This window comes from Cololabis saira, chromosome 18 (assembly GCF_033807715.1).
Source record: "Cololabis saira isolate AMF1-May2022 chromosome 18, fColSai1.1, whole genome shotgun sequence".
In the NCBI taxonomy this organism is placed as follows: Eukaryota; Metazoa; Chordata; class Actinopteri; order Beloniformes; family Belonidae; genus Cololabis; species Cololabis saira.
Genome location: NC_084604.1, coordinates 18,364,508 through 18,483,608, shown reverse-complemented (window position 1 = coordinate 18,483,608; position 119,101 = coordinate 18,364,508). Strand labels below are relative to the sequence as shown.

The 119,101-nt window shown below is 38.8% G+C and overlaps 1 protein-coding gene across 17 annotated transcripts; it reads right to left on the bottom strand.

Moving 5' to 3' along the window:
- Positions 1 to 806: 806 nt before the first annotated feature.
- ptprk (protein tyrosine phosphatase receptor type K) lies at positions 807 to 111,945 on the bottom strand. 17 transcript variants are annotated; one of them, XM_061706968.1, is made up of 42 exons: positions 111,669 to 111,945; positions 104,961 to 104,984; positions 66,812 to 66,934; positions 60,406 to 60,566; positions 59,255 to 59,306; positions 59,112 to 59,170; positions 53,235 to 53,316; positions 51,710 to 51,825; positions 50,576 to 50,750; positions 43,473 to 43,585; positions 42,616 to 42,796; positions 32,701 to 32,883; positions 31,917 to 32,036; positions 31,497 to 31,606; positions 31,196 to 31,397; positions 31,003 to 31,108; positions 30,792 to 30,864; positions 29,725 to 29,847; positions 29,136 to 29,210; positions 28,833 to 28,869; positions 24,896 to 25,031; positions 21,713 to 21,742; positions 21,130 to 21,171; positions 18,957 to 19,117; positions 18,447 to 18,482; positions 15,122 to 15,309; positions 14,576 to 14,663; positions 13,196 to 13,341; positions 10,854 to 10,871; positions 9,603 to 9,639; positions 9,411 to 9,508; positions 9,090 to 9,206; positions 8,599 to 8,753; positions 8,187 to 8,322; positions 7,315 to 7,464; positions 6,893 to 7,066; positions 6,136 to 6,153; positions 5,426 to 5,557; positions 5,093 to 5,218; positions 4,817 to 4,980; positions 4,424 to 4,559; positions 807 to 3,952 (listed from the first exon to the last, which is right to left on the bottom strand). In XM_061706968.1, the coding sequence occupies exons 1-42, from the start codon at positions 111,748 to 111,750 to the stop codon at positions 3,899 to 3,901; spliced, it is 4,539 nt and encodes a 1,512-aa protein (XP_061562952.1). In that variant the 5' UTR covers positions 111,751 to 111,945; the 3' UTR covers positions 807 to 3,898. The 17 variants fall into 17 exon arrangements, with proteins under 17 accessions (XP_061562952.1, XP_061562953.1, XP_061562958.1 ...); XM_061706969.1 differs by having other exon boundaries at positions 8,199 to 8,322; XM_061706974.1 differs by having other exon boundaries at positions 13,265 to 13,341.
- Positions 111,946 to 119,101: the final 7,156 nt, after the last annotated feature.

The window sequence follows — 119,101 nt, the reverse complement described above, 5'->3', positions numbered from 1 at the left end:
TAACATATTTAAAGTGGTCTCCCCTTGTTGGCAGGGTTATGCAGCAGGCGGCTTGGCGTGGTAAACCAGAATAAAAATAAGTAGACACCAAAAACGGAGATAACAGAACTTCATACAGTCTTTTGTTTCACTCGATCCACAACTGAAGTCAGCTGTGGATGCGCAGCCATTTATTGAACACACCCACAAATCACAGCACCTGTCTTGTCAATCAACTCAACCAATTAACGAGTGAAACCACACAACTTGAGTCCAAACAAAGACAAATAATTGAGAGCACTCTCTCCTCAACACCCCTCAGCCTGCCAACTCAAAGAAGGAGGAAAGCAACCAAATTCTGCAGTGTCTGTACAGCCGCCCGGATGAGCCATCCAGTGTGATGTTGCTTCTACGAGCCGTTCAGATTCTGCTCCTGTCGTTACGTAACGGCGGGAGCGATGCGTGAAACCATGCCCACAACAACTCCGCCGGCCGGAGCTTCCGCCATTTTTTCATAGCGGTGTATCGCGTCATTCAGGCAGCCAATCAGCACAGTTGCCTCATCATCATAGCCCCGCCCACTCAGAATCCAGCATAGAGAAGGAGGTTAGAGACTGGCAAGATAAAGACATGGTTTAGAGGCTGAATTTCTAATTTATTTAGCAAAAACAATCAAAAGCTTGTTTTTAAGACATTCAAGGCCTGTTTAAAATAGGTATTAGATGCCATAATAGGTCCCCTTTAAGGTAAGCTTGTATAAAATAACCGCGGAAGCATCAAACACAACACAAAGTGAGATGGATTAAGAAAATGAAGTGACCCCAAGGTTGTAGTGAAAGAAGTGGTTTATTACAGCAAAGAAGCCAAACATTACAGACAGGAATAATTATGAATCATGAATATCAACTCTGTACTCAGACTGGCCTCTCGTCCAGACACCAGCTTCACCAGGGCCACAACTTCATTTTTATGATGGAGGAATGTTATTTTTTTCCCATTAAATTTAAAGTTAATAGAGTTGTATATACTGTATTTACTTTTTGTAAACACCTTGGAATCGAGTCTGACCAGCCATCCAAATTCTTCTCCTCTTAGATATAAAGAAGTAGTCTGGTTCGTCTGGATTTGACTTTGGGCAGACAAATGAACGAGTTGGTGTATCTGGAATGAACCAAGTAGAGGGATGCACGTTAAGCACAAGCATCACTCATGCTGTCTGCCTGACCAAGGTCTGGAGCTGATATGAACTCACCTGCAAAAATATTTATGGACATAGATTATGTTCTTTATCATCTATGTTGAAATAAATACTTAGGTACGTAGGTACATTCTGTGCCAGAGGAAATGGTTGGGAATGGAGGAGGTACCAGACCAATTTCACCAGACAGAATTTACTTGAGGTGAATGGGTATGACTGGACAGGTCGTTCCTTTTGTACAACTGGCAAACCCCAACATCACCGGAGAAAAGATAAAGCTGGATAAACACAAGGTCTCTGCATTTCTGTTCCCTTCTGCAGGTCAGACCAGAAATGTGAAGAAATAAATGTGAAAACTGATGTTTCACCAACAGTTAAAAAAATAAGAGGAAAAACTCATGCACCTGGTAAAAACTGAAAGCGTTTTGAACACCACCTCTTATGATGTTAAATTCACCAGGTGTACAGTCTGGAATTAATCAATTACAAAACAAATTTTCTGAAATTTCATCCATCAACTAGATCTCTACTGTTAGTTCAACAATCAAGCCCTCTTACGCAAATGATATGATATTTACTTACAAGAACATCCTTACAAGCTGCTCCAACCGGGCAGAGCATCTGACATTTTATTTACAATAAAGTTTTTATTTTATTTCTTTTTTTTTTGTCTCTATAACTTGTGCACAAACAGAAGTATTTTAAATTCAATAAGCTCATAAAGCCTCACAAAGAAGCATCCTAATGAATTAAACACAACAAATGATGATTTAAGGTTTTCAAAACAGTGATCGTCCATGAGAACGCATTGTAGCGCTCAAAGATACTGTTAAAATGCTTGTTTGAACAAAGAAATTCAAATGATTAGGCACAATAAATGTATTTGTATCACAGTTCTGCATGTTCCACTCACTAAGCCTGTTTCATCACAGTCGGTGTGATTTCAGGGATAATGGTGAACAGGATATGTGGATGAAGATAAACAGCTTATCCCGACTAAGACGTTAAGAGGGATAGGAGCTATTATCCGAAATACTTTATGCACATCAATGCACTGATGTTGTCCTGACCATGAAAAGAGCAGTGGGCTTGTACACAAAAAAAAAACAACACAGTAACGTCACGGAGATTTGTCAGGTGAAAAACAAAGACAATATTACTGGATTCCACCTAAATACTGAAAGACTACTTCTAAAGCTTCAATATACAGCTTCAATCAGGGGTTCTTAAACTCTTCTTTTATGGACCCAAACTGAGAAAGTGTAATCTTTAATCTCTAAGCTTGGGAACCATTATGGGCTCGTTAAATCAAATACCCTCAAGACTCTAGAGGAAAAACTGCCCATTTTGTGTCCCGAAACAGTTTAAGAAACGCTGGTGGTCGAGTAAACGTGGAATGAAAAATGATTGTTCTTACAAGCAATGCAAGTAAACAAACAATAAATACAAACAATGTGCTTTATCTATATAGACATATTTACACAGTCTTTGGCTTATGATTAAACATCAGCTACAAAATAATATTAAAACAAAAACAAAAAATGTTGGCCACCAGTGCACAAAAGGAAATAAAAATGAAGCCTGGGGTCAGCTCACTTCCAATCCCATTCAAGTCCTAAATGGAAACTGTGATTTAGTTCATGAAATCAGATTAAACCTCAGTCTTTTTGGACAGAACGTTGAGGTTTGTGTCTTGACCTAAATTTGTTCTATTTTTATTTAGTGTTTTTGAGTTTTGAAAGGTTTTCCATTGTGAACTGGCTGAATTGAAAGTGCATTGGGCCCAGCCCTGCAACAAACATGATTATAATCAAACGTGTTCAATTTCACAATTTGGGGTAGAAAAGAAGACTTTCTAACTTCTACCCAATAAAACAGTACATGATACGAAAAAACCAAATACAAAATAATAAACTTGTAAACCTATATTGATAATCAATTTGTTTTTAACACTTAAATCTCTGTTCCGTTGTCCGTCTTTAATCCTCTCTGTGGGACTAATTTAAAATGGAATAAAAGTATCTGTAAAGTATTTCTAGAAAATGGTGCTCAATTGTTCACTGAAATGAACGGAAAAAATAACATAAGGAGGTGTAGATCAGAAAAAGAAGCGTCCACAGAGTCTGGCTCGGTTGCAACTTTAGTCTTCCCTTTCTGATACAAAAGCAGTGGTTGAAATTATTTAAACATCGCCATGATGAAATGCCTGGCAAGCTAAAGTACTCTGAGATTAGCATGATAGCCAGAAAGTGGGGCCACTGAAAAGCTATAACTTGCATTTTTTAAAACCTTTTTTAAAATCAAAAGCTGAGTGCAGATTGCAAAGGGAAGGGAGACATCTACAGTGCACACTGAGTACTGCAGCACAAAGTAACGAGTCTGTAGGAGGGGGCTGCGGTGAGAGCCTAACATTTAAATCGGGGCCTAAAACATAAAAGGGCCCTCTGGCACTCGAAAAACTGTACAATAAACATAAAAGAATAAAACAATTCACTTCTCCTCTTCTGCTGCTGCAGTCTTCTCCACCACATTTCTTGTTCAAAGTCCACTGCATAAAGGAGCCCTCTGCACTTATAGTCCATGTTGGATTCAACAGAAAGGCCATCAAAAAAAGGGCTTCAGGACCAAACAAAAGCAAAGCATCAAACACGTGAGAAGTGTACAGATGTTCCCCAGCTCTTCTTCACCTCTTCTTCACCACCTCCCTCTTCCACACTCTGCTTAGGACGACTCAATGAACTCCAGTGCCAGGTCGTAGCAGAAGCGATACTGTTCCTGTATGCAAATAGACACACGCATGCAATTAACCCATTTGTATGGTCACATTTTAGTCACAGCACCACGGCTTGTAGTATCTCACATGTCCACTACTACTACTACTACTACTACTACTACGACTGTCATTTAGCAGACGCTTTTATCCAAAGCACATTTATTTATTATTATTTATTTATTTATTTATTTTTTGTTCCCTTCCCGCCCTACAGAACAGTCCCTTTATACAACAAAGCTACGTCTAAAAAGAGATCATCATCTTGTCATAAATGCATGCAGCCTACTCAGTGCTGAGTCCTGCAAAGAGCTGGAGTTTACTAGATGCAGAAATGCTCCTTAAAGAGCTGAGTCTTTAGCTTGCTCTTAAAAGTAGGTACAGACCCTGCAGATCGGACAGAGTTTGGTAGGTCTTTCCACCATCGGGGTGTCTAGTAAATTCTCTCCCTCATTCCCAGAGATTGGTGCACTCACCGGAGTATCCACCATGTTGGGCTTGCTGTTCCTCAAGGTCTTCACAGCGTGGAAGACGTCAACCACATTCTGTCTCTTAGCCATCTCACACACAATGCTGCTGGCACACAAAACACCACTACGCCCACCGCCGTTCCTACAAAGACAAAATAAAACAGAAATATGTTACAGAAAGCTCAAACTATTTCTCCTTACTTCCATCTCGATGTCATTGTGGCACACGGTTAAAAAAACAGTTCATGATGTTAGTAAACGTTAAGCAGGTCCAGAGAAAAAGTCCAAAAAGCAAAGGGCCACTTTGATCTGTCAACACTTGTTTATTATCACCAAATGGTGCCAGTTACCAAGCATTTTATGAAAGAAAAAATAAAATAGTGTATTTTGTGTGCTTACAAGCAGTGCACTATTGTTCTTCCTTCTCCCTCCTCTCCCTCACGCTGCCACTGGTCAACTTGAAGGATCAATTTGAGGAAAGAGCGTTTGGAGGCGGGGATCTCTCTATGCCCCGCCCATCCCAGGTACTGGAACTGACGAACCATTAGGTAACCTTCCTGAGGCTGAAAGATCAACACAGGACTGTTACTGCGGTAGAAGGAGAGATCCAACACAGGTGCAGAAACAGAGACAGAAGCCACAACTCGGCTGGATAAGATAAATCAGAGCACTAACCCTGGTGAGGTTGCACACTCTGAAGAGTCTGCTGATAACATCACAGTCCATTGAGCAAGACATACATTCCACCTGGACTGGACCGTAACGCAGCATACCCTCCTCCGGCCAGTACTGAGGACAACCCTGATAGAGACAATTGAAATATTTACATCAACATATATGGCAAAGAACATCACAAATGGGAATATTTAGCAAAAGCTATATAATTAAAATCATAAGCCATAGCAGTTTAGCTATACGTACATTCAGAAAAGTCAAGGAGACTTTGCTCATTCAAGAAAACATCACTTAAGGTAATCATAAGTATAAAACACCCTTAAAGTGAGTTACCTGCGCCAGGTCAATCTCATTCAGCATCACCAGACTGGTACATCCATAGTCATAAACTAGACGCCAAAAGTCTTTGACGGTGTTGGGGAGCGGGTGTTGGGTAACAATGAACGCAGCAGGCTGTCGGTAGCTCTGCACACAAGAGACAACAAAGGTGATGTGAGGTTTTTCTTCAAGTCCCTGCTGTGTTCAAAATCTTTGTTTTTGTCAGTACATCTTTCTTGTTTTCTCTCATCCATATACACATTACAACACTAACAGGAAAGTGACACAATTAGTGGGGGATGACGGAGCAAAAGCGATGTTTAATCATGCAGTGGGCTTTATCTGAGAGGGTCAGGAGCATGCATCAACATACAGAACAGACTAAACACTACATCACACTTCGTCTAACTGGAACTGGAGCAGTTACATGTGTACTCAGTGAGGTCAGAAAGGTACATTTCTATAAATATCACATGGAAAATGTATGTGAAGTTAAGCACGAGACAGAAAATACCTTTTTTACACAATGTACTGCCTGAACTAAATCTGGAATGGAAATGTGCAGCCAGATATGTGACAGAGGTGTGAATGAGTGGTGGGTCAGGCGCTGTGATTGGGATAAGAGTGTATTAAAATGACTTTGTTCAACATGAAACTGGTGGCAGAACAACACTGAAGCCATGAAACAAATCCAGTACTGTAGATTTGAAATAAAATCCCATTACCTGAAACTCTTCTGACAGCTTGGTTAGAGAGAGGCCAGAGGTAAGAGACTAAACTTTAAATGTAAACCCTGAAAACTCTGAATTCAGTCACTTCTACAGCAGATATAGTAGTCTGTTCTAAAGTCAGGTTTCCTCCAACACCATGTTACATTTTATGTTTAAAACATTAACATGAAACTACTCCCATACCTACAACCCACCCCTCGGTATTTTTTTTCCAGCATCTCTGATATTTGTTGACAAAATCTTCATCTGTCTGAAAATAACCAGGTGATTGTAAATTTCTACCAGTTCAGTGACTTTTCGACCCGTCATACATGGGCAACACGTTGAGGCTTTGTCAGCTGTTGCCAATGTAAGCCATGTTTGGGTGTCGGCCAGAGAAGCTAGTGGTCTTTTGGAGAACCTGGATTTGTCTCTAGCCTTCTGCTACTAAAACCACAAACACAGCATCACACAAACAGGGAGGGGAATCTTTGTGTATATCTGTACAAAATATATGCACATGTTCAAGTTTTTTAATCAGTCCATTTTTCTTAGAAGCTTGTATCATTTTCAACATCTATGCAATTTGGGACAACACATTTATTTATTTATTATTTTTAGTCATTGTATTGCATTTACACAATTTGTGTTAAAATTATTCCCATTGCTGGTCTAATAATACACATATGTGCAAAATGTCCCAAACTACTCTGGCTTGTGTTGAAGATAACACAACCTCCCTGAATGCACATTTAACATGTTTTTGACTTACATCCATCAAAGCGGCGTTGATGTAGTTGCTGCTTTCCCCATCTATTGTAATGAGGAAGGGCAGGCATCTATCGGGAGGAAGGCCATCCATAAAGCGGTTCTTATCTTGGTTTCTTGGCAACAACGCAATGCTGCAGTCTTCTGGTTGAGGCTGAGGAGTCACTGAGTTTAATGTCTGAACAAAGAGAGAACGGTTTGATGTCAAATGGATGTACAGGTGAGATATCCTTATAGAGAGGTACTGTAAAAACAATATACACTTGAAAATTGTGCTCATGAAAACAAAAACTGGTGTTTATTAAGAAAGTTAGCATAGGACAAAAAAACATATATTGTGACATTTAAACAAAGTCTCTAAATTTATTGTAAATACTTGGAACACCTGAATGGAAGTTATTTTAAAGCACCAAGCGGCAGATTTACCTGAAACTCATCCTTCAGGTGGGAAGAGTTGGTTTGGGAGTCGATGCGGATCAGCTCATAAAACGCTGCTTTGAACTCACACACTGGTATGGCTGTTTCTCCACACAGACAAGCTTCTAGGATGGCGTCATGGATGAAAATATACTGCTCCTGTTTATGATTTAACACACATATTATAACACAAGTACACATGTATCACCCTTAGATAAAGATCTTGCAAACAATAAAACACGTACAACTTGTCGCGCAGATGAAACACAAACTGAAATGAAAATGGTAATGCAAATGCTGAGTGAGTGAAGACTGATGGAGACATGGATGAAATGGATGGCATGGTTTACTTCACTGCTGAGTCTGTACTAGAAATTATATTTGGATCTTTCAAGCAAATGACAGAAGCCTGAACTGTATCAAAAGACAGACAGCAACGGGTGATTTAGAGACTGACTTGACTGTGCATTGTTACAGGATCGATGAAAAAAAAAGATTTGTTACTTGGCACGAAATCTTTACGAGTTATGTGATTAATTTGTGAAAATTCTGGGCATTATTACAAAGACAAGCAGAGTCCATGAGGGATTGCCTTATTTATATCCCCTAACCAGTTTTGATGCTTGTAGAAACAATGAAGAAGTGGGAGATGAATGTGCTTCCTTCATATATCTTCTTTCAGTATTTTTACAGAACACGTGCTCATAGTTTGGGATGTGAATGCAGCAAGGTGAGGTGGTGATGAGTGGATGGTGAATAACTGACTACAAACAAGATAGTCACCTCTTCCTGCACCATGCTGCTGACTAGGTCTCAAAGTGAGAGATTATTCTGTCTATTCTAAGATGAGGATGCAGATGGAGGATGGGTAATGCAGTCACCTCAGTCTGTACCATGTTGATCCTCCTGGAGCGAAGAGCCTTCACACAGTTGTAGATGTCGACCACTCCTTCTCTCTCTGCCATGTCCAGCATGATGTCAATGACGATGAAGCAACCTGTGCGTCCGGCCCCAGCGCTGCAGAGAGGGAGACAGACAGACAGACATACAATAAGTAACTGAAAAAGACAGTTGACACATGTAGTGAACCTCTGCTACATCCCAGTATCATTTAAAGCTGCTGCAATAAGTTGTACTGTACATGTAACAGTGGCATCGACTAACCAAAATGTGACTGATCTGAAGCCCAATATTTCCTCTGTTTCTTTGGTCAAGGGACTCCAATTGCAATGATCTGTTTTTGTGATTGTTCGAGATAGTACAGGTAATCTGCAAGTATTTGCATGTCCGTACCTGCAGTGGACCACAATCGGCCCAGCAGAGGGTGGATTGGAGATTTTAACTCTGCGGATGAAGGACAGTAGTCCGGTGGCATGATATGGAACTCCATGATCAGGCCAGCCCGTGAAGTGGAACTGCTTGACCTCCCGAACCTCGTTGAAACCACGCTGAGTGAACACAGACAACATCTGTAATTAACACTTCAAGAAAAATGTCACGTTTACATTTTATTCCACATGTTCATAAACTTCGAGGTTATTTATGAGTTTTTCTCATAGAGCTTAGAGAAGTAAAAGGAAAGAGGACACAACAACTGCACCTTTAACCTGTAAGCCGAAAGCCAGAATATTTCATTGGAGTAGTAATACAAAAGCAATTTTCTGAAAACATTAATTGAAAGGATACTTATAGGTCTAAATTAGTTTCAATGAGACTAAATGCAAATAAGAGAGCATGAATAGATATGAAATACCACGTACAAAAGATAAAACTCTATAACTCACCCTCTCCAGAGTAAATGTGCGAACCACATATTCAGCCAGGGGTTCAACCTCCACAAATGTCACCTTGAAGTCTCCATACACCTCAGCATCATCCGGCCAATACTTGTAGCACTTAACCTGGTAAAAACCAAAGTCCAGAGTCACAGGAAATGATTAGCGAATACCATCATATTAAAAGAATAATATGTTGGGGTTCCCACTGATGCCAACTGTAAAACTCTTGTAAAGTTCCACTATTCGGTGTGTAAAACACACAGCTAAGCATTGGGATATCATTGATTTGAGCCACAGAGGACAGAGAACAGAAAACGAGCAACTTACCCTTCCCACCTCCACCAGATTGGTAACCATGACGATGCAGGCCGACTGTTCCTGCCACACCATCCTCCAGAAATCATATACCGTCTCATGAACAGGACCTGGAGTCAGACATACAGTACCTCTTATCTATAATCTTCTTGAATACAACAATAAGCATGTGTGTTTTCTCAGTATTTGTCAGCTGTATCTTACCCTGAGTGGCGATGTAGTGACTTGGTCTCTGGTACCCCTGAAAAAAACAATACCTCAGTCATTAAGTATGCACTGAAAATGTATGTAGCATTTTCCAGTGTGATTTAAAAAAAAAAACACGGCTTGAAACTGTAAACAGTACAAAAATGTAAAGGTCTTTTCAAGACCACCGTCATTTTGCTTTTACCTGCAATGTACTTTTACTCTTTCTTTTCCATCCTACTGTATGTTCTATGTAAAGTACTTTGAATTGCTTTGTACATAAAATGTGCTATACAAATAAACTTCCCTTGCCTTACAATAAAATAAACATATTTTGATACAATGATGATTTGTTATCGCTCATTCTGAGGGATGTATTAGTGCATATGATGTTTTGAAAAAGCCTTTTTATGTTGTTGATATAATTTGAGATAACCTCTCCACAAGTTTCTGACATCAGCATCTGTTTTCACAGAACTGTGCCCATCAACAGTTTACAAGAGTTTAACAAGAGTCTGAATATGAACCATTAACAAGCCACAGGTGTCTGGGACTTTCTACACTCACAGCAAACCCAGTAATGAAGATTTCTAAAGCATTCGGGAAGAAGAAATTGACACAAAGATCACAATAAAGATAAATAATTATTTCAATTAAGTATAGCACACACTAAAAACCTCATCCTACTTTACCCTCATTCCGTTTCCTTACTTCATCAGTGTGACAACTGGAGTTAGTCTTCAAGGAGAATTGAACATACAAATGTATGCAGCTTATGAAATACTGACCAATACTTTGTTATTGATTAAAATGTAAAATGTTTCAATCTAATATCTAATCAAGTTCTAATACTGACAAACTAAATCTTAAAATCACGACAATGACTTGTCCTATTACATACAGTATATACGGTATATGCACCTGTACACAGTATGCACTACTTTTGGTTTTAAAATCACATCCTGACCTAAAACCTCCCCTACTCAAAGCTGCTTTAATGGACAAGTCCCCACTGGTGCACACCTGAAAATAATATGGTATCTTCAGATGTGCTCCAGTGGTATTAGCAATAAGAAAAAAAAAAAAAACAACAAAAAACAAATTAAGTACAGGGACGGCAAGATGAAGTGAAACATTTCATGCAGCAGAGGCCCAAGCAGCTCCATGTTGTGCATCATCACTTGATGCACATGAGGACTGTGATATGATTCAATGTGTAAGTAAAAAAGTTTGGGGGGTGAATGAAAAAAAATCTACAGTGATACTTACATCCCTGTACAGCCAAATCTACAGCCCAAGCCACAGGCAGAAAGAACAAGTGGAGGAAAGAAAGAAAGCACAACAATGTCAGTGAGTGTCAATCAGAAAAAAGAAAAGCTGTGCTGACATAATGGGAGATTAACCAAAAACATGCAGAAAAAAATGATTAAAAACTCCAAGTTAGACTGAATAGGAAGGACACTCCCTGAAGGCTGTTCATCCTTTCTGAACTTGAATCAGCTTCATATTGTACACTTTTGGGTACCATGTTTGCAAATATTATCTCATTGGTACCAGAAAAAGGAGTGTCCAATCTACTCATTCTAACTCTACCTTCATGTGAGTGTCTGCATGCATGAAATTGTTTAAATGATTATAAATAATATAGAAATGCATGCTGGAAGCATAAAAGCATTACAATAGCACAGCGAGAATGACTCACATGCAGATGTCATGAGGTGAGAAGAGAGATGCAAGAAGCTGAAAGGATGAATGATTGGATGAAGAGATGTTGATGAGGTTGAGCAATGAGTCATATGTCATGAGACAAAGATGATGGAAAATAACTTGAGAAAGCTACGCAGTTTGAGACGACCAGTCAAAAAGTGACTGGACTAAAATGAATCCTGGAAACAGGTTGGGAATTTAAAATAAGATTTTTTCACCCCAGTGCTCCTACCTAAGTCAATCCTGGGCACTGCTCTCCCTCTGCCAGCCCCGGGAGGTCCTGCATTGAGCTCAAGTCTCCTCCTTAACCTGAGGAGTGACGGGCCGCTTCTTTTTATCAAACAGGGTGGGGTTTCTCTGGCCGGACGTAGCGCGTTGAAGGATCACGTTATTCCGGCCAGATCCTCCCCACCCCATCTGGCTCCCCGGCTGGCCAGAGGGGGCATGTATAGCCCAGGACTGCTGTGTGTTTTTGTGAGGGTAGCTCCCATTAGCTACCCAAGGGAACACGAGGAGAACATGCAAACTCCACACAGAAAGGCCCTTTCCCCAACCCCACCCAGGGTGTGGCTGCTGGGGATGGGGAAATGAACACGTCCTCACCGCCCACAATTTTTTATATCTTAAACAATAATTAAAAATATTTAATATAAATATGACAACTGGAAAACAGAAGCCTGGCTCTGTTCAGTGGCAAGACTATCTGCTGATCAGCACTCTAAAATTCAAAAATTTGTTTATTGAAAGTGGAGTAGGTGATCAGTTCAAGAAGCATTTTTTCTTGTTAATTGTTCAAATCATTTTAATGTTTTCAGGAATTAATAAAGGATTTTGTTTTTAACATCTGTTGTTGCTAGGTGCACTGTAAAAAAAACAATTCATTATTTTACTGGAGTCAAGGGAAATGATTTGTTGGCCTTTTTGAACAAATCAAGCTTACGTTCTGCTGGTTTTTTAGTCTTTAATAGTATATCCAATGCATGTGGCCTGTGTTCTAGGCAAGCAACTAGAGGTGGAGCTGCCGCTAGCTGTCAGACGTTGCATTGGCATAACAAACACATCCAAAAGTGTGTTGAAAAAAGCTCCTACTCAATAACGGAGGGAAAAAAAGACAGAAGACCAATGCCACGGTGGATGCATTTCTTTTGGACAAGTAATTGTCCTTTTACCTTTACGCATATTATAGATGGTTCAGATGGTTTGATGCTTTGTCACTCAAAACATGAAAATAAGACCTGAAAAATTGCTTTCTGCAAAGAACATTGAAAAATAGTTTGTTTATCCATTACAGATAAAAAGCACAAGCAATGCACAAAGTTGTAGTCTATGTTGTCATGTACTATGGTACACTGCAGTGCAGTCAAATATGTGAGAAAATAACCTAAACTAGTCAATGTAAAGTCTACGTCCATGTGTCCAGGTCATCTGGAGACATGTTTCTGGAAGTGTGGGTTTTTGATGGAGGTTTGCAGGAAGAAGCTGAGTATTGTTGTTGGATACTTTCAAAATTAATCTGGCAATTTTCTTATCCATTTAAAAATCTTGTCCAGGGATCTTTGTTCTTTACTTTTTACTCATATGCTCCCCCTATATCTTGGCCAATCACTTACTTGACTGTGTGGAGTGTTTTGCATCCCTTGCATTTAGGTATTAAAGTGTGAACTACTTAACACATATGTAAAAAAATCTGCACAAAAGGAGGCTCATTTTGATCATATTAACAGAAATCAACAAGCACAGAATGGATGGACGAATTGATGGAAAAAGACCTGGAATGCAACATGCTTAACACCTCAGAAATATACATGAAACTAATGTGTGACATGGTTTTGGTATGGCTGGATGCATAATATGAATTAATGGATGACTGGTAGACGCAATAAAGGTATAGAGGCCTGACATACGAGCGAGGGAGTGTGGTTTCGTTGGTTTCGTTGGGAGCCAATAGTAGCATTCGATGCGTTTCCACTTACATCGATGTAGTTGGCATTGATGTAGTCGGAGGAAGGGTCGTCTTCTGTGGGCTGCAGAATAACCCTTGAATGATCATCTAAAGAAATGGAAAATCATGTTGGAAAGAACATCAGAAATAGAAAGAGAGATCTTTTTACATTGGCAATGCATTGTTTGGGTGTAAATGTACATCCACCACTTTCGATCATCTTACAAAGCTGATCTATTTCCTGACTGATTTACAATAGTCAACAGTTTGGATAATCCTGGAAAGTTAGAATTTTAGTTCTAACAGGCTATCGTCGGGCTGTTCATTCTTGTCTTTCATTGTTTCTCTAGATTTAGAGGCTTTCACCAAACACATCAAGTGGACAGCAATATCAAGTGCAAAATGACCGATTGACCCCTTCAGGATTACGCTGCACAATGAAGAGGATGGGAGGTGTCAACACTACGGTACACTGGAAATTGACACACACAGACCTACTGTTTAGGTTGTTTTTGACACCCCAAGGATAAGGTACAGTCTTATTTGAACATAAACTGTTGGTCATTAGAACCTTGCACCATCAGCACGAGGAAGAAGAAACAACACTCAAAAACATCAAGACAGAACTTAAAGCCTGTGGATGTACAATTGAGCCCTTGGTTAGTCAGCAAAGCCTCTAAAGCAAGTCCAGTGGTCCTCTACTCAAGCTCTTTATAATTTTATTTCCAGGACCAGAATTATGGAGAATTTGAGTCACCATTTTAGGTGATTTCAGTTTCAGTTTTCAGTTTGGTGAGTTTAACTGTAGAACAAAATCTGTTTACTCTTAGTATCATTTGGAAAACTCAGCAACATTTGGAAAAATGTCGAAGCTGTTTGTTTATCAGTCAATTTGATGAATCAATACCCACGCAATCCCAATTACGTAGATCAAATTACCCTTTAAGATCATCCATAATACATCACATAGTTTATACTATTTTGTTCCAAGAATGCATCATTGCTTTTCTACCTTGTTGTTCCTACGGTTTAAGATCATTTTAGAATTTTATTTAATGTCATTACTCTGAGATCCAGTTATGAGATACAAGGTGCAGACTTGAAAGTAAAGCTAAAACCTTTGCTGTTTTTGGTCAGTGACTTTGGAACAGCCGCTTGCAGAGTCTCACTTAAGTCACAAATCCAATCATTTGGTTCCTTGGGCCTCGTCCCGATTCTACACCTTTAAGTCCCTTTAATTCAGTGGGCTTTGTATTCAGTTATCACTGGCTTATTATCAAGATCTCGCCTGACTTTATTCGTTTTTATTTTCCCCTTGATGTGAACTGTGAATTGTGCTTACATGCTATAATGTTCCCATAGCGGTTTTTAGTGCGATTCTGCTCTTTCTTGGCCACATCCCAGGAGGCCGACTGGCCCTCGAAGAAGCTCTGCATGAACAACAACAGAGAAAATCATATACAGTAGAAACAACACAGCTCATGAAGACTTTTAAATATCACCCCTGATTAACATCTCTCCTTGCTCTGCTGGTTTTATTCAACTGGTACATGAGCATGTGGGTGACTCTTATTAGATACTAAAACAAGAGGACCATAAAAAGGGTTTGTGGCTCTTGAACTGTTTAGTCATTAGGCTGGCCAGTGTCCTCACATTAAGTTGTGATTTAACTATCATTTCATTCTTTCCATCTTAAGTGAAAATGTTGAATAGAGCATCACTGAATTTCACAGTCATATGTTTATGTTGTTCTTCTCGACTTTCTCAATGTAGGGTCTGAAATGTTCCTGTCAATGTTATTTTCAAGGTCAGAACACTTGCAGCAGTACCTTTACATGAACAATAATAACAATAATACCAATCAAGTGGCTGATAATAACAATCTCACTTCATATTCCTCCTTGAAGCCGTAGCTGTCAGATGTTTTCATGAGGTTGATGTGCTGCAGGAGGTCGGCCACTCTGATGGCCGGGTGCAGCTGTCCTGTCTGATAAGGAGACTCGGTTCCTTCACAGTGATAGCGAGGAACATCCAGAAGCCTGCTGTTCTCTGCAGCAGAGGCGCTGTGGTTCTCATCTACGAGAGGAGCAAACATCTGAACAGATTAGTTACTCATATGTCAAATTCATTGCTTTCTTGATTTGATAAATGATCATTAACTCTGGATATTTTTTCCACTATACACTGGTTCATTCAGATTTTATCGTTACTGTATATGATGATCTTCAAACTATAGGGATAAATGGTGCCCAGTATGAAGAATGATGCACTGATAGGTCTGATGTTTTGTAAGAATCCAGTTCTTGAGGACTTCTAAATGTTGTAAGAGCATCTTTTATATTTCCATAACAAACAGTTTCCTTAAACAAACAGTTCTGTGTTTGTAATTTTTACTCACCTGTGATTGGAACTGCAAGTTAAGCAGCATAAAAGGAAAACAGCAGCAAGGTTAAGTCAAACTCTAGGCAGCTCTTATAAATATGAACTTCAGATTAACAAATCAAATTTGATCCATTTATGAGGAGATCATAGATTTATACACAATGGATGATACAGACAAATGACCCCCCCCCCCCCCCAAAAAAAAAAGAGCATCAATAGAGACAAAACATTTTACTTTAACCTGCTTCCCTCATAATTGTGTGGTCCATGTGGTTTGGTGCTTCTTTTCAGCTTTTTTTGTTATTTATTGTCTAAAGAATGGGTGGTTGTAATATCCAATTTCACTGTTGGAACTCAGTAACTTGCACCTTGTTTCTTCGACTTCAAAAGACTGTACCTGAAGACCACCACAGTGCCATCTAGTGGAATTATACACTGCAAACTGTTTATTTGATTCTTAACCTTCCACATCAACTGCCACGGCACACAAACGTTTCAAAGATTATTTTCAAATAGCCTAAAATCTTTAGGTATGAGGATAAATTAAATAATTCAGAACAGAAATTAGTAATCATCTGTAACAGGAAAGACAGATGATAGTTTATTGGTTACTTATGTTTACACATTATTAGTGTAATATTCTTTTTGAAAGCTTTTGTATATGTTAAGTATTTCATTAATAGAGTGTAAAATATTATTGAAGAATTAATTGGTGAACATTTCTGCCAGTTAATTATGGTCAGGCTTACAGGTTGTATGATGAAGTAACTAAAAGTTGCAGCACAAATAACTAATTTCATCATCACCACTGTTTAACAACTGACACTTCCTATTTCATCCATCTGATGCTTCTCTCTGCTCTGAGGACATGTTAGCTCATTAAAGATTGTTAAAGGTTTGTTAAACCCTCGTCAGGCCAATTAACAGTAAACTTGACCCGACACTGCATCTATAATTTGCTACTTCCTGCTACTTCTTACTCCAGTGTGAAATGATTGGCCAAGACAGATTGTAACTGCAGCCTTCAGTCCACATTAGAGGCCAGGCAACTGTTAATTAACATGGTTTGGTGGCATTGTGGTTATGGGGCCCTTAAGGTTATGATAGAAATTCACATCATGCCCACACTGTCAACACTAAACTAAGCCAAAAATAAACACAGCGCAGTGTAAGACTGGAGCTAGAGAAACATCAAACTTAGAAAAAGCTGCAGCTTTCTAACACAGATGGTGGATACTCAACCACACTTCTACATCATCTGAGCAGAAACGTTTCTGCCAGTGACACAAAGCAGGAGGCACAGATTTAATCCACGACAGCAATGTGTCATATCATCCTTCTTTTAATTCTCAATTTTTGCTTTTTTTTTTTGGGGGGGGGGGGGGGGGGGGGGGGGGGCAAATGGCACGCCTTGAACCAAAGCAAAACTGTGGATATAATGAGATCTCTGAGGGAGAAAGATGGTAATTACTGTGAATATCAATAACTCCCACAACGAAACAGAAACCACAAATGCAATTGGGAGTGACTGAACAAGATGACAGGATGACAGATGAAGGGCTTGGCTGCTGGTGTCCTTAAAACCATACAGTATATAAGATGGCAATAGCCATCTAAGAATCCCAAAGTTTTCAGTTTTACACTTTAAATATACTTAAAGGTATTGTGACATCATTTTTAACATGCTTTTAACACTATTAAAAGTCTTGGCCAACATCCCTCAAATGTGTCTAAAAGAGTGTAACAAGAAAAACTTCACTCTAGTACTCTTTTCCTGGCTTTTTATTACAGTGTTTTTTTGCGCCGTGAAAAATGCTTCCTTTCCCCCCTTTCCTGTCAATCATTGCTCCGCTCCTCCTCCAAACCTCCTCCTCCTCCAGCCATACGCTCACAGCGGCGTCGGAAGCCGAGAGCGACAGGCGAAGCATGCACGGAAAAGCAGGAGGGCGAACCACAGCAAACAATCATAAAAATAAAGGCATGCAAGCAGCACTGTCCCCTTATCTTAAGTCCAGTCAGTGGCCGCGGGTCTTCTTAGCAGTTTTCCTCCGGTGATTAGAACAAAAGAGGCTCTAAACAGCTCCTTGTTAAGCCTCATTTATGGTTCCGCGTTAAATCGACGCAGAGCTTACGCCGTAGGGTTCAGCGTATGGTGCGCGTCGCCGCGTAACCTTACGCCGTAGGCTCTGCGTCGGTGTAACGCGGAACCATAAATCAGCCTTTATGGTGCGCTGGAGAGGAGCGGAGGCAGGGAGCTGGGTGGAGGGGGCGGTGATTTAGCGGATCGTTACGTAACGATCCGCCACCAAACCACATGCGCCGTTTTTGCACAGTTATGCGGAAAATCCCAGAAAGCACACAATACACTGAATGTTAAAAGTTTGTTGTTTTTTGGGTGTAATTGATGTCTAGACACCCAACAAAACACAAAAAATCAAGAAAAATTTGTTTTTCATGTCACAATACCTTTAAGTATTTTATAGACCTCGGTTGGTGAGAATATTACAAAGACATTTGACATGTCTCACTGGAGGTAAAGGATGGTGTTACAATACAGAAATGATCTATTATCCAATTTATCAGTTACACAAACTTAACTGTCAGCAGTTAAAGTGCATTACAGACAATTCAGAATGTAATAGAGACTCTGACTTTGTCCCACAGCCACAGTTATGGACACTTTTACTCAAAACTGCTAACTATGTAATGACTCACAGGGACATACAGGCCAAAACAACAAGCACAAGGGCTTTATGATGATGATAGGTGATAACTACAGGGTATTTCTTGGTGATAAATGTGACATATAAGTCAACGCCAAAAAATCTCACCTAATACAGCAGTAGGAACCAGAGGGTCGTTGGGTGCTGCAGAAGGAAAAACGGTGAGGAAATCATTCTAAATGTTGGACTTTCCTTAACATTCACAAGGACAAAACCATTCTCTTATTTTCTGAAAAGTGTTTCTCCAGAATCGCCGCGTATTTGCTGCACCCTTTTGCTGCGGACCTTCAGCTGCGATGTCTAAAGCTACAATTAATATTCAACCAACAGAAGATGAATAAGGTTCAATCAATTATGGTGGATCTCGATGTGCAGGTACTGTAATGCAGTCAAGACAAGATTTGTAAGGGGGAATTGAGCATAACGTGGGACTAACCAAAAAATTAGCTTGTTTATAAAAATAAAAATGAAAAATGTTTGTTGGTTAAATGTTAGAAAGCCAACCTTGCATAATGACATTTAAAAACACTCTTGGTAGACAGAAGAGATTAAAACATTTAAATGTGTTAAATTGGAACAGAAACTGAAGTTCCTTTTTTACTTGGGTTCAGAACCTACATCTGTTGTTGTAGTTGTGAGAGTCCATGAACGTTACAGCCATGGGGTCTTCTCCATGCAAAGTGCTCTGGTCAGCGTAACTGCGGTCCATTGCGTTCACCATGTGTGTCATTTCCTGCCTTGTTGTTCCAATGACATCTTTGCGTTTTTTAGCCAGTTTCCTGTTACAGAAGAGAAAGGAAAATGTCAGTCACCGCACTACCAGATATGTTAAATTTAAGGAGCCTGGAGACCGCAGCCTTGAAAAGAAATGCTTCAAAATTTGAAGTACTGGATTTTGCATGAAATAGTTGGTATTTATTTGGCTGGGGGCTGCTGGCTACTGATCCAAGATGCAGAGTTTGGAGCTAAAGAAGAGGGAAAATTAAACAAATAATAAAAACGGGCAGTATATACATATATAAATATATATATATAAAAAAAAACAGGAAAGAAAGAGGATAGAACAAGCAAGGAAAGTATGCAGTAAATACCAGGCTGAGAAAGAGGACCATAGGGAAAGAGCACCTATAAGGAAAACCAAGGAAATGACCTTTGACCAAGATGTAAAGAAACCTGTTTTCAACCTTTGTGTCTTAAAGCTGTCAGATGAAAAGTGTTCAAATGTGTTTTGTAGTTTAATAAGCTTTATATATCCTAAAAATTAAGACAATGAAAAAAATATAAATCATAGCTATAACGAAACTAAAAAAGACATTCATATTAAGTATTTGGTTTTCATCCGACAGCAAAGATGTAGAAAATCCCATTAAAACACAGCAGGGCTACAGCCGTCTGTAGGAAACCATTTACCAATAAACACTTATCGTCACATGAACAGTAGCACTTCTTGGACTGTGTTTATGAGGAAAGACACATTTTAGAGATTCCTGATGTTTTTTTTGTTTCAGTCTATCATATTATCTTCACAAGGTGTAAATTCTACTTGCTTTTAGCAGAGTGCAGAGGCAAAATATCTTTTGGTGTCTGAAGAGTAGAACAAACCAGCTAGAAATCAAAATATCAATGTATCATCCTCAGTGTCAACGCTCTTTATGTTCAGCCATTAAAATTGCAGGGAGGATCATTTCAGAGGGCCTGATGTGTTCAGCATGACAGAGCATGCGGGAATGTTGTAAACCCAGAGCCGTAGATGTGCATCAGTTGAAACAAGAGAGGTTAATAATTCAATTAAGTGTGATTGTAGCAAAATACTATAACTGTGAACCAAAAAGGCTGCAGCTCGCAGCAACATCTATAATTGGGACAGTAAATCCATTTGTGATCGTGATCAGACTGATACAATATACAGCTCTGACATCTTCCCCTTAAACAGACAGACAGCATGCCGTTTTGTGCGTATTTTACCTCTTTGACCCCAAAAACTCCACCTCTAAGACCAAACACACACACTCACACACTCATCAGAAAGAGCAAAAGCTGTTTGCATTATAGGAACCACCAGATGTTTGTCTATACGAGAAATGAGAAGGAGAAATACAGAGGAAGTGCTGGAAAGCTGAGGTGGGACCTCGGATGGATCTTTTTTGGAAGTTGTCTCAAAACCCTAAATTGTATTTAAATCATATTAAATAAATGAACTGATTTAATGTGAAATTTCTGTTCTTATGAAACAGAACATTAATGTGTATTTAAACCATGCATGTACAATATGAAAGAATACCTGGCAATTCTGTTATTAAATCTAAAATTAGGTTTTATATGATTGAAAGCTAAACTGTTTATATCACATTATATAATATTATATTTTGTTGCAGATTAAACAGTTAAATACAAAGAAGCAAAACTATATTTCTGTTTCCTTTCACCTTTGAAGAAAACTCTTTCTAAGAAACAGAAAAGTGGTGATGACGACCATCAGTCGCACTACTAAAATATCTAACATTAACAGTTCATTCAAAGATACTTGATTAATCCCTAAAGGGAAATTATATAAAATGAAAATAATTTTGATTGCTCGAAGAAGGTCCAACGTCCTCTTTAGGCAGTGGAAACAACTGATTTGGGATCAGTGTCACAGTCTGTGACAGATGACAAGAGCACAGACCGCAGAACCAACAAAAGAAGAAAGAAATCACCGTTAACCAACACAAAATCAGAATCCCTATGTCCCGAAAAGGAAACCAACTTGCTCAGATCAACTGGCAGGAGAGCACGAGTAGCAGAGTTTTACCATGGTACCTGTGACTTGATGGGCGGATGGATGATCACATGACTACATGCACACAAAGAGCTACAAGTCACAAGTGCAGCATTCTTTTTTCAAATAACACGCTTAGGCCAGGGTCGCCCCACTTTGGCCTCTTTTGTTCTGGTTTAAGGTCAACTTTGGCCTTTGTAAGCCTGCTTCAGAGCAACTTTGGAGCATGTAGAGGACACCGGGGCCGAGGTCAATTCACTATCAGTTCAGTCCTTTAAGTAAATTATGGCATTTCTAGTGATTCAGCATTCGTTTCCTTATTAATTGTTCAGCATAAAACCGTAAACATTTTCTTGCTAAAGTCATTTTCAAAAGGTTCAAATTTTCAAGATATAAAAACAACTGAAATCCTGAACTGCATGAAAGCAAACTGACCCCAACCCTGGCAAGGCTTAAATGAGGATGGCTTTTGGCTGGTTGGTCAGAGCTGAGACTGTGTTTTGCCTTGAAAAAAGTATACTGCATCTTTAAAAATAACACCAACTAGCCACTAACAAGTCACCCAGAAAGATATCGGCAGCTGGGTGGGCTGGTTGTTGATTGGTTGTTTACTTACAGGTAATAAGAGTATGAATAGTAGGTCCTCCTGTGGTTGTGAGCCAATCAGAAAGCAAAGAATGAGACACAAGGGAATATGCAAATTAGGACAAAACTGTCCTGTCTCAACCAATAACAACAGAAACAGAAGAAAACACCCTTTGACTGCTAAAACTGGAGGTTCATGCAAGGGGGTTCCATAACAGCTATGGGCCCTATTTCTTAAAAAGAAAAAAAGAACTAAGATAAAAATATTAAAAAGTAAAAGCCCAAGGTTAAAGCTACATATACCTAACAAAATATGCTGTGACACCTGAAGAAACTTCCAAAATAAAAAGGACTTATCTTTATTAACCTATTCATTTTTCTTTTTTATTTCAAAAAGTTGCATTTAACAAAAATTGTTTAAATCTACATTTACTATAACTGGAAGGCCCTGAATTGAGATCTTGCCCTGAAGAACAAAAATTTCGTTTTTCTATCTCACTCCTATTAATCTTCGGCCAAAATTGTACAAAGCAAACCAATCTGTAATACCAGGCAGCTCGCTTCCAGTAAAGGAAGCATGATGGCATTGCAATGTCATCATGTCCCACCATTTTAAAGATGCAGTATTGTTGAGTGTAGAAAAGGTCTAATGATGATGAAGATTGATCTCCCCAGAAACCTTTATGGACCAGAGAATTACCACCCTCGCCCCAAAAAAAAAAATAACCCAAAAACCCCAAACAACCACATAAAACCACAAATCTTTTCTTTTTGCTAAAAACGTTAGCTGATTAGTTCACTTCTGCTGCGAAGATAACATACCAGATCAGCGCATTTCATGCCAGGCTCAAAACTAATTAGGACAAATATTGCTGAAACAATCTTTATCCAAATAACAGCAATTATCAGGACAATTCTCACTGCTCTCATGAAGTGATCGATGGGTGATGCTGCTTCATCTCTTATTCAGTCTCGATTGAATAAAAAAAAATGTGATCAACTCTACGGTTTTGTCAACACATTAGAGACATAATCAGCTAAAACACTGTGTCCCAGTCATTATAATCATATAAATAAATAAAGTTTAAGTTTAAGATATCAACAATCAGATATCCTCATATGTTAACTTCATGAATTTGTAATTTTAGAAGGACACGTATTAGATGGCATCTGGCAGATGATCCAATTTTGTAATTGTGAGTCGAATTTTAAGTAGCTGCCGTTCATCTATGCTCTTTATTTTAATTACAAAGATAAACACTATGTAATATGAACAAGTTCATATTTCTGTAAAATAATAATAATAATAATGATAATAATGGGTGGGCGCACATACTGTAAATCTATTAAGTGAATTAGAATAAAAATACTGAGGTTATGGGTTCCACTGATGACATGAAGTCATTAAAGTCTGTATTTTAATGAGTGGTTGTTTTTGATTCCCTGAGCAGGACCATAATTTGCTATAATTGAGTCTATTCCTGGTTCCTTTATCGTGTGTAACACTTAAATGTTCAAAAGAAGTGAGGCGGAGAAGCTCCTGAAATCTTCCGGTCTTTGAATATACCAAAAGTGTTTGCCAATAACTCTTACTGAATATGGACGTTATATTCAGCACTCTCCTTTTATTTCCACTTTACTTCAGTACACACTGCACTTTAACAGGCAGATGAGAGAAAAGATTGCATGTAGTATACAAGTCTGCATACCAATGTAAAGGTTATAAATATAGATGCACATATATGCATAAACACTCCCTGTAAAGTGTTTGTGCAAAAAGCCCTGTATATTACTACACTTGAGTTTTGCCGCATTTACGTCTCTCACTGGAAGTGGAAGAAGGACACTGGTAATCCAAAGACGTGGTGATTTGTGGACATGGAGCATTCATAGCAACGCATCAAAGTAACACAACAAAAAATGGTGTAAACAAAGCTTTTCAGATAAAAACAAAGCTTAATGATGAATAAAAGCTATAAATTAGATTTGTTGGAGTTACCTTCTCATTTCTGCTTGTGACGGTCTTTTATTAGTAATAGCTCAGGAAAACTGTCAAGCTCATGGTGTCACCCAGCCACCACATGGTGGAGCTCTGCACCAAATGAACACAAACTGGCCAAACTGTTGCAGCGACACCAGGTTCAGCTCGCATAAATCTCAATGTGATTTTTATAAATAAGTAAATGTTTAGAAAATGCATAAATATCTACATTTTTCTACTTTTTCTAAACATCCTACTGTCTCAAGTTCCAAACCATTTTTTTCTACAGTCTGCATTGCCAAATCTCTTTTGTCCAGAACTGACTTGATCTTCAGTGTTTTCAACCTCTAAATGTTTTAGATGGATTTATTAAAGTGGTGATGAAAATTGAGTTCAATTTTCTTACTTTAGATGAGGTGTTTACAGTCAACCTCATTCACATGAAGTAAAAAAAAAAAAGAAACATTACACTCATTCCACCTTTTTTTTTAAATACCGTATGTGCTTAATTACTGGATGCTTGTAAGAGCTTTTTTTATCCGGTAGACACACAAGAAAATGCCAAGGAAAAGCTTAATATCGGTTGTTGTTTTTCTTTAAATATATGTAAACACAATCCACTGAATATAAAAATGGTCTGTAAATGAACTAATATAACTGAGATCTGCCGGCACATACTCATTTTGAAACTAATGTCATATTTCTGCACATCCATTCCCCCCCTGAACATGTCTGGATCCCCGAGAAAGCCACCTCAACAACTGGAAACCTGCTCTTTACATCTTTTATCTGAGTACGCTTTTCAGTCCTTTCTCTCCTACTGTGGTTTATTATCGAGCTCGATTCAACATCTGTAGCATAACATGAAAATGTTCTGCTCCTTCTGGTACTAAACCTTGAAGCAAAAGTTTCTAAAATTGCCAACATTTTATAATTACCTATATTTAGGGAAGACACTTCTGTATCTTTTTGACACCTTACAAATTTATAACATAAGGAATCGAAAGAAATTGGTTCAGAGGGGAGATCAATGTTTATGGTGGATGAATGGAAGATGGTGTTACTACAGCGAGTACTGGACCAACACACAACAAGAGCACGGGTTTCAGCGCACGTGTGTGTCTGTGCGTTCTTGCATCTGCATGCCTCTTGGCATACACATCCATTATTGGTTGTTGTCTTCATTACACTCTAGAGCTGCTTTAGTGGCTGTGGTTATCAGCTGTCACTCACCTCTTCTTCACCAACAGGATGGCTACCAGCACCAGGAGTATAAAAACAAGAACACCAGCACTAATTCCAGCGATTTTCACCACACGATCCGTCTGTTTGGCAGGGTCAGGGATGACCTCAGGCTCTTCTGTGGCACCTACAAATAATGAAAACAGCAGAAACTATTAAAGTCAACATTATTATTCAGATTACAATAGTGTGATTGGTGCTTATTTAATAGCAATGAAAGTGTCCCTAAAAGATGAGAGAATATCCCAACTTTTAGTGGGAACAATATCCAGAAATACTAAAGTATGGTACAAATTAAATAAGTGATGGGGAGGGGTATTTTTTCTTTCTTTTTTTCAGCAATGTGTGGCACTCATTCTTCTGTGGATTTGCAGAGTTAATGTTTTTTCCTGGACAGATTAGATGAAAAAACATGTCTAACACTCTGGAATGTAATTAGAAGTCTTGAAGTTTCAGGTTTTTGTTGATGTTGATTTGTTTAAAAGCTGCCATCACCTAAGGAATGTGTTTCTGTGTAATTTTCCATCGCAGTTTCTGTGTTGGATGTCTTTCAGGTTTTAAAAACTGTACTTTATGAGACAGATTTTATTTATTTAGATTTTTTAGATTTTTGTCAGATCTGAATGATGATGTTCCCACCCATCAAACCAAATATGTCAAACATCTCGTGCAACAAACTCCCCAACATAGCACAAATATGTCACTATGACTATCAAAAACCTAAAAAGTTTAATATCTGCTGGCTTATCAAAGTTATTATCATTTTACACCTATTGTTTTCAACTAGTTACACAAACCTACATCCCTTCAAGCTGTTAAAAATACACCATCTTACGGCTTAATGAATGATGAATTTATTTGAAGTTACAGAGCATCAGGAAAGTGGTTACTATGACAAAGAAGCTTAATTATGAGATCCATTAAATAGGAAAGTTTAATCAAAAGATCAACTGTCAGTACTCAATATTAAAGTATAGATATTCAAGTCAAACCTTAGTACTACAGCGACAAGACAACACACACATGTTAGCCATGATTTTGGGGTTCTCAGGCAGCACTACATTAAAGTCCGACACCACTCATGATACACTCATGTAACTCATGTTACATGACATTACACTGTGGAGTGGAAACTACTGCCCATCCTCAGGAATACCTCTGGGTAACTGTGCAAACCCGCACACAAGGAAAGAGTCAATCGATGTGTGTTTTTGTAGTCTTTTTGAGTGTATACCAGCTTATCCATAACATCCTTCTGTCAATGGTCAATGCTTTTGAAATGCAACTTGACAGTAGCTGTCAGTTTTTTCTGCAGCAATGTCACCGTGTATAACTTGCAGTTAAGCTCATTTCTGTTCTTGAAGACTTCCGAGAACTGACTGAACCTCCGTACTTGGACTCTCAGGAAAATAATTCATCACTTATGTCTCGGGCAGAGTGCACGCTGTACATGATTTCAAGGCTGTTCATCAGCAACAGAAAGGCAGAGAGTATTTTTCAGGCTCCCAAGATCTGCTTAGTGATCTGATTTCATAGAAGCGGAATACTTCATAGCAGAACGTAAGAACATTATCGTGTATTATTATAATCCGAGTAATCCAACTCAAAGACATATGCGCAAAACTCAACAGAATGAAATACATCTCTCAAACAATAATCCACTTTAAATGCTGAATGTCAACAAAATAATAATAAAAATGAATAATCCCTGCTGTCATTTTATATATTATCACTTTTGCAAAAACCTGTCATTATGTAACAACCTTAACTTGAACATAAGACTCATTGTCTAACAGGGTTGTTTGACAAGGATGCCCTTTTATGATGTTTTTTTTTAAACACATCTTGGTTACTTTGAGAGCGTTATTAGATTTAAGTATTAAAGAACACAAACTACAAAAGAATTAAATCATCATCCAATATGTACAAGTCATTTGATTTACCTAAAAGCCATTGGAAAATACTTAAAAATCAAGATTTTAATTTCTTAGTGAGAAGCTGCCTAATTTTAAATGTCTTGGTGCCTTCCCACAGCTGCCAGAAAAAAAGAAAAACCATTAGAAGAGAACATACAACATAAAACTACACAAGTACTGTAAATATATAAATATATATATCTTTAAAGGCTTCTCAGCCTGACCTTGTTATGTCGGCAGTAGCTCTTAATGTCTGTAAAAATGATCCAGGTCAGTACACAAACACTCACATGTGACCACATAACCACACATACACACACATACACGCTCAAACACAATCACCCTGAGGCAGCAATGACAATACACAATACTTCAGATGACCTAATAGGACCACCATCACTTAAACCTCCCTCCCGGACGCATGGTTCAGCGCACGCACACACACGCAGCGAGATGAAGACGGACAGGAAGGGAGAGTTGCCTGACCTCTCAGTCCATTAGTGTGTCCGTCTCCCTTATTAAAAAAATCTCAGATTCTCTTTCATGTCTTTCAGCTTCACTCAGACCTCCTCAGGCGAGAAGGGCCGAGCCTCGGCTTGTTTCGGTGGCTTTCGGGCAAAAGGGACCACCTGCTGTGGCATCTAGAGCTAAACACAATTCCCAAAAATGTGATGACGCTAGAAATTCTGCCATTTTTCCACTTACTTTAGTGTGGAAACATGACACCTCACAGGCACGTGAGGGACTGAGCCCAACTTTGATCCATCAAAGGATCACTTTATTATGAGTCTATAAGCTCCCGTTTCCTGGTCAGGCTGAGTGAACTTCAATCATTTGTAAGGATTTGTTAATGATGACATCCATCTTTTTCCTGTATCTTAGTTTTCATGCCCATTTCTAATCCTTTCTAGTTGGACTGACACCACCACCACAGAATTTATAGCCTTAGTTTTTAGCAGCAGTTTACAAAGCCATTTCTTGATAGGTCTCATACACTTAACTTAATAATGATTTCAGAATGAGTCTTTACCCATAGATTGCACTAAAACCAATGTCACTCTATCGCATAGTTTTATGAGCCTTTTATATGCCCAAAATACAGATCTAAGATAAGTAACAAGGACAGTATTTACGTACTATGATTCTCAGTTTTCGTATTTTAGTGGATGCTAGGTAAATATGTTGTTAATCCTTTCATTCAGCTTCTTTTCAAACAATTATAATGGGAATTTATGTTTTAGACCTATCAATAAAAAAAAGAAGTGCCTCAAATTTTTCCTTTTCATTACTGGCCAAGTACACACCAGGATGTCTGTAATGTCCTTTGCAATTCAACAATACACCGCATCCTATGTAGATCCATCAATTTCATTGAAAACATCATATATTTTTCTGCTTATTCTTGTCCTGACATCATAAAACTAAACCCTGATCCATAAGCGGCATTAAAAAAAAGTCTTTCCTTTCCTCAAAACAGTGTGTGTGCACAATGTGTTTTTATGTGTGCCTGTGTGTGGTTGCTCCAGGATTATCTCCACATCATTTAAAACCTGTCCAGTAATCTATCAACATATGGCTAGCTACTGGTAAAAACCTGACATTTAGAGTGTGTGCACATACGCACGACAAAGGTCCACACACACAAACAACATGAATTTGTTTTGTTGCTCTGACATGCACTAATGTTATGTTGTCAGCTCTAATACTCTTACTAAAAAACATACAAATCTCCACTGAGCAAAGCTCCCATGGGAGGACAGGGCCAGTCACATTTTTTATACTCAGCATAAAACAGAGAAATTTACAAGAAAAACAGAAAAAAAATAGATAAGTATCTGTTTTTATGGAAACTAACCATTTTAACAACGAAGAGCACAGTCACACAGATATCCATACATTTACCATCTGAGTTTTATATAAAAGTCATCTATGTAACACCTATTTAGTGTATTCATTTGAATACATTGATTAGAATTGACTGAATTGGTTGAAAAGTGAAGGTGTGTTCTTACGTTTAGCTGCCAGTCTCAGACACTGAGTCTTAGTTTCCTGAAGAAAGATAAAAGAAAAACACCTGAGTGACACACTACAACATGAATAAAGAAAATGTGACTTTGCAAATTAAATCCTGTTAAAATATTTTCTCTAATATGTTTCACTATATATCACAAGCACTTGCCTGCATATAGAAGTTCTCATGTGAACTTAAATATCATATTTCTTTGCTGCAACACAGTATTTACTCATCGACACTAACAGGTGAGAGGCGGAAACTGTGTTTTAGTGTTTCTCTCCATGAATAAATGTTTATTTACCCTCTCCGTGCTGCTAACAGCTTGAAGGTAGATGTTATAGTTTTTCCTTGGAGCCAATGGAGGATTCCAAAAGCCCTGGGAAGCAGAAGGACAAATATTGATTTAGTTATACAAGGCAAACTATTCAGGCTGTGAGCTACTAATGTCACTTCATTTTGCCATTAAGAAAGGTCCTGAAAAAAACAACAACTAAGGAATAGAGTAAAAAACATAGAAGGATATCTAAAACTTGGATTAAATTTGCACAGATATCTGCATCCCTTTCATAAAGCATCTCATTAGCATGCCACCACTCTACCCATTTTCCACCAAACATATTCTCGTTATTTAATCAGTTTTGGTTCAATTTTTTTAAATTTCTATTATCTGTGGCTAACTGCCGAAGCAGACATATTTACAACAGCTGCAAGTGACACTGGCATTCACACTGTTTCCTTGGTTGCAGTAAATGTTGTTGCACCGCCTATTTATAACCATAAAAAATACATATTTCTTATAAGCTTTTGATATTTCTTATTTGTTAAGCTTATCTTTTCACATTATATTTTAATTGCACAATGTACATCAAGTGTCAGGTAAACACGCTTACCTGATATGTCTTGTTGTCTCCAACGGTAAAGGGGAGGGGCTCAGGCAGGTTACTTGGGGACAGCTGGGCTGCATAATAATATGGGGATCCACCACTAGATGCGCTGTGGTAGGAAACTGGAACCTGTGGACGTTAAAGACAACATGTAGAGATCTGGTGGGTCCTACAAAGTCTTAAAATCAGGTGTACAACAATACATGATATCACGGTACAATATCATATACATGATACTTAATATAATGCCATGTCAAAACTTATTCAACAGAACCTAATAAAATGTGTGAATGATTTTATATAACCTTCATCAATAATGTGATGAAAAAAGAACTTTTGTGCATATTGTTATCCATTTCTCACGTTGTTGAGGAATGTTCACAATGTTCACTTATGTTTGCAGGTATTTGTGAGGCACTTTCCTTCAGTTTTTAAATTGCTTTCCAGTCTGGACTTTGACTGTGTCATTACACTTTTCTTCAAGTTGACGATATGACGTTTTCTTTCCTTTTTCAGATATTTTTTTGCTGATTAAGTGGTGCGGTGAGCAGTTGTTGTCCAGTGTCACCTAATTTTGAGAAACGTTTCGCTGCAGGATAGACTCCAGAATACTCTGGTATTCAGAGAAGTTCACGGTCGACTAAATTACTGCAAAATGTTTGGGTCCTATGGCTGTAAAAATAAATAAACAAATAAATAAAAGATAAAACAAAACCAGACTGTCATCCTGGAACCCCTGTGCTTGACAGATGGTAAGAGGTTTTTGTACTGATGTGTTGTGTTGGTGTTGTGCCCTTTGGCTAAACATCTTCACTTTGGTTTCATCCCTTCAAAGAACTTTGTTCTTGAAGTCTTTTAGTTTGATCAGATGCAAATTCTAAACCTAAAGTTCTGCTAGGATGTTTATAGAAAAAAAGAGCCTAATGCTGTTATTCTGCCGTGAAATTTACAGTGAAACATTTTACTGTTAAAATGTATCTTATTCCTCAAGTGAAAGTCTTTATTGATGCAGGCTGGAACAAACACATGTTTACCAGGCTGGTTAAATGTACACAGAAAAGAATAGTAATGACCTCGTAACAGTCAGAAGAAGCTTGCCGACGTGTCCTTTGAGGATTCACCTCCTCCACTACAATCTGGTATGCGCTGTGGACAAAGAGACCATATAAATACAGCAATGATTAGATTTCCGGCTGTTTTCTTCAGAAACAACTACCTTGCACAATTTTCACAGCAATGAAATACGAAAGTTAACAACTATGGCACATCTGGCAAATGTCATACCTTATAGGTGCTCCTTTAGCTTGAGCAGGTTTGAGCAGGACGGTGATGGTTGTTGCAGTTTCATTCAGAAATGCCTCCGATACATCGTACTCATCTATTGTCGGAGCTACAGAGAGAAATAGAATAAGCATCATCCAGCTATCCATTTATGCTGTTAAAAATACTTCTGATACTTTTGAAATTTACAATCTACCTGAGATATTAGTTGTGACATTCAGTGTGGCTGCAGGACCAAAGCCTTTGGAGGTAGATGCTCGTATTGAGAGCTGGTACGTGACACCTGGGTGAAGCTGGGAGAATGTGTGATGAGTGGCGTTGGAGGGCAGAGACACTGTCAGCCCCGGTCTTTGCAGAGGCACTGAAGGGTCAAAAGAGCGCAGAGCGCTGTAGCTGATCTGATGGGGAGCAGAAAGACAGAAAACAATTTTTAATGCCCATTCACCTGCACAGTCTGCAAGTTTTGCTCCTGGTACCGGTTTTATAACTGAATGCACCTCATATTGTATGATGACTCCATTGGGCTCAGCTGGTTCCTTCCAGTAAAGGCTTATGGTCTCTTCAGATGGAGTGGCTCTAAGTGATAAACTGGGAACAGGTCCTGGAACTGTTAACACAAAGAGAGAGGCAAAATGAGTCAAAGCTTGTGAAATCAACAATAAAATTATGTTCTGCAGATGCAAATGCTGCTATTGAAAAGGACCATACAAAAAGAAGGCAGAAATCAGAAACCTGTTAATGTGATGCACACAAAAGCATTAGAGTATTTGATGTATGTATCCTAAACTAAAACCTAGCCTGGGGAGGCTAGAGTAGAAATTAAAGTAAGCAAATATTTTTTTTTACTTTTATATAAGTTTAGTTATTTATTTCATTCACTTAAATACATAGAGTGAGTGTGTTTTTGTTTATCGCACCATCTTCATCAGTTTGAATGATGGTCTCGTCACTCTCTTTCCTCCCCTCTGGATTGGTCAGAATCATCTTCAGACTGACATTGGTGTAGGGGGGCAGGTTTCCCACCAGGTGACGTGGAGCTGAGAAAGAAAAAAAAAAGCATCAAAGCAAAATAATTTAACCAAAAATACAGAAACAAATTTAAATCAACTTGCATGTATTTTCCAGAGCTTCAAGTGTTCTGGTTGTGTGTTGTTTTGTCCGATCGAGTTATGTGACCCATACAATGACCCATTCATTAGAATCAGAAACATGTAAAATGTGCAAAGCAGAATGGATAAAAGACCTGCTTCCATAAAACTCCAGAATCGAGTTTTGTTTTAAAAAATAAATTAGACATCAGTCAACAAAATAGCTGCTAGTGGCATTTCTATACTATTAATGTTTATATCAGTTTATTAATAGATTCAGAAAAGTCCAAGTTATTTACATTGGATTACTAGTTTGTGATTGTGCTGATGATAGATTGTGCTGCCTCTAAATCAAATTCTTGTAAAAACTAAAGGTAATCAGTCCCACTGTGTATCTACAACCCACTCCCTCAGACTACTCTCTTCACGGTATCTTATTATATAGTATTTCTGCACTTGTACTATATGAGTTATTGTCTCATGAAGAACATTGCTTTCAGGGAGCAACTTCATCAAAAATGTCTTTTCTTGCTTATTTACTGGTGTTATAATCAATACAACACCCTAGTTACTCACAGAGTCCCAGTCTGATCAATATAATAGTGATTATTACCTTTAGGATCCATATCCAAGCAGTCAGCTTTGCTGCGGTTGTTGGCAGTCATGTAATGGTAGCAGATGGTAACATTAAAAGTGTGACAGCGAGTGATGTTGTAACCCAGGGATTCCCAGTCCACTGCGATCAAACGAGACCTGGTCTCAGCAATCTTCAGCCTCTTTGGAGTCCGCATGGGCTCTACAGAGAAAAGAGGGAAGCAAGAGGACAAAAACAAAACAGTGTCAACAAAAGTTTTCTCCCCAAAACGTTTAGGTATCAAAGTGTAACTGTGCTGTATTCTGTATGGGTACAGCAAACACTTCTAACTTTAGTTGTTGTGAGACCTTTGAACACCGAGTTGACAGTTGTCTGTCGAGAACATCACAGAGCTCCGAACTCCATCTAAGATTTTCTTTGTCAAGGTTTATCAAGTGACAGAGATTGCTCCTATTGGCTGTTTAGTGGCATAAATAGTTTTCAATATTTGAAGTTGAATGATTAAAGAATAAATGTACAAAACAATCCAATGTGTAATGGGAAGTGTCTGCTATATGTGAGAAATTGTTTGCATAGATCCAATTCATTTCTATGGAAAGTGAGGAAGAAAGGTCCGTGTCAAGGAAAAGCATGTTGAGATGGCAGCACATGCAGGCTGCATTTCAAAAAGGTAAGCTAAATCTAATGCCTGTAGACGTTGTTCTCTTACATCGCTGTCTCTACAACATAAAATGGGGGAGCAATGCTTCTGTACATGAAATGATGTAGTAGACATGTAGCCTTCATCGTGTCTGGTAACACTAAAAAATCCATATGTGAACTACAAAACTGAATTAATACTGACCTCACTTTAACTAAACATAATTTGGTCTCTACATGGTTCATCATACTGACTAATAACGTGTAGAATAATCCCCCTTTCTGTACCACTAAGTTGTAGATTATCAGACGGATGAATTCTCCTATTCAAAAATTAAACTTCTTGACAACACAGCAGGGGGGCGTTAGTCACTGCTGGTTCTTCATGTTAGTTGGTGTAAGTGCCGTTAGGCTGCGCTATTCATTTGTGATCATGCCATATATATGTGTGTGTGTGTGTGTGTGTGTGTGTGTGTGTGTGTGTGTGTGTGTGTGTGTGTGTGTGTGTGTGTGTGTGTGTGTGTGTGTGTATACTATATATACAGTATATACTGTGTTTGTGTGTAAAAAAACAGAAGGTATAAACGTTAAAAGTATTCAAAAAGGTTCTTACCAGCATGGTATTAACCATTAATATGTGTGCAGACAAAAAAAAAAAGTAAAAAAGTATTCAAAAGTTTTGTGGTTATGGGTTTCAGTGCACTTTAAATGTAAAGCACACAAAAAAAAAATCACAAAAAAGGTGCTGAGCCAACATTTTGTCAATATGAAACGAGTGAGTTTCACAAACATTTATTTCTTCATATTGCCATTCAACCATTTCTAAAATGCAATAACCTCTAAGAGGCACATCTTTGTTTTCCATCTATTATATGTATTCAGACTGTTATTGTCAATATAATCTACTTCCCTTCCTTGCTGCCCAGGGCTTTAATTACCTTAACTGGCTCATTTAACTGGATCAATAACCTCCTAGTTCTTATACCAACATTCTCTCACATGAATGATTACAAACACAAAACCCAGCCATTCTTCGCTTGCTGTCGACATATCACATGAGTTATTCAGCTGTCACTCTACCCTACAAACAGGGAGTACTATTTAAGCTGTCGTGATGAGCTGGGAACTACTTCTCTAAGTAAAAGGACTATAACTCAGTCAACAAATATGTAATTAACCCTGAGGGCATAACATTACTGAAAATCCTCTATTTTCAGAATTAGATTAACCCTTTATACTGCAGTCAATATTTTCAATTTAAAAATGTCAAGTCTAGAGGTTTATTAGAAAAATTAAGGACCTTTTTTACTTTCTAACTTTTTGAAAATATTTCATAGGATACCATATGTGGTTACTTGCCCTGTAAAGGTTACCTGCAGATTTTAAACCTGTTACCTTGCCAATCACCACAAATCGAGACAAGTCTGTCGTGTTTCCATTACCCCTAGAATTACGCTAATATCAAAAAAGAAATCCTGCAATGGAAAAAAGAAAACCCTTAATACCACAAAAAGATTTTTATGCTTTCACAAGGTGGTTTTTAAGGAATTTTGATAATCGAGTTTATCGCAAAAGTGTAATGGAAATGCTTTTTATGCATTTCCATGTGTCTGGCAGCGCTGGATGTGACATAGCCGGTTAATCTAAAGTCATCCAAATCAAGTTTACAGCTGTTTTTAGCCTCATTAATGCAATGTAGTTGTGCTATAACACTATTTAATTATTATGCATTACTGCGTTACATAAGGGCTTTTAAATAATCATTCACTGCCTTCATCGTCTGGCTAGGTTTCCAGCAGTGGTAGCAGCAATTGCAATAATTAGACAAACACTAAAGATGTTTATGTCCATATTCGTCCAAGTTGTGATTTCCTTTTTTGTTGTTTTGAAAAGAAGTTTCGCAGGATGAGATACGGACAGTAACGGAGAGAGAACCAGGGGACTTATGCTACAGAGAAAAACACTGTTCAATGGAAACATCAACGCTACCTTTATCACAAATTGAGAATTTCACTTTTCTTTGGTGAAAAAGGGTAAATAAACGCAACTTACGTCTGTGTGTGTTAAAGAAAAAGGAGAACATTTTAAGCTACTGTATGTATTATTAAAGCTGTACTTATTTGACCTCCAATCCAAGGTACCAAAGTATGATTTCACCAACATCAGGACATATGAAAATAGCTGACTTAATTTTTTGTTAGATAGGCACTATACTCTGAGACATTGCTTCTCCGGTTTTTGCTTTGCAAAGTATGAATCGCAGGAACTGCTGTGAATTTCTACCACATTTCACCGCATTAATGAACAGAAGCTAAGGAATAATTTTGAAAAGTGTTATTCGTATTTTATTGCTAATGGTGCTTAGAATAGGTTGCTACAATTCAAACCAGCCTGACCATGATCAATACATCTAGTTCTCTTGATTAATTTTCCTGTTGATCATGCATACTTTTTAACTATTCGGGCTAAAGTGAAATATATCATTGCACAACAAAAGCAAACTTGTCAATAATACTTTTCACCTTAAATTTCTACCACCACAGACACAATTTTTGTTTCCCGTTCATCGTAAGAAGTAATAATCTATTTATCAGCAGTTGAAGAGTCTTCTGCTTTTACCCTACGGCCCCCCTTCCTGAAATCTTTCAAGGGTTCTTAAATAAAAACAACTCACCTTAAGACTTGCTAGACCCTCCTTCTTTTAGCCTGTGTTTTCCCTTTGCTTTCCTCTCTCAGAGGAGACAACACAAGGACACAAACTGGTCGCTTCTTCTGACAACCCATTATCTGCCTGTCACTCAAACTCACTTGCACAGAAACTCATGAGTGTGCACACTCTCTCACTCAGTTATTACCCAGGTGCACACACAATCGCTCGAGGTTGTGACAAATTCAAGATTACATCTTGGCAGAGCATTTTAGGTGTGTGTTTATGAGCGTGTATGCTCATCTGACTAAACCTTCTTATAATAGGAAGTTGTTGTCAAGGGCAAATACAAATCTCACATGTATAACCAAGTATTACGACACACACACATTCATCCTAAAGCAAAATACAGAGTAGGAATGGATAGGAAATTAGTAGGAAAGGAGAAATAAATAGGAAAAATAGCTGCGCAGGTAATTGTCTGCTGAGCAAATATTAGTGCTGTACTGTGTGTGCTGCATTTATGTGTTAATAGCTGAGGGGTCAGAGCTTTTCATTTTGGCTTCAACCAGTTATTGCATGGTTGACATTTAAACACAGCAAAAGAGAGACCTACTGCTTTCTCTGCCTGTATCTCCCTCTATTTCTGCCTCTGACTCATTTGTCTCAGTCCCTTCCTTTCTGTCTCCCTCCCTGTTTAAATCAATACCTGTGATCCTCTCCATAAACCTCACTATTAGAACCTATACCCACACAAACACACACACCAAGCAATGTAATAAATAGTATTGATTTTAGGGTCTCTGGATGCAGGCACTGCTCCACGGTGAGATGGTCTTCAGCATGGAATTAAACAAAATATATGACTTTGTGGCTCTCACACACACACACACACACACACACACACACACACACACACACACACACACACACACACACACACACACACACACACACACACACACACACACACACACACACACACACACACCTGGCCTAACTCTAACTTTTAACGGTCAAATTGACAGTAGGTGGGTCTGCACAATGTGACCATGTATAAACAGATTTATGTGTCCAGAACCACATGACCAACATTTGAAACCTCATTCCTCTCCTGACCCATAATGCACTGCTGCTTATCTCTATTTAATAGATAGTGAAAGCAACTAGAGAGTCAGGTAGGAGGAAGAAGACAATGGCAATGGAATGAAGGAAGAAAATGAAGGAGCAAGGAGGGAGAGAGAAATGGAAGTGGGGGAAAGGGAAGAAATAGAGAAAGACAGAGAGAGAGAGAGAGAGAGAGAGAGAGAGAGAGAGAGAGAGAGAGAGAGAGAGAGAGAGAGAGAGACAGGGGCAAAGAGAACAGCAAAGTAATAGAATAAAGAAGAGTGTAAAATCTTAGAAATGCATGAAAAAAATGTAACCGGGTCTGCAGGGAGCAAGGGACAGATAAAGGGAGCTGAGAGAAAAATGAGAGAGGGGGAAAGAGGTGGAACGGGGAGAAACGATAACTAGTTTGGAATATGGCCAGAGTCAAACGGGACTAAGTCCAAAGGCAAACCACAGAGCTTGCCTTGTCCCCTTCCCCTCCTCCGGTAGACTGACAAACGGCTGGATTCATGTTGAAACTAAAAGGCTTTGTTCTTCACAGATGGAGCTTTGAAAACAGCAACAATACCAATAAACACCAACAATAACACCAAGGACGGGAAGCTTCATATCAGCAGAATCCAGAGGTTGGAATTAAGGAATGCAAAACAAAGGGAAAGGAAATGAAACAGAATTAAGCTAAATGCAACCCAACCATGTCGCTCAACATGGAGCAACATGAAGAGCCAATAAATATGGAGTAAATCCATAGAGAGGCAAGGTGAAGAAAAAGCAGATAAAAGAGAAGGAAAGGGGAGAGGATAAGACGGGGTGAATCAGGAAAGGTTGACAGGAGATTCAGCTAAATCCAAGTTAATCTGTCCAATTAGTTCCTGGTAATCCTCCCACTGTCATGAGGAAGACAAACGAAACTCACGCCATTCATTCAGTCTCTACTTCTAAATTCACTTTGAGTGTGTAACTTTTAAGGCCTGATTAAAGTACAGAAAAGGTGAAAGACTGGTCGGTGCCAGGTTTTGTATTTGGAAGTTATATGAAATCAAATTCTGATATGTTTACGTAAAAACTAGTTCAAAATCCGGCATCTCAGGCCACACTCAATTGTATGTCCAGTTAAAGTCGATGTTCGTGTGTTTCAGGCTTGTTCATATGGATACTGAATTTTATTTCATATTCTAATACACAATGAAAAAAAATGTCTTTCTGAATTTGTACATGTACTGAGCACAAAAACCACTGTGCATACACAGCAGTGGGAGTTGTTTAAATCTACAAAGCTAAGGAAAAGATACAAACAAGCCCCCTGTCCATGATGGGTACACAGAAATGCACAAGAATCAAATCAAATCAAATCAAATCAAATCATACAATTGCAGAAATGAAAGAAGGGTTGCTAACACCTATGAGTATTTGAGGATATAATTAATTGCACATGCATTAAATATGTTTTGAAGATGTCAAATAAAACTGTAAGCCTCTGCAATGCAAAGGATATTAGGATAAAGCACACATAAGTGTGGTAACATTTCTCTCTATGTATTTATCAGCAGCAGCTTTTAATGAAAAAATTAAAGATGAATTCACTTTTAAAGCATAAAAGGAAACTGAGAGGTGGATTAATAGAAAGTAATTTATGTACAGCAGCAGCAGTGACACTAACTCAAAAATACACCACAGAGTACAGACTCACAGAAATGAAAGAACGTGTCATCTAGTTGGGATCAATTTTTAATTGGTTTTGATCTTTTTAATGGAGCCAATGCAAGAAAAAAAATGAATAAAATGAGACTGTAATCACAGCCAGGCTTGCAATATTTTGGTGATATAAGTTGACTTTTTAAAAACTGTCCAAATAAAGAGCCTCAGAACACTAAAAATCTTTAATTAATATCAGTGAGGTGATTTATATCCCTTCAAAGGAGCTTTCTATTTTTGCTGTTGCCTTAAATGCTCCAAAACACAGAATATCCACCTGCATGTGGAGACGTAGAAGTTAGGCCCGCGTCCACTATCCTGAGGGCCTGGCCCTTAAACACTGTAATGCTCACTGGAGTGTGTAAGTGTGTGAGAAGTATGAGATATACAGCGCCAGCTTCCAACATCTGTGATTCTGTGTCTGGAATTGTGGATTTTGTGATTTGGCTCATCCATAAATCTGAGTGATGCTGACTTTGTGTTACATATATAAAATACTGTGACTCTCTTGAACTGTGGGTGTCCATCTGCACATTTCTGCCAACGTGTTTCTTCTTCACCGTGCTACTGTGGTTTTAGTGTTTGGTGCCATGACCAAAAGGTTTCAGCAGGAAAGGAAGGATTTGGATTAAAAGCTATTTTGTCCTCTTCTTCAATGACACACACACACACACACACACACACACACACACACACACACACACACACACACACACACACACACACACCCTTCACCCTTCAGACAACCGCTATACATCTCCACAGAAGAAAACGAGTAAGAGAAGAGAGAATGAGAAATCAGAAAAAAACTACAAAAAGAAAGAGAATAATGAGTTAAAAAAAGGAGAGGATGAAATGAAACCCTTCCTTTTATCATATCAGATGTTCACTTGAGTTTGTGATATCCGCCCACGATTTTATTAACTTTATTGGTTTTTCATTAAACAGTGTTTCATGCACTGGCTTGCTTGGGTTTGTGCCTGACTTGTGCACACGTATTTTTCTGTATGAGACTGTGTCTGTGTCTCCATTATTTTGTATTAAACCAAATTTTCAGTAAACTACAGGTGGTGGGATCAAAAGAGACTAACCAAACATAAAAAGCAAAGGAATCATTACCATTTAAATAACATTTCTGCCCCATGTCTGTGTGTGTCTCGCTATCATAACAAACACAAACACATTCAATCCAACTCCAAGGGTGTGTGGGTATCTGCATGTGTGTGAGTGGACCTGGTAGCATAGATGAGGAAAGGAGATGTCAATTCAGCCCTGCACTCAATGCCGTGACCAACTGATTTGTAATTACATATCTATTTATAGTACGAAGTATTGTCTGAAATATTTGAATGTCATATACTTGTACATGTGAATAGATTAATTATTAAATTATGTTTTTGTACTGACATTGGAACAATTATACATTAAGATAAGAATATCAGAATTACGTAGCTCACTATTTCAACAAATACTACTTTTTTGCTTTCTTGCTGAGAGAACTTCTATAAGCAGCTAATGTAGCCAGTACAATAAATAAGTAGCTTAATCTTTCCATTTCAAGGCTGCAGACACTGGGGAATAAACATCAAAATCCTCCTACGGCATTAGCTGCCTGTGGAAACGCTGCAAAGTTACTGCATGCCACCCAGGGATAGTTTATTGCATTACCTGTCATAAAACTACAATTTGTCATATTTGAATTTATATAAGAGTGGTTCTGAAGGATCATTATCTTTCTTTAACCAAACAAAGCGTGTTGAAATGTCATAAATACTTGAAAATGACATAGAAATCTTGATTGATTATCACTTGACATTGTTGCTTTTTTCTAGTGAGCAGACTAATGTACCCAAAAAAAGAAGGGAGGAATAAAACAAAACCATATCCTGATTTTCTTGCTTTGTTCTGTTATCAGCACATACTGTGGATTAGAACGAGTTGATGTTTTAGTTTTCAGTGTTCAAGCTTAAAAGAGGACAAGAAGATTAATTTCCTCTTCCTGTCACACCGGAAACCGTTCAATACACGGGTCGCCTGAACAGTCAATAAACACCAACACACACAAACACATGCACAAAAAGATTAATTCACCCTTTCGCTCTCACACACACACACACACACACACACACACACACACACACACACACACACACACACACACACACACACACACACACACACACAGGTTGGCAGACATCAGTCAGGCCCTGTGGTTATGAGTTTTCATCTCTTTCATTTTCATTCTCCAGTTTCATCATTCTCTCGCCTCTTGCACTCTCTTGCCCTGCTCCCATTCTCTTTTCTTTTCCAGCCTTATTGTTTTTCATCATCTCACCAATGCTTTCTTCTTCTGCTTCTCATTCAAGCTCATTGCTTTTATTTCTGTCTCTTTCTCTTTCATATCAACCTTTTTTGCACTGTCTCCCTCCCCTAGGCTAGCTGTGTTTATATTTCAGTCGTTTATTTCTACAAATGTCAGACAGCGTTTCTGCCCTCCGTCTATTGATCCACTGAGAGCGAAAAAGACGGGGGGAGAAAGGCAGAGAGAAAGGGGAAAAAGAAGGGACTAGGACAAAGCAAAAAGAGAGATGTATAGAAGGAACAGTTGAAACTATGAGAGAAAATCAAGAGAGAAAGCAGCTAGTGGAAAAAAGTAAAGAAGTAAAGAAAAACAGGGTAAAAAGTAATAAAATGTAGAGACGCTCCAACATGTTTATCAATCTTTCTCTCAGATCACGGAGCAACCACAGACTGGCAGAGGTTCTTCCCTTCTTTCTTTTCCAATTTGACTTAATTCTCCAACTATGCTCTGTTTTTTTTGTACAAAATGGCTAAAATACCAAAAATTAGTGATGCACCGAAATCAAAATTTGTGGCCGAAATCGAAAATAATAATAAACACTTGGCCGAATACCGAATAATACCGAACAATGGTTCTTCGCAGTTTTTCATTTATTTTGCCAATTTTTAAAAAGAAAATGTGAGAATTATCTTTCACAATCTCTAATAGGCTATGTTCTGCTCTTACATCTGGTGATGCTTGTAAGTCCCGTTGTTGGGCATGTGTAGTGTGTTAATGAGACGGGTATTTCTGCAGCCTGACGAGAGGCTCTAGGTTGCAGAGGGCCCGGCTCTGATATGCCCCGCCCCCCGGTCATAAGCCCCGCTCCCCGACCCGGCTCTGATATGTTCCGCTACTGGCGAGAGGGTTCTCGCTCCTGGGGACTTCTGACAGATAACCATCTAACTGTTGAGCGGTTGCGCTTGTCGTCTGCATCTGGGTTATTTTCTTGGAGGATCTCGTCATATCAGACAGTGAGGGTTCTCCACCGCATATATAGTACGGGCCTTTTTCTCTGCGCTCTCTCCCCGATCTCCTGCGCTGTGCGTCCCAAGACCGTCTCCATCACCAAGAGGCTTTCCCAAGTCCAACTCAGCCTGGATCATTTCTCGTGTCCTCTGCTTTTTCCCCCCATCCAAGTAATGATCTGACATGCTGACATGCTGCATTTAACGCTGCACGCCCATCACTTCACGCTGGTCACTGTTAGATTGCGTCATCAAACGCTGTTATTAATTGTTCAGTTTTTTCCCTACTTATATTAAAGCGTTTTTTTGCTATTTTCGGCCGAACAATTTCGGTTACCGAACATTCAGTGCATCACTACCAAAAATATACACACAAAAGAACAAAAGCCCATGAATAGATGAGTCATTACACAAGACAGGCAGAAAAAACTGTGTGAACAACAGGATCCCGCTAAACTCAGGTTATAGCAGAGAGGATTTTCTATGTTTTTGTGCCATATAATTTGAATGCCACGATGCTTTTGATGTCCTACCTGCACATTTGGTCCGAGTAATGAGAGGTGGCCCAGCTTTGCCCGTCCCTCCCTCTCCTGGTCTCGTCAGCAATACTCTGATCTCGTACTCCGTGTCTGGATCCAGGTGCCATAACTTGTAGTTGGGGGAATTCACAGCATGAGTCTCTGTCCAGCTGCCTGACGTCATCCGGTACTCAACCTATAGAAGAGAATTAAACACATTTTCTATTGAACTTAAGATGCATTATCATGTTGTCGCTTCAAGGCATCCCCACTCACCTTCCAGTGACACTTGCCTTTTTGGTGTAAAAAATGTGGACATACAGGAAAGTTAAAAAAGTAATATGTCTTTCTCTTTATTGGTGTGAGTTTAAGGGGTTGCTGTATATTTTCCTGTCATTTGGAGGCTAGAAGCACAAAAATCAAAGGTTTGTAGTTGTAGTATGTTATTGCTTTGGTGAAGCTATAATTAAACCAGCAACCCCACCGACTACAATGCTTTTCCCAGGGTCAGATACTGATGCTGATAATGAATTGGTACATTTCATGTACGGAAAAACGTCTGTCCCTCTGGTATAATAACTACCTGCTTTTAATTTAATAATCTAAATAGATAAATAAAAGTGATCATGATAATTTAAATCTGATTCTTTACAAACATAATAATCATATCATGATTTAGCCCCTTCATAGAAGACCAAGATGCCATTCCTTAAATGTTAATTCCTCACGTTTTTTTAATTTATTTTTTTATATCGCTGCTAATTGAAACTTGTGAGTATGTGTCTAATTTCACTGCCTCGGTTCGCGGCATTAAAACAACGTTTCATAAAAGTCATTGATTAAAAGTATTCAGTTTTTCCTTGAGAACACACCTCTTTTAATATAATAGGTCCATCTCCAAATATAGAGTTTGCGTTGAGCTGAATCAGAAGGTACGTAGGGCCGACACCTAACAGCTGTGGTGGGGCAATGGGGTGCGGAGGCTCTGAGGAGAGAAAACAAGAAACAATGACAACAAATGACAAAAGGTGGTGATTCTGATCCTTAACCTGGAGGAAACTACACCACTCTGTGATGTTCTAATGATAATGATAATAATAATAACAATAATAATAATAATAATAATAATAATTATTATTATTATTATTATGGTTGCCACTGGTAATTTATTCATTGATCTGCTTCACAACAAAAAACCCAGACAATCAAAACAAGCTTTTTATAAGGGGAACAACTTGTTGCATGTTAACCATAGTAACCAGCACTCTGAGTCTGTGTCAAACACAGCATTTGTATATTTACTCACTTGTCTAAACTGAGCCGTTTTGGCATTTATAAATCTTTTTTTTTTTATTAATGGCAACAGCTCAGTGCTTGTGAAATATTTTTAACTTCCATGAGCGCAAGGTAGGCTACACTTTTCATTTATCTTGTGGTGGAGACTTTGATGAATTTCAAATCAACCAGGACTGCTACATTTTAACGTGACTTGTCACTTCAGCCGCGTCATCAATGCAGCATCCACCCGCAGGCCTGTTCCCGCTCTTATGAGACCATGAAACCTTAATTGGAAATTGAAAAATCTAAATTCATTCTTGTTTTACAACTACTTTGACTTTCTCTGTTAAAAATCAGTTTTTATATGCTCTTGAACATAATTGTGATGGTTATTTGATGGTTCAGTGCTCAGCCAGCGGAAATTGTGACACATGACTGACAAACAAACAAGATTTATCTACTTGCCACATGCAAATTCACATCAGAGCACGAGTTAATCACTCTCGCACAGGTGGACAGTGACTTGTGTCTCAAATGCAGTATATCATATAGATTTATCTCTCAGAAACACCCTCAAACATATCACTAGGTAATATTAAAATCTTTATAAAGATGGTGGGGGAAGGGACTATTTATTAAGCTTTTTTGGTTGCTTAAAAAACATCACATCAAAGTAGTACTTCATTATCTAAATTATGCGTCTGTGTGTGTCTGTGTCTGTGTGTGTGTGTGTGTGTGTGTGTGTGTGTGTGTGTGTGTGTGTGTGTGTGTGTGTGTGTGTGTGTGCATATGCACGCATGTGTTTGTGTGCTGAATGTGACTGTCAGCATGGTTCATGTCGAGAAGAATCTTTTTAGCTCCAGATGAAACAGTGAAGTTTGACAGCACATGCACCTGAGCAAGAACAGACACACAAACACAAACGTGTGCATGAACAAATACGGGAGGATGAAGCTGAATCCAGATAATGAATGCTAAAGTGACAACACACATCCAACGTCAACAACATGTCAGCTTGCAACAATATCAGAAAAACAAAGTAAACAACTTGATGATTAACAAATACAGAAATAAGGTGAACACTTACAGATGCTTTTTAGCGTAAACGGCATGGAGTTTGTCTATTTTCAGTGTGTGTTTTAACCTGAATACGTGTACAGTATACTATGTGTTACTTTAAAGTCTATTTAATATCAAAAGGATAAAAACAAAACAGTGAGAAATGTAACTGGGTCATTATGTGACTCCAGAAGGAAAAAGATGCTCCATCAATTGTCATTTTACAGTTGACCTAAAAAAGATAACAAATCATCTGTGCTGTCATTGCATATTTTGTGGTGAGTTTGTTGTCACTGTCTTTTTCCATTATTAAAAATGTGTTAACTCCCTTTTTTGCTTTTGGGTCAAATGTAAATGATAACAAAACAAATCAGCAGTGGGAAAACTTCCAATGTACTTGTCAGTTCTGACCTAACCCATATGTCATTCATTAAAAGATGAAGTAAATATCCTAATTTAAGTTTTATAAAGCCATGAATAAACATCTCTACAGTGACAGACCCCGTAACTTCTTTTATAACACGGACTCTTTCCTCATGTTTTTTTTTTTTTTAAAAGGCCATACAGAATTTCATTGGTGACCGGCACCCACTAGGCATGTCTTCTTTGTTGACCACGGTCAGCAACCTTGTCAATAAAGTTTAGCTTTCCCAAACTACTGCTGACATCACCAAGGAACTTGCTGCAGGACTTCTGACCTCATAGAAGATTGTGGGTCTGTGTAAATGCGCATGTTTCACATGCAACAACAGTCGACAATGGTAGTAGGTTTTCCAAAACGCCTGTAGCTCCAGCTGTCATTATTATTTAAAATGGGGATTTGTGTCTGTATGTGTGCACGTTTGTTTAAAAAGAGAAAAATACATTTTAAACATGGACCACTGCGGGTTGAAGACAGTTGCATAAATTCAAGCGAGCTGTGTTGTCTGCATAAGTCTGACAGTGTGTTTGTTTGCGTTCAAGTGTGTGACAATAACATTGGGGGAGATTTTTAGGCCATCGTTTGTGCGTAATGCAAGCTGGCACGGTGAAGTTTGTATGCATGGGGGGGTGGTGTGTGTAAGAGCTGGCGAGATGATGCACTCTGTCACTGTAGGAACCAGAGGGTAAGACTTTATTAGAACTAGCCCCTGACCAAACTAAAAGTGACACACATACATATACACACTCACACACACGTGTACCTCTTATGCTGTTTATCTGGGGTAAAACTTGTAATGGCAGGGATCTGGCTGCCATCCAGCCAGCCATCCAGCCAGCCAGCCAGCCAGCCATCCATCCATCCATCCATCCATCCATCCATCCATCCATCCATCCATCCATCCATCCATCCATCCATCCATCCATCCATCCATCCATCCATCCATCCATCCATCCATCCATCCATCCATCCATCCAGAATTGAAACGTAGGGCTGTAGGCTACTGCATCTCATTTACGCTTAAGTTTAGAGTAAAATATATCTGTAATATTAAGGTTTCAACTGGCATCTTGGTATTTGATCTATCGTGTATTGTAGTTTTGTTCAGTTATCAATATTTTGAGCAGCAAATGATGATGAAAAAAAATATTTCAAATGTTTTTCATTTGGCCAGTAGATATGATCTTATGTTCCATTTCAAGTTTTTTGATGTGCTTTTCCTAAACCAGGGATCTGCAACCTGCGGCTCTTCATTCTCATTGTAGCGGCTCCCCTTGGCCTTAAACATAAATAAATTATATTTCTGAATTCATTTTTAGTCATATTATTAGTTTATTCTGGACTTTGAGTTGATGCCATCTAATTTTAAAATAACTATTTTTTATTTCTATATTTATTCTTAAAGCTGCTAAGCTGCAGCTTTTATTTATATTAAAGTGGGGTAGTTTTTATTTTACTTTTACACAAATATACACTGAAATAGGCCTACAGTTCACAATTTAATTTATTTCAAAGTACGCCTACAAATGCACACTGCACTTCTGTTGTCATATTTAGGGGTTGTAACAGCTAAAATAAATAAAAGATGAAATCTCTGTTATTTTTTGCGGCTCCCGATGTTTTTTGTAGAAGTGGGGGCAAAATGGCTCTTTTGATAATAAAGGTTGCAGAAGCCTGTCCTAAACAAATCAATAATGAATTCATCAACACACATGTTAGTCAATTCATATTTTCTGCTGTCATGAAAAAAAACCCCATCTAACTGTAAGAATGATCTAGAAATCTCATGCCACACCTCTCACGCTCCCCTGTCTCCCCTCAGTTTACAAAATATTTCCTTTCTCTGATCTTGACAGCTCCAGCAGACAATGATGGCACATCTTTGTCATCTACATGTTATAAATATCAATAGACTATAGCACCGAGACAATCTCCCATCTCCCAGAGGACCACTTTTCAGGCTTTAAAGATGAAACCTCGGTCAGTGTCCTACTGACAACATTTTTAATGTATAAAATTCATATTTTGGCACATATTTATGGTATTTTTTCTATTCATCATATACCCATCACATCACAATTCAGCCTGCAATTTCCTATTCCAGCAGCATTTCCCCTCTAGCCTCAATTTCACAATAAATAAATATTAAAGAGAAAAATATTCAGGGGAAAAATATTACCCGTGCAGCTTAGCTCTGTCCATATTCATGGCCATCAATGTCCTGAAGGAGCTTCAAATCTCCAAAATACATACTTTTCAAGAAACCAAATCAACATATTCGCTGTTTCTTTGATTTCTATCTTTCTCTTATCTCCCAACGGATATTTCTAATAAATAAACATGAAGCTGCCCTCCTTACATCTGCATACATGCAGTCCTCATTCTCTTATTGTGACATCTCTCTATTAGACTTTATACCAGTCTTCATATTCGTCAATATCCCTCAAAGTTTTAAAACAGTCTTTGGTGACTTTAGTTCCAACCAAAGGCTATCAACTTCTCGACCCTGCATGAGTGTGGATGAACGTGTAGATTGCCTAAACATGAGCAGAGAGCCAGTCTCCTGCTGTGCAGATTCCTCATTTCGCTCCACTTTGCCTTTTCATATTCAAAAGAGGATGTTCCTGATAAATAAACATTAGCCAGTTATTTATTCTTACTAAATCAGCAAGATCCTGCGGAAAGAGTGCATTCCTAAAACTGACAGATTTTCTTGACCAAAGACAGAACAAATTGATTTATATCCAGAATGAATTTGAAACCGTCAGCCATGGCAGTTTTAGGGTCAGGTGACACAAACAGCTGAGCTCGTTCCACCAGACAAGCGTACGACTTCCATTATCTGAGATAGATCATTTAATATTCATATTCCTGGTGCTCGCTTCTGCTTTGATTTCTCATTTCTTTCTCCTCTGTCATCACTATGCAAAATAATAAACATGACTCTGCTTTGCTGTTTACATATTCAGACTTATTCTTGATTCTGATATTGATATTTTTGGGGGATAATGAGCTGACTATTTACATTTAACTTTTCTTCACAATCTCCACTCTTCTGTTTGCAGCCTGTCTCATTTCTCCCCTTCCTTTCTGTCACTTCCATATCATTCTCTCCAAATCTTCTTCTTCTTTACCCCCCTCATCCACCCGCTCTCCCCCTCTGTCTCTCCCTTGGAGATGAATTGAATATGTAAGCTATTGGATGTGAATGAATAAAGCATCCCATTTCAAACACACATTGGTGACACCTTATTAACCGCATGTCAGATGCACATGACAGCGAGAGCACACAGTTTCCATTCACACACACAAGCATACATCAGACGTGCACACAGACAACAATGGATTGAAACCACACAAGCATCCACACACATAGACAGCACATGTGCACACACATTCAACCCTTACACACATATCTACATAAGCTCACAGATGAGCTGTCCTCATTAGTCTATATTGTGAGAGTGACTTACATTTAATCAGTCAGGAGCAGTCAATGCGTTTGATTGGAAATGGAATTTGACAGTCCAAAAGGCACACAAAATACAAAGTTATGCGTAATTTAAAAATATAAAGGCGTGAAGAAAATAGTAAAGACTTAGTTTGTGACTGATTGTTTGCAAAAACATTTCAGCTATTTGGCACAGCAATTTGGCAAACTGTGTAGTCCATAAGCTTTAGTAATATTTGTATATATTATATATATATATATATATATATATATATATATATATATATATATACACATACATATAAACATATAATAAACACTCCACACTGTCCCCACGTTGCACTATATTATCAACACAGCATTTTCAAGCAAATCATGACGTTTTAGTGAATGTAAGCCATTTTTCATTGCATGGTACAGCTCCACTTGACTCCACTCTTCTATGCTTTGCTTTCCCTTGCAGATCGTATCCCCTCATCACCGGTGTGATCGGCTGAGATCATCAGTAAGGCAATAGGACAGAAAACATCCCTGAGTGTGCGTGTTTGTGTCTAGAATGCTTTTTGCATTGTGTGAGTTTGCATCCAACTTTGTAAGTGCTTGCCGTCTTTTCAGTGATTATAGCAAAAGTCCCTTACAGAGCACATCTCAATTAATTAGGGAAAAAGATTCATATGTAGATGTATTTTTTTTTAGCTTCGTAAAGATGTGCCGACATTGAACATTAAATGTGCACACAAAAAAGGATATGTCTCTTTTCTTTTGCTGTTTTGGCCAAAAGATCTGTAAATGGGGCTCAAAATCAACGCACCTCTCATCCAGTGCCATAAGTGCTCATAGAGCGGTATTGGGATGTGTTAAATAGGAAACAATGCACAGTGACACAATGCTTTCACCAATGACACTGCTGTCATTTAGCTGATTCGACACTGTTGGCCTGCTATTTGCAACCACATAACGGCGTTAGACTGATCTACCTTTTATGAAGTACAAGAGGGCAACATCGATGGCTTAACAAGGTTGTCTATTTTGTGCCAACCAAGAGTAACAGCTGTGTAAAAACGGCTGCTATTGTGATGCCCTGAGGTGAAAAGTCTATCTAAACATCTGGTGGTCAGTCTGTTCATGTCACCGTTTAGGATCAGCTAAGCTTGGTTGGAACCTTGATGAAGTCATACTAAAAAAAAACACAAGGCACAAAGATTACCTACTGTACACGGAAAACAAAACAAAACAAAAAAAGATTTAAGAAGAGATGAGCCACTCTTTCTTATGGAAAGGAGTATTACTTAGCTTACTGAACCTTGTAAAAATCTATTATTTTGATTGCTAAATTTGATAGTTGGCTAACGTATAGGCTTGTTAATCCTTGTGTGACTTTTCTGACGGACTGATTAAAAAATAATGAAGAATTTAAAGTTGCAATTGATTACTATGTATATGGAACTCAAGAATAATAAGCATGGTTGAGAAGGCTACTGATTTAGCGGATGCTTTTATCCAAAGTGACTTACAAGTGAGGGACAACAGTCACTTTACAGAACAGTTGGAAACCCTGGCACTAGGGTCTAAGTAAGTTAAATATATACCAAAAGAGAAATTGCCTGTTAGGTGATAAAAATAACAAAATGTAAGGTAGACCTGTAATGAAAGTGAATGTAGAACTGAAGTATAAGAAAAAAATCTATTAAATGATTGATGAAAGACAGAACCACACAGTAGTAAAATCATTCAAATAACCAAAAGAATATTTCAAAAAATCTTACCTCTCACAATGAGACCTGCAAAGTTAGACACCCCAGAGCCTCGCTCTGACTGGGTGACGCAACGATACAGATCTTGACCCTGGCTTGTGACTTCGTTGAGGTGGAATGTGGCTGCAAACCTTCTGTGGTTGATGTTTTTGGTCAGTGCTACAGGAATATCCTCGCCGTTTCTCCGCTGAGTGACAGACAAACAAATAGCTAAATCAGATGCTGCAGTGGCTGTAGTGGGTTAGCTGCCTTGCTCTAGGTCGAATGTCAGGCCAGGACCATGCACATTCAAGTGTACACACAAATACACACACTTTTATCCTCCTCTGCTTTGCTGACAGCAGGTTTGAAGGTCATGACTGCAATAAAGCCATAATGAAATCAACAGCTATTAAAGTCTTAATCGCGTTAGCTGCTGGTGTATGCCTTGGAGTTCAATGTGTGTGGGTTTGCACATGGGTACACACATGTGTGTAACAGTTTATAGCTATAGGTTTTTGGTTTAATTTGCTATAGCCTTTGATGAGCCTTCCACTTTACTCATACACCAAAAACGATGATTGGTTTTATAGAGACTATACATCTAAAAGCTAATTATTGAAACTAATGTTGTTTTTTGGGGTTTTGGGGGGGGGGGGATTTTTGATGCATAAAACAAATTCTGAAGGACAATCTGACAATTTTCTGAAGGCAATTTAAATAATGCCATGTTAGGACAGGGTTAAAATAAAAAGGATGCTATATACCCCAAAAAGATAATAAGGACATTTTTATTTTACACTTTTAAGTTACATTTACTTAATGGTAGGTAAGGGGGGTTGATTATCTCTGCAGGAAGATGAATTCTTGTAATAAAATGCAAGAATTAAATTCCAATTTAATGCACTTGAGGTCAAGCAACTTCACCTTGAGGGTTCATATTAATAATACTAAATATCAAGCTCTTCGATCTGCTATTTAGGAAGTAGATCTTCTTCCAAATCTATTTGAACTCCAACCCGTCTTGGTGCTAAAGTGTCCTTGGGCAACAGAGTGAAACACACATTCTGGGTCATGTATTGATAACAGTGATTCCTTTGGTCCAATTGATCCAGTAACTGTATCTAAAAACATTATTTACATTTGTGTACTGGTGTATGAGTGTACCTGTAGCCACAGTTTGTTGTTCGAGGTGTCTCGTCCTGTGGCGATGCATTGAAATGTGGCATTTTGTCCAGCATTCACCTCCACGTCCCCAAGACGCAGGAAATGAGGGGATTTATCTGCAGGAAATTAGATAAAGAAAAAGACGGAAATAAGATTAACTTGGATTTGCTTTGCTGCCATTTTATTATTTGACTGATGAAAGCACAAATGAGATGCAAAAAAAAAAAAATTAATCAAGCCGTCTTCATTACAAACTGTTTCAATACACTTAAGGACGTGTTATCCTAAGGAATTTGTTCATTTTCATTGCAGTTCGTTTTTATTTGAGTCAAAGAAAACCAAAGCACTACACTGAATTTCCACATGAGGTAACATCAATCTTAACTAACATCCTAAGATATAAAATAAACTGTTCAGACCCAGAACATGCATTTCATTGATTTCTATCTGTGGTGTGTGATTGCAATCATCAATAGGACTTCTTGTAAATGAAAACACTCACACAAGCTCTCACCCATGCATTAATGGAAATGTGCACACAGACAGACAGATAGACAGACACACACATGCACGCGCGCACACAAACACACACACACACGCAGAAATGCAGCTGTGAGAATGAATGTGTCCACTGTGAAGACTAAGAACTAATTCCTCTTCAAACACAAAGTCCTGCCAGCCTGCCCTTGAGGGACTGGGGATCCTTTTCTTACATTTTCCTAGATTTCACGTCTGTGTCTAAGAATGTGTTTCACATATCAACAACCTCTGACAGCGAAATAGACCGCAGGGATAGCAGGGTCTCACAAACTGCAGAAGCGAATGGTGCAAGACACTTTATTTTTGTGACTTTTAATCAATAGACTCCATTAAGAAACAGAATTGTCCCCAGATATTTTAGTGCTGCTACCAGAGACAGATGACCAAACATAGTTATAGTGACTGCATTGCTAACATGAGGGCCTTCCATGAACATGCCTGTGGCCTCAGATTAACTGAGCCTTACGTTCACAGTAACAGTTTGTCGTCCCAACTCTTTGACTCTAGCAGTGAGGACACGCTGAAACGATGGCGAATAGAAGACATGAGGTGTAGGAAGAATTTAAAATGGATCGCAGTCCTCCTCTCTTTCCTGTCAGTGCAGAGACAAGACAGCTACTGTTCACTCTGTGTGTGCTTGTGGGTTAAAGGGAGAGAGAAAATGCTGAGTGGCCAGAATCTTCTCTCTCCATGATTGCTCTAATACTGTCTCATTTCCCGCTTCACTCTCTCCTTCCCCCTCTCTCTTTCTGTCTCTCTCCCTGCTTCCTTTTTCACAATCTCTGTTTTTTTTTTACTTTCATTTTTTTTTCCTAGGACTTGTCTTTCTCCTCTTGGTGCATCAGTCCCTTCCTGTGTCACCTTCCCACTTATCTACTCATTCAGCTGCAACAGAAACCATTCCAGGTACAGTCTAATTAGTGGCCAAAGCTATCAGCCTCTATTCAGCGAAGTAGGACTAATTGCTGGCATGATAATGACTCACCGCATGGGTAGCTGAGCACCTGAATGTCATCTATGGCGATGAAGCCAGTTTTGCTGTCCGAAACCTCTGCTTCAAATATAACCTGATGAAAAAAGGAGAAGATTTATCAGTTATTATCTACATGGGTAAATATATCCCACATCATTTTTGGACAAAACCGAACAGAAAGTTTCAAGTTTAACATTTCAGAAACAAGGGCATTACAAAAATGCAGACGAATACATTTAAACAACTTTAATTCAAAAGTCAGTGAAGAAAAGCCGTGTATGACATCTTTGGAAAATCAAAACAAATGAGAGGCATCTGAGAAAATTCAGTCTCATTTACAAGTTCAGTCAGTGTGTTGCATTGTTCGAGTTTTGATTTGTGCGTCAGCACCGTTTTTTCATCAAAAGATGCGATGCATTATTAAGTTTAACAAAGAAGATATCACTGCAATGGAAAGTTGTTGCTCACGCTGTACTCATAAGAATTTCATTTCACAGCATAAAAACAACAACAACAAAAAAAACTGAAATGCTTTTGTCACAGAAAACTGAAATGGTATTAGAAAAGCTCAGCTTGAATGATACACTTCCTGTTGGATCACAGTAATCTCCTTTGGCACACACAAAATGGCTGCAACAGAAATGACAACAGAGTGGTGAGGGAGAGAAGAAGGTTGGATGCTTGCGTTTTATTTCCACACCATTGAGGGTTTTTCTTTCTGAATGTCTTTAAACCCTGTGTTCAGGATCTGGTGACATTCATCAACATCAGTTGAGAATTGTTCACAACTACTACCCACCATTGTCATGGATAAAAAATGTATAAGGAAAAAAAAAACAATGTCTTGTGTGCCAGTGTTTGGTTGGCCCTATTTGATACAGTGGTAGGGTAAGGTCGCCTTAACATCACATTTCGTTGTTCAGACTACATGACTCCTTGTCGTGTAACTGGGTGTCTTGGAGTCAATGTCTTCAAATTACGTGACTGATGAATGGCAGGGGGTCACACATCACATCATCTGACAGCAACTCCGTAATCCAACTGATGTCCAAACCAGGATTTGTCAACACATAAGACGTGGAAAATGAAGCCGTACCACACTCGAAAATAGGAGTAATTGATTTTAAAAAGCATTGAGGGAGGAAGCAAGTGGGGTAATCTGTTTAAGCAGTGACCATTTTCAGAACATGAATAAAATTAAAGAAGACAAGACAATGCATGTGACAGCAGGGATTAGTCTGCCATCTTCACTCTAGGTGCTCAGGAGCCATGGCGCTGCACGTCTTAGGTATTCCTCTGTTCCAGCACACCGATTCAAGTGAATGGTTCATATAGGGCTTGTCATCAAGGTCTCCACAAGTCTATCATCACCCATTAACAGGTGTGTTCAAACATATAAAACATATAGGGCAGTGGGTTCTGAGGACAATGTACTCAAGAGATGGAAGTAATCAGATGAAGGCCAATTCTTTGTCGGGCTGCTTGTTTCGCATCGTGCCAGGGTGTGTCAGGTTGAATGTTCATGTTCATAGTATCTCCCTCCATGGTTAAGGAGTTTCTTTTCATGTTTTGCTAGTTTTGCTACTTCTCAATCCATGCCTTGCTCCCTCACTGGCTGTAGCCTGAAAAGGCAGCCAGTCAGGAGCTCCAGATGTTTATTGAATATCAAGAATATGTATTGGCCATTAGCTAGTTATCCTACAGTCTTTGTTGCACCTTTGAGTCATTCACAGACAATACCTGACCATCAACGGCTCACTTATTTTCCCCTGACCAATCAGCAAGCTTGGCAACTGGTAAATCGTACCATAATGGAAACCAAATTTGCTGTCTACACGTATTGCATTACTGGAAAACATATTAATCAATATTATATTGTGTTTTTTGTTTTCAATAGAGCTTCCAAAATGACCACTGGAACTATAAAAGATATGTAAGCGTAGAATATTTACAATCCTTTCAAACATTCTGTGTTTAAGGAGAAGTTCATGTAGGGGTTGAATATAATAAATACAAAACCATAATACTGATTGTCTGGTGTTGGTGCTAGTACTGGTTAGAGATGTTCCAACATTGACTTTTGTCTTATCCGATATCGATTCTGATACCTAGACTTTAGGTATTGGCTGATACAGAGTACTGTTCAAATACCGGTGTGATTTTTAGTTTTTTCTAAATGCCATACTACACAGTTTTTGCATAATGAACATCAGATAGAGAATAATGATTAAATATCAAGCATTTGTTGTTTTATGACCTGGGAAACTGAAGGTTAAATGCAAACAAACTGTCATACATTTTATCTGTGAACGAAAAATCTGATTTCCACTACAGATCAGCTATGTTGAGCTGATTACTTTTCTCATGGACGTCTCTGCTCAGAAACCTCCCTCTCTCTTATAACAATAGATGGTCAGAATTAAAGGGACTTTCTACATGGTACTACATGTGCCAGTATCCTAAAATGGAGGAAATAAACCAATTTCAGCTCACTATCTAAATTATATGGCCAATGCAAAACAAATTCTGCAAGTTTGTGGGTGTCCTGTACCTCCATGTCACCCGTTCATGAACTAAGGATCTAGATTAAGAAGATTCTCCTCGTCATCCACTAACTAACCCTTCTTCACCCCCTCCTCCTTGTCCCATCCTTGTCTATCTCTTCGCGCTTCATTGTTCCATCAATATGCCTTTCTACCCATTTTCTCACTTTAATTTATCTTCCTCTGTCTCGCGCTTGCCATCTTTGTTCCAACACTGTTTACTCAGAAAGAGCACTGTAATGAACATAGGAGAAGTGGAAGGGGGAGGGGAGAGGAGGTCGGCTTCCAATAAGGAGGCAGCGGGAGAAAGGGAGAAATGGAGTGATCAGCTGTTGTCATTCATCACATGTAGAAGAACATTTGCGGTGAACTGTTTACCCATAGCTTATTATCTCCTGCTTGTCACACTCTATCTCTCAGTCTTCCTCCCCTCCTCATCTTTCTTCTCTCTTTTCCCTATCCTCATTCACTCATAGCTCACTGCAGAGCACGGTAGAAAAACATCATCTGACTTTTAATATCTTCAACTGCCGTCTCTCTGCCTCTCCAATGTGCTGTTCATCAAATGTTGATATATTATTGTAAAGTCAAGTAGTATGAAATTATCTTTGATACGAATAACTGTTTAAAAACCTCCAGTCAATAAGACAAGTCAACCAGAGTAAAGGACACAAGTCCTGGTGTCTTTCAGCTCTGGTGTTTTCTGAACTTTCTCCTTCAAATAGTGTTGCTACTGTTTTGACATAACTACTTGCAGCGAAGGACTAATGTGGCAGTACTAGCCCAATAGAGCTCAGATAGGCTTGAATTATGACACACAAGCAACAAATGTATAACTCCACTCTGATACGGGCACTATAACTGCAGGATCATTTTACATGTTAGATACTAACTGTTTGCCTAATTAATGGTCAAAACTTTGTACATTTAACTTTTTAATGAAGTAAATGACCCTGGGGTGTTTCCTCTTTCGGTCTGCCAATCACTAGCCTTGGGGTGGAAGATAAATAAATATATTAAATCATATTTTTGAATTTACATAATATAATTTTAGAGCTTGGTATTGTAGGTATATTTTTTTTTTTATTTTTTTTTTTTACTGAGGAGTGCATTCTGTTCAACTTGGGAAAAGACAACATGAGCATGACTACACAAGGTCTACCAGTTGCTCTCTTATCATTCAGTGATATAAATCTGTACTTTGTTGTTGTTTTCAAACATTGAAGCAAGGGTTTTGGCATGAAGATGTGATAAAATCATTTTTCAGATCAGTTAGAAAAATCAATTTCAGTCTCAAATCTACAGCTTTGATAATGATCTTGTATTCCCGCATGTTGAACTAAAATGAAATCCACCATGCCTTGGAGTCACTGCAGCTTGCATGCAAGTCGTGAATTATTTCACCACGCTTTATCATAACGCTGACCGATGAGTTTCATCATCAGAGTAGAAGTCTTTGAATTGGGTCTTCCATGGAACTGGAGGGTGGTCACCTCTGATCATACAGGTGTCAAACGCTCACAGGCCGATCTCATCAATGTAAAGCAGGATTATTGATAACACATGTTTACAAGTTCACACGCAGGCACAGCTACTCTGAAATGCTGAAGGCGAAGGAATGACATATCATCACTTCAGAGTAGGGGCTGGGGAACAGCATACACCCCCTTCAGTCCAAGATGCATATTTCACTGTGATCTATGCATGTACGGGTACTGGTTCCAAAATATCCGCAGCTGCAGGGAGGAGATATTTTTCATCTCATGATAGAGTCAAATTTGCTCTTAGGTACAGGCTGCCTATATACATGCACTGCTTTACCCCAAACTAAAGGTAATATACTAGACAGCAGTCATCTTTGGAACTAATCTGGGCTTTTTTTTGGCATTTATACATCAGCAACCCCACTGGCTAGTGCAATGTGGGACATAAAAAAAGCCCCAAAGCTTTTGGAATGGGTCAAACTTGGGTTCTGCCATGTGTTGTATGAGCCAGTAGTAACAGTTTGGTAATCTTTAACAAGAATATTGAATCAAGTTCTTTAGCTGCAAAAGAAGATACAAGTGATAGTTTGGAAGTTTAAATAGTAGAGTTTTGTACGTGATTAACGTAAGGCTTTTTTTTTGCTGTGATCAAGTGTTATATTAAGGGTGTATTTGTTAAGGTTTTGATGGGATGGTGTGTATATATAAAAAAAGAACTAAGAATATCTACAGAAGTCAAAAGAAATGTCTGACCAAAGCCTCAAATTTAAACACAGAAGCTTTTTTTGTCTGCAAGATTTATACAAATGTATACAACTGTTATCATTTTAACATGTTTTGATGATCCCAATGACTGATAACTGATTAAGCTGAATTGTTTATGTAATTTCATTGAACTGCAATAAAATGATAAAAAACCTTTGAATATTTTGAGTGAACATTTTCACGCATAATAAGGAAGAAATACTTGGGGGAGTGGGGTGGGTGGGGGTGGGGCACTGTGTAGGTGTGTGTCTGCAATTTGTGTTTATCAAGTTATTGTCTGTGTGTGGGGTAAGTCTACCAGCGAAGAGTCTTCCCCTCGAGGAACCAGTCTCATTACAACTCAAGCTAAAGTGCTAACACAGAAACATGTTCAAACATGACAAAATAGCTTCATAACCTCAAATCCAATAACCTGCTTCACAGCCTGAAAGAGCTACATGTGCCTCAGCAAACTAGGATGATTATGTTCAATTAAAACATGTTGACACATGAATTTCAAGCTGGTGAGCTCCTCCTACAGCCACAGCAAGGGACGGGGCTCCAGATGGGCCATTTGGAGGATGCTTTCACACTTAGCCATACAGTAGTATTACATGGTCCCTAGGCTGTGTGTGTTAACATGATCAGTGTGTATGCCCGTTAGAGCATCTAGAGACAGGCTACTCTGAAACATGAACACATCTGTTAACACTAGCCAGCATACAGGCACCGATTCTGACGGACAAAAATTTAAAAAGAAGAACACACACATTTTCAATATCATGCAACCTGGGACAAACGTCCTGCAATACACTGTTAGTCAATCTCATTAAGTTCAGTTCAGGTCAGACAGGTGATCATTATAAATACATAAAAGGATTGACAACCATGTCAGAGATGTCAAAGCTCAACGACACACTCAACATGCATGCAAACTCCTGGACACAAGCACAGCCTAATCATCACCTCCTGAGCATCAGTCAACACAAATAAATCAGCAGCCTGCCTCACAGCATGCACATGTGTTTGCATTTTTATGTGACGCGTGTGTTCACATCAACACATCTGAAAGTGAATCATTTATGTACAAAGGTTTTGGTTGTAACCAAGGGATTTACCTGATATTCATTGGGCCAGAAGGTGGAGACGGCAAGTTCAGCTTTGAGCCAGCCTTTACCTGAACAACAACGTAAGGCAACAAAATCACAATGTGTCAGATAAACTAGATGAAATGAGAATGTTGCTTAGAGCCAAACTTTACCAGTATAGGAGGTCACGTTCCATATGGGGTTTGCCAGCGGACCCTTGTTTACCTACAAAATAGCACACATCAATGTAAAACATGAGTACAGGGCAAGAACAGTCCTTCTACAAATAAGCCTGATATTTGATACATCCAGTCAAAATGTTCCTATTTTCAACAAAAAGGCTTTGCCAATAGGGTAAGAAAATATTTTTTTGATTAGAATTCTTAAACTGGGAAAATATTTTAAAATAGTCTTCTAATATTCTTGAAATAAAGCTTTTTAACTTTCTTAGAGACAAGCTGCAATACAGTTCACGGTACTGTATTCACGGGTTTGCACAGAGAGGCAAGTGTATTAGGCAGAAAAAATATATATCAGTAATGCTTTAGACTGTAAAATGCTCCAGGTCATGTTTTTTTTTTTTGGTTTGTTTGTTTCTCCCTGTTGACAGGAAGGTCTGCTGACGGGGTCAGCTACAGCAGCAAATCTAGACAGACAGTTTCAGAAATGTGAGCTTTCGCTTGGGTAACTACTCTTGAAGGCAAACATTAAACTCACAATGCTACCCTTCTTCACATATTAACTAATAAATTCCGACCATATGTAAGTGTGTGTTTCCCAAGAGCTTTCTTAAGTTGATGAAAAAACACAACAGACTCAGATATGTCCCTTTTAATGCGTACGCCCATATTCCATTCCTTGATAACTGCTTAATAAGCGTAACATGATTTTACACCACAGCAAATGAAATGTACAGGTTTGTTTTTAAGTCATTACTTTCTTGCGATAGCCACTGAAAACAGGCACTCAACCAAGATCTTAGTAAAATCATATTTTTTATTTATTCATTTAGAATCTGGAAACAATGCTCTATTGTGACACACAAAAAGCTTTATATCATTTAAACAAATGCATCCCAGTTTATCATTATCAGCCTCAGAGAATAAAAATTGACACACAGAGGCTGGTGAGGGTTTACATTTGCTTTCAGATTTTTTAATTTTTTTTTAACAAATTGAACCAATCATTTGCAGTTAATTAACCCCATAGTGCTCCAGGGATCTTCTGAACATGGCAGAAGATCCGCTCATACACTGCACCAGGTCTAAACAGGACAAAACAGCACTTCATTTCTTATCATTTCTCTTCCATTGGCGCTCTGTACCTTCACGAGGATATTGAGGGTGCCAGGGCTGGAGCCGTCAGGGCTGCTGAGGAGATAGTTGAAGTCGATACAGTGAGTATCATTCTCCTTCATCACTGGCAGCTGAAACCTGGCCTTCTCGCCAACATCATACTGAGATACATCAACATACATGTAGGAACCTGAAAGCAGAGACGGGCAAAGTAAAGATAAGTATTGTTTGAAAAGCAGGATCACACGTAATCCTAAAAAAGAAAGACTGATTTATGAATCAAACTGAGGAAATAGCTTATTTTTATGGCAGCTGTTTGTTCTTGCAGTCCGCATACCAGGTGTAATCCATGGCTTGAATGGACTAGTGATGGTGCCCTTTAACGAGGTAGTTAGTGCACAGACAGCTTGTATTACATGTACATACTTGAAGAAACCCTTTACTCTGTAAAGGTTCTCTTCAAAATTATGTATTGTGCTGATATATCAAAGAGGGGTGATGTAACCATATCCTGTTTCACTAGTTATCCTATTTACTGTGACACAGAATCATTCAAAAAACTCCTCTCACTTCATGCCTGTGACGTTTGTTATTCATTTTCTAGTTAATCAGAAAGAATAAATGGATCTCAGTTATTCTATTGGCCAACAGTCACCACTGAGTGCTACAGTACCCTGTACCTCCAGTAGCTGTCTGTAGAAATTGGTGCTTGAAATAATACTTAATATGGGTGTACTGCCAGTTGGCCCATCCAGATGTTCCAGTAATCAGCTCAGACCTCAACCAGATGTTACTGCACTGATATATGATGAAATGACATCCTTTCCTGTTTGCTTTTTAATCTCACAATCTTGCATTAGCCCATTAAAAATTTGTAGAAACTAGCTAATTATAGGGAGAAATTTGATTTAAAATCTATTTTTGTTGGACAAAACAAGATGATCGGAATGCAAAAGATATCACTCTGGACTATTTCTTTTAGCGTTTTAGTTTTTTTTTCTGGCATTTTATAGGTTTTAATAGGATCTGTGGAGACTCTTAAATAACATTTGATATTCATATATTCAGTTCATATATTGTTAGTTATAAAACTGGCTGTGAAGGAATAAAAGTAAGACAGTGCTGATTATAATGCAATATGATCACTATGTAAAAATTAAATCTAGCTGATTTCAATATAAAAAGATGAAAATCCACAACAGCACCAGAAACTGGTTAATTCTATTTGCATGTTGTATCATACACAATATGTACCCTACAATAGGCAGTAGGACAATGGTGATTATCAGTTATTGTTTAGTTAATCTACTGCGGAAAAATGGAATTCCTCTGTGTGAATAGAGTAAAACGTAACAGGCTTTCAAACAGTGCACACAAACGTGTATGGACACACACATCAGCCTTTCAGTACTGGTTGAGCTCTTCTTTTCCCTTATCTCGCCTCTCCTTCATGGTCATCGTTTCTACCTCACTTCCTTACTTGTGAACGAACAAAGGAAGACACACTTAAATGTATGATATTGTTAAATAACTTCACTTCCTGGCAGTGAAAGCCACAATCCCAAAATAAACACAGAAAGAACAATTCCCTCCCAACACTTTTCCCTCACTCAAACTTTGTAATCTACCCAGCTAAAATGAACATTGGATGGACCTCGTTCCCATTTCTTCATTTTTTGGCACTAATACTAAGACGATGATATGAGAAAAGTGCTTTTCAGATGGCTGCCAAGATGGTGTGCCAGCTAAAAATACTCAGACAACTAAACATTTTGCAACACACACACCACTGCATATCATTTGGCACTTCGATAGGTCTTAACACTGCTTCTTATTACTACCTTTATATAAAGTTTCAAAGATTCCACTGAAAACATTTCCAATAATAGTCTTGATATTGTCCAACAGCCTTATTATCATCCTGTGGCGAAAAAAATAATGTCAATGCATAATGTGAGTCCAAAAAAAGAAAATGATGGAAATTAAGAGTGGAGAAAGGCTGCCAGTACATGAAACTGATACAGCATTCATGCTATTCAAGCAAACTTCATGAAGCCAAGAACATCTGACACTTTCAGTCTGCCAGTTTCAAAAATGGCTGATGCCTTTGAACTGCCAAAGTCTGCAATGGCCACTGTTAGACTGAAGACGCTATATAACGATGAGGCTAAAAATACCACTTGACAGTCTTAAGACCCAAATATGTCACACAATAATAATAGCAGTGTGCTAGGCACAAGGCTGTATTCTTTGGCAAAACAATCCCACGTTGCAGCTGGAATAACAGCTGACAGAGTTGTTTCATTTTTAGCATCTCAAGGTGTCGGTCTTGTTACATGGGATGCAAAGTAGCCAGGAACCCACTGGAGTTGACATTGATTCAATATGAGGCTTCACTGCTAAAGGGGTAAAACTCTGTACCTGACAGACCACTTATGAAATGTGGAATTGATTTAAAGACCATTTTTTTATTTCTTCTTCTTTATGGAAAAAGACCCAGCGTGAATAATAATAATAATAATAATAATAATAATAATAATAAAGTCTTCCTATTTTTTTTATATAAAACTGTATAGAGTTGAAATGGTTTAAAAGAAAATGTTACTGGAAATTAGGAAAATCCGCTGAATCTACTGTTGTTCAAAAATTAAGCACTGATTAATAAGGAAACAGATCCATGGAAAAAAACAACTAACTTACTTAACTCTATGCTCAAAAATTGATTTTAGTTTAATTGAAACCATGTGGGTGGATGTTTAATACATAATACATCCAATGCAACAGATAACACATCTCTGAAGCTGAGAGTTCAAGTCTTGCAGAGACTTTGTCAGCAAGGGTTGCTTTAATGTTATTTTAAGGTTATGTTGATGTACCCATCATTATTCAGTCATTATTAAAACATCCGGTGGATCTGCTTTAGATTTCGTCTCTTTTTTTTATCTCCTCCCTCATTAGCGAGGGTGTGCAGTTGAAAACAAGAGCACAAATAAAGACATGGAGAGAATGGCATGCCAAATAGGTTTGGAGTGTTGCTGTCTGACAACATTATGAGTCAAGAGTATCTGCTTTAGTCCACTGAGCCACAGAGCCGCAGCCCGTGAATGTTCGACTGGAACAGCGCTCATTGCCAGCATAGCATCTAGGCCTGCCATGGTGAACAGTGCCAACATCGATCCCTAGAGTGATTACATCCACAAGTTTTATCTCTATTACAAAAAAAACCTGCCAAATCATCCATGCACATTCAATACTGCCCTAAGCAAAAATGGTGATTAATAAATGTGACAAATCTGTGTTTATTTTAAGGCACAGAATATAATTGTTGTCCATGAAATGACTCTAAAGCTAATTCATAAAAAGCCTCCAGTATATAATTCCTTTTATTCTGGCATTAACTTTAACAAACCCCCGAAACTAATCAACAAAGTAAACTTACTACTAAAAGGTGTTTTGGTTGCCAAAGGCTCTGAGCAACACCGTCAAAATAATTGAAGCTGCGTCTACCTTTTCAGAGGTCAACAGCCAACTAGATTTAGAGCTCCTACGGCCCTAAACCACACCATGCCTTTGGAGAGACTGCAGCAGACAGTGCATTTCCAACATGAACATTACCAAAGTGTCCCTGGGCAAGGCATTTACGTTCCAGACACAACCCCTGATCTCTTTCCAACTACTCCATCCATGCAGAAAACTGTAGCAATGAGGTGTATCTCTAATCCCCTCCAGCAACCTTGTTTTCCATCCACTGCACCACTGTCCCACACCCAACTGGCATCATTAACACATCAAATGTCAGATCATGCTCCTGCACCTTTAGGCCAGACTCTGAACCTACCCTTCAGCAACCAACATCTCCAAACCATTAACCTGCTCTGCCATTCCAATGCCCTGCTCATCCCACCACCTTCTAGAGACGGTAACACCATGTTAATTCCAGGCACTACCTCTGCACCCCTTGGGCAAGGTATTTAACCTCCATGAAGTGGCAACCCTGCCCCCACTGCATAGTTATACCACTTGGTATTTATAGCACTAAATGCAAGACTGGTTCTGGGTCTAAAACTGGATATTAAAATGTATGCAAGATCACATGTGCAAAACAGCACACGTATTTTGAGCAAACGTGTGTTTATGTGAAAATTCTATAAAATTTGAGTAACGATAAATAGTTTTCTAAATGTCAGCAAAGTGACAAACATGAGAGCCAAATAGCAGCTCTGTAACGTCATAGCAACACCGTCATAATCTTCCACCACAGAGAAGAAGAAGAATAAAGAAAGACATTGAGGGGAGAGAGTAAGCCAAGATAGGAAAGGAAAGTAAACAACAGAATTGTGGTTATAACATTTTTACTTCTTTAACACACATTGGCAAACATTATGGTCATGTATTCCATCAACATTCTTAGTCTGTGGTTTTAACTTGTTACTATTTGCCAATACTGCAAAGCAAGTTTCCGTTGTAACATTTTGGTTGTAACACAGTAAAGCAAGCAACCTTCCCTGTTCACTGGTGTTGATTAATGACCTCATATTCTGTTAATTACACCCTCAGCCCTGCGGCAGAAAGATTTAATTTCCCCTTCATCATCATCACTGAGAAAAGAAAAAAAAACAACTGATTAAGGAGGAGACGGGGGGAGGGTGTCATTGTGCAACCCCAAATCAGAAAAAGTTGGGATTGGTATGATATTGAAAATGCTAATGAAAAAAAAAAAACAATGATTCTTTCACTTAAACCCACAATGCTCCATGTCTTTTCTTGTCAATGTCCTTTAGTTGAATATACATCCAGTTTTGTAGTTCAGGCCAGAAGCACATTAAAAAATAACTTGGTGTGTTGGCAATTTAGTGCAAGTGAGGAGGTGAAAGAAAATATATATATTATGTTATTTCAAATAGGTGACATCTACTTGTGATTGCAGTTATGATTTATTACAAAAGCAGTATCCTTTCCATGCTGAATCTTTATGAGGTACTGTAACTATGGGCTGGGGATCTCCAATTTGTCAACAAATTAATGAGAAAATAATTTATTTATTTATTTATTTATTTTAATTATGGGTCTTCTTTCACAAATGCCACCTACTGTGGTATTACCATGACAAAATAATTATTTATATATAGCCTGAGGTGTCAGCAACATCTCTGGGCATGTTTTTTTTTTTTTTAAGAAACGGGCACTGTAGACAAAAATAACAACCGATCTGCTTCTTTCGTCACTATACTTGTAGCCAGGACACCTTTTAATTGTTGTGAAAAGGACATTACAAACAGCTTAACTCTCCATACTTCTTTTGGAATGTGTTGCAGGAATAAAATCTAAAATGGATGAATATTAACAAATTTAATGAAGTTGGCACAAAGCAACATTAAATATATGAGGCTGACAATGTCTGCAATTAAATAAAATTCCAAGCTTTGATTGGGTCCCGGGGACCTGGGATAGTTGCTGCTTGTGTCTCTGCCTGTTCTCGTGTCTGTTTGTTTTTTCTCTTGCAGATTTCCAGGGCTCGTGTGCTCGTTGTGCGTTTTCATGTGTTTTTCGCGTCTTGGACTAGCAGCGGATGTCACCCCTCATCCCCCACCCCCCAAAAAAAAAAATATATATATATATATTTTTTTTTTTTTTTTTTTTTATTAATAAAATAAATATATGTGACATATTTAAAAAATGCATATATATATTAATCATTACTCCATTAAGGTACTGAGGCTTAACTACAGTAGTATTGTCGTTAATACTCCACTTCTAGGTTCTTAATACTTGTGATGTACAGGATTCTGATACATCCACATGTACGATGCATTGTGCTCTGGCAGCAGGTCAAAATGAAGCTAGTTGGACAACATAATTATACACATCATGCAGTTGAGTCGGCTACTGGTTCATGACCTAAAATCAGATCCCCTCCAAAGAGCCTCTAAATACAATTGCTCTGTTCTGAAATGATTGAGACCAGAATTTTTTTTCTATGTCTTTTTCTTTTTTTCTCTTTTGGATGACCTAAGACAGTGTCACTCTGCTCCTGGTTCAAATAAAGGAATCACCATACAGTAACCACCAAGGTTTACACAGGCCTGTTAATGACACATCCATTTGAATCAGGTGAATTAGAGCATGGAAATGTCTAAATCATGCAAGTAAGAGCCCCCCCCCCCAGGATGTATGGCTCCTCAGGGCCCCTGGACTGAGGAACACTTTGCCAAGAAATTGTGGACAAGCAATATGTGTCTGTAAAAACCTATTTCTTCAATACCGCACTGTGTTGTCGAAGATCATTGTATTTTTTATTTGTATATCAAATATTAGTCAAGTCATACAATTGACTAGTACCTAAAAAAATGTAGCGTACTTAGCACAATACTTCCCAAAAACAATGAGGTTTGAGCGTAAAACACTGAAATCTGGAGGGAGTAGCTTGAGCCTCACCTTGCGGCAGGTCTGGTGAAACATATGGCACTTCCTGGGTATTGATGTGCATCCAGTCAAAGTCGTCATAAGGATCTTGTTGGTAATCACACTGAGAGAAGCCCTCATCAAACGTACAGCTTCCTGCAAAAAAGAAACACAGGTATATTAGGTTACAGGTAGATTATTTAAAACATTACTGATCCCTTCAGGAGGTTATTTCGCAGAAATTAGTGTAGTAGTTTCTTTTGTAAAAACAGCAGCTAGAACAGGGTTCAGTAGATCACCATATCCCTGACTAAAAATGGACAGGTTAAGATAATGGATGGATAGAAAAACAAGGTTAGCTGAATTAAGACCAGACATACACACATAAAAAAAAAATGTTTTGACGCAACATTAACTTTTCTGCAGCCACTTCAGAAAGCCTTTGGATTTTTCCAGAGTGCTGTTTCTTTGTTTGTGTGTTTCTTTCTGCTCATTAAAAAACCACCGGGAGTCTGAGCTCCGACAGACATCACTCAAGGCCAGTCACGATCACCTCTGACTCCACCAGTGGAGCCTTCAGCATATCATCTGAGCCCATCTCCACAGCCTCAGGACACCCATCTGTGAGCTGGCCGCCTCTGGGCCCGCCTGAACAGGAAGACGCGCTAATACATAGGGATGTCACTTGTCACTGACAGCTAGCTGAACAAATCAACCTGCAGTGATATGTGGCTCATGCTGGCAATACCGCTGATAGGAACAAGCATGCTGGCCATTACTAGCTATCTGATTCATTGACCTAGCAGTGATGTGCAGCTTGTGTGAATAAAATGGCTGGAAGAAACATGGCTAAGAAAAGCTAAAATATCATCTGATTCAAGGCTGGTTGTTAGAGGTCAAAGAGAAGTGTCCCTTCTGCATTCATTAGCTAAAGAAAACATGTCAGGGGTGGACAAAATTCACTATAGAATCTTTGATGACAGCAATTGTGACTTTAAAATAGCAAGAGATATGATTTAATAAAATGCCTCAGCTTGGAAAGCTTACTATTTAGCAAACTACTTTGCTTAAAAGTGTGGAATCCAGTTTTGGGGTCCCTGTACCTCAAGTGCTACAGTGGTTTTAAGTTTTAAGCATTTTAAGCAACTTCAAATTCAAGCTCAGTAGTAAATTCCCAGCAACTCAATTTTGAGCAAGACACATTGTTCCACGATGCTCACCCCAGTAAAAAAATAATCCCAAGGGAAATAATAGAGTGAGATTTGCTGATTTCTCCCTCTGCAGTATATAATATATAATTTAACCATTCAAGTAATGTGGAAGAATTGTAGTTTGTTAAAGAGAGTAGCCTAAGCTGGACACTAGTGGCGATAGTAAATCAAGAACCCTCATTAATCAATAGCCATTACAACCACATGCATGGGCAAAGGACTCATTTGGGAAACCTTTGTTTTACAATTTGAACATGGTGGTAAAAACTTCCCAATTTGAAATGTAGGAATGTAGTATGAAATGAAGTTAATGAGATAAATATAAAATATCTTGGATTTCATTAGGAATGAATATCAAACTATACTAAGGATCACTTTTAAATTTCCACACTGCCCCAGCTTTCGCCGATTTGTGGTTGGAATTGTTTTTGCACCTCATCCGCTACAGGAGATGAAAAGAAATGAGAAGAACACAATCCTGAAAGCGAAGATATACAAATGTCATTTTCAAAAGCCACAAAGAAGCTACTAAGAAAGAAGGTATAAGCGAGCAAGCCACTTTCAAGCACTATTATCAACCAGCAGTGCCAGCCTTATAAATCTCCTGGCATTCGGTTAGCGGTACAGCTTTTCTACCTGTGTCCTAGAGCAAATGGTGTCGTCTGTGATGGAGAGCAGAACGACAGGCCCTCAGATACCCTGCTGAGTCCCCACTACAGAGGCATACCAAGAGGTGACAGACGCTGCCAGAGGAGAAACAAGTCCACATCAAACTAAGCGACTGTCTTCAGCTGCCGGCTGCATGGCTGGCTGTGACTCACAGCCTCAGAGGGGAACTGGATAACATTCCTCTTAGTGTCGTTGTTTAAACACGGCTCTCCTCATGCAATTCAGTTCACTCTCATTCACTTCACTTAACTCTTAATCACGAGAAAGGACAAATCAAATTACAGACTAAAGTACATTACAAAGTTCTTGATGTAAATCAAAATGCCTTTTATTTCATTACATTAACAATATATACTGTATATATATTATTGCTCACAATAAAAGAGAGGGAAACAAATAATACACAGCACATCAAACTTGAAATTAATCAAACTCACACAGTGCAGTGGTAGACCTGTGACTTTCCACACAAATGGTGCCTAAAAACAGCTTAGTTTAAACCTTTTCCAGATGACCTGGAATGCCTAGAAGGTACCAGGAGATAAGGTATTAGAAGATCTGAAACATGTTTTGGCCCTAAACCATTTAAGACTTTATAAACCAACAGCAGCATTTTAAAATCAGCACTTTGGTGTACAGGAAGCCAGTGTAGAGAGCTCAGAACTGGAGCGTTGTGATCCGCTTTTCTGCTCTTTGGGACTCTATCATTCATGGAATGACCAGCTATTATCTGGAAGAAAGGCAAGGCTTTCAACTAAAAGCTGGCTACACAGAAACATTGCACTGCTCTCAGTCAGCTGCCTATGGTTAATGGATGTCCACATCACATGCAATATATGTGGTCAAAAGGAACATCTTTATCATTCTACACAAAGAACGGTATTATGCAGAGTTTTTAGTTTTGTTTGCTTGCTTCTATTTTTTCTGCTTTAATAATGATAAACCCAACCTGACTGTTATTATGGTATAAACACTCAAGCAGACTTTGTTACATAGAGCTGCTAATGGCAACTGAAAGCTACAATTCTTCTTCATTCATCCATTCATTTTCCATACACATTTTACGCTAATCATAGTCAGAGCGAAGTTGGCAGTCCTTCAAAAGACTCCATATTTTTTATATATAATCAATTTTCCTCGAAGTATTTTTGAATTTGAACTGAAATGTTAACTTGTTTTATGAATTTTACTAAACATAAAATATGTGTAATAGTTTTTTGTATTATCTGTAATACTACGATAAACTACTGGAGGTTGTTTGGGCATTCCAGACGCACTTCGCCTTGGATAACGTGCTCCAGCTTGTTTGGCTTTTTTTCACCTCTCTGAAGCTAATGTACAAACTTACCATACAGTAACTATTTAGTTTGACCCTTTTATTGCATCAATTCAACATCTGACAGTACAATAAAAAGTTAAAAGGAAAAAAAAAACAGATTCAAATAGAATAAACTTTAAAAATGTTTCGTGGCCTTTCAACTGCATATGTACACAGACAAAGTTCCACTAAGCTCTAATATTTAGTTTATTAATGTGTCCATTAGTAGAGATTTCCTCTGGCTTGACAGAGAAGAAAACATGCCCTTGTTTTAAGACTTTCAGACTAACAAACCAAAGTATTGGTGCATGATGTGCGCGTGCTGAAAGGAGTTCTGCAAAAGCTTCATCTGTGCAAAAGTGTCTTTACAAACTATTTGCTTCGGACAGCGAATGCTTGCTGTCAATGACTTGAGAAGACCTTGAATTCTTATTCTCTATTTCCTTGTAAATGTGAATTGTTCAAATTTTGTACCAATTCCAAATATATCTGATGGTAACACTCACTAGCTTCTATGTAGCATCTGGTTTGATCTACTGCTGGTAAAAGAAACAAGTTAAAACATGGAAAAGTAGATGTTTTGGGCAGTAGGAGGCTGACAATAAAGTGATGTAGTAATGTAGACCCTGTTTAGAAGTTACATCGCAGTGAGAAGATCCCCGATTTGAATCGCGCCTGTGTGGGGTTTGCTTGCTCTCCCTGTACTTGCAGGGTTGCATCAGGAAGGGCATCCATCCAGTGTTAAATGCGTCGCCATATCTGTCTGCAGACAACGAAGTTTAGCTGTGGCGACCCCTCCAACAAGGGACATAGCCAAAACTTAAATACTGTTGTACTTGTGTCCTGAGATATTTTTTTTAAAGTGGCCCTCAGGTCTTGAATGATCGGATCTGGCTTTGTCCCTCTACATCTTTCAACATATTTTTATTTTTAACAGCCAGTGGCAACAACTGGAAATACCCTGGTGTAACTGACAATAAAAAGTATATTATTCCAAACTATGTACAATACAAATCAAGGTAAAAGAAAGAAGATTTCAAAGAAGAACAACAAAGAGCTTTACTGATGTTAGTTTAATAGGCTATAAAGAATGTGGATAGAAGTGTCCCAAATCCATCCTTATTGATCCGATTTGAATTCATCCTGAAATGCGTTCAGACTGTGCATCAGCACTGACTGCTCAAGATCAGATAATCTACTCTGTACAAATACTTCATACAAAAGCAGTACAGTTTTACGTGTTTGAAGAATATCCTAATCTTCTTTCAAAAAGATGTTGACAAAATGCTTCAGTTAACGTGGTAGGAACCAACTTTGTATGGCTCTTATTTGATCTGACGCGATGGTGCAGGCTACCACATGTATTTTTGTTTTGTTTTGTTTTTTAAGGTATGAATGGGAATCAGAATAGTTGAAGTGAATGTAAGAGGCTGGGTCTGGAAGGAAGTGGAAGACATCTGGAGCTTTGTGAAAAAAGAGAACCCTTTTACATTAAACATATAAGATCCAGCAATTTTAAATCTGTGCCAGAGACACTGTGCATTTTTTGTTTTTACTAATATTTATGCATGTGCTAACTATCATTTCTCCCTAATTTTCCGGGTACATGTGTATGCATGAGCATGTGTACAGATGGGTCATTATTGCCACCATCTCTTCCATTCACAAGGGCACACACAACCACGGAGAGTGAGCAAGAGAAACTCATTGCATGCTAATCACTGCCTAATCAGCTTGCGTGATTGGTCGCCTCGCTAATGAAATAATGGCTTCTCATTTACATAATAAAATAATTAGAATGACTTGATAAAAGCTCAAGGGCAGAGAGGGGAAACCCTACACACTTACACATAAACACACACACACACCTAGTGACACAAGCCAGCCGCAGTCTTTTCTAAAAGATTGCTGAATGGCATCTGACACAACATCTGCCAGCGTCACTCAGAATCATTTTTGGTTGATTTGCATTGACCTCTACCTAAATAAGACAAAAGACAACAGTGTTTTGACCAACATTGTTCTTAAACATGGTGCACACAGACTCCAGAAGATTGCCTCCAAAGAAGAGGACCAACAAGTGGAACTACTATGTATTAGCTCAATCAATATCACTGTGTGACAATGACGGGTGTATTTTTGTACTCTGGATGGTTCAGGCAAAGCCCTTTATGATTTAAAAAATGGCAGATTTAACAATACTGAGTCAAGAGTTGTTGTTTTCTGGGGGGGAAAAAAACATCCTTTTATGTGTGGGTTCATGATGAGAAAACACACACACAACCTCGGCTTTGTGTACATCAATCAAAGCAGACAGGTCTGGAATACCTCAAAAGTAAAAAAAAGGCCAAATATAAAGCCAATGGTTCAATGTGCTCTGACATTTATAAGGATTTTCTCTGCCACTTAGCGTAATGCAATATTCCCATCTTACAGAAGCCTATAAGACATTTTTGTTTAATCAGATAAATGTTTGAAATCAAAAAAATGACGTACATCAAAATAAAAAAGTAGATGCAGGAAGGTTGAGTTTATGCAGCAAATAGAAGGTTATTCCTCACACAGAGTACAGAGTCACTGTACTGAGGAACAAAACCATGGTGAAAGCTTATCCAGGTTCACACTTTTTACATACACCATATCAGCATTGAAATGAGGTCATGGAGCTCAGCACACAAGATATGCAAGTACATAATGTGAGAAACAATATATACGCAGGTTCCCTAAGCCAAACTCATGTCAGCATAACCTTTATGAATCAAAATGTTTTCATATTCAATGACGTTTTTTTTAATCTCTGCAACTTTATATCTGTCCACATGCTTAATCTCTCAATACCTCATGACTATAACATTGATAGAGGTCAGCTGGTTAAGAATGCCTTCATGTTTTAGCCCTCATCATGAACTGAGGCGAACAAGCATAAATCTTCTCAGGAATCTGAAGGACCTGAGAGCAGAGACAGTATCTCATCGCCCTGACAAATCCTGTCTATAATCTACGCAAAGTACAAACTCTCTGTCTCCCTCTCACCACTGCATCTGTCTGGCGTTTATCAGAAGAGTTCTGTTTCAGTCTGCAGGCTGAGATACTATCGGCGGAGGACAGATAAGACAACATGAGTGAAAGAGATGTAAAGGGTATACAGCAGTGAGAAGAGAGAATGTAGTAACAAGCAGATAAATAAAGAAAAGAAATGAATGATAGGGAAATTACCCAAAATACACGAAACATACTGACAATCTAAATTATGGATTGACTTCATATTATTGTTCTTTTGTTTCAGTTTGAAGAGAAGAGAAGAGAAGATAAGAGAAGAGAAGAGAAGAGAAGAGCAGCAGAGATGAGAAAACTGTGAATATTACAAATGGAATACTTTTGAAGGACTACTAATTACATTCACATCATTACATTCCAATTTTAACTACCAATAATTGTATTCTTCCCAAATTTATTGCAATTTTGTCTGTATCTATTGCGCAATTATGATAGCGGCCCTGGGCTTACTGTCAAATAACTTTGTCTGACATTTTATGCCAGTGGGTTACTCACTAGTGCTTTGAGTTTTCAACTCAAATGCAAGTCACAATCTTACAAAAGGAGGGGAGGAAGTGAGAAACATGACTGTGGCAACGGCAGATCATTTAATTGTTTAATAGAGTTATAATAACCATGAATATTATTATAATTTCTGGCTTTGCTTCTCAGCGGTGCATTATACTCTACACTCTTCTTGTGTTTGTTGTTTTTGATCTGTGAGCATGCATTAAGAAGCAGCCGTGATAACAACCATCAAGGACACTAATAAAATTGTACCTTATCATTTGCTCTTCGTTGTCTCAATTTTTTTTGTTCTATCACTCTCTGCTTCTAAGAAAATAGGGGAAATTAGCCTGAAATGATACAAGGTGACATCAGAAAGGCTGACATGCACACACAAACTCTCGCTCGTCACGCTTCAGTGACCCTTGCAGCGCAGCGCGACGCCATCAAAGCCGAGACCCATATACACACACCTTGCCTGTTAAACATACACGGCGGCACGCATAATCACACACCAAGATACATGGTAACACACAGAGACATGCACACTGTCACACACAGACTGGCACTCATGAACACAGAGCAGTAGTTTAATTGGAAGTGCTGAAGGCTGAAGAATTTCTCCTTCATCTCACAAAGCTGTAATTGAATCTGAGACGTGTGTGTGTGTGTGTGTGTGTGTGTGTGTGTGTGTGTGTGTGTGTGTGTGTGTGTGTGTTCAGCTGATTCAGGCAATTCAGTAAAGCAGAAATGTGTGTTTTTTCCTTCTGTAAGGAGCCTTTCTGTCCTTCCATTCCTAACTATCTTCTCCCCTTACCGTGCTCTTCTCTCGGGGGTTAATGCAGCTTTTCAATTCAAATTCAAACCCAAGCATTTTTGAATCTCACATTATTTTTCACAAACGAATGATTTGGTTGTACAGGCTGTTTGGTGAAAGGACAAGACTTCAAAGGATGGAACTTGTTTTTGAGGGGAAAAATTTATCTCAATTGTTGTCTTTTTTTTCCATTTATGACCAAAAACCAACAGACTTATCGAATTAACATACTTCAGCAACTACTAACAAAAGCAACCAACAATATATGATGTACTGTGCACTGATCACAAAATGAGCAGCTTTCACAGTATCACTGTCACATATTACAATAGGATAAGGAACAGAGCCGCGTGGGAACTCTTTTGTGATATTTTTGCTCCTTGATAAGCAAACAACACATGGCGGCATTACAACTGGAAAAGTTTAGTCCATAAATGGAAAATGATCTGTCCCGTCAGATCCAAGTGTGTTGTACAACATAGTTTGTAATGATACTGCCCCTGGGTGATCACACAACATTCAATTTGTACTGAAAGACAAGCTTCCACATGAATGCATTTATCTGATTGGATAGATGATTAGGATCTGTGCTAAATGAATATCATCCACCTTTATTTTCTTTACTGTGGCAGAAAAGTCAGACATTTCAACCTATAAGAACACAGGGAGGTCATTTTATTTTTTCCAGTCACTTTACTAATACATATGTACCGGTATATACAACAACAGTGTTCAAACAGTTTTCAAAATCCAAGGTACGTGTGTTTCATAATGTTGTACTTTTAAGCAACAGTGCCAAAAATGTACTTTGTGAAGGAGGGAAGGATCATCATACCATCATATGATAATATTTTCTGGGGATCTTTTTGATAAAAAAAAAAAAAACAACCCAGCAATTATCTGGCTTTTAGGACTTTCAATTGGACATTTTCACCCTTTTTTGGACACTTTACAGAGTTGATGATTAGGTGATTAATCAAGGACCTGATCGTTAGTCGCAGCCCTGCAGCCCATCCACATCTGAGCAGCTGGAACAAATGAATATCTCCTTAATCACAGATCAGTCGTGTAATAGCACGAGCAGTGTTTCATTACAGATTGATAAATTGGGCTGCACTGTGTGGTGGTCAGCGCCGTCTCTCGGTTCAACTCTCGGGTGAGGCCTTACTGTGAGAAGTTTGCATGTTCTCTGTGAAACAAGCCATCAGCTCAAACGCTGGGTTTAAATTCCTCGAGACAACATAACTGAACTAAGTAATCAGTTGACAGGCAATATGACACTGAAGCTTTAAACATCTTATATTTATATGTGAGTAACTCTTTTCTCCAGTTCCAGTTGTGGTTGTGTGTTTTTACAGATAGTTTTTAGAGGGGGTCAAACTTTCCACACTATCGTTACAACACTCTTGGTGTCTTGCCCTTGCGCTTCGTGTCTATTTCTTCATTGTTAATCTGAATTACTATTCAAATGCTGACATTTAAAGCAACTTCGCCTGCCGACTGACTGGCTGGCAGATAAAACAGGAGAAGAGGCAGAGATGACAGTGAGTAGGAAAGGAGAGCTTTCACAGAGGAAAACTGTGAAATCTTCCTTACCTCTCCTTTGCATCCCTCCCTACTCACGCCTCCCCATCTGTGAATGAGCTCACCCATGAGTCCTAAGCAGAGTCAAATTTCACTCGTTCTCAGGAAAGCCGAGCCACCTCCCATGTCTTTTGTGTGTTTGTTCACCCGTTTACCTTCCCCCACACCCACTACTCTGTTTACTGTCCCCCCCTGTCCACCCCTTCCTTTCTGTCTCTGTCATTGTTACTTACAATAGTATTTAGTACCAGAGGTGCCCCTTTACCCATTCATTATAAAATGTGCTGCTTTGGGAAATCTGACACGCTTCAGCTTTTTGTCAAAAATGGCAGGACAACTTTTCTTCCCTGTTTTGGTACCAATAAAAACAGAGGTGAAACCACCAGATAAGTTTTATGGCTTACAATTAAGTGCCAAGATGACTTAAGACATCGGTGGCCTATAACACCACCAAAAGACTAATCCATAAACCATCTTCACAATTAGATCACATGTCAGGGTGTGTCATTGTGAATGAGTCAGGGGGGAGTAATAATTGTGGCTTTAGTCAGCAGTAAGCTTAGCTTAGACTCAAGAGTGGAGCTAGATTTTTTTTTTTTTCTCCACTAAAATCCCCAGACAACAAGTCTCAACTGGCTACTTCTCTCCACTCTTCACCACACACTTGACCTCAAGAATGCTGACTGGCTGATTCACCACAGAAACTCAGCTTGCATAAACTTAAACCATGTTATGACTCAAAGTGGGAAAAATCCAGCAGGCAATTAATATTTTATGGCGACTCTGTTCGCTAAGCATCTAAACATGATGTGAGTGATCTGTTATTTATAAGATGTACGCAGCAAAACTTCCAGGGTTAACTAAACTACTCAATGATGCTTCGCTGAGAGAAATAAGGCTGGATGGACATTTACCATTGGGTTGTACAAAAAGAGCTTGGACTGAAAAGGAATCAATACTGGACAGAATGGGGTCAGAATGATTGCTGGCAGTCGCTGGGATGTATTTGGGTGGAGCGCAAACAGCAACTCACCTGTGTGTATCCACATACCGCCAAAGCCAGAAAGGCTTCTGCACAATGCAACACTAAACCATTCATCATGTTCACTGATAGCTAAATAAATAAATTATCAAGAGAATACAGTCAAATAATGCTTTATCCATTGTGGATGATTTGAATGAGCCAATCACAGGCCAGGCAGAAGGCAGTCTGTTCCAGAGCCAATCAGGACACAGCTGAGGCTTTGGACTGAAAAGCAGGTCTGGTGTGGATAAGATAAGAGCAGAACAAACACACATTAAACACAGACTCCCACAGACATGCACAAATACATGCACAAACTCCAACAGACACACAAGGAAGGCCAGATGGAGAAGAAAGGAGGAAAAATTTGGGAAAAACAAATGTGCAGGACAGGGAGGAGAGACTTATTGGGGGGGACCCAACTGTGAGTTCAGAAAGAAATCCCACCCGGGAGGAATAAGAAGGTTAAATCTGAGGCAGCTAGCTTAGCAAGTCAGCACAGGCTGGTGACACACTGAACTGGCTGCCTGACGTCTCCAATTGCCCGGTAAGCGGGTTCAAAGGCTGGCACTCTGATTTACTGACTGACTGACGGGTGGCTTGGATTTAGTCTATCCTGTGTTTGTGCAGCAGAAGCAGTTTTGTTGTTCAGCCCGATGGACATAAAGCAGTTCTCCCCACCGAAACACAAAGAACCACCTGAAACAGCACTAATACTGGAGAGGCCGACGTGAACGAAAAGAGAAAGAGGGAGAGAAAATAGGAGACAAACGCGTAAAAAAAGCCTCCAGAATATCCAGAACTTCAAAGAAGGAAAAGGCTTAAAATAACAAATGTTTCTGGGACTTCTGAAACCAATAAAAATAAAATATGACAAAAAAAAACCTCAAAAAGAAAAAGATAGCGTTTTCAAGAACCTCTTTTATCTGCTGTTGTGACACAGTTCTGTCGAACAACAAAAGATACCTAACGATAGCATTTACTGTCCTGGAGGAAATTTACTTTTCACTGCCAGCACACAAAAAAAGCACAAAACACAGAACTGGAAACCATAGAGACCCAAACAAAGAGAATAACAATCAAGTGGGAATAACATGCTTGCAAGCCAGACAACGACCAAAGCATGTCGTTCTGAGACTATCTGCAGAGCTAAACACATATTAAATATTTCTGTTAGTGTCTCAGGGTGTTTGTGCTCAATCTAAAACGGGTATGTGTGCAGTGATAACAAGAATAAATAAAGACCACAGCTATATGAAGGGCCGTTGCACGTACACATAGGCCTGGGCTTTCGTCAAAAAAATCTAAATCATTTAGTTTAAAATCCTACATTGCAAAATTGTCCACACACATGCAATATAGTTTAAATTCTGCAAGAAAAATATTGCACTTAAGGCTTTGATTAATTTTACATCCACCTTGAATTTCAGATTGTTGACTGATGGGCAGTGCCTGATCAACCCAACGGAGCAGATCAATCACATCAATCTAGGACACTGTCACACTGGCTAAAACAGTCATAAATATTGTTTAAAATCTTGGTAAGTACAACTTAAAAGTCCAAGTTTTAGTGATTGTTTAGTGATCTCTATCTCTATAGTTTTTTCACCCATGTAGAAACGTTCATAAAGCTAGAAATCTAATGTTCTGGCTTAACGTTAATATTAAAGTTTTAATAAAACCATTTTTTTTCTTGAATCCAGTGTTTCATTTTAATAAACAAATCTTCTAGTTCTGTCATAACAGAAATGTGCTTATTTTTCCTTCCCTCCTTCACAAACACAAGTAGGCACGGGAGCCTGGAGGCGGAAGAGAGTGCATTATGCAGGGACAACATGAATATATTAGTGTGTACGTTGTCACCTTCAGTTTTAAAATGTGGTCAAACATCACTTACGGGCTGAGAGAGCTGGATGCTGAAGACAGAAAGGGAGAGCGACAGTGGAGAGAAAGACAGGACGAAATATGAGCTACAGGGACCTCCGCTCCTCCTCCAGGTTCACAGCATGTGTGTGGTAAATGAGTTTTGGGAGTTGTCGTCTCTTTACGATAGCTGTAACTGGCCTGAGGACAGCTGTTATTACACTTCACAACAGGGAAATGCTGCGTGTGAGTGAGTCCATCTTAGAGTGTATGATAATAGTTTTTAGAGAAAGATATGGAAAAACTTTACGGTCATGTCCTTTGTACTTATGTCCTTGTTTTAAGGTAAGGACAATTTAAGAAGGGCCACATTTTCAAGGTGTTGTGGTAAGGTGTATGTATTCAAATAACACCCATGTTTAAGGTGAACAAACACTTATATTTCACTGATGGTGCTTGTGTGGTTTCATGTGACTTGGAGCAAAGGAATGGATCATAGGACTGAGACCAAGTAACCTACATGAAAATACCTTTTAGTAAGGGTGTGTGTGTGTCCATATTTAAATGACAAAGCCTTGAGCCCAAAATGAGTCCAACCGGTTCCTGACTCACATTCAGGTTACAGAGCTCCTCCCCAGGGTTTTTTAGTCTTAGAGACACATGTAAAGCACACTGACTCATGTACACACTGTTAGACACCAGACACCATTGTTAAACATGTTCTCGTTCTTGTTTCTTTGTCCCCGTCTGCATTTTTGGAGGTCAAAACACAAATTCATGGGCTGCTTTGAGGCTTAATGGTCCGAGTGGAGAGTTGCTGGTTTAAATCCTTCCCTGAACAAGTACCAGGCAGTATGCAAAGTGAACACCATGCACTTTAGGTCACTATGTCCTATGAACTTATTAAGTACATTTTTGTTAAGAAAAATAGAAGAAGCTGAAACCCAACGAAATTCCCTGAGTGAGTGGGAAAATATTCAAACGGCTAATCAATGGAAAAAACAGCTGTAAATATTCTGGGTTCTGTTTATAGTTCATTTTCTAAGGAGTGGTATAGGTCCAAGGAGCTATATAATAGATGTGCTGTACAAAAAGCAGAGGCTCCTTGAGAAAAATATGCAATTAGTGACGTTTGGCAAAATGAATAAAACTGAGTTAAACGCAACCAAAACAGGATTACACTAGGAAAAACAGAGTTCTAGAGTTAAGTAGATAAACTTGAATCGTGTCAGGTTTGTATAAATTTAACATTCACTTTTATTCCGACTGACAGCAAACACTGTATCTTGTAAGCGGAAAATGTTCTCTGACCTTGACAGAGAGCTCTGCTGATAAATTGTGGGCACCAATGCATGAATGAGGCGCTGTCTTTTTCTGGAAACAGTCATGTAAAATATCAAATATACAACAACCCTTAAACTAGCGTAAATCGTCTGAGATACAAGGATTCCGTAGGACAGCTTTTATTACAGCTGTAAAATCTCAATCATTTTTGGACAGATTGAATGAATGCAAAACTGGATGAAAAGGTCAGACGGACCATCACTGAAGAGTTTCACAGAAGGAAAATACATACAGCATTATTAAGAAATTCCAAGATTAAGAAAATATTCGTAAGATGTTGACCATGGAGCTGACCCTAAAATCTCCATTTCATGGGAAGTGTGTGTGTATGAGTGTGTGTCCACATTTTGAAGGAATGTGGGATGGCCTATTGCTCGAGGGCATCAGACCATGTTTTATCAAGCATGGCCTCACTCTAAGTGGGACCTTTAATGTCAGAGTCATGGACAGAGACATGGACAAGGGCGTCAAGCGTACACACAGTCAATCTACATGTCCGTTGACCTAAACATGAACTGGGTGCGAGACTAAATGTAAGTCATAGAAGTCATGTAATCTTCAGACTGACATCAACTATGACAACTGATCTATACAGCATCAGAGGACTAACAGAAGCGTCTGCTGTGATAATGGGCTGCTTGCATTCCTGTCCTGTTCTGCTCATGCTGAAAGTCAAGGTAAAAAAGAGTTTTTTCTGGCAAACAAAAAAGTTTGGTAGGAACAATTTAATGTGACCTTGTTATAGTCGATTGCTCTTAATGTGAGAATTTAATTTTACACTTCTGGCAAGATCAGAAGTAAAAAATGACAGTAGTGTAGGTGCCAGATGCTGACTTGGTTTTACAGGCTAAAAGACATTTTAGCATTACAACAGCTTACTACTCAGAATCATAAAGATTACAGATAATAATAGCTATCCCAATACTTATTTGTTCCGTCTTTTAATATCGATCGATGTTTGCAGGTTAAAACGATCACGATCATGTTGGTACATTTTATCTGAGAGTATATTAACGTATTGAAAAGAGTATGTCTAAAATAGTTTCAATAACAAGTGTAATCTGAACATTTACAAACATTTTTTCTTTTTAATGTACAAAATGTTACCATTCTTGCTACTTGACTAACACAGAGATCCACTTCTTTCTCAAATTCAGCATTATCATGATGACACATTTAATGCTCATGGATTTAAATGAGTCGCCTTTTTTTTGGTGTTGCGTAGTTAGGCAAATAAAAGCCACACAAGTCATTAACTCCGACCTTTATGATGCCAGTGGTTTAACAGTTTCTTGGTTGTTCATGATCACAAAATGTTCACTGACCCACACAAGGAGTTCAACATTAATATATCTATTACTACGGAAGAAAACTATTATCAACAGCTAAATGCACAAGTTGGGGTGTTGGCATACAAAACATGATGGCTTTCTGATGAAAAAAGCCTGGATTGACATAGAAATATTGAATCACCACCAAACTGCACAACCCTCTTCTCACAGATTAATTGCAGTCCATGGCATGTTTAATGGCTGGGTTTGAGTCATATGCATCCAATTCACCTAAAATGTGTTATGTAAGTTCTTAATTGACTCGTTAGTACAACAATAGTAAATTGAATAAAAATTTTTTGGAAACAACAGCCCCTTTTACATTCTTGGATACCCTGTGTTTATTACCACAATTTAACGTGCTGCCTGTCCCTTTTATAGTAACTGACATAGGGTTGTGTGTCAAGCTGGCCCCCCTTAATAACCTGCCTCCGGGGCTACACTTAAAAAACAGGTCTGCTTTGATGTAAATCGGTGGACTTGGGATGGCAGGGCCCGGGTGGGATTTATTGATAACAAGATGAGGAGGTCTGCAAGCTCCTTACCCTTAGAGCCAAGGACTCTATAAATTGGGTTTAGTTTAATATGCAACTGGTTGCCAAAATAACGAACCGTAGCGTTAGGAGAAACGAAACTCAGGTCATGGATAAATTTAAGAGCCATAAAAAAAGTTCTATGTGGTCATTGACCAAAAGTAGTGGTAGTAGTAGTGGCAGGGTAAGGCTCAACTGGTCCAATGTCGATAGTCGGGTAGTGGGGACCTGGCACCGCTCCATCTCCTGCCAGTTGATGAGGCTAACCAATCAGACAGTGAGTAATATTACTCAGTACAATTTGATAACGCCTCCTGACTCTGCCTTCCCCACAACTCAGCTTTAGGCACCAGGGAGGCAATACGCTGCCCAGCACACGTTACGCATAAGTTCTTCGTCTAAGGAAAATGACAGGCTCTGATCTAAAAACAGCAGATGTGATCTGAGCAATGCCAGTGGTTTTTTATTTGACAATAAAAACATTACCATTATTGTAGCACTGATGATTAACAAAAATCAATCTAACTTCAAGCAAGTCTCTGTTGTTGGCTGTGATCATCCATGTGTGAGTGTTGCCCTACATCTTTTAAACTTTCCCATAACATTGTCCTTTCTATCAGTGTCTGCCACACATACAAGCTTTCTTCCTTTTGTTTAATACACAAGCACACACATTCACTCCCATTGTGGCATGTAAGCCAGATTTGGGTGCCAAGTAATTAACGCTGTTTGTGTTTGTTATGTGAACGAGATGGAAGCTTGATAATGGAAAACAAGTGCAAACTGGCCACATTTTCATTTCCATCTATCTATTTAAGTTTTTCCATCTATCCTCATTCCTTTGATCAGTCGTCCACCTCATCAGACCACTAAAACCCTCTCAAAATTGCACACACTATCACTTTCTACCTCCTTCTCCATTCATGTCAGTGTCATCCTTCACGGCAACCAGGCAGAAAATGCTGGTTCCTCTCTGGTTTGTAGTACAAGAAAACCATTGGTTGTTACACAACGACCCAACAATCACTGCTCTGTTTAGTTGTCGACTTGTGTCTGAGTTGGACGAACACAGACACACAAATAAACTCGGTCACCCTCTCTTTTTCTGAAGTGAACGCACAGGCAAACTCAGAGCGCAGTCTTTTTCTTGCTCATGTTAATGTAAGTAATCGAAGCGGACAAGGGGCTTTGTAATGCTGAGGGAGACAGTGAGAGAGTAAGAGGTCATCTCCTTTAACTGTCCACTCCTCTCTGCCTCCTGTCCTGCAGGCGAGGGGGGAAGGAGACATGCACAAGGAAGAGGAGAGGGAGTAACCAATAGTGACACAGGGAGGAGAAAGACAAGAAATATGGATGTGATGAAACAGGGGACCGTGCCCCACCCCACCTCTCCAGCATGGACAACATAATTTTTTGATTTTTTGTTTCATCTCACAGTAAATAAATTACGTGGTCATAAAAAACACAGACGATTTACACAGTTAAATCCCAGAAATGAACTCAAATCACTGTTCACTCTAAAATGGATCAGCCAGCAGAGTGATGCCGTTCTATCTTGTTATATACAAAACAAATGCACATCCATAAATGAAACATACAGAATTTGCTTTAAAAAGTACTTCTATAACAACAGATGTGTTTTGAAAATGTTTCAAACCACACTGATTAAAAGGTACGCCCTTGTAGGTCTGGCTGTTGGTTTTTGGACGGTACCACGTACAACTCTGGCTGCTTTAAAAGAAAATTAGGCTACCACAAAATGTGTATGAGTGTGTGTTTTGTGTGTTATTAGAGTGTGCCTACAGAGACTTTGTTCCATACAATCAGGCCTACAAATGTGCATGTGTTCTTCAATGTGTCTCTGAACACTTTTGTGTGTGTGTGTGTGTGTGTGTGTGTGTGTGTGTGTGTGTGTGTGTGTGTGTGTGTGTGTGTGTGTGTGTGTGTGTGTGTGTGTGTGGCATTATGCCAGGGGCATTGTGTTAAATCTACTCAAACAAACAACTTGAAGAGTAAAAAACAGCTTCCTTGGACTGAAGATGTAGCCATGGGCAATCTCACACTGTGCAGGCCCGAGGCGTGAGTGCGTGTATGAGTAGTGGATTACTTCATGCCTGGATGGACATGAAAGGTGGAGAGAGAGACTGAGCATGCCCCACACGCGCACACGGACTCCAACCAGGAAAATCCCTTTGCCATATAGTTGTATGAACACAGAAAACTGAATGCACCCTTGTGTTTTTTGTTGTTGTTTTTTTTCTTCCATGGATACAGGCACAAAAAACATGCAGAAAGTTGAAACTGTTTTTACAACATCGTCTTCAGCAAAAGTGATGGGGCGAGAGGATTATTCATATATTACCCCTTTGGGTTATCTCTTATTTCATGGGGAATAACAACAAACAAATGCTGTTTTTTAAACCATTTTTAAAATTACATTACTTCATTAAAAGCTATATTTAGGTCATTCTCTCTGCCCTAATTCATGTTCTTATCTAACTGGTGTACCAGTTAAAAAAAAAAAAAGAGTAATAGAAAATTTCAAAAAATCTTTTCAAAAAGACAACACAAGTTCAACACAAGTTAGCGTTTTTATGTAATTAAATGTTTACCAATTCTTAAAATATATAATATGTGCTGTCATATAATAAGGTAAACAATCTCAACACTGAACAGAGGAATTGAAACAATAGAATCACGGACATCTGCACAAACAAAATCACTCTTGCTGAATTTGCCTACAAAAAAACAGCGTTCTTTTATGGGACCACATTGAAAATGATGTTACCATTTGTGGTCCAAACATTTCAGAAGCCTGTACTTGATCGTCATCCCATCATCAGCAGAGTTTTAAAAGGTAAAAAATGTCAGGATTGCATACACCGTAAGACCTGCCAAATAGCTGCTCCTCCAAAGCAGCCACGCCGTTGACATGTTTCTTCTCACACTGATCTTTGGAATATTAAATAGGTAAATCTGTCTGTAACAGCAGAAAGGCTGAATTGAGCACATTTCTCTACACAGACTGGGGCTGATTTCATTATAGATAGATCAAATTTATCTATTTAATCTTTCTTTTATCAGTCTGTGCTTCTCCATCTCTCTCCTCTTCTTTTGCTTTGTTTCCTTTCCCCAATTTCTGCATTCTGTCCCTCTCTTTTTAGAGCTTTCCCATTACTTTGTGCTCTGACTTCCTCAATTTCTGTCATTCTCCTGTATCTCTTCAGCTATCTTTGTAATATGTATCGTATAAGTATGCACGCAAATGAGGAGGGAGGAGGGAGAACAGAGGAGAGAGTAGTGAGGAGAAACCAGGGGGGAAGAGGAGAGTATAAAAAAAGAAGTGCTGTGTTAAAAAGCTGAGTCCACCAAAGCAGTCACAACAAATTCATCTCTTTCTCCCTCTTTCTTTCCATTTTTTCCTCTCTCTTGCTCTCACTTCGATACAAGCTGGCCTCAGTAATACAATAAAGAACTTGGCTCAGCTCTGTGTGTCTACGTGAATGTGTGTGTGTGTGTGTGTGTGTGTGTGTGTGTGTGTGTGTGTGTGTGTGTGTGTGTGTGTGTGTGTGTGTGTGTGTGTGTGTGTGTGTGTGTGTAAGGCAGACGACACCTCTTACTCCCTACTCTCTGTCTCATCATTGCAGCTGTTCCACAGAGGTGTGTTTCAATATATCACCCTGTCACATGCACACACATACACGGTCCCTGCTTAATAAGCGGTATTCAGAGCTCCTGGGTTTATAGAAGCTGAAACTGCACTCCTGCATAAAACTGGAGCCTTTCTAACTTTACTTCAGTTCTTCCTCATCGCTTTCTTTATTTTCCTTCTGACTATATTATCTCTTTTCTTTTTTAAATTTCTTCCTTTAATTTTATCTCTTCTTCTAGTCACCTTTCTCTTTTTGGTTTCTGTTTGAAGTACTTTTCTCTTATTAATTTAATTTCCTTTCCTTATTCCACAATGAATCCCTTTCCTTGAATCTCAATCCTTCGTTATTTACAGTGTGTACCGTTCAGAAAAATCATCTTTCTGACAACTGAGTACTAGAAGAAACTAACCAGAGCAGCCACAACTTTAAAACCACTGAAAGTCAAAGTGAATAATATGGGTTGTCTCGCTACAGCCTTGGGCCCTGCCATTCTTGTAGATGCTACTTTGATGTACCACCTATCTAAACATTGTAACAGATCAAGAGCACCCACACGTGTCAACAGGACTCTAAGAGAGTGTGTTCTTCACCAAGAAAATGTGCAACTGAATGAAAGCATAATTTGGAATGTGATAAATGTGTCTGTGGTCTGATTTTCAGACATTGAGCAGAAGGGGAAAACCACAAAACAGGAAAAAAGAGCAAAGGAGCCAGAGGAAGAAAGTGGACACCTGGATGAGTCCTGAGGCTCTGCAGGACGGAAGGGGGAAGTCAAGGAGGGCTGATGGGTAGAGGGGTGGGCACTTTCTTTCAGCTGTTCGCCCATATGGGTGAGTGTGCGTGAGCGTATGTGTGTGTATGTGTGTGTATGTGTGTGTATACGGTCCATATGCGCATTACTGCTAGAGGAGTTGAACAGGGGGTTATCCCAGATGGACACACAAATGGCAGATTTCGCCCACTAGCATCATGCAACCAAAGTTCATCAGTTGTCCTGCATACAATGAGAACATACAGTTTTCTCACTTTGCAAATTTCAACTACGATCAGTGTGCAAATTGTTTTATTTTGTATTGTTTTACTAAATCACTTGAGTTTTGCAAACTTACAGTGTTTTCCTTTGGTTTAATTTCACTAAAAAAAACAAAATCCAAGTGTAGCTGCAGGTAAATGCATCATCTTAAACCACGGGAGGACACTCTCACCGTGTATTAGTAAGATGTGTCTGTCACAGGAGTGAAAATATAAACATGAATGTAGTGAAATACTTCTTGCTTCATGACATTGCAAACATACACACACTGATAGTTGTCTTGATGATTCTTCATACTGTATGTATTTATCCCTATTGCCAAAGACTTCAGCTTAAAGATGAAGCACAACTATGTCTGGAGAGGAACATTTTGATGCACCGGAGTCTTTGAAGATGCAGAGCAAAACAGTTGACTGTACAGGACATTGCTGCATTAATCATACGAAGGTGGTTTATGTCTGCCTTCTCACCAGAAAGACTGCACCCCCCCAAAAAAAAGAACAAAAACTAACTACATGAATAAAAAGTTAAAAGAAAAGGAAATAAGTAGCACTTAACCACTCATAGCAGAATTTACAAATTAAAACTTCTACACTTTGTGTCTACATGTAGAACTCTGCTCCATTTCAGGTCTAACCTGAGCCAATTTTGTTGAGAGTGGATCGCACAAAGCTCTCAAAGAAAATTGTATCTGTTGACCTCAATAAACATTTCCCTCTCAACACACACACACACACACACACAAACATGCTCACAATTACGCAGACTCTCACTCTCACACAAATAAGCACAATCACTCAGCACTGAAATCCTCAGAACTCTGTTCACCTCCCCATTCTCCATCAAGTAAACTGTGTGTGTGTTTGCTTCCCTCTTTCTATGTGCGGAGGTCAAAGGTTAAATGAAAACCATTAAGATTCCTCTCTTAGTTCACTACCAGCAAACCAAATAGCCCCAACACACACAGAGAGACGTACATAAAAATGTGCATAATCAGATGAGGGTGACATCCTGTCAGAGTGCAGCAATTGTCTCTCCTCTTCTACTTGTGTCTTGCCTGTCATTTAGGGCCATTGACATGACTGACTGCATAATGAACGCAGTAATTGCAGCACTAAAGCAGTCCAGCAATTTTGTTCACTTTGTTGCTTCTTCCTATTATTGTTTTTTCCTAGTGTTTAGTGATTTTTTGCAAGAGGGGAGGTTTGGGGTAACTCACCATAAATCAGTTTTTGTGCAGCTTACCATCTCTCTCTCTAGATCTGCTGTAACACACACTCGACACGTTTCACAATATTCACTCTGTTTGCCCTCCTGCTGCCTTCCAGGATGAATAAAGGAAAAGAAGGACATTGTAGAGAGTTTTACACACAGAGGGGACAAAGACTTGAATGAACAAAATAATGATTGAAGTCATTCCATCTTCACACCTGCAGATTGGAAATCACAAGGCAATTTCCTTGATGGACAATGTTAATAACACAAAAAGTGCCTGCCTGTCACTTAATCTTTTCCTTGCTGAAATATTCCCTGTTCACTAACAAGAAACTAACTGATATTTTCCTCCACCTGAACTTTTACTCACACACACATACACACACATGCTATAGATAAACACACGGTGGGATGACTGAGTGGACCCTGTGTTACTCCCAGCATGCCTCTCTGCTCTGAGGCGGTGGATTCTGTCATCACCACAGTTACTGTCAGGACGCATCATCAGCAGCCGTGGCTACTAATTAAGAGCTGCCTCTCAGGCCCCTGGTCAGTGCGGATGTGTGGAAACATATACGAACGGACAAACACATTCGTGTAATTAACTACCTGTCATAAACACAGACAAACACGCACACAAACACTTTCTAGCAAGTGCTACTGTATCTGCCAGAAGGCATCAGCACACAGTGTGTTACTCACCACAACTCAGCAGTCATTAGTCACAAACACACTGAGGTGCATTTTTACAGAGGCTCACCAGTGTATTTTTTCAATAATAGTTTTATTTTTTATATAAGTTGTAAATAACAACTTTATACCAATGATAGTTATTCAAAATGCTCAGAGGGGAGGATTATTGGTAGCGTATGTGTTAACACAGATCCCACTGTTGGGAAAAGGTGTAAATATCAAACTGTTCAAATATTAATTCACTTCATAACAAATTTTCATTTGATGTATTTTTACATTTTTGAGAAATAATGACTAAAATCTTCAAGTAAGCACACCAGTGGCACTTAGAAATATGTCCAATGTTAGTTTTGTATTTTTTGGGGTTTGTTTTTTAAAATCATGACATTTATTGAAACAGCAGAATAAAATGAAGTGTGCGTATCTGTGTGTTTTACTTTTATGTCTTTGGATACACCCCCAGATTTTCAAAAGCAAAGAACTGCTCATTTTCTCATGATCCTAATTTTATTCATTTGGCAAAAGTTTTAACCATTTATTTAACTGAATGGTTAAATACACATGTTGCTGTTTTCAGCCAGACTTTAGAATCATGTTTGAGCCAGTAATTTCTTCTCCACTAAACAATTACATTAGCGAGTCTCTGCATCCAATCTCACCACATTAAGCAGTGATGTCAGCCTATATAAAAAATGAGGCTCATTATCATTATTATTGTTTTCATGACTAACTACACAAATGATTGTGGTCTGTGTCTCTGCATGTTGCTTTTGATGCTGGAGGGGGAAACAAGAGTTGGTAGATATTGTTGATTTTATTGAGGCTGCAGAGTGGAGTAATGAAAACTTAGAAGACTGCAATAAAGCTGAATCTGACCATAAGCGGCGCAGTATCATGAGAAAAGTCAGTAGGAAGATGATAGATCTCAATGGTATGGATGTTCATTTCACAAAAGAAATCTGAGTAAAATGCAACACATCGACTTCCTTCATGTATTTACGTATTAGGTGGCTTTTGTCAATGGTTGTATGTGGTCAGTTTGGCTTCATCGCAGTCTTCCAGGTCTTCATAACTTCACTCTGCTGCCGCGACAAAATCCGCCACTGTTGTTTTTTCTTCCCACAAGTACATAATCCCATTCAGTAAACTGTCCTCTAAATCTCCCCCTGATTTTCTGAAAGCCTTATTTATTGGTAAGCTCATCTTCAGCTTTTCTTCTCTTCAATTTCTGAGGTGGAACTTGAAATATCCAGGTCTGCTAACCATCCTGTGCCTCCCCCTCAACTGATGTTTTGCAGTTCTCGGTTGCCTGTCATGTTCTGTATGCAACAGGATTTTTAGTTTTTTATGTTTGTCATTAAATACAGCACCTGATACTTCTATTTTTGGTCATGTGTGCAGGGCAATTATGCTCATCTAGCTATATCAGCTATAATTCAGTATGATTAATACAGGATAATATTTGCTTATATGATCAAAATTAAAAACAAAAATGTCAGTGGTAATTAACTATTATCCAGTTGCTTAAAACTAGTTGCTTCTTAGCAATATCCGAGAAACAATATACACTAATCTAGTATAGTAAATATTTACTAAAATAATAGTAAATAGTAAAGATCTTCTCATACATTATACAGTAAATTTTCATTATAGAGATGTACTGTATATTGGCTCACAAAGTGGGTAAACTGCATGAAATAGTGACTGAACCCTCCACTACATCCCCTTGTTAAATCAAAACAGCTCCAAGCAAAAGCCCAGGAATGTGAAACAGAAACAGACCTCTGAAAGACAAACAGGCTGATTTAGGAGCAGAAACTTACCAATCTTTGCACAGGATTCCAGCCACTTAGAAAGGTAAACTCTCGCGCACGCACGCACACACGCGCACGCACACACGCACGCACACACACACGCAAGCACGCAAGCACGCACGCACGCACGCACGCACGCACGCACGCACGCACGCACGCACGCACGCACGCACGCACACACGCACACGAGCAAAGTGCAGTTGGGGGCAGGTATAGCGTAGAGAGCCTCCAAATGGACTGTCAATACTTCAGTCCTTCGCCTTCCTGTTCTTGGATAAGAACCTGAACCCCACATTGGTGTGTTAAAGACCATCATATAGTGAATATAAGTGCTTAGTTAATGCACTGGTAATGTATAAACCTTTTATATAGACTTTGTATAACCTAGACAAGATATAAAAGGTGCTGGAAATGTGAAAGGTCTCTGTCCATTCTTGGAACTTGTATCTGTCCACTTTATGCCTACCAAAGAGGAACATAAGTATTACCCCAGGCTCCATTTCTACATTGCAGTAGTTGGTAGTTTACTGTAATGTGGTTTTGCATCAAACCAAAGCAGGTACCATAGTTACAAGTTAGTTTAAAAGAGGGAAAATGTGAGACCAACGTCCTATCAGACCAGCATAACTTTCACTGCCTACTTCTCTCTCTCCTCTCTGTTATCAGCAAATATGGAGGAGGTTCGACATGAAAGAGTGCAGCTGCAAGTGTTTGTTGTGTCAGTCTGCTCTGGCCTGCTCTGTTCTTGCATAGTTCCTTATCATATGTCAAACGGCTTTTGCTCTCACTCTCACATACTTTTCTTTGCACACCTCTGAACTGTATTACTCACTCCCATTTCATTCTCATCCATTTTATGAAGGATTGTACTCCAAGTTTGTCATTAAGATTACGGGTTCAAACATACGGTCATTCAACAAAAAATGAAAAAAAGTAAAGGTACACACTCTTTAGTTCCAAGATTTTAGTTAAAAAAAATAAAAAATAATTTGCCATACCCGGTTTTAAATTAGGTAAATACAATCTCTAATAAACTATACAAAAAATGAAGACAAAATGCTGAATCAACATGTAAAAAGAGAGAAAAAAAAGTTACTGCTTCCATAAAAATCAAGTGGACTTAATTAGAGGAACAAAGTTTCAACCTCAACCACACTGAAATGTTGTGGCAAGATTTTATGTAACCAAATGTCTGCAAATGTCAAGGAAATAAAGCAAAGTTTAAAAAAAAAGGAGTAAAAAATGCTCCTCAAGGTTAAAAGAGAATAATAACATCATGTGAAAAACTATTACGTTTTGTAATTGATTTAAAGTTTATTCAACCCGCCAAGTAATCATGAAGGTAAGGTCACAACTCATTTATTCAGATACTGCTTTTATATATTTACTTGGTTTTTGATTAACAAATAATGACATGATGTAATATGAATGTTTATGTCAATTTGAGTCACTTAAACTGCGACTGTTCTGTTCACCAAATCAGAAGCAAACTGTCATCCTAGCAACCATATAGTTAAACCACATGACTTAACAAAGGAAACAACTATAGTAATCATGGTTATAAAAATAAACTAAATTTGGCTCTATTAAGAGCTCTGACTGTGAAACGATGTCAAATTGCAACAACGTCAAACTGTAAAACTAAAAACCACAAAAAGCAAAACAAACTGGCACCAATGCAGTCCTGGTTGACAGCTGCGATATCTGATCATGGGATTAATTTTTCATTTACAAGTTGTACAATCTTAAAACAATCATATCCAGCCGATGGAAACTACAAATGAACTTTGAGTAAATAACTATTGAATCCGTCTTAATTAATGCAGCAGAACAATAGGCATCCTCGTAAGGTAATTTTACGGATCTGCAAAAAGGTTATAAATGTCAAGACAGATGTAAAACAGAAATTAAAATACTTCACTACAATGTGAAAAAACCCTGAGTTGAAAATGAATCCAAGAAAAATGATTTACACTTATGAGGTCATAAAATGGAGCACACTTGTCAGAACAGCAAGATTTAACAGAAGTAAAACTCTGCCAAGTGCTAAAGCCCACTCTTTGTTCACAGTGTCATTTAGAAAGTGCTTGACTCTCTAATTTATTATCACATGTGGGTGGAGGCTTTCTCTATGATATGTTAGCTGTAACCAACTTTAGACTGTTGACTTTTCTCAAGTAAAACAGGCATGTGATTAAAATTATCCATATTCTTGGAAATCCAGTGAGAAGCACTGTGTGTTAACACTTTACATGCTAGAGTTTAATTATTCCACAACCATTACGTGGACACAATTTTAGTTCAAGACAAACCCTACACAAGATTTCCGCTATAATCTTTTTTTTTATATATATATACATCTATTTAACAATTTACAAAATGTAATAACCCACTGCATGTCAAATATATTAACTGCATTTAGAAACAAACGATTTCTATTATATTAATGCATTAAATATAAACAGACATGAAACTCTATTTAATTTTTTATAGTCTGCGATGAATGATTTAGTAAATCACACAACAGTCATAGTAATTTAAGAATCCTAATTGTACTTTAAGTCAAGTTAAACTTCCATCTGACATGTATTGATTATACAGTATGTAGAATTGTTGACTAATACATATTTCTTAAAAAGGTGAAAGTATTGCATAACAGGACAGTTAAACTATATTGAGCTTCTCTTTTCTACATCGTTGAGCTACGCTTTGAGCATAAACTCTGTTGGAATATTAAGTTATGCCTGCATCTATATTACTGCACCATATCTAATACAGGTTAAATCACTAAAATTACTAAATGCTAGCATCAATTTAAAAAAAATGTCTTAAGGGATGTGGCCTAAAAGCATCAAATTATATTAAAAAATATATACTTTTGCATATAAACACAGACCACGTTCACTTGTATCTGTGTCATTTAATTTAGATATTCTGAATAAGCAAGAGCAGGACAAACACTGCAAAATATGGCTCAATTAATAATTAGCAGCAAAAGAAAGATCTGTTAAAAACAGAAAAAAAAATGTAACAAGCTGACAATAAAAAAACATGCCTACCATGACCTGTTTTATTAATCCCACACACTGATAAGCTTCAACATCAACAGCTCAACATGATACTGTAACTGCTGATGATGAGATGATTATGTTTAGTTTACAAATTCATCAAGAAGTAAATTCACTAAACTCTGCATGTGCTCCCCTGCTCCTCCTTCAGTCTCTTTTGCATTCTGCTTGTTCAATTTTAGTCCCTCTTCTGCTCTTTCTCCTGGTCCCTTTGGACCACTAACTTTGATTCAGTCTTCTGCTTAACTCTGTCTCAGGCTGGAACACACACACACGAAACATGTACAGATGGGCAGATTTACAAGCCAACACGCAAGACTGTACACTGATTGGAAGACACACACATGTACTTGACTCTGGTAAAGAAGTGGTTAGTGTGGGGCCATTGTGAGGGGAAAGTGTGGCTAACTTAAACCACATGTGGCTCAGCCTTCACTCGCTTTGTCCAGAGGTATGTGGGTCTCTGGAGTGTTCACATACGTGAGTGTTTGTGTGTGTTGGGGGAGGTGTGATTGAGAGGAAACCTTAGAAGAAGAGGCAGAGTGAGCTCATGGCTAGAGCGCAGCATTTATTCATCCAGGGAACGCTTGTGTTGAGCAGACATGCAGGAGCTGCCCCACTGTGATTATGGTTTGTACTGAAGGCCACAGCAGTAGTGCAACAAGTCATAACAAGAAAAGAGTTTCAGTTACTGCTTAGTGGCATGTCATACATAACAAATTCCCATAATAAAATGTCCCCCACCAAACAATTACGGCAAAACAAAATATCCTTTTTCCTCCTGTGTATTTATAGATAAGTTAATTTGGCATTATAAAGGAGCTCCTGTGTTTTCATATCATACTCCTATCCAGTGTAATTGCCCTGCGTTTAACTACCAATTATGAAGTTACGTCATGTTTCCATAATCAGGTATTGGGAAACAGATCATGGGAGCAGTTCTGCAGTTTGTAATTGTGTTTGGGGGAGCATTGCAATGCCATGTCTCTGAAGCAATGGCTCTCCAAACTCGAAAGAAAGAAACAAAGAAAGAAACAAAGAAGGAAACAAAGAAAGAAAGACAATTCAAATATGCTACGAGTTGGTCAACTGACCCACTGATGCTCACAGTAAAGTGGATCACATTTTTGTTTTAGCCACTTCAATTCAAAAGAAAATACTTTTGAACGTCTAAACCCTTATGCTTCCTCATTTGGGTTTATTTAGCACTATACCCTGCTACCTAATTTGTCCAACATGCTGAACTGAGTATGGCTTATGACGTATTAGTCCATCTAGTATGATTAGCTGTAAAAATGTGTTGAATCTGAATGACAGCAGAGCCTTTAGCATGCGGTTACATGGTGGCAAAAAATGTAATAAATACTATTACTAATAATAATAATAATCACAATGCAACGTAGGCTGTCAGACAATTACCACCAATCATCAGAGCACTGGAAAAAGAGATGACAGGAAACTGGAACGACAACAAAGCCCAAGGAACGGGTGGCTGCTCGTGCAGAGAAAGAAACTTCTCTTTAGATAACGCAGGCTACTGCAGTGATCTGCTGATGGTGGAAACTCTGTGGAGCAGTCTAAAACGAGCAAACTGCTGGTGAAATCACAAAGAGTAAAGAAAAAAAAACATGACATCAGTGACCATAATGGCTTAAGTAGTAGTGGGCGAGGGAGGACACTGGAAGTCAGCGCGTTCTGCTGTGGAGGAAAAGCTGTTTTACTGCCGATATGCCGACATGCCTGTATGGGACGTGCCCCGCTCCACTTTAAAGCCGAATTTACGCTTCTCCATCGAATCAATGCTACTCCGTCAGCACGAACTCCCCTCTGCAGAGCTCTGCGTTGCCCAACGTGCACTGCCAAAATTTTCTGACTATGCATCGCAAGAAATCTGAATCAAGGATTTGTTCTTCTTTTACAAATTTCCCGCTATTTTTTTCCTGTCATTTTCAAGTTAATTAAAATAATAGTTGCCTGTAAAAATGACTAATGCCAAACACTTTTCAGCTCCAACTTTCATAAAATATACTTTATTTGGTCCGTTGTTGTGTCTGAGTGACATACAGGGAGTAAACAAAAGGAAAACAAAAGGAAACTGCATTCTAAGCTTCGGTGATGCACGAAAAGAAAATACACTGCTGCCTAGTGGTTGGGGGTGTAATTACATAGCGCAACAAACAATAACACAGAAGTATAAATGGCAGCAACGATGTAGGGGCAGTACATACAATACATGTGTGTCCTGCAGCGCAGAAGTACATAACAGGCTTTAGAAAGTGATTCTGTCGCAGCCTCTCCAGATTTATGGCCATGATAGCAGTGGCCGAGAGAGTTAGGCATTTTAATATTATGCACACATCAATATCAGTCAGGATCTGTCAACTGGCTCCTGATCCAAACTGCTCACAGTTCTGCAGCTCTGTGAGCTGCAGTTTGGCTATAACGTTAGAGGCAATCAGTCAGAATCAGAATGAAGAAAAAGGAGGAAAAAGAAAGAAAAAGGAAGATGTTCTTAAATATCCCATTTACCACAATTAAGCCTGAATGTTGGTCAGCTTCTCTTAATGGTATGTACAGGTCTGTCTGAATGTTCACATATTCTCCATCTTGCTGTAGTGCTATGGCGTTAAATGTACAAGTTTTGTGACCTAAATATGAACGAATGTTTTAGTTTAAATATTTTGCCTGCAAGAAAATGCCCCTGTATTGCATATCTTTTAAATAAAAACAGTGTCAATTAATTTATCTGGCTGGGTCTCATTCTCACAGTTCTATTATCAGAGTAAACTACATTAAAATAGCTTTTGCTACCTTTATTCCAAAGAACTGGGAAATGTGACTGCTAGAAACGCTAGCTTTTAGTGCTGGGCGGTATGACCAAAAATTTATATCACGGTATTTTTCAAAATTATATCGGTTTCACGGTATATCACGGTATATTTTTTTTCACGCACAACTGGGTGTTAACCACATTTTCTAATGATTTGGAAAGGAATTGCTGCAGTAAATTGACTTAGGCCTATTTTACTGTCATGAGGACGAAATATTGTAGAAAAACATTAATGTCCACACTAGTATAAATACAGGTTTGCATGCCCTCACAAAATGATGCCGTTTACAATGAGGTGGCAGCACTTATGATTCTAATGTAGGGCTGAACGATTTTTGAAAATAATCTAATTGCGATTTAATATGCGATTATTTTTTTCAAGGTCCTGTTCTCATGTATTTTACAACTACACAAGCAATAAATCAGTCTGTTTCAAGTAGATTTTCACTTGAAATAAGTAGAAAAATCTGCCAGTGGAACAAGATTTTATTGCTTGTAATAAGAAGATAAATCTTGTCCCACTGGCAGATTTTTCTACTTATTTCAAGTGAAAATTTACTTGAAACAGGTAAAAATAATATTTAAATAAATAAGTTATTTTTCTGGTGTTATTTTTCTGGTGATGACTCTAAATGTTGAAATAGCAGTAAAACCACATTCATTGATGAAATGACATAAGGGATGGAAAGGGGGGATGGCAGTTTTACAGGGGGGATGATTTGGACCGTTTTTATTTCAGGGGGGATGATTTGGACCGTTTTTATTTCAGGGGGGGTGATGCCATCACATCACCCTTCATCCCCCCTCAACTCGAGTACTGCTCACAGGGAAATCAGCTCTGCGTCGATTTAACGCGGAACCATAAATCAGGCTTCACAGCGCGACTCACTGTCCGCCCGGCTCGTGCTCCTCGCCGACTCCGCGCTCATATATTTAATACATTTATAAAGCCCATATATTTATAAAGCCTCACTTGGCCGAGCCCTAACGCTGAGGCCATGGTAGATTTAGGTTACACGCGGACACGCAGCACTGTTGACTTTTCCCTGCCGGCTCTGTTCACTGGCTAAACAGTCCCCTCACAAACAGTGTCCAGCGGCGCAGCGTTCCCAACGTTGTGTGCGCTACTCACCGGTATTACGGTATATGAAAAATTCATATCATAAGAAAAATAAACACCGGTATTCGGTATGAACCGGTATACCGCCCAGCACTACTAGCTTTTAATGCAAAGTCCGCAAAAGGTTTCTGTAAATTATTTCAAATGTCAAGGAATGTCATTTTTGAAGCTAATGATTAAAATAAGTTTACGTTAAACATTTTTAGTGTATCTAATTAAAGGGGACCTATAATGAAAAACACGTTTTCTCTTGCTTTAACATATATAAAGTGGTCTCCCCTCAGCCTGCCAACTCAGAGAAGGAGGAAAGCAACCAAATTCTGCAGTGTCTGTACAGCCGCCCGGATGAGCCATCCAGTCTGATGTGGCTTCTACGAGTCGTTGAGATTCTGTGCCCGTCGTTACGTAATGACGGGAGCGATGCGTGAAACCACGCCCACAACTAACTCTGGCCGGAACAACAACAACAATTCCGCCGGCCGGAGCTTCCGCCATTTTTTCGTAGCGATGTATCGCGTCATTCACGTCATCGCGTCAGGCAGCCAATCAGCACAGTGCCTCATTATCATAGCCACCCGGCCCCTCAGAATCCCGCATAGAGAATGCGGTTAGAGAATGGGAAGAAGGACATGGCTCAGAGGCTGAATTTCTATTTCTATTTCTAATTTATTTAGCAAAAACAATCAAAAGCTTGTTTTTAAGACATTCAAGGCCGGTTTAAAATAGGTATTAGATGGCATAATAGGTCCCCTTCAAGTCGGTCAGAGATAAAGAAGTCAAGACCAGAGTTTTTAAACATGATTGCCATGAGATTTCTGGAGGAGCTTTGAATGAACAATTCAGATAAAATTATTGCTGTGAGCTATAATTCTTATAGTTTATTATCTAAATAATCCAAATATACCATAAACCATCCCTATACCTTGACAGATTAATAACTAAACACACAGGCAGATGTAGTTCTGTACAAACCTCTACTTAACTTCATGTACCTTGCTTTGTGGTGAAGAACTAACCCTACAAGACAAGAGTGACGCTGTGTGTAAAGGTAGCATTGTCTGCATGTATGTGTGCACGGCTGCGTCCCTTAGCCTGAGTGTAAGAGTAAGAGACAGTTTATGTCATGTGGAGGTAGCGCTGTATCCGCTGACCGTTACCGCGACAAGACAGCTCGCTTGGTTCGCACACTCAAATAACGGGCACACACAAGTTTCACACAACAATGTTTTGTTTACCTTTGGCCCAACGCACACATAGAGACAGTTAACCTGGCCACTTAATTCAAACAGACAGTTTCTTTTAAAACGCTTAAATGTAAAAGTATGCATGTGTGTGAGTCAGTATGAGTGTGGCTGAACAGAGAAGAGTGAAAACACGGACACAAGCATTCAAAAAAAATCTGGCAAGAGTGAAGGTGAGACAGAGGAAAAGAAAGAGAGAAAGACGGAGTACTTGGAAGAGGGGAGGGTTGAGGTGGAGACAAAGGGGTGAGAATGTTTTATGCCAGTTTGAGATTATAAAGAAGAATTTGTCCTGAAGTTCTTGGGTTATCAGATAAAACTTACACATACAGCTTTTCATTGCTGCCTTTGGCAGACACATTAACGGACACAAGCTGGAAAAAGATGGGCCACATCAACATTTCAGCTTGAACATATGATGATGTTTTCCACTCAAACCCACTTTAAACTTGTTGACACGGTTTTTATTGCTCCAGCACAGTGTTACCACGAGTATCACAAATTTAACATCAGCAATTTCCACCTTAAAGAAATCTGTGCACTTTATTCCTGTAATACAATACTATTCAGTGTGGATTTTGGAAATCCCTCCCTTGCTCTTGTTGAAGGGGAGAGATAAGGAAACTTGAGAAACAGGGAGGAGGTGAGGTGGGGGGAAGTTAACAGGAGAGATGTGGGGGGGGGGGGGGGGGGTATGAAGTACACGAAAACGGGGGGAGGGTTTGATAAATGTTGTGTTACTGTTTAGGTTAGTGGGCCATAAATTCCAACGCAGGGGGGTGGGGGGGTTGGGTAAACTAACTGTTGGGAAAAGCAGGGAGTCTTACTTGGACATGTTTAGAGAGAAAAGAGGGACTGGGGGGAGCAGAGGAGAGGAGAAGAGAATAGATGAGTTTAACTCAACTGATTGTGCTCAATTCCACCAGACAGAGTGGAGTCTGTTTAGCATCAACATCACAGAAATGTTTGCGTGTGTGTATTCATGTCTGTGTAGTGAATGCCACTTTAACAAAAAAGTAAATTCTTCCACAATACTGGCTCCCAGGGCTCTCTGCCAATGAAAACCTTGCATGTCCTATTTTGGCAACGTTCTTGCTTCACATGTTCTCCAGCTGTGTGTCTCGTTGGGAATTTCACCGCACTGCTTATCACACTGTTTGGACCTTTCCAACAACTTTGTGCTTCTCTAATCTGACCCTCTTTTTTCCCAAAAGAGTGGATTTTTTGCTCCTCAAAAACACAAATCCTAGAGGAATAATGGTCTCAGTGGCTGTTCTAACCCTATAATCTATGGAAACTGTGCAAAACTATTGTTTAGTGTCATGAATGCACTGATATAAATCTCCAAGTTTGGTTGTTTGGAGGTATAAGGCTAAGAAACAGCTGGCCCTGCTGTGGTATAGCTCTAAATGGTGCTGCAGCATTTACGGCTCCTGCTTAATCCCTAAAAAGTATTAATTTCAGTTCTAATGTTCAACTTTACAGTTTGGTGAGGCTTACATTACAGACAGGCTTATATTCTTTAAAGTCTACCTTTATTTAATTCTCACATGCCTAGACATAGAAGGACTTTTGTCGGCTATAATCATTCCCTCCCCTGCTAACAGCCATGAAAATTCCCTTACAAAGTGTGACAGAAAATCTACTGCACTTGAGAGTTTGATGATAGTAAACATAATCAGCAAAGTGTCACTGTTGTGAATTAAGTGAAACAAAAAGGGAACTTCCACACTACAAAGACTACATTTGGAGGGTTTGACAAGCAGACACTTACTAGATCTGACAAACTCAAATCTCAAAAGCTCACATTTTTGTGACTTCTAATTTTTTAGTACAAAACATGGTTTACAGATTTTGTACGGAATGTTTTCCATTAAATTTCTGTAAAAAGAAAGGAATGCTTCACTGCTGGTTAAATCTGAGGGGGAAAAAGCATTGCACTTTGAAGAATACGCTAACAGTCCACAGTCTTGGCTATCTGTGGGAGATTTTATACTTTTTTACTATTAAATGTCAGACATGGGCAGAAAAAAAACACAACTAACCTTAATCACTATGAACAATCTTTAGACTCTTCATTTTGTCAAATGCCAAGCCTTCAATCCAATAAAGGATATAAATTCAATTAAATTCAATTTTATTTACATCGAGTCTATTACAACAGAAGTTGTAATAGACTCTCTCTCTATATATATATATATATATATATATATATATATATATATATATATATATATATATATATATATATATATATAGAGAGAGAGAGCTATAGATGTGTGTACATTGTGTCTTTGAGACTTCGGGACGCTTTGGGTTTGCTCTGAACATGTATAGGTTATGTATGCATAATATTTAAAAAGGTAGGGTTGGGCATTACTCTCTCTTAAATGGCTTGCATAACTGCTCAATAATCAAAATGACTGAATTCAATTACAGTAACTCATTATAACCCAGAACCATTTTTATCTGAAAAAATATATTGGGTGCAAGACACAAAGTGGACCGTACTGTCAAAAACTTTCTGGACATTTAAAGGCAGTGTGACACTTGTGTCCCCATTCGGGGTTCAACGATTAGTTGACGTGGTCGACAAAAATCGATAATAAAAACAGTTGCACACAAATTTAAGTGTCGACTATTGTCCGTAAAAAGTGCCCGTCTTTCTTGTCTTTTATTTTTAATTAGCATATTAAACAACTTCATGTAAAATGTATACACCATAATACACCATGGTGATCACCAGTCACACAGAAGAGGCATCAATTTATCCTACAAAAATGTGATTGGATTATTGGAGGAAATCTGACAAAACTCATGCAGAGACAGTGAAAACGAGAAAACTCAACATAGAAAGGCCCAAACAGCTAGCAGGTTCCAACTCTGGTAGGAAGCCAGAGAGAGCCAGCCGTCGCCCAACATGCTACATACACAAATGAAACACATAACTTTATCACAGGCAGCGTTTCAGACATCAAGGCTGAGCTGGACCAGCCAAAAAACTGACAGAGAGAAAGACTGCCACTCAACATTTAAATGTCTGTCTCCAGACTCCCACACACAGCCTGTCTGTTAGAGTGACTGTAGGTGCGTATACACGATCACTGTCAGGCTGACCATGTGTTTGCAGTCATCGCCAGTAAGTAGGGACACACTCAGGCTGGCAGGCAGACATACAGACTGGATGACAGATTAAGATGGCAGACAGTCAGATTTGGAAAAAAAAAGAAAAGGGGAAAAAAAACCTGGTGTAACATCATTTGGAAAAGATAGCATGAGTATATCTGCTAAAAGATTCAAATCTCTGCCCACACAGACCGAGGACCAGCAGTGTGGTGATTTTAAGATACATGCTTGGGGATGGAGATGATAATCTTAATGGACCAGTCATCTATCTGTAAGCCCCTTATTCGTACACATATGGCCACACACAGAAAAATTCAAAATAACACACAAACAGGAAAGGGTTTATATATCTCGAAAGCTTTTCACTACTTCTGATCTGAAATCAGCTTACAGAGGAGAATCATCAGAGAGGAATGTAAGGACATTAAAAAAGTCCTTTTTTTATTATATTAAAATATACATATGGCAGCTTTATGTCTGTAAAAGATAATTGCAGTAAAATACAACGTCCTAGGGAGGTTTATCATGAACCAACACCCCGAGGTATTGGATGCATGGATTGCTCATGGCTACCTTTGCATGTGTGAGTTTCTGGTTGTGCACTGCAGCTTCATGACAGACGACTTCATAACTGGACTAATGGAAACCACTTCAGTCAGTGACCACAGTTGCAAATACCGGCCCAGACAGGGTTAGCCAATCCACCTGAGGGCTAACATATTCATGTAGCACTTTAACTTAGGTTGTCACATTTGCACAAAATACAAAATACAGCCTGAAGCAAAGTTAAAAAATAAATAAACAAAAGTTAGTCATGTGGAGTGTTTTTCTACTAAAGAAAAAAAATAATTTTCTTATACATTCCTTTTTTTATGCCCCATGAAAAAAAAAGTGTACAAAACACTAAACCATCAAAGTTCTCTTTCAAGATTTGTCTTTGCTAGAAAAGCTAATTATAAGGAGAAAGCCAAACATGTTAACAGCAAAAGGGGCTTGAGAAATTTTAACCAGATTTCACCGAGACATGGTTAAACTTTAGTCATGAGCCGAGAGATTCCCACTGACACTCATAGTCATTAGTGGTTTTGCTCAAACCAGGCTCATCAAACATCCAGGAAATAGCAGATTTGGTCACAGCAAAAGCTGGAAAGTTTGATACTCATGCTTGAATGCAACTGTTTGAAAAGCATGCTGATCTCAGCTGTACTTTTTCAACCCAAAAGATATTTCATAGGAAAAGGGTAAAACTCCTACTTTTATAAAGAAGCCCCATAAAACAGAAACCCATCTTTCAAGAATGGTATTGTCAAGTTTTATCACTGAAATATAATAATATTTGCACATGTTAAAAATGAAAATAAATTTAAGATTTAATTGGCTTCCCATGTTTATATAGGTGAACACCAAGGGTACTTTGAAAATCATTATTTAAAAAAGTGATGGTGACCATTAAACAAGGTCATAAACATATTCACAGCCCCATAGTGGGGAAAAAAATGAAGAAAAAAATCCTTGCTGTAACACTAGTTCCTGTTGTTGCATTAAGGTTTATTTTAACGCTAGCAGACAATCTATTTCTTGTATTTTATTCTCTTTTAGTGGTAAAGTTTCAATTTGGTCTCTCCTGGATACAGTATGTGCTACTGCCTGTGAGCAATAGTTATGGATTTGTTAGGTATAAATATTCATGACAAGGCCAGAAATGTACACCCTCGTGTTCTAAATCCTCTTTGTTTAACATTTACTTTATATCATTATGCCTTCATTGCTCTCTACTACCCATCAACCGTGTACTCCCAGGGCTTTCAAAGTCGATTTAAAAAAACCCTATCTCAGAAAGTAAGTTGAGTGGAATCAGCCAAAAGGGTGAGAGGAAATGTAGAACCTGAAAATGTCTGTAATATGCTTAATATGAAGCTTTTAGTGTAAGTTCAGAAAGGAAGGTCTATCTGAGAAGAGAAGAGAAGAGAAGAGTACAGTACAGTACAGTACAGTACAGTACAGTACAGTACAGTACAGTAGAGTAGAGTAGAGTAGAGTAGAGTAGAGTAGAGTAGAGTAGAGAAGGCGTGTTCAGCAACCGAAGGAACAAACTCTTTTATTACAGAGCAGGATCAGTAAAACAAACAGCACCTGGAAACTTCAAACCTCTCGGCAGCTGTCTGACTACACATACAGAGACAGGAACACTAACAAATGGCAAACAGATCAACTAATAGGCAGGTTTGCAGAGCCACAAAGACACAGGACACCAAACCAGTAGACAAAAAACGCTTCACAAATTTTGTCAACTCAACTCTGTTGTTGTAGAAATTGTCTTTAAGGAGAACATCCATGTCAGACGTAGCCTGAATGTTGATATAGCATTAGGAATGGTTCGATTAATCGGCTGGTGACTTGAACTGGACAGTTTTCAGCTTGACTAAGAGTAAAGAACTTTTTTCTTCCAGTCATTAAACACAACATACACAACTGAAGGGCTTTTTTATTATCGGTTTTTAATGAAAGTATAGCACTTTAAGGTTTTTGGAATTCTAGAGGATGAGTATCGAACAATAAAAAGATTAAAAGGTCAAAGATAATGCGTATAATGCAATTTTTTTTCTGCTGGATTTTGAACAAAGACCTTGATGAAGTCACCTCGGCCATTTTTTGGGATTTCCAGTGACAGAGAGAAGCATAAAAATTATTTTGTATGCAGCTGATTATAGTTGTTAAAAAGAAAGCCAACACTCAGGGCAAAAATCAGAATGAACAGGTTAGACCTTGAATTTAATGGGAAAAAAGACATTCAGTCAAACAGTTTCTGAATCAGATGGATTGCAGTTCTACTAAATGTTTTCATACAGTGAAAACCTCTTAACATAACTATACGCTATATAGCTTGCTGAAGACGTAAGTAATATTAAAAAAGAAGTGCCAGTTTGTTACAGTGAGTCTGCATGTATCAAGCAAAATAATACAGGCACCGTTAGTCTCAATGGGATGGTTAGTAAAGACACAGAGCACTAAAACATGGTATGACAGTGGATGACAATCACTACAACCAATGTCTAGACACTCAAATAAGGTGAAAACTATGGAAAAATGATGAAAACACTAAAATTGATGAATCATGTAGCTCAGCTCATGGCTGGCCCATTGTAACTCACCCTTTTCAGCACGCCCCATATGAGCTGGATCCAACAGAAGCAAAGCAGAGAATAATAAGACAGAATTAGGTTAGACAGCATGCAAAGGTTAACAAACTTAGTGGAGATGTTGCCTATTTTAAAGATTCAATATTTATCTGTGATCTCTTACAGACTATGGCCTTTATAATATAGAGCTTTAATGAATGACTATTTGCACTGTAAATTAATCTCATGAGTAATTTCTCAATGAGCCTATTAGTTTTTGTCAATAGCGACTGAAAATGTCAATTACATAAAAGTAAACATACTAAAACAAAAGTGCAGTCATACTTGACAGTTACACTCAAGGTGTGATGACAAAAGCAGATATGGCTTGCATGACTTGTTCCCAGTTCCCAAACACAACCTCAAAGAGTTACCCAACACCCCTCCGGCCTCAGCCGTTACCCTCTGCTTTAACATACCTGCATAATAACCTGAAAAATATCTCTTTTCCAACACCGTATTCACCTGCTGCAATATCCCCCAATGTCTTGCTACAGTACATACAGTACACACAAACCCGCCACATTTCCACTGAATATATCATTATCACAAACTAAACCACACAACTGGTAGTGACGATGCTCACAACTGTCTGCGGAATTGTGGGGGAAAAAAATGGTGCGAGGCTGTAATGTACTGTAATTAATCAGCTGCGAGTGTTGATTACTCAATCCGTCATTAGTCAGCCATGTGTATAAAGCTGTGTGTGTGTGTGTGTGTGTGTGTGTGTGTGTGTGTGTGTGTGTGTGTGTGTGTGTGTGTGTGTGTGTGTGTGTGTGTGTGTGTGTGTTTATAAGTGTGTGAATGTGAAGACACCTTGCACCAACAGCTGTGACCAGAGCCAAACAGGGCAGAGCCGAGATTGATGATACTGGACTAATATCATCATTTATCAGGGATATGATGTTTCAGGGATCCAGGATTTGTTTAGAAAGCTCTGTCTTGCCTCATCTCCAAAGAACTTCATCACTCTCTTAGTTTGCTTCATTGGGTTCACAGAAGATTTGCACCCATCATTTAGCAGTATCTAAAATGTAAACCTGAACACAATATTAATAATATATCAATACAACTATTTTTGTATTTTCAATTTGTGTAGGGAACGCTTGAGTGGGAAACAACTGATATTGGAATATGTCAGAGAGAGAGAGATAGAGAGAGAAGGATGTGTTTAGAACTATGCAAAGAAGGCTGTAGGAAACAAATTCTTCTACTATACATTTATGTTGGGAGGATGCAGGACTTGATTCTGTATCCTCTACTTGGGGCGAAGCATGTCATGTTTTCTCTGGCTGTTACCACTCCACTTCAAAGTCCAAAATAAAGAATACAAATTGTGGGTGGCTTCCTGATTATATGCCACTGTTTCAAGTGCAGGAGGGAACAGAGGAGAATAGTTCATGTTTTGAGAAAATGAAATGCAATCTTGTTAGGGGTGCCGTGATTCAACAATTTTGGCACATTCACAGGCTTTACCCAACATTATTGCTCTAAAAGGAGCGCAGCATTTCCAGATGTGTCTGTATGTGAGTCAGACTTCATTTTACGGTGGCAGGCACAAAAATCACTAATCAAGTTCCGTGATTTTTCCGAAGTACAGGTCATGAGTTCATGCGCTATCGTCATATCCTCTTTAACAGGTTTGCTTGGAGCTGACATAAAAAGAAACGCAGTCATGTTTTGTTTTACTAAAATCTTCTAAAATGCTTAAAACTTGTAGAACTTGTACAACAAGGAAACATAAAGTATCTTGCACTTGGCACTGCACTCTGCTGCAATAGCAATACATCCTAGAACCTGAATGGTTACAACTAATGGCTTACACAACAATCTAGGGCTGGGCGATATGGCCTTTTATTAATATCTCGATATTTTTCGGCCATGTCACGATACATATATATCTCAGAAATTTTGCCTTAGCCTTGAATTAACAATTTAATGCCCACAATCACACCAGTATGATGATTCTATATGTCTACATTAAAACACGTTCACGTTCATACTGTATTAATATATGCTAATTTTAAACTTTCATGCAAAAAGGGAGAATAAGTCAAATTTACCAAAACTGTATTTATTAAAAAGTTACTAAGCAGTGAGTGGCACAAACTTAAAAAGTGTAATTTCAAAACAGAAAGTGCACGTTGCATCTCTCTGACTCCCCGTCTGAAGAACATCTGCTAAGAAGGCTTCTCTTTTACTATTGCGGTCTATGGGAAAAAAGCTTTCTGGGCCCCATGGGATTTTTTGTTGCAGTACCGCGGCTGGCCACTGGGAAAAATCGGCGTGCCTTCTGAGTGCGAGACTCGGGGGCTGCCGGAGAGCCGTGCGCGGCGTGCGAGGAGAAAACATCCCCTCCCGTCTTTACTAAACCGTCCCAGTTTGCTTTGAAAAGAGTCCGTCACGCGTAGCAACCGCGCAGATGAACTCACGGCGCAACAGGCCGAGATTGCGAAAGTTAGATGGAACTCACCGGCGGACCGGACAGCAGCGCCGACACCTGCTGCCGCTACCTTTCTGCTGGGCGTATGACGATGCACGTACGTGAATGACGTATGTAACTAGCAGCGCTTGTTTTATCTCTCTGAGAAGGAGAGACGAGACGAGAGTGAGAAAAGCCTGTAATTTAACGCCCGCGGCTAAAAGCAAATGCCTGACAATGTATACTCGAATATTCACAATATAGTCCTTTTGTACATCGCACAGAGTAGAAGCCGAGATACATTGAGTATACTCGATATATCGCCCAGCCCTACAACAACCTAAAAAAATATTAATGTCTGAAAATATCTAGAATACATCAGTTGGTTATGTGGTGATGGTTTAACTAAAACAAATAACATTCTCTTCGGTAATTGGTTTAAATTCAGTATTTCAATTTCTATGTTAGGATGAGTTTCATCACATAGTTGTTTCAGTTCAGGCACGGGTCATATGTTTGGGTTTAAATAGACCCTTTCACAACATAAATCACATGTCAGAGACATAACTTCCATGTGTGCAACAAGCTGAGAAGTGAGATGACACCAACTCCTTCCTAAAGGTTGTCTTGTTGAGTGCATCCTGAAAAACCACACTGCATGAAAACTTGAATCACAAGCTGTCAGTCATGTTCCGCTCTCAGCCGCTCTCACTCCCCGACAAGAAGCAAGGTTGCATTGCCGCCATGTGTCGCTAATCCATTTTTTAGCACAAATCCTCAAATTCATTCATACTCCAACACACACAGGCACACATTCTAATGAGGGATTAGCTAATGAATTCTCTCAACAGATTAATTACATTTTACAGACTTCATCCCTAAACAGCCGAAGAAATGAGCCAGTACTTTCAAAGACAGGGATTTTTAAAATCTATCACTGAATTGAAATCCAGGGAAACAGATTGGCTTTGGGCAAAGGGATGTTTGATTTGAGGAGAAGGCATAAAAATGGATCTGAAGGACTGAGGCATTACTTTTAACGAGAAAATAAATAAAACAGCCTTTGATTTGGCGCCATTTTACATGGCATGGGTAGAATGAGAAGGCATTTTCACATGAATCTAAATGAGAGGCAAACATATCAGATGCTCGTCTTTGTATCCCTGTTCTCCTGGGAGCTTAAAAGCATCGTCCTGCCTCCTTCTCTTTAAGTGACAGAAAAGCACATAAGCTGATGCACACATTTGCAGCACACACACATGACATGACAGACACACACAGGGATTCATGCGCACACACTCTCCCTCCTGCCGTTTTCACAGTCTCTTGAGTGGAGGAGATGCCCACGGCCAAAAAGCAAGGGTTTCTTTTTCCCTCTTCTTCTCTGCTCTTTCTCACTATCACTTGCCTCTCTCGCCATTCTCTATTAAAACTCTCAGTTTTATTTCATCTTCTAAATGGAGCGGAAAAGTAATTATAATTAAACCAACTTGGTTCTAATGTTCAAAATACTAAAATAATTTACAATTATAATTAAACCAGCTCGAATGTTGTGTTCAGTGGGAGCAGCAGCCCCCTAATTCATCTGGAGACACTGATGGAAAACAATTATTTCACTTCATTAAGATTAAAGTCGCCTGGAATCTGTGTCACAACTCGATCAGAGAGGAAACAGATTTAGAAAGTTGTCAAATTAACATAAAACTCAGTTACTGACTTTGTAAAGACGGCAAGACACACGCTCGTTTGTATGTATTACAATGACTTTGTAAATGATTAGGCAATGCAAAACTGTGCAAAACAGCATAATAAGGGGCCAGAGAGGCACAGATGTATATAAATGTATTGGGTTATAGTTTGACTTTCAAACTGGCAAACTAGCATAAATAGGCTGAAAGGAAAACAACTAATTTATAAAAAAGACATCTTAGTACTAATACCAATTTATATGTGTGATAAGTGCTTTTAAAAGCTTGCAGTGGATCCAGTTCTTGTCGTTGCATCAACTACAATAATATGAAGCAACCTTTACAATATTAGCAACTATCGAAGTAAAAGTTGACACTTTTTGTTAGTGCCAGCTCATATAACGGCATTATTACATGTTGAACGTGCTAGAAAATGACTGTGACCGAGCCAAAGCTACTACGTGCAGAATACAATCTCTGCAGATTATAAATGTTGCAAGGTCATGGAATTGGGTGATAAAATAGTTATCCTAATACACAGTTTGATTCTAGGAAATATGTAGAGAACAATTTTACCAGATTAAAAAGTGTAGGACTAAGAACAACAAAACACAGTTGTTTTTATCTGATAATGACATTATTGTCATCACCTTTTTGCTTTTATGCATAAATAAATCAATTACAGAACAACAAACTGCAAGTAATCTCTCGTATCCTCTTCTCTACAATGGTGCCATCCTCTGCAGTATCCAGTCATTAGTATTTACTTGCAAATTAACAGCACTCACGTTCCCAAAGAGGCCTCAAAGAAATTCCACACATTTGTTACCCTGAGGACCAAATGGCCCCGAGGGAGGGAAAGGGGTGGCAGTGAGGGGGGGTGTGGGCTATAGGGTGGGGAAGAAGGTAGCCATTAAAGAATCACAAATGAAGTTGGGATTAATGTGTAATTTCAATGCAAACCATTAAGAAGCCGTGTGAATACATGGACCAGAAAATGAGGTTTTTGTACAATTTGTGGTCATTTCCAGCACCTAAATGGAGCGTGACGTGTCATTTAAGACAACCTTGTATGGTTTTAGTGTGATTTTAGAGGTCGGCTTTCAAACGGTCCTGTGGGTCCGTCTTTCTCTCTTCCCCTCTGCATCGGAGTTTGGATGCGAAGCACCGCTGATTGCGGAAACAGACGCGCAGACGGCGACACGGAGCTCCGAGCAGTCGTGCTGCAAACACGCATCCACGGGAAAAACCTCCATGCTCCGTGGGTACTTTTGCAAAAGCATCCCACTCAGGGACATATAAAGAGTGCTGTTTCAGCTTTATTTTTCTTTTTTGTTCAGTGCACGTTTATCCACGAAAGACGGACGATAGGGCTGCACACGTAAACTTTGGGATTCGGTTACAGTTCCGCGCATCCCACAACAGTCAGGGAGTGAAGCCGCGATCATTACGGCTGACCACACTGCAGTTTATTAACTAACTGACGGACTTTTCTGCCTTGTCCGTGAACTCTAACATTTTTTATTTTTTTTTGCAGCTTTTCAAAGGACTACAGCTGTCTTGCGATGTAAAGTAACGACTTCTACTCAAGTAAAATGTCACAAACAAGAAAGCCAAATATCTGTATTTCCTTCAACGAGGCAGACAGGTCTCTGGACGCAGCTTTAATAATCCACCGGAGCAGAGGACGCCTTTGGCATGCGCAATCTCACTGTTGCACCCACAAAACGGTCACTTTCCGCTAAAAAGTACTTTAAAACAACACAAATTAAACAAACAAACTATCCCATAGTATGTCTGTCCAAATGTATCACAGTATCATTGCAAAGCCGCACATAATGGGCTCTCAATAAAGTGAAAGATCGTTGCTGCCCGATCAATATCAAACCTGTATGCCGTCACTACAATAGCTATACATGAATACTGCAGTTATTAAACATGTTCGTGCACACTCTAACTTTTCCTCGATTCACGCCAGGTCTTTCCCCTGTTTCTGCTGCACTTTAACGAGCAGTAATAATACTACACAACAGCTGTACTTGGGGTCTATTTCAGGCTGCTATTGCAGCGCTGCAAATGAAAACTGACTTGTGTTTTTTGTCTTCAGACGAGACGATGTTTTGAGAAACTCTCGGCTCTGAAGTCCTGCGGAGCGACATGCACCCACATCAATACGGGAACTAAAATTTAAATCTCCCAAGCTCCGACTCCGTGTTACTCATTTATTAAAGGTGAGCTCAACCCACTTGGCGAACAAGACTGAATTCAAACAAGTGCGGGACTGTGTCACAAAAAGCATTAACGGGCTACAAATATGCTTTCAAACGAGGTTTTTTTTTTCCTCTAACACGAAAAGTGCACGTCTCCCACACCCGACATTTCAAAAACACAATAGGAGCGATAAAACAGGTACGGCGGCTCCGTGAACTTTTCTCCGACACCTCTGCTCACCTGTCGGGGCTTCAAACGCGTGAGCAGGGAATGCAATGGGAAAGAAAGGCGTCGTCTAAACTTTTTCTTCTATCCTACAAAAGTCACCACAAGTTTTAACTTCTCCCCGTCAGCCCTTACCTGTCGGTAATTGAGCGGAGACGCGACCGACGGTCGACCAGAGAAACAGGACTCTCAGGAATACAGAGGAAAGTGTATCCATGGCCGCAAGAGTCTGTTCCTCTGCCCAAACTTTTCTTCGTCTCTTAGTTCTCCTCCGTCTACGAGTGTTTCTCGGTCTTCTCGTCGGTGGGTTATTATTATTCCTCTTCTTGTTGTGGATTCAGTCGCCCCATTCTCTCCTTCTCCGGGTTTCTCGCTCTTCGCTTGCTGCGGGCGCGCGCGGACACCACACTTTGTTGCACGCGGAGCGAGTGAGCGAGCGAGCACGAGCGCGAGGAGAGAGAGAGAGAGAGAGGCGCAGCAGAGACAGCCCGTGACGTCACCAAGCAGGAGTTGATTGAAATAAATTAAAAATAAATACAATATATAGTGTCTAAAATCAAGATAAACATCTCAATTGACTGTAGGATAGGGATATTTTATTTTGTCCATGAAGAAAATGACATCACTTTTATGATAAACCTGTTAATTCTGTATGGCAAATTTCACATACACAAATGTAAATACTCCAAAACTCCACCCCACTTTAAAGGTTTATTACTTGAGTTTAAAGGCTACATTAAATCCCTTAAACTAATTGACACCAAACAAAGTATAACATCCACCGATATATACGAGACGTTTTTTTTAAAGATGAATACTGTATTTACATTTTACCTATTCATTTTTTCATTTACTTTCTTTTTCATATTTTTATTTATTCACTCGTTTATGTGCCATTCTCCCTACTTCTGTTAATTTCACTGTAATTTTATATTTATTTTTTGTTACATATATATTGGAGCACTTGTCTGAAGTTCTTTGTATATAACTTCTCAATAAAAATAAAAAATAAAAATAAATACACGAGAAATAATGAAATAGCCTATCTCTTTTATTTCATGTCATTTCATATTTTATGAGCATCATAATGAAATAATATAATATAATAAAATGTTCAGAAATAAACGTATTGATAGTTTTGTTGATGATTATGATGAGTTTTTGTAACAATTTCATTAGGCTGCCTTTGCCCAAGCTGCCCCCAAGGCCCAAAGCATGGAGCAAAAATACAAACCGACCAAAAGTAAAACTCTTCAAAATGTCATACACTACAGCTACAACATTTCACCCATCAAAAAACAGAATAACAAGCAAATCTGAAAGTTTAGTACTTGACGGACAGCTCACTATGTTGAATACATCCAGTTTAAATATTTTAAAATCAACCGAAGTAATGTCAGTATATATAAATAAATAAAAAAAGAAAAGGAAAACATTTTTGTCCCTATGTTAATCACATAGATCCACTAAGTTAATGAAAGAACCAATGGAAATACTGTGCTGATGACTCGAAATGGCCTGATAAAACTTATAAATATCAGTTTATCCCATGAAAGGGGATATAAATAATCGTAGCATTCGGTCTAATTTCATGCATTCAAATGATAAAGAGGAAGTTTCACTATTCCAACCACATGTCAACCATGTTGGAAAGACCACTTAAAGTCAGATTTTCCAGAAGGATAAGCCACACGTGCTATGACCTCAGAACAAATAGTCAGTGTAATCACCACTAGCACCCTCTCCTGTAAAAAAAATAAAAACAGCTGAAGTCAAAGAGGAGGAGCCATACAAAGGGGTGTGTGGGCAAAATAAGGGTCACATGTTTCTGTCCCTTGATGGAGCCAACTTTTGGTAAACAAAATATTGAAATGTGATACAGAATTAGCAATGTTCCTCCAAGACTGATAAGAAGGCAACTACTGTTGCAAGTTGTTGCACAACAGTGTCACTGCACCGTATTTCCCTGTTCCTGACAGGGAATGTGTCTATGCATAGATTGCAGAAATATTTGAACAGCCCATCTATGACATCATTCATAACTTTTCTGAAAAGTAGCTTGGAAGCCCAGGCAGAAAGGTGACTTAGTGGTTAGCACTATTGCTGCACAGAAAGAAGGTTCAACTCCCAGGCCTGGTGAGTCTTTCTGTGTGGAGTTTGCATGTTCTTCCTGTGCTTACGTGGGAAGAACACCTTGCACTTTACTCCGGTTTCCTCCTGCAGTCCAAACACATGTAGTATATTAGGTTGATTGGTGATTCTAAATTTTCTGTAGGTGTGTGTGAGCATGTATGGTTCTTCAGTTTATGTATTATACATCTGGTAACCTAGCAGAATATCTTGTTTTAGATGTTGTATTGATGGTAAAATCAGATAATTGCTGCATTTAGACAATGCTGGGATAATATAAACTGCCAATTGCTTTCCTAAGCTTTGTGCAAGATGATGACTGGGGAAAAAGTGATAATGCCTAGCCTCTGAATAAGCTGATTATCAATCAAAAGGTTACAGGCCATATTAAAAATAAATGTATTGTTTCATATTAATTCACCTGACATGGTACAAAAAAAACTTCACCTCCCTCAGAATTGTCATGGATGTGATATTTAGCAATGGAGACAAAAAACACTTTTTGATCCAGGCTGTAAATATAGTTATTTCTGCTGTAAGGTTGGACATTTTAACACGGTAGTCAATGAAGATTGACATTAAGTTTTCTTTGTTCATGTTGTCTAATTTAGCATGTGTGTTATTTCAGATGCTGTTTTTTGTAACCTCAAGGCCACCATTTGGATATGTACTCTACCTTGCTTTAGTTTCACTGAATTAATCAAACAGACTTTAATACTGTAAGCTGTACGATTTAACACTTTAGAAATTAAAAAAAAAATCAATTAAATGAACGTAAGATGATGAAATAAAAAACCCTCTTTAATTGAAATTTAAACTCATATATTTAAACTCACACACTGATAGAACCACTGAAAATACTGTGCCGAGAGTGGAGAGGGACCTGCAAGCCATGCAACATCATTTTGTCCCACTCAAGTGTCACACATTTCTGTAGGGTTTGGTCTGCCTCATAGACTGCATAAAAATAAGTGGACGCAACCCGCTGTGATGTCACCGTTTGACTATATCTGCTCTGTTAGTCTGATGAGAACAAGGAAGTGAATTTAACTGCAGTTTATAAACTGACGATTGGGAACTGTCTCCAACAGTGAGTCAATCTTAATTTACCACCATGTTAAAATGTCCAACTTTGCGGAAGAAATATACATATTTACAGCTGGATCTGTAATCTCCTGGTCTGATTTGGGAGCCTCAACGTGCCAATGCAACAGTCATTTCTAATGTCATCACCAAAATCACATAAGAAAGAAGAGGTCCCGCTGCAGACCTTGAAAGGAGCCAGGAGCCAGCTTTAATGAAGCCCCAGAGGTTGCCATTATATTGCTTTGACTTGTCAAGGGCCCTGCTATGGTCCTTTAAACTCATACACATTTCAAATTTCATTTAAATTGTGACATCAGAAATGAGGATGGATTGACAGATTTGATCAGAAGGAATGCAAGGTAGTCAGCTTCATAGGTTAGCATGAGCTAAACCAGGCTAATCTTGCTGAGGTGAGTGTTCCAGCCACCAATAGATAAGTGAATAAATAAATAAAAATTGTAAATATACAATTTGAATATTGATATTTCATCACTTGAGTGGTCATCTTTTAGTCAGACAGGTGCTGGTTTTATCCCCATTATCCCCTGTTTACATACTCAAGTGTCCCTGAGCAAGACACTGAATCTCAAATGGTGGGTTCTTCACTTGTAGTTTGCTCTAAAATTGTCTACTAAAAGAACAGAATGCAAAAACATTCTCCTTTTAGAAAACTCGTTTTAGGTACACTTTGAATATTTGCATTTGATGTTTTACACACTTAGAGCACCCGCATGTTGTGGAATCCTCTTGTTGTTAACTTGCAAATCATAGTACCAGTTTTTGTAACCTACACTTTGACTTAAAAACAAATCATTTGCCCACATTTCACCATCTGTCAACATTGGTGACAGCATGTCAGATTGGGGCTGGATAACATCATGACAAGCCTGCCAAATAAACAAAGAAGATGTTTTGAGTTGGTACACAGCTTAGCTAAAAATATACAGTGTGGATGGAAATATACACGCAGCAAACAGCATGTATGTTCTTTCTCAGTGTGTTTTGTCTCTCTTAGTGCAACTTCTTTCACATAAAAGGTGTGAACAATCTCCTATTCCAAGTCTGTGGTAGTGGGAGAATGTTATATTCATATGCAAACTTTGGTGTCTGCAGAGAAAATGATTTCAGTGTGGACTGTTGCTGTGCTGGTAATTGCAGGACTTCCTACTGACCTAACTATAAATGTGACTGTTTCATGTGTGTCCTGTAAACATGCCTATTTTTCCTATCACCACACATCACTTTGCTTCATAATGTGAATTTGCTATTGTTGCACTTATTGTTGATAACCTGCTGTGATACATAGCAGCATATACGCACAATTTCATGAGTCGAAGTTGCATGTTTTGGGCTATTATTTGCTGTCATTTTCTAGTAAACAGTGCTATCATGTCACAATTTTCCATATCAGGATGCGAATAACAAACATGTTTGCAAGCATACAGTAGGGTGAAATCATCTAAGTAGGCATCCATTTTAGACTCAGAAGTGTTTTTGCATGCATAAAAATAGAAAACACTATTTGAAACTATGTCTGCAACTTAAAAGTATGCTTATTCAGTGTCATACCATTTTACCATCTCTAAACAATTTTGTTTAGAGATGAGAATTTTGGAATATATTAACTCTTGGAGTGTTTTTTTAGTGAGTATAAAATGCAGATACAGTGATCTTTTGTGCATTACACCCAATAACAGATAAGTGCTGATATAAATTTAAAAGTCAATTAAATACTCAGATTTTTTTTCTTTTTTTTTTCTTTTCCAGCACATGCCTATGCCAAACATTCACACCATACTGACACGAGGTGTTTTAAAGATGTTTTTCCTCTCGTTATCCCTGACATCATAGAACATTTTGTGGGGCACGCCTTTCATTTCAGATGGTAAAAGCCAATAAAGAAAATACACCAACAGTTTATTATAGGTACACGTGGTATACCCTTTCTTTGGTAAGATTTCATTAGTCCATGTATACGTATGTACATTGTGTCCAAACTTGTGGAATTCTGGTTGTGTATATACTTGGCACAAAATGTAAGGGACATTTTTATTTGGTAGATTATTTGTTGTAATAATGCTTGTGGTCAATACATCTTATATTGTTGAAAAGCCTGTTTATTTCCCTTTTAAATGGTAACATCTTTGTAAGGAACATGTCAGGGTTTATGTTCCTGTTTTATTTTGAAAGCTTGTGTCCTTGTGTTTTAGTTTTGTCTTGACTTCCCTTGTTTCCATCTGCCCTGATTGTTTGCACCTGTGTCTCGTCAACTCCTCTGTGTATATCTTCTATGCCTTGCTCCCTGCTCGTCCATACTGTTTTCAGCATCATGTTTCTAGTCATGTTTTTTTGGTTTTGTCAAGTTTGGACTTTTGTTTTATTTTGGATTCCGCATTGCAGTGTTTTTTTCATTTTGGAGCTCCTGCTGCTTCTTTTTCCTGCATCTGTGTCCCACATATCCCAAGTTGTGACAGAACATGCATTTGTGGGATGAGCAGCAGAGCTGTGTATGTGGGTTTCACCAATGAAAAAATTGCTAAATCTTCTCTGCCATTGCCAAACAACTTTGAATTGTGTTTGGTTGATTAGATCAGCCTTTCTCAACAGGGGTGTCGCGGCACCCTGGGGTGTCCCCTGACTGCTTTAGGGGTGTCGTCAAAAAATTACCTATTCTGACATTTCATATATAAATATATGAATGCATACATAAATACATTATTTTTGCCTATGAATGAATAAATATATAAATAAATAAATAAGATACTGTATTTTGATGACCATTAGGCGCATATAAACGTCTTTTTTTTTTTAATGTGCAGCGCGCCCAATAACGCAATGCGCCCATTGTATTATTGTAAGGCGGACGTAATTGAGGCCACCATGAGAAGTTAAAGGGGGAAGGGGGGCGCGTGAATCACCCTTGAGTTGCGGACGTGTTAGAGACCATCATCATTAGAGACCAGCTGACTTTCGACATCCCGATGAATCACACGGTGGAGAGGACGGGGACCAGCATGGTGGCGATACGCACAACGGGGTATGAGAATTCATCGTTCACTGTTTTGGTTGGTTGCCACGCTGATGGACAGAAATTATGGTGATTTTTAAAAGAAAGACTTTGCCTAAAGAGACTTTTCCAGCCGGAGTCATTATAAAGGCAATGAAAAGGGCTGGATGGATGAAGGGATGATGATGAGTGGCTGAGGCAGGTCTGTAAGGTGACCTGGTGGTTTCCACACATAACCATCGCTGTTGATCTGTGACTATGCGCGCCCGTCTCACAGACAATGTAAAGAAAGAAGTGAAAAATATGAACGCTGTTTTGGCTGTTATTCCAGGAGGTCTGACGAAGGAACTCCAACCGCTGGACGTCGGTGTGAACCGGCCGTTCAAAGTGAAGCCTGAATGATGGTTCCACGTTAAATCGACGCAGAGCCTACGCCGTAGGGTACGGTGTAGGGTTACGCGGCGACGCGCACCGTACGTGCGCGTCATATGCATTTACAGCGATGCAGTGTGGTTTTTAATTATATTTTACTCTGGGGTGTCGTGAGATTTTATTCACTTTTGAAAGGTGTCATGACTGAAAAAGGGTTGAGAAAGGCTGGATTAGATGATTGAAGTTTGAAAAAACAACACAATGGCAATTCATCCATTCAAGAAACAGGAGCCTCAGTAGCGTCTGGAAAGAAACATACACAGCCACAACAGCCTGACACTTCCTCCTCATGCTTGTCACCAGCCTGGTCACACACTGCTGTGGGATGGCATCTCATTCTTCAACCAGCATTTGTCAAGTCAGCCAACATGGTTGCGTTGGCCATTCCATCCTCTCCACTCGCAAATTCTGAAGACAGTCTCTGATAAAGCCCGCTCTTACCCCTTTTACACCAAGCTGGTTCCAGGGCTGGTTCTGGGCTAGACCCAGACTTAGCACCAGTTCTTTGGTTTTACACAGCCTAAGCACCGGCTCCTGGCTCTCAAAACTGGTGCTACTGTAGCACCAGGTCTTTGCTAGGCCAGGGTAAGAACCACTTTACGTTGGGGGCTACACGCTTACGTCAAGGGCTGGGGGCGGGGCTGGGGGCGGTGTTACTGAGCAACCAAAGCAGGAGTAAACACGGAAGAGCGCCATTTTTAAACAACGGAACGTTGAAGACGGCCGTTAACTTAACAGACTGTTAAAATCTAACGTTAAAATGGATGTAAAGCGGAAGCAGCAATGGTCAACTTGCTGGATCGCAAACTTTTGCTGTCCAAGAAAGGCTTGAGAAGCCAGCAGCAACACTTGGGGTGCGTCCCAATACTCCCCCTCGCCCTAGGCTCTGCGTTGATGTACGCGCCGACGCGCG

What these genes read in the sequence shown, in the direction of transcription:
- ptprk (XM_061706968.1), bottom strand. Translation starts at nt 111,750, where the DNA reads ATGGATACACTTTCCTCTGTATTCCTGAGAGTCCTGTTTCTCTGGTCG. An exon ending in GGTGCTCAGCTACCCATGCG is followed by an intron (nt 51,826 to 53,234) that starts GTGAGTCATTAT and finishes AATTTCCTGCAG; the next exon opens with ATAAATCCCCTCATTTCCTG. An exon ending in CTATGGGAACATTATAGCAT is followed by an intron (nt 13,342 to 14,575) that starts GTAAGCACAATT and finishes CCATTTCTTTAG; the next exon opens with ATGATCATTCAAGGGTTATT.